Source organism: Schistocerca piceifrons, chromosome 6 (genome assembly GCF_021461385.2).
Source record: "Schistocerca piceifrons isolate TAMUIC-IGC-003096 chromosome 6, iqSchPice1.1, whole genome shotgun sequence".
Taxonomy (NCBI): Eukaryota; Metazoa; Arthropoda; class Insecta; order Orthoptera; family Acrididae; genus Schistocerca; species Schistocerca piceifrons.
In genome coordinates, this window is record NC_060143.1 from 335,672,829 (window position 1) to 335,817,007 (window position 144,179).

At 42.2% G+C, this 144,179-nt stretch overlaps 1 protein-coding gene across 1 annotated transcript; it reads right to left on the bottom strand.

The window, feature by feature from the left end:
* Positions 1–27,961: 27,961 nt before the first annotated feature.
* Positions 27,962–119,581, bottom strand: LOC124803302 (odorant receptor Or2-like). Its single transcript, XM_047264485.1, has 7 exons — positions 119,537–119,581; positions 88,426–88,785; positions 77,659–78,107; positions 71,602–71,701; positions 52,129–52,233; positions 40,956–41,117; positions 27,962–28,095 (listed from the first exon to the last, which is right to left on the bottom strand). Exons 2-7 carry the CDS (start codon positions 88,759–88,761, stop codon positions 28,033–28,035), a joined length of 1,215 nt encoding a protein of 404 aa, XP_047120441.1. The 5' UTR covers positions 88,762–88,785; positions 119,537–119,581; the 3' UTR covers positions 27,962–28,032.
* Positions 119,582–144,179: the final 24,598 nt, after the last annotated feature.

A 144,179-nucleotide genomic window follows, 5' to 3' on the forward strand; every position in this document is an offset into this window, starting at 1 on the left:
ATATCATCTATCCCTTCTTTCTTTTTTTTACCTTTAGATTTATGAAGCTTTTTTAAATTCTGATTCTCATACTGAGTCCCCTCTCTCTTGTATATCGGCTCCTGTTTCTTCTTGTGACGTCATCAGTCCAGTCTTCCTCCTCACAGAGGCCTTCAATGTATTCTTTCCACCTATGTCAGTCCCCCCGACAATCATTTCTTTTCCGATTTCTTCACATTTTTCATGCAGCCATTTTGCCTTCCCTTACCTGCACTTCCGATTTATTTCATTCCTAAGTGACTTATATTTCTGTATTCCTTAACTTCCCTGAGCATCTTTGTACTTCCTTATTTCATTGATTGACATGTATTTCTTCTGCTACGCATGGTTTCTTCGCAGTTACCTTCTTTCTACCTATGTTTTTCTTTACAACTTCTGTGATTGCACTTTTAGAGATGCCCATTTCTCTTCAACTGAGCTGCCTACGAGCTATTCCTTATCGCAGTATCTACAGCCTTAGATAAGTACAACAGTAGAACGCTATTCTGTCTTTGGTTGTTCAGTCTTTTTCTCATGGTCACCTCCCCCTTGACAGTCTCCCTCTGATGATTTGAATGAGGGCCTAGTCTGGAACCTTTTGCCAGTGACACTCCTTTAGCTGCCGGCCACTTGCCCTGAGGATAAACAAGTTTCAAGTGATGTATTATTAAAGAATTCAGAAAATAAAGAGGAGTTGGAAGTTAGTTCAGAGAAGGGTGTATCAGAAAATGGGGAAAAGATTAAGAGAGTTGCAAGTTGGTTGTTAGGGATCACCAAAATTCAAATAGCATTGCAATTGAGAGGGAGACTTTGGCTGAACATAATGCTAACGCAGTGTAAGTTAAACCAAAATTACGAGCTTAATCTGATTTAGGATTATTCGCAGTAAATATACAATATGCTGATGTGAGTGTGGGGAAACACGATGCACCAGACTCACGGTGAGTGTTAAGTTTGATCTGTATATTAATATGAGAGTTGGGCAAGATGTTTCACAATTTGGACCTATCAGGGAAGTTTTTGAAATCATTTCAGTAAGTAAGCAGACAATGAACTAAACTGAGTTGTTGACGACTGTACGTCTTCTTGTTGAGAATGAATGTGGCTTTGTGAATGCTGTGACATTAAGGGGTAAACCTTCAAAGTATTTAATGTTTTTGCTGAAAATTGGCGGTTGCTATTGCCAGATGAATGTCAGACAGTATTTGATTTGTATTGTTGTTGTGATACCTTCTTTTCAGTGTGGGAATTGGTTGATTTGTTATGGGAGGCTTTCAACAGGTCTGCATCATGTTTGGGGCTTTAACCAGCTTTCTGTACCAGTATTGTCAGCTTCAGTGCTTTTCAGGAGCTCAGAATACTCTGACAATTTGCTGGGAATGGTTACAAAATTAACTACTCGCCTGTGGTGGGAGGGGGGGGGCTTTTTTAAATCTTTAGCTAATACTTCAGTCACCTATAGACAGTTATCTGAACTGGATTGGGAGTGGTCTAAGCTAAAAAAAAAATCTTGTGTGCGCCCTGTGCAGAGATAGCTATTTAAATAGCAGCCTCTGATATGTAGTGTATACCTGGTCTATTCAGGTGACTTCAATAAATCAGCGCATGTGTCGGTAGCCGTAGCCTATCTCGTCACAAAACTTTAGAAGCCTCTGGTTCAAGCCTTCCCTTCGACTCAGAAGGGATATGTAGTGTATACCTGGTCTATTTAGGTGACTTCAATAAATCAGCGCATGTGTCGGTAGCCGTAGCCTATCTCGTCACAACTTTAGAAGCCTCTGGTTCAAGCCTTCCCTTCGTCTCAGAACCACAATCTGCTAAGGGGCCAATATTGGACATTGCGAACTTTGACTCTCGGTGAGCAAGGATGGGATTCTCAACCTCTGCCAGAAACTAATTGTATTCATGAGTAGTGTCTCCACTGGTTGAATCGACTCGCAGATGTGTCAAGAGTTGGTCTCAAATATCGCATCTTCTAAAGACCTAATTAAGATAATATAGAATCTTCTTGTCCAATGTATGTTGTCTACTTTGTTGTTGTTCTTTCAGTTTTTGGCATACCGATATTTGTGTGCATCTCAAGCCCTCTCGCAAACTGTTTCAGATGAGTGTTTCAATCGTCTATATCATGAGTGCTCGTATAATTTTCCGTCCACTAGATGCATTTAGAAACGATGATGTAATGTTTGGGATCATGTTGTAGGTTTCCAAACCAGTCAGTGAAACACTTAAACTCTCTCTTTAAATCAATCGATGGAAAGTATTAGCACATAAAACTGATTATCGCGCTTTTAGATTCAGTGTATATGACATTACACGTAAAGCTTGGTTGGTGCATGGCCATGAGGGACAGATGTCTGTGTACCTTTCTATTAAAATTTTGACAACATGGAAAATTGTAGAATACGTTGTTTTTGACAAGTAGAGACGCATTTCTACGTATGTGCCATCCAGTCTGTTCTTAAGCTTGCCGTTAGGATCTAAATTTAATATTCCACATTCTTTTGATGTCCATATAGTCTTAGGCAGTATATTTCTGGTGCACATGCCGTAAAATCTCGGGATCTATAACTTTCCAGAACATTTCAGCAGATTGGCATTTATAATTGGTCTGTTGGTTAATATAGCTTGTAATGTAATAAAATAATTTTTATTATTTTGTGACTTTTAGTGTAATGTAATGAAATAAAATGAGCCATACTTATATTAAAAAAATGCAATGGCTCAGCATAAAAGAGAAATAACTAATGTAGGAATAGTAACAGCGTAATATGTTGTTTAACTTAGCCCGACGTGTATAAGAACTCAGTAACTAGCTCAGTTCTCAGGGTACTTACCTAATCGTCGATAATTGTCATTTTCTTATTTCCCAACACTACGGATGTGCTTATTGCACCAGAGAATATTTGCCACGTCTGTTTGATGAACACTACTGTAATACGTAACTTATCGTGGTTTCGTCTCTATTCCCCAATATAAGATAATAAGAGTGGCATCTACAAATGAAATCTTATAATGGAACTGGAATCCTGTGACCAGACCTTTTCTGCCGTGAATGTTATCTTGTTATGTAAAGAAAATCTGTAAGTAAAATTGTTAAATTATTAGTAGCTGCCTCCGGTCTCGTGGGATTTGAAATAAGGTTAATTGTCCTAACTGACGGCGCGTCTCGTAGATGAGCTAAAAGAAAAATGTTAAAGATTTTTCTAAGATGGCGCCTAACAATGAAAATTCTTTGTTAAGGCCCATATCTACTTAAGGCAGTCTAGGTATCAGATTCACAACAGATTGACCACATACAGTAATTCATTTGACAAAATAACTATTGTATTTTTCGGGTTTTAAGTACAACTTACATTATCAGCTGGTACAGCAAGATTAGCTTTACACAAGAACATCCTCTTAGGTCCGAATCCAAGCAGATAACGTAAGCGAATGACAAAGGAAAGATAGTTCATGCATAGAGGCGCAAGAGTCCATGGAATAACATGTCCATTGTAGTTCTATCTCTTCTTCTTTGGCGTACTTGTCGATTATTTATAAAATTTATCGTAATATTTAGTTTACATTTCTTTTAAACCCAAGTCCACCCAGGAGAAACAGTAAAAGCCAGACGCTTTGATTTTTGTTCAATAATAAACAGAAACATTCCACATCTGTGTGGATTTAAATATAATCGTTTCCCATTAACCGTATGCTCCAACATCCAGTTGTGTCTTTTTACTTAGTTGAGTTATTATGGCACGTTATTGACAATTTTGACTGTTTGGGCTATGGTTGCTGGTCCTTCCAACGACCCTAAACCTGAAACGTCTACCAGCGCAGAAATTATAAATTAAAAAATCCTCCTGATGTTTCAATATTGCAAATCCCATGGAATTCTAATGTGTTTTCCTCTTATTCTTTTCTGCTTCAGAACACGTTCAGTTGCCATCATTGATGACTGAATGCAGTAATATAATGTTAACAAACTTTAAATTTCTCAGATGCAGATAAATTATCTTCTAGTAAGTAACAAAGAACAACTTAACGTGACATTACCGATATATACGCATGCAAGTGACCAAGTACGAGTAGAACTCGCACTCTGACGCTACCGCAAAAATTTATCTGCGGCATACAGATAATTTCTGGGAATCGAGAATCGACGATTTTATGTCTGTTGTCGATATTGATGCTGGTAGGTTTTTTTGTGCCGGTACTTGCAAGACTTCCCTGTGATATAATTACACATTAAGTTTTACGATTTTTTCTTTTACTTATGCTGCAAAACCTTGCCTCTTGTCAAATTTCATGATTCTAGGTCAACGGGAGATATCCTATAGATTTTGATGAGTGAGTTTGTGAGCATCATAATAGCCGTATATTTTAATTGCATTGACTTACGAGCTTAAATCTTTTACAGCACAAAGAGACCGTAGACCTTAGTACGTGACATAAATTCCAATATACATCTATCCGTTCAGAATATCACCTACTGAGGTACGGAAACATAAAGACTCGTTGCTCACATAATCTGATTCACTAAATTCGCAATTGTTAGGAAAATATCCCCTCATCGTCTTTAGTTTCTACAATTCAACTGCAATACATATTTTTCGACGGAATGTATCAAAAAATAGAACGAATCTACAAATGAGAGGTCTATACTGCATCTTCTCTCTCACTGGATTACTGCAATACTGCTCCTAAATGGTTTATACTTCTCTGTATTTGATGGCAGCGAAGAAAGTGGCCTGTATTGTGACTGACTACTTCAGCATCGTTTGTTCACATATGTTTGTAATCAAGCAATGACCATCTAATTGCTCAAGTTGTGAAATACGACTGAGATTTTAGAGTGAAGCCTGTAGTTCCGGTTACAGTTGGCATTTGCTGCACCCCCATATACACCAGTGAAGTGACCGTGATCTCCGTGTGTAACATCTCCTGTCTTAAACTGTTCTTAGCTCCCATATGACAGAGCTCTATTGATTGAAACACTGTTCATCCTTGGGAATTACGTCTATCTTTTTATTTTGCAATAAAACCCATTCACTGTCTCAGTGATTACTTACAGATGTTCAGTAAACCATTTCATGCAACCACGACCTCTGCTGAATCTAAACTCTAAATGTCCATGATAGCTACAGTGTAAGAATGGAAGATTAACGTTTGACGTTCCATCGACATCGAGGTCGTTAGAGATGGAGGTATAGAGTGTGTAACTGGATGCACTGAACTGTGTATGTAAATGTACTTGATCACAATAAGAACTAGTTACTACTACCACTGTAAGTAGCAACTGGTTCTAACATACATTCTGTATCAGCATAAATTATAAAGGATAGCTTTAGCTTATTAGTAAACTTGATAAGTTTTATATACTCATTGTTACAACCAGATATATTGACTGGCTTAAGCTGTGTGAAGTCAACCAAGTTTGCATTTAACTTTAGTTTTGAATGAAAACAGAACAAAAACTGCTCACACATTTGAAGGTGATTGGTAGTAATGCTGCTACGTGCTACCTTGAAAGGTTTTTATGTAATATAAATGGTATCATATCAGCAGTATGCAACAGCAATAGATTTGTGTGTTTGCTGCGTTGGTACTTTGTGGCATATAGTGGTACAACTTGACATTGTTCCCTCTCCTTCTGCCCTCTCTCTCCTGTTCATCTTTATCCTCCTCATCTTCTTCTATGGCTGGCACTCACAATCAAAGTACTTGATACCATACATATTAAGAGAGGCACTTCTGTTCTGCTTTTACAGTATTACAAATGCCTCAGCTTGGTAGGAAATGATGTATTAGCGAACTGCAACTTGTTACACTTGGCAAATATGCAGACACACCATGTGCATTCCATATTATGGGATACAAACATGAGATACTAACCAGCTAGCAGTGACCAGTGACCACTTCAAACATGCATAATCGTTTGTGTAAACATTTATTACTGTTTGTAAACATGCTATCAATTTTGATAGTTTTCTGTATAGTCCTGTATAAAACCTTTTGTCTTTATTAGCAGTATTATGTAGTTGTAATGTTTCTTTAAAGACCCAGCCCGAATTCCTCTCCTGAGCAGATTCTTCAATAGCCTGGCACTAATATTACTTGACTACCATTCATCACTAATTTCAGATGGCATTAAACTTCCATTTTTATATTTAGATACATTCCTCATTCTTTTTATGTTGGTACGTTTCTTTTACTTTGCCTGACATAGGCAAGAGAAAGTTGCAGACTAATAAAAAGTTAATTTTAAGGGTTGGTTAATTTTATGTACTCCCGTTCTCAAATATGTAAAAAAGTCATTCAGGATGCATGTAATTTTCTCAAACCCTACCTGATTTGCTAGCGCACTCGTACTTATTGTATTCTTAAACGAAAATTCAGCAGAAGCTCACTCTTTGATTTTTATTTAATGAGCTTTGTAGGCAATTCGAAAATCTGCTACTGAAATGTAGAATACTCACCAAATTTATTATGAAGCTTGTTCTGTGTTATAAATACGCTGAGGTTTGTCTATAAATGACATAAAATTGTTATACGAGTCTGCAACAGTTATCACTAGTCACTGTAATGTTATGCATTGATGGTTATTATATTTTTAATTTTTAATTTTTTAATGAAAATACACCTTAACTCTTTTTGGGATCAGCCATTGTCAAAATCTGTCAGATAAATATATGAATGAGAAGCAATATTTCTACAATAACTACAGTAGCAGACTTCATAAAAATTGAATAAAGACATACCGCATTTAAAAAAAAATTATTCACTGTATGTCATCGGTTACACGCGCACTTGTAGTGCTGTCCAGAGGGGCAGCCTACCTTAAAGTACAAGGGTCAAGTGGCGCAGTGATTAGCACACTGGACTTTCTTTCGGGAGAACAATGGTTCAAATCCGCGTCCGACCATACTGATTTAGATTTTCCGTGATTTCCATAAATCACTTCGGCAAATGCCACGATGGTTCCTCTGAAAGGGAAAGATCGAATTCCTTCCCCATCCTTCCCTAATCCGATGGACTGATGACCTCACTGCCTGATTCTCTCCCCCCAAATGAACCGACCAGACAACCTTAAATTACAGTGTGTCCGTTAAGTGACGTTAAAAGCAATAGAACCTGTCAGTATTAATTACAAATAAAACATACAATTATTTCATAAAAGTAAGAATTGTAATCGTCATGCTGAAATTCAAAAGAACCCCTACAAATTGAAGATAGTCACTGGATGAAAAATAATCTGTAAAAGTAATGAGTACGACTTGTCATGGTAAAAATTCAAATTTACGGCACATATTAAGCATAAACTCATTTCATAAAAATTAATCTGTAAAAATTGAAATGGACAACGATGCTGATCAAACATTTTCATTGTATTGCTATAACATTATCAGTTTTTAACGTAACTATACCACTGCTGTAAGATATGTAACAATGCGTTTCAATCAATTTTAATTTTTGTAATTTGAGGATATAACATGTAATTACTTTAAATTAAAAATATAAGTACATAGTAAGGGACTAACATGTGAATGTAGAAAGAACTGTACGTTTTGGTACTATCTTCATCTCACAGCTGTTCTGTTTGCTTTCGCCTTTGCCAGCGTGGTCATATCTACAGTGGCCCACTGACGGTGCACACGCGGTGGAAGGCGGGCAAGCAACCTCCTCATCCCAGCCCCTCCCCAACTCGTTACACTACTACACGAGCAATTCTTGGGAAATTTCAAAGTATCAGTTCAGTCTGAAATCATTTCGTTCATTATGCAGGCACTGTGGCTCCTTTTTGTGGTGAACAAAGATCTCCACTTCCTCTAGTATGTCTGGGTTGTAGCTTTTATGTGCGTTGTGTAAATTTCTAAATTATCTTGCATATGGCCTATTTAATGTGCATCAGTATACAGATTATTACAGAAAGCACTCTTCTTTTCATCATGTGTGTGGTCTCTAAACCTAACTGCAAAATACTTGCCAGTTTGGTCAACGTAAAATTTGTTACAATCTCGGAAGTTTGTTTCATAAACATAAGAAACCATAAATTTATTGTGGTTCTCGCTGATTCTGTTGGGTAGCCTTGTGTCCCTCCCCTCCCCTGACCCCGGGATTCCTTTGGTGCGAAAACCTATGTTCACCGTAGCTTTTTTTAAATAATGAGCGATTAGTTCGGAGCGTGCACCACGTGTGTTGTTGCTACGTACTTTTAATGGTGAACATCCTTTTTAGTCATCAGTTTCCTTTTTTTTCCTCGACCTGCTCATTTTTCTCACGTAATACTCTTTGTATCCGTTGATCCTCTCCACTTGCATGGTTCTTTCTGGATTTCGTCATTTTCAAGTGGTCACTTAAAGATCGTACTTATTGCTGATCTAAAATAAGTACTTTTGTATCTATCTTGATCGACAGAGTTTACTGATGTAATCTTATAGGTGTTCTTTGGTTTTCTGAATACTCCATGCAAATGCATGCCATCTTAAAGTGACCCTCTCTTTCAACCTCCATCGAAAATTTAATTTTTCGACTATTTGCACTCATCTTTTCGGCTATATTGCAGACCGTTCTGATCACCTTGATATAACAGTATGTTGGCGACAACATATCTTCAACAGACAACTTAAAAATGTACAGATTTTAATAAAATGAGCTGTTATCTAGTTCGTTGATAAAAATGTCAGCCAAAGCCCCTGCTAAATTACATTGACGTAACAAAAATCGTATCGCCAAGTATTTGTCCTCTGAAATATGTTTATTCACACTTCGCGTCAGTCGCATAATAGTGGCGCTACTAGCGCACTATGAGGATGCAAATCAGGTTTGCTTTAAATACACGTAGTAACGGTCGTGAGCGTTACTTACCTCTGGGACTGGCCGTGGTGAGTTGTTAGTCAAGAATGTTTTTAGCGCGACAAAGACGCCATTGTCAAAACCTCACTGAGTTTGAACGAGGTCGCGAAATAGGGCTACGCTGGATGTTCCTTCTGCCATATTGCACAAAGACTTGGCACGAATGTAGCTACTATACGTGGTTGCTGGCACCGATGATCATGGGATGTATAGTCGCAAGAAGACGGACGGCCACATGGCATTACCTAGGGGGAGGCTCATGCTGTTCGGCGTATGGGTCTGGCTCATCGTACTGCCTCTGCAGCAGAAATTTGAGCAGCAATTGCATCACAGTGAGACAACGAACTGTTAAAAATTGGTTACTTCAAGGACAGCTCCGAGCCAGACACACTGTATCGTGCATTTCAGTGGCCCAAAACTACCTCCATTTGCGACTTCAATGGTGTCAATCGATAGCTCATTGGAGGGGAGGAGTGGGGGTCGTCTTGTGTTTTCTGACGTGTTGGTTAGAAGCAGGCCAGTTGAGAGCCTGCAACCAACCTGTCTTTGTACTACGTAGACAGGAGTTATGGTCTGCGGTGCGATTTCGTACGACGGCAGGAGCACTCTTGTGGTTATCACACGCGCCCAGACTGCAAATTGTACGTCAATCTGGTGATTCGATCTGGTGCGCAGCCATTCATGAAAAGCAGTCTAGGAAGTGTTTCCCTGCAGGATACCACTCGCCCATATACCGCTGTTGTAGCCGAATATGCTCTACAGAGTGTCGACATGTTGCCTTGGCCTGCTCAATCACCAGATCTGTTTCCAATCGAGCACATATGGGACATCATCGGACGATAATTCCAGCTGCATCCACAAACAGCAGTAACGGTCCATGTGTTGACCAACCAAGTGCGACAGGCGTGGAGCTTCATCCCACGAACTGACATCCAGCACCTGTAAAACACAATGCATCCAGGTTTCTTTGCTTGCCAGCAACATTGTGGCGGCTACACCAGTTATTAATGTACCAGCATTTTAATTTGCAATGCTTTATCTCGCAGTTACATTAACCTTGCAAATGTGTTACCTAGACAAATGTATACCCTAAATTTCGTTGTTATATATTAATGATTTTTTGGTTTTGCTATATTTTCCGTCAGCGTATTTCCTATGGCTAATCCACCTTCTGATAACATATTTGTTATTAAATTTAAAATAGTTAAAAGACAAAGATAATTCTAAAATTTCCATTAGCTTAACCCACTCACCATAACTAATTTTATGTGTATGCCTCGCAATTTTACTTTGTAATGTCCAGAGTTTCACTCACGGGTATGTTTATATACTATATACAAGTTTTATATATCGAAACAGCAAGTGTTGCAACTTTCTGAATCTCTGTATCTTTGATCAGGTTCGTGAACTTTTATGAAATGACTGAATACTTTCTTTGTAAATAAAAACTCCTTCTGGTTGTAACACCACCAAACGCCCACAGTGTAATTTAAGGCAGGATGCCTCCCGGAACAAAACTAGCGATGATACAAGTGTATGTGTTACTAACGAAGTACAGTGTATCAAGTTTTTAAAATGTGATATGTCTTCACTCTGTTTTCGTACAATGTCGTATTGTAATTATTGTGGAAATGTTACTTTTGAATTGTTCTTTCTGTCTGCCGGAGTCTGATGATGGCTTTGACCGAAAGGCGTTTGAATTTATTTTTTAAATAAAAATATAGTAGCGATAAAGACAGATAATTACACTCATATACACTCGGATTTATCATGCACTAAAAATGTTCTCCAGCTCTTTCGCCGTTTTTGTGACCCTTTTGTGATGAACAAGAAGACAGATTTAGTCCTACAGGAAAATGTTCCTGTTGTAATCTATAATATACTAACATCTACATAATTTGCTAGGTTAGTATTTATGAAAGCGTCTCGAATTCAAGTCCATGTTTCTCAGCCTATTGGTTTATATCACGAGGAACTGTCCAGAGGCCACAAAGGTCGTCTTTGATGGGAGCAGAAAATCATGCTCAGAGATAAAGTTTACAATCCTTTACACAGAGAATGACCACTGGCCCAAATTTCATTGTTGTGTATATTTTTCGGCCTTTCCTGTGGATGACAGCTGCTGTGTACGTTTAGTGCCTCTCTGTTTGCCAGCTGTTTCAGATTTTGCAACTCTGAATAAGGAGCAAGCAACCATTAGATGAAAGCTGTAATAAGGATTGGTAGTAGTGATAGCTAATATACGACAGATTTACGTTTGGAAGAGTTGCCTGTATGTTCATGTGCGTCTGAGGAAAACATTGAACGATGACCATGTTGGCAATGCAGCAAGAACATCAACTTGCTACTCCTAGTGGATATATTGCTTTTATTACCTCCCCTTCTGCTTGTTCAGTAAGTTGAGACTTGCGGCAAGCAGTGCGATTAATCACTGAATCGAAACATGCATTCTCAGCAAGATGAGACATATCGATATCGGTATATGCCAGCTGGTCAAGGGTTGTTTCAACAGGCATTGCGATTTGTCAGAATATCGTAGCATGTCTTCTCAGCAAGCTGAGATTAATCAACGACTTCATATGTGCATTCAACGAATCATCATGTGTGTCATATAGGACTGAGCTTATTCCAATGCTTTGACGAAAAGCATTTGCCTCGTCAACTGTGTGCTACATAACAAATACGTTGTAAGAAATTTCCGATTGTTTCGACACTTTGCAAAATGGTTCAAAGCAGCATTATTGAAACGTGAAGTAATTTTTTAGCTTACATCCTTAACATAAGAAGTGTGACTTTGCAGAGTTGTTGATTATGACAGACTAAAAACAAAGTAATGTGTCGTTAGTAAAATATCCACCCACGACAACTGTTATAACTGTCTGAAATGCGAGAGTTTTTACAGCGCGGAATACATACAAGAATGTTCCACTTGAAAATTATGTAAAGTATCAAGTCGATGTGATTGCGGAGAAGATGAAAGTTTAGTAGCGCAGTATTACTGAATGTCCACAATGAGCAGTTTCTGTGACTGGAAAACTGAGTTAGATTGATTGTAGCTTTACTGTCGACCGGAAAGCAACTCAAAAACTAGTGCTCTGATTACAATATGACAATAGACTTCCTTATGTCCGTAGCTTTGTTAATAACTCCAAAACTATTGCCCACAAGATCATAAAACTTTCTGAACACAAATCTGTAACCAAATGATAGGCAATTATACAACACAATTTCAACAGTAGGCTGAGTAACTGCTCACATGGTTGTCAGCAGACAGAGACTACAGAGTCAGCAGTGTCCTGCATGACTTATCTTACCAAGCATGTCACCTCAGCTATGCCTCATCGGAATATGTCAGACCAATTTGATGCACTCGGTTACAGTTCATTGGACTCTGGGGGCATGCGTTTTGTATAATGCTTCACGTACAATGCGACTACTGTTGACGTCTTTAGATGTGTAGATAGTGTCGGAAGTTCCACGCGGCTTTTCGCGGATGATGCTGTAGTATACAGAGAAGTTGTAGCATTAGAAAATTGCAGTGAAATGCAGGAAGATCTGCAGCGGATAGGCACTTGGTGCAGGGAGTGGAAACTGACCCTTAACATAGACAAATGAAATGTATTGCGAATACAAAGAAAGGATCCTTTATTGTATGATTATATGACAGCGGAACAAACAATGGTAGCAGTTACTTCTGGGAGTATGTGTACGGAACGATTTGAAGTGAAATAATCATATAGATCATATAAAATTAATTGTTGGTAAGGCAGGTGCGAGGTTGAGATTAATTGGGAGTGTCCTTAGAAAATCTAGTCCATCAACAAAGGAGGTGGCTTACAAAACACTCGTTCGACCTATACTTGAGTATTGCTCATCAGTGTGGGATCCGTACCAGGTAGGGTTGACAGAGGAGACAGAGATCAAAAGAAGAACGGCGCGTTTCATCACAGGGTTATCTGGTAAGCGTGATAGCGTTACGGAGATGTTTAGCAAACTCAAGTGGCAGACTCTGCAAGAGAGGCGCTCTGCATCGTGGTGTAGCTTGCTGTCCTGGTTTCGAGAGGGTGCGTTTCTGGATGAGGTATCGAATATATTACTTCCCCCTACTTATACCTCCCGAGGAGATCACGAATATAAAGTTAGAGAGATTCGAGCGCGCGCGGAGGCTTTCTGGCAGTCGTTCTTCCCGCGAACCATACGCGACGGAACGGGAAAGGGAGGTAATGACAGTGGCACGTAAAGTGCACACCGTTGGGTGGCTAGCGGAGTATAAATTTTTTGGAGGCTATCTTGTAAAATTGACTGACATTAAGCTGTGGTCGGCTCGCATTGGTGCCATTTGTTCTTTGGCATTTTATCACAGTCGAGTGGCGTCTTATTTCTCCCTGAGTTACTATCATAACGATCTGCTGACTTGCCTCCATCAGTGGGAGCAGCAGTGCTTATCGATACTAGTACTGCTGTACCATCTTTGGTGTGACCGCTGTATTTCTGCGTGGGGCTGTGTGTGGCAGTCGGTCGGTTGGGACAGCAGCGAGGAAGACTCCGCGGCGTGAGTTCAGGCCAAGACTGCTGGCAGCGTACACGCGCGTTCGAATTGTGAGGCGCTAACTACGAATGCTACAAATTTTTTTGCCAACCGAACCTGGACACTGAAGTTGAGTGATCAGTTAACCTTTTATGAAACCTCAACGGCTGAGAGATCTCTTTGTTCATTGCCGGTTGTTGCTTCCTGGGCCATTCCGGCTAGCAGCAACATATGGTGTGTTGGAGTCAGCGAAATTTTGCAGCCGTCTTCCTGTATGGTCATGAACTATTAAACTGGTTGTTACTTATCACTGAAGTGCACCAGCTTTATTTTCTGCCTTGTGGCCGTTAACGCCCCAGTTACCTGCCCTTCTCGTTAGCATAGTTTTCCGGCAGTGTGGTTTTCCTCGCCGTGCTGATGCTGTCCTGCACGGCATGTAGTTTGACAGCCTGTTTGTTGTTTGTTCATATTTTTTTTTTTAGAGTCGCTATTGTGCCTTCGCTGTTTTCGGACGCCAATTTTGACGACGTAGTGCTGCTGGTATCTTCGTCCTTGGCTGATACTTTCCGTTGGCGTGCCATTGGTTGGGCGGAAGGGAATTGATTAGGTTGTTGGTTGGTCCTTCAGCTTTCCCTGGGTCGGATTGCCATCCAATTGTTTAACCCTACTCTTGGCTGCCTGTCTCAACCCACCTTATGTTAGAGCTACCTCCTCAGGCCGACCCTTGGAACACTTCTGAGCACCAATGTTCTGTTGGTTTTAGATTGTGATTTTCATTTTGTCTGAAGTACTGCACGAGGCCTTCAGCAGTCTATTAATTTACTTTGATTTAATTTCAAAATAAGACCTTCAGCCATCTTAAATTAAAATTTGAAAACTGATTTGTTTAAAACTAATTTGTTTAAAACTAATTTAAAAAAATTACATGAAATTCTTGTTATCCACACCCTAAGTCCTGAGTTGTTCAATGTCTTGTGTTTGGCCTTCACCCAAGTATTTATTTTCTCTTTTAAAGGCCTTCAGCTGTGTGTATTCTTTAAAGCAATTTTTAATAACTTGTATTAAGGCCTTCAGCCATTCTTGTTTTTGGTGTGGTTTTGGGCCTTCAGCCCAGAAAGTATCACAAGTTTTACTAACTAGGCCTTCAGCCGTATTGTTTTAATTTGATCCTTTTAATGGAATGTGTAATTAAGTCCTTCTTAGGAAAATAGAAGTTAGAGTGTTTATGGAACAAACAGTAACTCATTACAGCCCCTTTTCAGAAGCATAAACTGATCCGCTCTATCCTGCAAAACCAGATTTTAGACATCATTATTCAGTCCTGACCTGAATACCTTTGTTGATACTCATTCATATTAAATAGTGTACATTGATAATAGTACAGATATAGTGATACTGTTTCACCAGTATTGTCAGTGTCTTCACATAATTAGACAGACTTTAAAGATGTAGGGCTACTGTAAGCTATACCAGTTCTGCCAGTATGTTTACGTATTTCGATGGACATTTTCATTTTAGTGTCAACAGACAATGCATAACTTCACATGAAACGATATAATAATGTATTTTCACGCTTTCCTTAACATCAGTAGTAACATATGTGATCTGTTCTGAGACACTTGATTTCACGAGTTACATGCACTACCTTACGGCTTTGAAAGTAATGAAATTCTAAAACATAAAAAATATATTTATAATCAGTCTGCCAGTGTGCGGATCTTAAAGCGTACTGAAAAGTCACGCATCCGAATGTCTTATGTGAAAACTGTTAATTCATGTGAGAAGTATTTTTAAATAAAATAAATGTTATTAAGATTCAACATTTTTATTCTTCATGTCTACATGTTTGTAGTCTCTACTGCTAAAGGTTCTCAATTGTAGGGTGTAACGTGGCAGTGCGTAATGTAACTGTGTTGTTGCGTGAGAATCAGGGTGCTGTAATCGAGTTTCGAATTCATAGAGTTTATCGCGTGGAGCAGCCTCTCCTTCAGCGTGGAAATGACAGACCGCACACAAGCCATGCGACATCTGCAGCAATCTGATGTCTCGCGTTCACTTCATCGATCATCCTCCATACAGTCTCAGCTTGGCTCCATCAGGTTTTCATCTGTTTGTGAAACTTAAAGAACAACTTTGAAGACCTCGCGTCGATAGTGATGAAGCGGTGCAAGTATAGGCGAGGTTGTGGCTCTATCAATAAAGTAAAAATGTTGAATCTTTGGTCATCGCAACAGTAATTCGTAGGCTAGGAAGCAGTAGACAGGCCAGGCAGCTATTTCTTTTTCTTTATTGTTATTTTAGCGCAACGACCTTGCCGCAGTGGATACACTGGTTCCCGTGAGATCACCGAAGTTAAGCGCTGTCGGGCGTGGTCGGCACTTGGATGGGTGACCATCTAGGCCGCCATGCGCTGTTGGCATTTTTCGGGGTGCACTCAACTTCGTGATGCCAATTGAGGAGCTACTCGACCGAATAGTAGCGGCTTCGGTCAAGAATACCACCATAACGACCAGGAGAGCGGTGTGGTGACCCCACGCCCCTCCTATCTGCATCCTCCACTGAGGATGACACGTCGGTCGGATGGTCCCGGTAGGCCACTCGTGACCGGAAGACGGAGTGCTTTTTTTAAATTGTTATTTTAATACCCTGTACAAAAGGTATGCCGGCAGAGAATAGATAATATGTAGACAGATACACAGAAAATATGAACATGAAACAACAGGTGACTCACATAATTATAATAACGAATACGTTCGAACTTGCATAAGCAAGTGCAACCGTACACGAAGGCACAATGAGTACACTGTCAAACGGTGGAGGACACTGAAGAGACACAATTGCACTGGAACGGAGAAACACTGCACAGAAAGCACTGAATATGATCTTCGACGCACTGCACACACTATTGCAAGAAAAAAAGGGGGGGCTGCCATAGGGAATAGGGGAGGGTAGGAGGGAGGTGTGGAGGACACCAGTGGGAAAGAAGTGAGGGGGAGGGGAGAGGGTAGGGTTGGATATGGAAGCCTGAGGGGGGGGGAGGAGAGGGAGAGAGGAGGGGGAAGGAAGTTAGGAGGGAGAGAAGGGGAAGAGGGAGCCCTGGAGGAAAAGATCAGGAGAAGGGGAGGATCAAATCTGGTAGGACGGGTAGATGGAGGGGACGATGGCATCATCTGAGAGGGGAAGTTGGCGGAAGTCACGTTGGACAAGGGTATGGAGTGTGGAAAGATGGAGTGCAGGTGGGATGCAGGAGTACAGGCGCGGCAGTGGGTTGGGGTGGGAAAGGACGGGAGAGACAAGTCGGTGAGGTCAGCGCAGTTAGGCACACTACAAAATGTCAACAGACAGAGCTATAAATGAATAATCAAGTACATTTACTTACCTTTTTAGAATCTGTCATGCAGAAATTAGTAAGAATTTCCTGTTTGTGAGTAAAGCCATTTATCAACTCAGCAGTTAACTATCTTTCAAGCTGCGCTGGTTCTCGCAGACCTAACTAGCTATGACGGCGGCAGCCACTGTTCCGTGGAGCTGAGTTGTTGAACTGAGGAGACGACCTGCGCTGACGTACTGGTCCCCGAGCGCTGTCGTCGGCGTCCTTTATGCCAATGCTGGAGAGGACGCTGGTGTCTTGTGGTCTTCCCGCAGAGGGGAGGTGCTGCGCCTGATTTGCGTGTACTGTCACGCTCGCGCCACCTCTTGGGATCCGCCGATAGTGACGTTCGCGCTGGAAGGCTTTCGACAGCCAGTGCATGCGTGGTGTCTTACGGTGGCACCTAACAAATATGCTATAGTGACGATATCAACAAACTGGTCTCTCGCTGGGAGAAATGTATTTGTTGTCGGGGTGACAATGTGAGAAACAAATATGTAGACGAGAAGAATAAAGATATAGAATATTAATAACTTTTATTTTATTTGAAAAGTCTTAAGAGTTTTCTCATTCAAATTCAGAGGCATTACTTTTCAGCATGGTCTGGTGTATATAATATATATCCAACTGCAAGTGACCAGCTGTAATTTCGTAATTTAGAGTAACCATTGCACATGAAATTTTCGGATGAGGTTAAAAAAATGGTTCAAATGGCTCTGAGCACTATGGGACTTAACTGCTGATCGGATGAGGTAATACAGCGTTTGGCAACAACATTTTCTAGTGAAGTTTAAAACAATCATTTATAAAAGTGTGTGTGACATGGAAATTCAGTAAGTAACACCAGTAGTGTCAAAATATTAAAGTTGTTGTTGTGGTCTTCAGTCCTGAGACTGGTTTGATGCAGCTCTCCATGCTACTCTATCCTGTGCAAGCTTTTTCATCTCCCAGTACCTACTGCAACCTAAATCCTTCTGAATCTGCTTAGTGTATTCATCTCTTGGTCTCCCCCTACGATTTTTACCCTCCACGCTGCCCTCCAATACTAAATTGGTGATCCCTTGATGCCTCAGAACATGTCCTACCAACCGATCCCTTCTTCTGGTCAGGTTGTGCCACAAACTTCTCTTCTCCCCAATCCTATTCAATACTTCCTCATTAGTTATGTGATCTACCCATCTAATCTTCAGCATTCTTCTGTAGCACCAAATTTCGAAAGCTTCTATTCTCTTCTTGTCCAAACTATTTATCGTCCATGTTTCACTTCCATACATGGCTACACTCCATACGAATACTTTCAGAAATGACTTCTTGACACTTAAATCAATACTGGATGTTAACAAATTTCTCTTCTTCAGAAACGCTTTCCTTGCCATTGCCAGCCTACATTTTATATCCTCTCTACTTCGACCATCATCAGTTATTTTGCTCCCCAAATAGCTAAACTCCTTTACTACTTTAAGTGCCTCATTTCCTAATCTAATTCCCTCAGCATCACCCGACTTAATTAGACTACATTCCATTATCCTTGTTTTGCTTTTGTTGATGTTCATCTTATATCCTCCTTTCAAGACACTGTCCATTCCATTCAACTGCTCTTCCAAGTCCTTTGCTGTCTCTGACAGAATTACAATGTCATCGGCGAACCTCAAAGTTTTTATTTCTTCTCCATGAATTTTAATACCTACTCTGAATTTTTCTTTTGTTTCCTTTACTGCTTGCTCAATATACAGATTGAACAACATCGGGGAGAGGCTACAACCCTGTCTTACTCCCTTCCCAACCACTGCTTCCCTTTCATGTCCCTCGACTCTTATAACTGCCATCTGGTTTCTGTACAAATTGTAAATAGCCTTTCGCTCCCTGTATTTTACCCCTGCCACCTTTAGAATTTGAAAGAGAGTATTCCAGTCAACATTGTCAAAAGCTTTCTCTAAGTCCACAAATGCTAGAAACGTAGGTTTGCCTTTCCTTAATCTTTCTTCTAAGATACGTCGTAAGGTCAGTATTGCCTCACGTGTTCCAGTGTTTCTACGGAATCCAAACTGATCTTCCCCGAGGTTGGCTTCTACTAGTTTTTCCATTCGTCTGTAAAGAATTCGTGTTAGTATTTTGCAGCTGTGACTTATTAAGCTGATAGTTCGGTAATTTTCACATCTGTCAACACCTGCTTTCTTTGGGATTGGAATTATTATATTCTTCTTGAAGTCTGAGGGTATTTCGCCTGTTTCATACATCTTGCTCACCAGATGGTAGAGTTTTGTCAGCACTGGCTCTCCCACGGCCGTCAGTAGTTCCAATGGAATATTGTCTACTCCGGGGGCCTTGTTTCGACTCAGGTCTTTCAGTGCTCTGTCAAACTCTTCACGCAGTATCATGTCTCCCATTTCATCTTCATCTACATCCTCTTCCATTTCCATAATATTGTCCTCAAGTACATCGCCCTTGTATAGACCCTCTATATACTCCTTCCACCTTTCTGCTTTCCCTTCTTTGCTTAGAACTGGGTTTCCATCTGAGCTCTTGATATTCATACAAGTGGTTCTCTTATCTCCAAAGGTCTCTTTAATTTTCCTGTAGGCGGTATCTATCTTACCCCTAGTGAGATAGGCCTCTACATCCTTACATTTGTCCTCTAGCCATCCCTGCTTAGCCATTTTGCACTTCCTGTCGATCTCATTTTTGAGACGTTTGTATTCCTTTTTTCCTGTTTCACTTACTGCATTTTTATATTTTCTCCTTTGATCAATTAAATTCAATATTTCTTCTGTTACCCAAGGATTTCTACTAGCCCTCGTCTTTCTACCTACTTGATCCTCTGCTGCCTTCACTACTTCATCCCTCAAAGCTACCCATTCTTCTTCTACTGTATTTATTTCCCCCATTCCTGTCAATTGCTCCCTTATGCTCTCCCTGAATCTCTGTACAACCTCTGGTTCTTTTAGTTTATCCAGGTCCCATCTCCTTAAATTCCCACGTTTTTGCAGTTTCTTCAGTTTTAATCTACAGGTCATAACCAATAGATTGTGGTCAGAGTCCACATCTGCCCCTGGAAATGTCTTACAATTTAAAACCTGGTTCCTAAATCTCTGTCTTACCATTATATAATCTATCTGATACCTTTTAGTATCTCCAGGGTTCTTCCATGCGTACAACCTTCTTTCATGATTCTTAAACCAAGTGTTAGTTATGATTATGTTGTGCTCTGTGCAAAATTCGACCAGGCGGCTTCCTCTTTCATTTCTGTCCCCCAATCCATATTCACCTACTATGTTTCCGTCTCTCCCTTTTCCTACACTCGAATTCCAGTCACCCATGACTATTAAATTTTCGTCTCCCTTCACAATCTGAATAATTTCTTTTATTTCATCATACATTTCTTCAATTTCTTCGTCATCTGCAGAGCTAGTTGGCATATAAACTTGTACTACTGTAGTAGGCGTGGGCTTCGTATCTATCTTGGCCACAATAATGCGTTCACTATGCTGTTTGTAGTAGCTTACCCGCATTCCTATTTTCCTATTCATTATTAAACCTACTCCTGCATTACCCCTATTTGATTTTGTGTTTATAACCCTGTAGTCACCTGACCAGAAGTCTTGTTCCTCCTGCCACCGAACTTCACTAATTCCCACTATATCTAACTTCAACCTATCCATTTCCCTTTTTAAATTTTCTAACCTACCTGCCCGATTAAGGGATCTGACATTCCACGCTCCGATCCGTAGAACGCCAGTTTTCTTTCTCCTGATAACGACATCCTCTTGAGTAGTCCCCGCCCGGAGATCCGAATGGGGGACTATTTTACCTCCGGAATATTTTACCCAAGAGGACGCCATCATCATGTAATCATACAGTAAAGCTGCATGCCCTCGGGAAAAATTACGGCTGTAGTTTCCCCTTGCTTTCAGCCGTTCACAGTACCAGCACAGCAAGGCTGTTTTGGTTATTGTTACAAGGCCAGATCAGTCAATCATCCAGACTGTTGCCCTTGCAACTACTGAAAAGGCTGCTGCCCCTCTTCAGGAACCACACGTTTGTCTGGCCTCTCAACAGATACCCCTCCGTTGTGGTTGCACCTACGGAACGGCTATCTGTATCGCTGAGGCACGCAAGCCTCCCCACCAACGGCAAGGTCCATGGTTCATGGGGGGGGGAATATTAAAGTATTTTTCAGAAATAACTCAAATCCTGTTGACAATTTGGAACATGACGCAAATTTACGCAAATCAAATATGACCAAGTTGGCAGCTACATATTGCTCGGCTGCTTTGTATTAATGGCTGGTAAAATACCAACCCACGATAGGAGGAAAGCTAATTGGCCAACTGGAATCCTTAAGATGGGGTAGAAAAAATGGAAACTGGTCTCTAAAATACTAGTTTGTGATTCGGAGACCTAAATATGTGTGTTTTGGCGTAGAAACTCTGACTTATGAAGTGATCTAGCTTAAGAATAAACTAAAAATGTGATTGATCTTTAAAATGTTGGGATTTCGTGAGCTTCTGGGCGTTCAGCTAAGATGTTGTTTCCATTTTCTGAGCGGAAAATGGAACCGTAAACTAACCAGAACACCCAGGACCTAACTATTGATCAATCACTCTAAGCAAACCTGAGAGATCACATTACAGGGATGTGACTGGGATATCTCTGATTCGTCTATTTCAAAGAAAAAGATATCATTAGGAGAGGGGAGGCACATGTGATGTCATACAACTGGGGCTTGGCTTATGGCGTCATGTATACGAGATATACAGTAGTACGATACATACATTCGCACTGAAAAGTGTGCCAAGATCGGCATAGCTAAACTACTGGTAGTAACTGGCAGCAAATACCGTTATTATAAATTATTAAAGAAGATGAAACATAAAAAGTTTGTGAACATACAGATCTGTTCTTAAATGAAATTACATCATAATTCTCTGATTATGCTATAGTTACCACAAGCTAAAAATTAAGCACTAAACAAATACAGCGCCTGTTGTCTAGGGGGAGCGTCTTGGACTGGAAATCAAAACGTCATGAGACCCGGGTTCGAACTTTGCTACTACTTAAATTTCGAATAAAAATTATCAGTAACGGTGGCCGAAGAACGACGGCATAAGAAGTCACACTTGTTCTGCCAATGCCCTTGTCAAAGAGGGTGGGGGTGAGGACAGGTTCAGGACACTCGCTTGCCCATGGAGTGAGAAACTGACCCTAAAAGGCGGAAGAATAAGCAATGATCAACGTCTTGAGGATGCAGAAGGCATTGGAAACCACTGCATTAAAGACACATTTTGTGTACCCCAAGGACATGGGGACTGTAATTGGAAATATTGCAAGTTTCAGGCGATAATACTGGTGGAGCAATAATCGCGAAGAGCCTGAAACGGGAAGCTAAACTTGGGAATATCAGTGTTTCGGGAAAAACTTTACTTTCTGTAAACTGAATATTAAACAACCAGCTCCACTTAAACTTCGTAGTGACTTATTTAAAACACCTTCAGATTTAGAGACAACTCTTTTTTTGGATCTGGTATTGGATCAGTATGTAGTCTCTAACATAGTGTATATCCTACATTCGCCACAACGCAAGCAGTGCAGTGTTACAGACTAAACCACAGTGAAGCTATACTCTACACGACTTATACTTCCTTGCCTGTTGTCGAACTACCTGTTTTATACTGTAGCAGCGTCAAAAGTTATCGAAACATTTCGGTATTTCCAGATTTGTAGTACTGGAATTTGTGTTCAGCATTGTGCAAAATTATTTTTTCTGATCTGGTCCATTCACACTAAATTGTGACTTAAGTTTAGGATACAGTTCTGCTGAATTTCCTGCTCATTTCGTAAATACGAGTAAAATGTCGACTGCAATTATTTGAACCACACTTCATTAATTACGTGAGATGGAAAGCACTTTGCTTATCATGTTCTAAACATTCACTTCAAATGTTGGTTCTGATGTATTCTAATGGACACCTTCGGGTACAAGATAAAATTGCTCCAAATTATTCGTATCTTGTGACACTATTCTTCTAACTGATACTGATTTCGTGTGATTCATGTATTCACCTTAGGTTTCTCCTTTACATATCGTCTCCAGAAGTCATAACGCTTATTGAAAGTCAGATACATCTGTATTATTCGCAGGTTTTGTGGGAGATATGTTCCAAGAATTAATCCCACATTGTCCAAAATGAAAATATTGCTCAAATTACTTTTCGATGCTTTGTTTGAAAAGCATTCTTAGACAACTGAAGCATCACAGTTTATCTACAAAGTGAAAATACTCAGATTAAGATAATTTTTTTGAACCAAAAGACTATGGTTTAATTGAAATACTCAGATTAAGATAATTTTTTTGAACCAAAAGACTATGGTTTAATTGATATTAACTAGTTAATTTAAATAAATAGATTTTTTGACCATTTCAGAAATATTTTACCTTGGCATGAACGAGATCCCTGGCCTTCATTTGGACATTTTTTGGGCGATTTTCGTTTTTGGATGCTTTCAGTCCTTCCATCATGCTGTTTCAATGAATATATTACAAACTACCTGAATTAGAGCGGATCAGTAGCCGTGGGGATCACGTTGTTGTATTTTTATGCAATGAAGCATTCTGAAAATATGCTTTCAGTGTTAGTTTGAATTGTAGGCATAATAATTTAATTTATTAAAAACATTTACTTCTGTTTTAGCAATTGGCTGATGCCATAATAATGACCTCGAAAGCCACCATTAGAAAGAGGAACCTGCATCAGCTGAATAAGGGCAGTTGTGGGGAGGCATTGCAGTGTACCCTTTAGTGAATTACAACAGTTGGGAGTGACAGTTTCAGATCACATAGGGCATTTTAGATTCTGACAAAAAGTGTCAGCTCTGACGAATGTCATTTGTAACTTGAAAAATATGTTGGTATAGTTTGTTCAATGAGAGTAAACAAATATTACACAATTTTTTGTTTGTTTCTCAGTTCCTCAATATCTTCTCAAATATCAGAGGAAGCTGTGAACCTGCAACCATAATCAAATCAACAACCACAATTCAGTATGCTATATCCAAGGGAGTTGTGGACTTGAGAGACTCCAGAAACAATTAAAATAATTATTTCACCTGTAGCCTTATTATTGACTTTTCAGCCAATTTCTGTTCGGTGTTTTGATTTATTTCTTTCATATTAATGTGTAAAATTACTCCTCAAGTATACACAATTTGTGACGGGTCTCCAACATATAAATAAACGTGCAGTACATGTACCACTGACAATCACACTATTATTTCAAAGACAGTTTCCTTCAACCTGTAGCTTAAAACATTTTTTCTTTTTTTTACATACAATTTTGCTGACATATTGATTTATGGGTGTGATATTGTTATCATTAGTACTCATATGCTCTCATATTTCACAAAAATACGGTGACACTGAGATTTCCTTGTATTAATTGTATTTAAGTCTGTAACGTTTGTGGGTTTTGAATTAGATTACCCATTAAAGTAAACCCAGATATGCCCTGAATTCAAAGAGATGTTCATGCGTACACTATGTTTAGATCTAGTAATGTGATTATAAATTTATAGAATATTACATAGACTGACAATGTATACCCTGTGAAATTGTTTATAATAGACGTAGTAAAAGTAATCTGAATTTACATGAACCTGAGTAATCGTAACTATCTTCTCAGTTTGCATGAAAATGTGTAAGGAATGTGGCTTACAGCTGTGTGATGTGCTGTGGGCATGTGGACCAGTTCTGTTATGGAGGTTCATCAGCAAGTAACCACACTTTCTATAGGAGAAAAGAGTGTGACACTTCCAGCTCTGTCAGATCAGATACCTACCTTTTATGCTGAAAAATCATGCATAGAAATGACAAATACAATGGTCCCAGTGATTGACTCACGTTTTGACATTAACTGCAGTAAAAAATCTAGAATAATTTTACCTTTGACATCGTGATGCGAATTAAGAAGATAATTACACAGGAACTAAACGATATCTGTAGAAGAATAACAAACACGTACTACAGAAGTGCTCATCCTGCACACCATCAAACTATATCTCACCAACCTGTCGAGCCTCTAATGTAGAATCGCTCCATCACACTGCAAAAGACCTTCCGCAAACATTGACAGCAAACAAACATGTGTCTTCAACCATTATATCCAGTGTTCACCGCTATGCGGGCTGTGACTAGATTGCTCTGCTAAGCTGGAATCAATGAGTTCTTCCTAAACGCTATACAGACTAATACAAAGATAACCAATGTTGGTCGCAGTTGATAACTGGGTACAGAACTGTATCCTTGCAGGAAACTTGCAATGAGGCTACCGAAATTATTAAATATTGAATGTTGCAAACGGAAGTCCGCTGTCGACTTAAATTCGTACTTTAGAGAAATACTAGTTTGTATTCTTGTGTAAACATGAATTTCTTGCCACTGATTAATAAGTTTCAATAGCTTTTGCAGTGACTACAGTTGTTAGGTGACGTAACTAATGTGATAACACATGACCACTAACTTTATATGATGGAATAAACTACATTAATTTCATTTAGTGGTTCTCAGTATTCGTCACGAAATACTTTCCGTAGCATAAGCAGACGTAGCAAATAATTAATTACACATAATGGAGGATATAAGAGTGCAGCCACCACTCATGTCACATCATTACAGTTTCATCTTAGCCCGAAATAAATTGCAGGTATTGACAATCTATGTAACTTTATGAGAATCACTTCCAGTATTACCTAAAACAACTAAAAGTATCAAACTACTGATGTTGGTTTTGAGATAATATTGAGTTTTTATGTAGCCCTCATTTCACGTTCTGAGCTATCACTGACAGGAAATGAACTTGATGTGGCGCTCTGTCTGCTGCTTATATACAGTCCTGGAAATGGAAAAAAGAACACATTGACACCGGTGTGTCAGACCCACCATACTTGCTCCGGACACTGCGAGAGGGCTGTACAAGCAATGATCACACGCACGGCACAGCGGACACACCAGGAACCGCGGTGTTGGCCGTCGAATGGCGCTAGCTGCGCAGCATTTGTGCACCGCCGCCGTCAGTGTCAGCCAGTTTGCCGTGGCATACGGAGCTCCATCGCAGTCTTTAACACTGGTAGCATGCCGCGACAGCGTGGACGTGAACCGTATGTGCAGTTGACGGACTTTGAGCGAGGGCGTATAGTGGGCATGCGGGAGGCCGGGTGGACGTACCGCCGAATTGCTCAACACGTGGGGCGTGAGGTCTCCACAGTACATCGATGTTGTCGCCAGTGGTCGGCGGAAGGTGCACGTGCCCGTCGACCTGGGACCGGACCGCAGCGACGCACGGATGCACGCCAAGACCGTAGGATCCTACGCAGTGCCGTAGGGGACCGTACCGCCACTTCCCAGCAAATTAGGGACACTGTTGCTCCTGGGGTATCGGCGAGGACCATTCGCAACCGTCTCCATGAAGCTGGGCTACGGTCCCGCACACCGTTAGGCCGTCTTCCGCTCACGCCCCAACATCGTGCAGCCCGCCTCCAGTGGTGTCGCGACAGGCGTGAATGGAGGGACGAATGGAGACGTGTCGTCTTCAGCGATGAGAGTCGCTTCTGCCTTGGTGCCAATGATGGTCGTATGCGTGTTTGGCGCCGTGCAGGTGAGCGCCACAATCAGGACTGCATACGACCGAGGCACACAGGGCCAACACCCGGCATCATGGTGTGGGGAGCGATCTCCTACACTGGCCGTACACCACTGGTGATCGTCGAGGGGACACTGAATAGTGCACGGTACAGCCAAACCGTCATCGAACCCATCGTTCTACCATTCCTAGACCGGCAAGGGAACTTGCTGTTCCAACAGGACAATGCACGTCCGCATGTATCCCGTGCCACCCAACGTGCTCTAGAAGGTGTAAGTCAACTACCCTGGCCAGCAAGATCTCCGGATCTGTCCCCCATTGAGCATGTTTGGGACTGGATGAAGCGTCGTCTCACGCGGTCTGCACGTCCAGCACGAACGCTGGTCCAACTTAGGCGCCAGGTGGAAATGGCATGGCAAGCCGTTCCACAGGACTACATCCAGCATCTCTACGATCGTCTCCATGGGAGAATAGCAGCCTGCATTGCTGCGAAAGGTGGATATACACTGTACTAGTGTCGACATTGTGCATGCTCTGTTGCCTGTGTCTATGTGCCTGTGGTTCTGTCAGTGTGATCATGTGATGTATCTGACCCCAGGAATGTGTCAATAAAGTTTCCCCTTCCTGGGACAATGAATTCACGGTGTTCTTATTTCAATTTCCAGGAGTGTATATATAACATAGTTCACGCTGAAAGTTCTTTTTATCAGTTTACTGACTGACAGGTAAAAAGTATCATAACAATGTAATAGCCAGTTACAGTAATTCTTCCTACTTGTCGAGAAGCATGGTATCTAGATGTTACTGGCGTCACAAGGAAACTTTATTTTAGCTTGAATAATAATTCCAAGCAATTTATTTAATTGAACCCTCATAAAATTATGTTGCAAAACAGAAGACAATATTAACTATATGCCTATGAAGAAGAAAGACTTAATCGTTCGACTTCCCTGTGTACTCTTCATACATTTTTATAGGTAATTCTTATTTGAAGTATTACATGACTTTCGGTTTTGCTATTTTATTTTGAAGAGAAGCTGGAAAAACTGAACTACTTCTACTTCAGCACACCTCGTGTCAAAGGCCTTTCACAAAGGAAAAGAAAAAAATAGTGGTCCTAGAAGCATATTTTACTCCAGGTATGAGAAAGTGGTCATGACAGACAACGGACTTGCAATGATCGTTGGTTGAAACAACGCTGGATGGGAAAAGATGGAGGTTGACATCAAAGCTCTGCAAATTTGGCAGCACGAAAGCTAAAATGAGGGATAAATTCAGTCATTACAATACTTCTAATGGTAACACAAATGCCTCATAAGAATATTTATGAAAGGTTGTAACCGTAAGCATTTGCAGTGAAGTTTTTATGTACGTTATTGCCAACAGTACATTGTATGTATTGATGATGAGTTGGAAATGTCACACATACCATGGAACATGTTTTATCAGCTGTGGCTGGAATAGGTTCCCATCTCCTTTGTGGCATTAATTTCAGTGTGTCACTGAGCTATTCACTTGACACGGTGATTCGGACATTACTTATTATTTCAAAAGAAAGGATACAAGTCTTCACTACATAATATTAATTGGTGTTATTCATGTCATAGTTTTGTAACACAACAAAGCATTAAGACAAATTTTCGCTACTCTTGGTCATCCTTGAAATTTCGAAGAATGGCGAAGAATGAATAAGACACATTGACAACCTGAAAAGAAATAAAGGAACAGTTAGAAGCTATTCCTAGAATTATTACACTGTTACTTAAGAATTCTTAAGTCATTACTTTTTAGTATCTATTACCTGCATTAACATAGCCAATATAATTTCTGTGCTGCCATAAAGATTGTAAGAAATAACGGTTTTATTGGTTAACAAGATAAAATTATCAGTGCAACAGTTGTGTCAAAGTCAAAGAACGTGCTCTTTATTCTTTTGTCCCACTTCATTTTCTAATGATAGAACATTGCAACACTTTCACAGGCTCATATATTAAATGATTTTTGGTAAAATGCGCTAAATAATAATAGGAAGTATGACAGTGAATAAGGTTATCTTGAATTAATAACAGTTGGTGGACAATGAATATGTGTGATTGTTAGCATTAAAGATTATTAAATTATTCTATACAACCGCGGGACTCCTAATGTTACATACACATGCTGTACACGTTGTTTCCGTCAGAACTTAGGAGACGACAGATAAACACAAGCAGTATTTATATTTATCAGATTGGTGCAGCACCGCACACTGCAACAGCATATGTGAGAATGTTGAGGAACTTTTACCCTGGACGCCTCATTTCTTTTTTAAGTGACATGCCGTGATGAACAAGGCCATCAAAGTTATTGGCCTGGCCATTTTCTTCTTGGGATATTTGCAAGAGCCTATCTATATTAACAAAACTCAAGGATTAATGAACTCTGCTGTTAAAGAGGTGGATTTGACCGGAAAACGCCTGTGACTTCTAGCAGAGAGCTCAAAAGTGTATTCAAGAGACTTAACACCGCTTGGTTGACATAATGTTTCGTAAATAACTATGAAAGCCAAACATAAGAAGTTAACTTTGACTTTTTGTGTGTGAAACATTTTACTTTAAAATCGCCATAATATGGTTCAACTGAAAACCGTTTGTTTGGTGTAAGTCAGCTTTTAAATGCCATCTGAAAGGTCAGGTGGTATAACATCAAGCAATGTGGTTCAGGTAACATAACGCATAAAACTCTGAAGACAAATATTTGTGATAGTCCAGTGTAAATATCCTGTAAAGCCAATATGAAATATAGAAGTTACATTGTTGTGATCTGTGTTCAAATTATTAGGCTGAACACATGTACACAGCCATTAAGGTAGAATTATTTAGGGAGATACGCCATAGACAGAATCTTCTCTGTAAACAACTGTTTATGATTTACTAAATTTGTTTTCTTAATTCTACATCTTTAAGAACTTCTATAACCTTCATGGATCTAATAAGCGATTATGAGTGAGGTTCTGGACTACCTGTCAAACAACTAAAAAGTCGTAACCTCAATACCCAAGAGGTGCCACATTTATCGACATAAATCACGGAAATCTGACATTAAACAGAGGCCCGTGTGTGGATCACCCCTGAGTTGGCTTACTAGACATACAATTAATTTAATTACTTCAAACCCACAGCAAAATAAATGACATCATAGGGAATGAGAATGGGTGTGGTGGAAAAATTAATGACAAAGACCTATGGTATCACAAAGAGAATTGTTAGCTAATATCAAGTTGAAGAGAGAATAAACATACAAATAGAAACTTCAACTGTGTAACTAACTGGAATTTACGTGTAAATGAGACTGGCTACTGTGAGTGGAAGGATGTCAGTCTAGGTAAGCGCACTCTGCCGTATTGTTCCACTGATTGGTCTCTCACGTCAAGATACAATTAAATATACAATGGACACTGGGAGTAACAACTGCGAGTACAGCTGCTATGAAAAATGAGGGTCATCAAAACGATTGATAGGCTTTTGAATTTTCCGAAGCTGTGCAACATTACTGATACAGCCGGTGAAAGACGAGACACTGTTGTCAGTGTGCGGGCTCTGCTGAAGTGTCGTACTGCGGGAGATGACCACCACATCCGCTGGTGATTATCGCACAAGCGCGAAAATATGAAGTTTCGCCCGCGTGTCCGGATGTCTTTACAACTAACTACTCTCCCTCCGTAGAATCGAAAGAACTCTAGCGACTGTCCTCCACGATGGTCGAGAAGCAATTCCTCGTCTCTCCCTTTTAGCTGAAAACCTTATGAAAAACAGCCATTCCTCCCGATGTTCTCGAATTAAGTTATCATGGCCCATGGTTACTCTGCCAATCATCTTTTCTAGCAAGAAGACCTGATCTTCCTCAATCAATCAATGCAGTGCAGTACACATTCTGTTCTCTGAAGAAACAGCACACAATGCCTGGAGGTCCTGCAGCCAAACTCCCGGCTCATTTCACAAGATGAGGGAAGCTTCCTAGTGAAAACAAGCTTCGTCTAGTGCATAAAATGATTTAGTGGGCGCTGTTTCGGTGGGGCGTGGTGGCACCTAAGAAATCCAACATCCACAGAAATTGGCTGTTCCGTCTCACCGCTGTTTTAGCTGGGCGCCAGCCCGACGTTGCTTTGCCTGGACCAGCACATGGGATAGGGAGACCAGGCTCCCACACAATGCCCACTCGCTAATGAAGCGGGCAGACCTGCGCCAGGATGCCCGGCGTCGCCATTTTCTAAAGAAGTGTCATTTCGGGTTCAGCCAGGGCGTTCCCACCCTCTTGCTTGGCCGCTAGCGGAGCAAGCTCGGCCCAGGGCCCATTTTGGTGACTCTAAAGGAATCCGCGAACTGGCTTGCTGCTTGGAGAACGTTCTAAAGCTACTCCTGCTGCAGTGGTCACCTCCAGTATCCAAAAATCTGTTTAATTCTATTACTGCTACTGAAGTCATGCAAGTACTGTGAGATCAGTCAGTGGTTTACACTATCCCTAATAGTCCACCAGATTAATATCAATCAGGGAAAATTTCGATACTCCAAAGGCGGATGAAACTGTATGATAATAAAAAATAATAGAAGAGGTCCCTGACGGGTATTACCACAGCAGTGGCCTGTCCAGAAGGCACCGCCGTCTTTCAGCTATGTGACACAGAAGGAGGTAAATCGACTTAGAAAGACTGTGTACACTTCGCTTGCTACTGTATGCATACTATCATTTGCTACCATATCAGTGTCAATAGGTAAACCATACTCTTCAATGCTATAGAACAATCAAGTTACAACAATATTGATACTCATGTGTTTATATATAGGTAGGACATAGTTTATAATCTTTTCTCGGTGTTGGTTGTCTGGAAGATTAACTTGTGCACCAGTCGATTTTCGGATTGCCAAAGTGCACAAATTGCAGAATGCTGTTAAATACAGCGCAGCAGCTGTTTTATAAGCTGCGGTCAGACATGCATAATCCCTTCCATAGTTAAACATGTAGCTTAAACAATTTTCTTGAGCTGAGGAAGATCTCAAAGTTTGTATTAATCATGTATCATGTTACATTGTAAGATGGGCCGGTGAAATTTGTTCACTACTGGGTTTGTGATTTGAAGTATAAGTAAATTACATATATTTACAGTTTGTGCTCGCCTTTGTGAAACATCCTTATGGTTATTTACGATAACATTGTTAGTCCCCTGGTAGTCTTATTCCTTCACACAGAAGTACAGGTTCGATCTTAATTAGTCACACATATCCATTATGTCAAAAATTCCTGCTAAAATTCTGTTTTATATAAAGATCCATAAACTAATAGCCATCTACACGAAAGAGTTACAGTATTTCAGATAACTGGTCAATTTTAACGTATACAAACTTCCAGTTAGTGGATTTCTAATATTTGCTAGAAGTAGTTACCAGTTACAATTATTCCAAATATTCCTCTCAACGCCACAGTATCTGTCCTTCATAGCAGAGTTCTCAGCTTCTTCATGACACCATGACTAGTCCCCCCACTGCTAAAGTACTAATACATAATGGCATCCCTCTCCTAGACCTAGTGCTTCAACAAAAAACACCTTCAAATTTCAATTATTTCTTCTGAAAAATGCTTTTTTAAGCGTATGTTTAAAATCGGTATAGTGTTACTGAAGTAATATGAAACATATAGTTATAGTTAACGAATTATAGTTGACATATAATTGTTGGTTTCTGCGGTTACATCTGACTTCAGATTTTTCCCAAACAATACAGTCAGATATAGCATCAAGTAGTTACCAACTTAGTAGAATGTACATGTTACCCCTGGAGTGCTATTCCCACATCGCAAACCACTTGTTACCGGTGGTACAGCAGGTCTTAACAACGGTACTTTGTAGGTAATAAATTGTTGTTATTTGAAACATATGGAAGCCTGTTGACGTAGTAGACAAAATTGAGGTTTTAATGTCAATTTTACTTTTTGACACTAAAATCACGATTCTTTAATACTGGTCAATGTTTTCGAGGGAAGTGTTAAGGTCATGGTCTAATGTGCAGTTGGGGTGATATGGGACACCTGATACGTCTAGGTAAGACTCTCATGGGTGACACGTACGTAAGCATCCTGTCTGATCACCTTCAACAGTTCATGTCCATTGTGCATTCCGATGGACTTGGTCAATTCCAGCAGGACAATGAGACACTCCACACGTCCAGATTTGCTACAGAGTAGCTCGAGGAACACTATTCTGAGTTTAAATACTTCCGCTGGCCACAAAGCTCCCCAGACATAAACATTATTGAGCATATCTGGTATGCCTTACAACATGCTGTGTAGAAGAGATCTCCACCCCTAGTACTTTACGGATTTATGGACTCCCCTGAAGGACTCATGGTATCAGTTCCCTCCAGCACTACTTCAGACATTAGTCGAGTTCATGCCATGCTGGGGCTGCACATTAGACTGAACAGTCCCCTGCATACATGCAGGGTCTATTGGATTCATGAGGATCTCTCCATACCCGTACACTTCCATCCGCTCAATAAAATTTGAAACGAAACTCGTCCGACGGGGCAACATATTTCCAGCTATCAACAGTCCATTGTCGTTGTTGACAAGCCCAGACAAGACGCAATGCTTTGTGTCGTGCGGTCATCAAGGGTACACGTCTGGGCCTTCGGCTCCGAAAGTCCAAATCGATGATGTTGAATGGTTGGCACGCTGACACTGGTTGATGATCCAGCATTGAAATTTGCAGCAATCTGCAGAACGGTTGCACTTCTGTCACGTTCAACGATTCTCTTCAGTCGTCGTTGGTCCCATTCTTGCAGGATCTTTTTCCAGACGAAGCGATGTCGGAGAGTTAATGTTTTATCGGATTCTTGATATTCACGGTACAATCGTGAAATGATCGTAAGGGAAAATCGCCACTTCATAGCTACCTAGGAGATGCTGTATCCCATCGCTCTCGCACCGGCCATAACACCACGTTCAAACTCACTTAAATCTTGATAACCTGCCGTTGTAGCAGCAGTAACGAATGTAACAACTGCGCCAGACGCTTGTTGTCTTAAGTAGGCGTTGCCGACCAATGCGCCGTATTGTGCCAGTTTACATATCTCTGTATTTAAATACGCATGCCTATGCCAGTTTCTTTGGCGCTTCAGTGTATGTCCATGTGTAAGAAAATAATGTGCTGTAATCAAGCATCGAATTTGAAGTGTCCATCCACACATGGAGCACTGTCTTCTTCAGCATGATAACGCCAGACCACACACAGTGCTATGACATCTGCGTTTCACTGTCATAAATCATCCTCCACACAGTCCAGACTTGGCTGCATAAGATTTTCAACTATTTCCAGAACTTAAAGAAACCTTCGAGGACTTTACTTCGATGACGATAAAGCAGTTCAAGCACAAAGAAGGTTGTGGCTCTGTCAACTATGTCAAACATTCTACAGTGACAGTATCGAGAAACCGGTCTTTCATTGATGGGAAAGTGTTTGTCGACAGTGTGGCTGTGTTGAGAAACAAATATGTAGACATGAAGAATAGAGATGAAGAACGTTAAAAAAGTTATTTTGTTAAAAAGCTTAAAGTTGCCACACAAAAATTTCGCAGGCATTGCTTTTCAGTACGTGCTTATAGACTGTGCTAGATTTCGCGTCGTCTGTTTCTGGATAGCCATCGTTTCTCAGTTACAGTATGTAGGAGGTTTTTATCACAAATGTCAGTTCGTTTCATTTTTATCGTTCAGTGGATAGTTTGGATATACAGCGCAATTATTTGCGAGAGAACATCCATCCACTTATATGATACACGAAGTTTAAAACACATCCACATACGGAATATTACCATTTTGTTCAAATTTTCAATGATACTTGCATTCATCTGGGACAATTCTGAGTGGTGCTGTGTACCAAACTGCTAAATTAACGTCATGACATACCAATTCTGAATCCGACCACCATGATCGGTTTGGTGTTTAACTTGCCAGAGAAACTCTATCTGCAGCAACTGTTTTGTGCAACTTCCTTCCGAGTCTGTGTCGGCCAAACGAAAACGGAAAAAATTGTCGATAATGCAACACATAATGATGCATATATCTCTTTCTTCTCTATAAATGTTAGTGCATTAATAAATCTAGGTTTCTTTTTATAATTCAAGCGTTTCCTTAGCTTCAGCGACCTTTACCAGTTAACCTCAGAATGATGATAGTATGGCTTCCTTCTTCAACTTTTATATTCTGGAAACTTTTTCTGGTAACTTTTCACAAATTTTAGCGTATCTTTTAGTATTTTCTTCAATTACGACAGCGCTCGCAGATAACATATTGTCTGTCTGCCACATGTTCTCGAAATTTGTAGTAATCTGCTGATAATTCCCTTGGATTTTAGCGGTAACCAGTGGGTGATTCTTCTCAATTTCCCTAGTTTGACGCTTAAAACATTCGTTGTTGTTTAACTTTTTGCATCAACATATGGGCAGATGTTCTATCTATGCAGCCCTTTTCTCTCAGCCTGAATGCTTCAAATGTGTACATACTTTTTCATATATAATATATGATGATGTAATTACCTCTTCGTTTACTTCATATGTATGCCATCTACATTAATTTCTCGTCACATACATACATCTATCATCTTTTAATAACGATCTCTTGGAAGTTTCATATTTATCATCCATCATTCAATTTTTTGGTTTTATCAATAACGAAAAAGCTGTACTGCGTGTTATTCCAGAGATCTCTGCAAATAACTATAAATTCAGTGAATGTCAAGTCGGCTCCTATTTGTGCTTGATAGGTATGTTTTAAATCCATATTACCTTGTTATAAAGTGACAATACGGTTGTATTATTCCTTACCAAGCGTTTTGGAATCCGAGAATATGTCTGGCTCAAATAAAAAATACTTGCTTCCATATGAAGACTGAAACAGCAACATTTTCGCTTTTGATCCTGATAGTCCACAGTAAAATCATTAAATATAAACACAGCATTCATCTTGATTCTTTCTAGCGGTGGTATATCACTGCTTTCACAGAATATCATGTATGTTATACCGTCAGTATCATCCAATAACTCCTCTACACTCTGGTATTTGCGCTGAAATAAAGTTTCTGAAAATTAATACACATCTTCGAAGTGAACTCCATCCACATGCGTTAACAATGATACTGTAACATTTATTGCTGTTATCCAAAAGACTCATATTTTTTGTCGTATATTGTAGGTCAGAAGTGCTCCATTCTTCTTCTGTTTTTCAATAGGGTTGAGGTCCAGTCATCTACTATAATGTCCTTGTGTGGAGAGTATGTTTCTCCCACCAAACCATAATAATGAATACTTCTTTGCTGTATCATATAAGAAATTTCGTAAACAGAGAAGAAACGTTCATATGTCTCGTACTTTTTCATTTAATATACTCCTACATGTAGCAGGATACACGAACATGTTCAAATAAGAAGTTACTTTTATGTGCACTTATGGTATAACGCAGTCATATACAGGGTGCTCCTTTGATAGTGACCGGGCCAAATATCTCACGAAATAAGCATCAAATGAGAAAAAATTACAAAGAACGAAACTCGTCTAACTTGAAGGGGGAAACCAGATGGCCCTATGGTTGGCCCGCTAGATGGCGCTCCCATACGCCAAACGGATAATAATTGCGTTTCTTTTAAAATTGGAACCCTCATTTTTTATTACATATTCGTGTAGTACGTAAAGATATATGAATGTTTTAGTTGGACCACTTTTTTCGATTTGTGATAGATGGCGCTGTAATAGTCACAAACGTATAAGTACGTGGTATCACGTAACATTCCACCAGTGAGGACGGTATTTGCTTCCTGATACATTACCCGTGTTAAAATGGACCGTTTACCAATTGCGGGAAGGTCGATATCGTGTTGATGTATGGCTATTGCGATCAAAATGCTCAACGGGCTTGTGCTATGTATGCTGCTCGGTATCCTGAACGACATCATCCAACTGACCGCAAAGTTCGGCGGATAGTTACGTTATTTAAGGAAATAGGAAGTGTTGAGCCACATGTGAAGCGTACCGCGACCTGCAACAAATGATGATGCCCAAGTAGGTGTTTTAGCTGCTGTCGCGGCTAATCCGCACATCAGTAGCAGACAAATTGCGCGAGAATCGGGAATCTTAAAAACGTCGGTGTTGAGATTGCTACATCAACATCGATTGCACCCGTAACATATTTCTATGCACCAGGAATTGCATGGCGATGACTCTGAACGTGGTGTACAGTTCTGCCACTGGCCACAAGAGAAATTACGGGATGATGACAGATTTTTTGCACGCGTTCTATTTAGCGACGAAGCGTCATTCACCAACAGCGGTAACGTACACCGGCATAATATGCACTATTGGGCAACGGAAAATCCACAATGGCTGCGACAAGTGGAACATCAGCGACCTTGGCAGGTTAATGTATAGTGCGGCATTATGGGAGGAAGGATAATCGGCCCCATTTTATCGATGGAAATCTATATGGTGCAATGTATGCTGATTTTCTACGTAATGTTCTACCGATGTTACTACAAGATGTTTCACTGCATGACAGAATGGCGACGTACTTCCAACATGGTGGATGTCCGGCACGTAGCTCGCGTGCGGTTGAAGCGGTATTGAATAGCATATTTCATGACAGGTGGATTGGCCCGCACGTTCACCGGATCTGACGTCCCCGGATTTCTTTCTGTGGGGAAAGTTGAAGGATATTTGCTATCGTGATCTACCAACAACGCCTGACAACATGCGTCAGCGCATTGTCAATGCATGTGCGAACATTACGGAAGGCGAACTACTTGCTGTTGAGAGGAATGTCGTTACACGTATTGCCAAATGCATTGAGGTTGACGGACATCATTTTGAGCATTTATTGCATTAATGTGGTATTTACAGGTAATCACGCTGGAACAGTATGCGTTCTCAGAAATGATAAGTTCACAAAGCTACATGTATCACATTGGAACAACCGAAATAAAATGTTCAAACGTACCTACGTTCTGTGTTTTAATTTAAAAAACCTACCTGTTACTAACTGTTTGTCTAAAATTGTGATCCATATGTTTGTGACTATTACAGTGTAATGTATCACAAAGCGAAAAAAGTTGTCCAACTAAAACATTCATATTTCTTTGCGTACTACGTGAATATGTAATAAAATGGGTGTTCCTATTTAAAAAAACGCAGTTGATATCCGTTTGACCTATGGCAGCGCCATCTAGCAGGCCACCCATAGCGCCATCTGGTTTCCCCCTACAAGCTAGACAAGTTTCGTTCTTTGTAGTTTTTTCGTTTGACGCTTATTTGGTGAGATATTTGGCCCGCTCACGATCAATGGACCACTCTGCATATATTGCTATACATGGATGCACAGCATGCACTGATACACGGTATGATGATTTTGTGTGTAAGATGTAGATGCTGATACTCTTTATTAAGTCGGTGCATCGTTTTTACGGAAAACTGTACTCATATGGCTGCCGGTTCTCGCGTCCATCGATAGCATGTTAGGAGACACAATTTGCATACATTTAATACTCAAAATTAGAAACCTTTACAGGTCATGGGAAGACCCTATCACATACTGCATGGTTGCCTGATAGCACTGATGGAGCCTTTTTAGGTGATGTATAACGTGATCAGCGACGGGCGACGCGTAGCAATGTTGCCACAGCCAACTTAAGTTCGTGTAATTGTTCAAACACTAAATAAAGCATCCCTAAGTGTTTAAATAAATAAAATACCTGTTCTTGTCCTGTTAACGTTACATGAAGACGTCTGACACGGAGAGGAGGTAGCTGACATGTGTCTGACCTCTCTGCTCTGGTTGACATTTGAAAAGCTACGGCCCGATATTGTTTAAGCAGTAAACCGTTTAAAGAAAATGTTCACGCTTCAGCAATAAATAAAAAAAATGTTTCTCCTACATGTTTAAAACACTACACACATGCCTGACGGCTATGGTTTGTAATAATAAAACATAGAAGACCAATTGCGTCACATACACAAGGTGCCACCCTGGATTTTTGAAAAACGTTTCCCGCCATCTTAGGACTAACGTACTGTCTTCAGTAGTATATACGTCCACTGTAACTCAACACAGGTGATCCGTATTGGATTTTAATGTCAGTAGGGTGGAGAGGAGAGAGGAGAGGGGGGAAATATTTTGCCTGTCCTAGAGCTATCAGGAGGAGGGGCAATGACGTTGACCTTGATATTAATAAGTGTTTGAGAGGGAAGGAACGTGGTCTTTGCGTGTGTTGTGTCTTGTAGACAGCAAAAACTGGCTGCAAATGCTCGAGATACAATTATCATTCATTCACCAACACATGAATGATGTCATGACCGAAAAGTAAATGAATGCAGTTGATAATTTTTATCTCATGCTGGTTAAAAGTCAGACATGAGCACACCAGATTTCGACTTATTCTTGAAGGTGAAAATCCTATGCAGAGACATCGTCTTTTTTTCTTTGGCTCAGAAATTCCATGCTGAACTGCTGAACGTAAACGTTGTATGGAACAGTTAAGTTTTCCAGGCACTGAAACTCTAAAATGAAAGTGATTCAGAATCACTGAGAGTATGGAATGCTGAAGAGATGCCTTGAAACAAATTAACCCACAGATAAACAATACGTTTTATGTAAGCCTGCGGGCTTTCATAGTCATTGTCACTGAAGGTAAAATCATCTGGATTGTTAGGCGATGTCACGTTCCTCTTCAGTTTCTTCAGCTTCTTGCACAAACGAAGTTTCAATCTCTCTGTTGGGGATCTTCTAGTGTTCCCAGTTAGCTGACCTGCAACACCACAAGATCCTGATGAAGATCCCAACAGACGGGTTGAAATGTTTGTGTTAGAAGAAATCGAAAAGGAACATGACACGACCAAACAAGCCAGAAGATTTTACCTACAGACAAAACAGCGTTTTCCTAAAATGAACGCCGCATTTTTTTACTCAGACAGTTATTCATTTAAACTTTTATTTCATTTCACAATCGATTTTGACTTTTTAAGCTTTTAACCAGCGATTAGTAGCATAGAAAAGCATGCTGTACTACCACTATTAAATAGCAACAAAGTGGCATGAAAGCAAATTAACAAAAGGTTTGTAACCTAGGAAAGGTGTCACATATATACAAATGGCTGGACATTCACAATTTCTATTTAAATTCGTTTTTTTGTAAATTTAATTGTTAATGATGATTAGCCAGTAGCTGGTGCACATAAGTAGGGAAATGTAGAAAGACAGAATGCTGACCAAAGCAAAAAAGCGAGGGCAGTCTAATAATTTCAGAGTCCTCAGTACACAGATTTCTGTGTGTATGAAAAGAAAAAGGAAGCTAATAAAAATGAAATAAAAGTTAAGTTTTAAAATATAGAAGTTCAAACATTTAAAATTACACTTAGTTGATAGACAATTTTAACAGTCCTAAATGTTAGTGTATAAACTATCAATAGTTAATACTATTTGTTAGTGTGGAAACTACAAATGTAATTGTTACTTTAGATTCAATTAGCTGTGAGAAAAATAGGAATAGTGTGGTTATGTTTGTCTGATGATTAGTATATCTGTTTGATTTGTAAGTGAATTAAAATTTACTTCTCCAAGAATATTTATTTTCTTCCCTTTCATTCTATTATGAATTTGATGTTTCTGGTAAATGTTTTGGAAAGTGTGTTTTTTGTGTATGAGATGTATCGTTAGAGTGTGGTGGTTCTGTTTGTCCGATGATTAGTATATCTGTTTGATTTGTAAGTGAATTAAAATTTGCTTCTCCAAGAATATTTATTTTCTTCCCTTTCATTCTATTATGAATTTGATGTTTCTGGTAAATGTTTTGGAAAGTGTGTATTTTGTGTATGAGATGTATTAGAGTACGTGGACAATTTTCTTCACATATTGTGTGTTCTTTAAATGGAATACTGAAAGTTCTTCCGGTTGGCCCAATTATACCATTTCACAATCGTCAAACCCAGTTTTATATATTTCTAACTTATTTAATGTTCCATTCTATGAAAAGTGTGTCTTATAATCCTTTTAACATGGTTGTCGGTGTGAAATCCAATTTTATTTTCGGTATGTTTAAAAATGTTTGGTTCTTTGTTTGATATGTTACCGTAAAACGGGGAAACTGAGAAATTTGTCTTTTTTAACTGTTTTTTTTTTCTCTGGAATAATGTCATTCCTGGCTGATTTTCGTTTGTGCTTTTCTTTAATCACTTATGCTTCAAAATCGTTCTCTTTGGCTAAATTTTCAAGGATTGTTATTTCTTTGTTAATCTCATCCTCATAGCTACATGAAAGAATGCTTTTTTTTTATAATTGCACCTTTTTCTTTCTCTTCTGTTCGTCCTGTGTCGTCTTTGCGAGTTCTTTTTGTTCGATTATGAACAATGAGACTGTTTCTTTTATATGCTCCTCTATAACTTCCTTGCAATCTGTACGTACTCGTTCATTTTATTTATGAAATTTCCCTCATATTACATGGTCGCTGCAATTAAGGCACGGTATGAGACAGACATTGTTCCAGAATTAGCCTCCTCACCGCCACGAATGACTCCCTGGAGAAGGGGAAGAACCCTCCAGCGGTGATTCGCAGAGGTCTTTGCGCGCGGTGCATCAGCAGAAGCAGCGACTTCTTGATGGAGAGGGGGCATCCCTGCAGTGACGTCACTGCGTCGTACGCCGCCACGGCCAGGTTCTCGCTCTGCAACAGTCCACCAGCACCCACTTCATTAATGTCCACGGTTATGTACACAACAGTTCCGTGCATGTAAACATCTTCTGTTACTTTATCTCTGGAAGAAACTACGCAAGCTTTAACTCGTTTCGAATTATAAATAAATGGATCAGGAGCTTTGATAGCCTACGATTCACGGTCAGAATCACACTCGAAAAATTACATTTTGAACATTATCACACTTCTCATAATTCGACTGTTACTCACGCTCAAACTATAGAGTTCACGACACATCTACTTCAAGATAAATTACAATTGGCACCCCACAAAGGCCAGTCATCAGTCGTTTACTGCTCCAGCCTTGCCTAAAGACACACCCCGTTAATTTTAAGCAGGGGGAAGGGCGAGATTGCCTCCAGTTAATGAAAGTATTTCAAAGTGGAACATTTGCGCCGCAGTGAGACTACGCTGATATGCCGCATTCTTCCAGCGAATTTTAGCGCTTCACAGATAGCAATCTGATCGTGCATCTCAGGTCTGCAGTCTACAGATCTGAAAAAGGAGGAAGGGAGTAGTGAGAGGCTGAAGCTTTGGTTTGCGCTCAGAATAAGTCCCCTGAAAATTGCCAATGAACGAAAAAGAATTGGAAAAAATAAGTTAACATATTTTCATATTTCCATGCACTGATACATAGCAGTAATATCTTTGGAAAACCTTCCGTTCTAAGGAAAGAGTATTATGTGAATGAAATGTAGTAACTAGAATTACACAAGATTAACTTGAATTCCACCGAGAAAATTTCGGAGGTTTTATAAAGATGTTTTCTCAGTGACTCGATACTAGGAACCAAAAGTCTTTTGTCAGTGATTAAAGCGTAATTTTTTTCGTTTGATTTCTTAATCCTATTTGTCTTCGTGTCTGTACCGTATTGAGATGCTAAAAGTAGTATATGAGTTTTGCTATTTGAGCAGCAAAATAACTGATAATTGCAGAAGTAGAGAGGATAGAAAATGCAGACTAGCAATAGCAAGAAAAAATTTCTGGGCAATGAGAATGGGTTGGCGTCTAATCAATTTAATGTTAGGAAGATAAGTTTCTTTATCCTAACACACAACTACTTCTCCAATGAGGGCAAGGTATACAAACAAAACTACGGCACAGCCAAGGGCACCCACATGGCACCCTCTTACGCCAACCTGTTTATGGAGCACCTAGAGAAATACATCCTTTTCTTTATGAGTTATCAGTGTTCTGATTAGTTTGATGCGGCCAGGCACGAATTCCTCTCCTGTGCCAACCTCTTCACCTAAGATTAGCACTTGCAGCCTGCGACCTCAATTATTTGCTGCATACACTCCAATCTCTCTCTTTCTATAAGCTTTTATCCTCTACAGCTCCCTCTAGTACCATGGGAGTTACTCTGTGACGCCTTAACAGATGTCGTACCATCCTGTCCCTTATTGTCCTTTCATCGCCGATTCTCCTGAGAACCTCCTCATTCCTTATCTTGACAGTCCACCTAATTTTCAACATTCTTCTGTAACACAGCATCTCAAATGCTTCGATTCTCTTCTCTTTCGGTTTTCTCACAGTCCATGTTTCACTGGCATACAATGCTGTACACCAAATGTACATTTTTCAAAAATTTCTTCCTCAAATTAAGGCCTATATTTGATAGTAATAGATTTCTCTTGGCCAGGAATGCCTTTTTCCAGGTGCTAATCTGCTTCTTATGTCGTCCTTGCTCCGTCCGTCATGGGTTATTTTGCCGTCTAGCTAGCAGAGTTCCTTGACATAGCCCACTTTGTAATGACTAATTATTATGTTAAGTTTCACGCTTTTCTTATTTATGCTACTTCTCATTAATTTTGTCTTTATTCGAATTACTCCCAATCCATATACTGTACACATCACACTGTTCATTCCATTCAACAGGTCCTCTAATTCTTCTTCACTTTCACTCAGGATAGCAATGCCATCAGCGAATAGTATCATTGATGCATGAATTGAACAGTAGGGACGAAAGCCATCAACCCGGTGTTACACCCTTTTTCTCTTCTTGTTCTCTCTTGGCTCTTGTACGTATTGTATATTACCTATCTTTCCTTATAACTTACCCTTATTTTTCTCAGAACTTCGAATATCCTGCATCATTTGACAGTGTCGAACACTTTTTCCAGGTCGACAGATCTTACGAATGTATCTTGATTTTTCTTTAGTCTTGCTTCCATTATCAACTGCAACGCCAGAGTTGCCTCTCTAGAGCCTTTACCTTTCCTAAAGCCAAACTGGTCGTCGTCTAACATATCCCCGATGTTCTTTTCCGTCCTGCTGCATATTATTCTCATCAACAAAGTCGATATATCAACAGTTAAGTTGATTGTGTGATAATTCCCACAATTGTCAGCTCTTGTAGTCTTCGGAACTGTGTGGATTGTGTTTTTCGAAAGTCAGATGGTATACCACCAGACCAATATATTCTCCACACCAACGTGATTAGTCATTCTGTTGCCACAGCACACAATGATTTTAAAAATTCCGATGGAATTTTATCTATCCCTTCTGCCTTATCTGATCTTAAGTCTTCCAAAGCTCTTTTAAATTCTGATTCTAATCTGGATTCCATATCTCTTCTATATAGACTCCTGTTTCTTCTTCTATCTCGTCTTTCCCCCATAATGGCCTTCACTGTACTCTTTCCAATTGCACTCTTAATATTACCACCCTTGCTTTTAATTTCACAGAAGGGTGTTTTGACTTTTCTGTATGCTGAGCCAGTCCTTCTGACAATCATTTTTTTTTCTATTTGTTCACATATTTCATGCAGCCATTTTGTCTTAATTTCAGTGCACTTTCTATTTATTTCTATTCCAATTGATTTGTATTTCTGTATTCCTGAATTTCCCCGAACCTTTTTGTACTTCTTTCTTACATCGATCGCTCGATTGACTTTGATACCCAGCGTTTCTCCACAGTTGACTTCTTTGTACCTATGCTTTTCTTTACAACTTTTGTGGTTGTACCTTTTAGAGATGTCCATTCCTCTTTAACTGGATTGCTTACTGTTCTAGGCATTATCACAGTATTTATAGCCTCCGAGAACTTGAAGCGTATCTCTTCATTCCTTAGTATTTCCATATCCATCTTCTTTGCGCATTGATTCTTCCTGATTAGTCTCTTAAACTTGAGCCTAATATTCATCAGTACTAAATTGTGATCTGACTCTATATCTGCTCCTTGGAATGCTTTACAATCCTGTATCTGATTTCCTAGTCACCCCAAACCCCAAACCTCTGGTCTCGTTTAGGTTCGTTGATGATACATTCATGATCTGGACTGGGCCAAGAAAAATATCCTTATTACTTCACAAGCTCAGCACAATCTCTCCGATCCAATCCGCCATGTCTTCTTCATCTCAGCGTTCAACCTATGTGATGATTGACCTTCACCTCTCTGATTGCTGCTTTCACACTTCTGTCCACGTTAAATCTACCAACAATTAACAGTATCTGCAGTTTGACATCTAGCATCCCTTCCACACCAAAAAGTCCCTCCCATACAGCCTGGTCACCTGGGGATGGGGTATTTGCAGTGATGAGAACTCCTTTACACAGTATGCTGACTGTCACAAAAAGGCCTTCACATACGAGCACTATCCTCCAGGCTTAGTCGACAAACAGATCGCTTGTCCCATATCTCCACATACCCCGAAACCTCTCACCAGCCCCAAGAATCAGCTACAAAGGAGTGTCCCATTTGTCACAAAATGCCACCCTGGACTGCAACAACTTGAGCACAATCTTGTTAAGGTTTTGATTATTGTCATCACGCCCTGAAATATGGGACAGTGTGAGTGTGTGGGTTTTATTTTGTCAAGTTGCACAATGGATTGATCCAACAAGTACCCTTTGGCTCGTGCAAGAAACAATTTCCACCTCACACTACTACAGAAATGAAACAGACGCTCCTAATGTACCAACAAGAACTTCTTGAAAAACATTCAGCAACAAATATCTTCTGGAGTCGTCCACTGTGAGGGAAAGACACAAAAATAGTCTATATTCTTATGTAACTAGCGGAATACTTGGGTACTGGAGTATTGCTAGTTACTGTAAGAAAAACATTAAGCGAACGAAAAATGTTATTTATTGCAAAACATTCTGAGAAATCAAGTGAAACTTTTTCATATAAATTAATAAATTTCCGGGTTCTTTTTAGGACAGTAGATTGCCTCTTATGGATAGGAATACTATTATTTTACAAAGTATGGAAAGGTTCTTTTCTCCTTTTTCTTTAAGACTGTTATTTACTTGGCAGAATGGCTGAGTGCCGTGCCTACACAAATTGAATAACTTTTGTAGGTATGGTCAAGGCTGTCACACGAGAAATGTAATGGAGTGTACTGTTAGGGAGGAAAGATGGGGCTTACATATGCTGTAGTGCAGAATACAGTGAGCTGCGATGACTACTGTCTGCGTTGCTAGCTGCTGACAAATAACACAACTATCTCTTTCTATCTGGATTGACCTTCGCCAATCAAACTCTCCCTATGCGTTGAAGAATTCAAGGACTCCTATCCACCCCTAGTCTATTGGCATGGTACACCAGTCACATAAACAGTCCACTGTGATGCCACTCAGTATTCGCTCACAGGTGTTTAACTAGTACTCTGTCCGTGTTCACACCACATAATAAGTGTGGCAGCCAACACAGTGAACAATGCTTATTCGCGAGCGACTCATTATAGAGTGTCACTCCAATTTGCTAACGACAGAGGTGCTCTCCCAGTGAAGTACTGAGGAGAGACTTTGTTCCTCGCTCTTTGCGTACACGCACGAGCGCACTCATTCTCATTACGTGTTCCCGCTCAAAGAGCCACAATGGAACGGCTCCTTTTTCTGGAAAAATTGTAAGGGTATGTTATTCGCTGTCTTCCCTCACGCCTCTGGCTCTTTGTGTCAGAAATATTCCGCCAATCAGCATTGCCGTTTAAAACGACCAATGCAGAAATATATAGCATCTCCATTAGGCGTATACTGTCCTCCTGTGAGAACTCGCTAACTATGCAGTCAGCCCATCAAAAAAATGCGTCTTCTGGGCGCTCCCACACAATGTAGCAGAATTTGCTTTTAAGCCGAACACGGGGGTCGTTATCCCTTTGCTCTGGCAAAAGCTGTCTTGTCTCTCTGGGCGGTCGCTCCGGCTGAAGTAGGTGTGTTGATTCACCCCTCTGAAGGGCTGGGCCTCCCAGCAGGCTGGTTGCCTCTTTAGAACGAATATTCCTGTGGCCGTCATGCTGTGTACACCAGCCTCGACGTTTTCAACCTCAGTGCGCACTTGCGATTTAATTATTAGATTTGCATATTGCTTACATGAATTAATACAAAATTCACTCTACCTTATTTAGTTTGGGTTCGAATGAAGCGTCTTGATGTGCAGAATACGATTGTGAGGACGGAATATGTAAGAAATGAAGGTCAGGAGACCACGCCACCTTACAACATCTTAACCAAGATCCTTCCCACTCTTCCTAAACTGATGTTATATCGACCATCCAACCTCCAGAACATTCTAGTTCATCCTTGTATCACTCCAAATGTCAGCTCCTTGCCACAGGGATGATATCACTATTGAAGATCCAGGTGTAAGATGTGCACAATCGACAAACCCTGCCTTTACCATATTAGTCCTGTCAAAGGCGTATCATATCACATCAGAGGCAGGGCCACCTGTGAAAGCAAACATGTCATATACCAGATCTGCTGCAATCATTGCACAGCTTTTTATACTGGTATGACTACCAACCAACTGTCCCCCAGAATAATGGCTATCGTCAAACTGTGGCCAAGAGTGTAGTGGACTACCCTGTAACACATAATTCAGCTGAATATAACGTGCTTGATTTCAATGACTGCTTCACCAAAGGGGCCATGTGAATCCTTACCTCCACCATGAGATTTTCAGAACCGTGCTGATGGGAGTTATTCTTACAATAAATTCTCCAATCCCGAAATTATCCTTGCCTCCACCTACAGTCTCAACACCCTCCAGCCTACAGTTTCTAGTTTCCAACCCCTCTGTCCTACGCATCTTTCCTATTCATGAACTCTCACCTTCACTGAACACCCCAATCATTTCCCCTCGCAGCTAATCTCCTTTTCGGCTACCCGTTTCTCCTTCCGCCTCCCTGTCTTCCCACAGTCTCACAATGCTCCACCAAGCAGCCTTGTCCTGTTGCTGTCGGAGATGAAAAGGTCCCAGCAAAACTATAGTGTTCTTAGAGATATGACTTGACTCATTTTGACCAATTCCTGGACTAAACTAACATATTTCAACAATATTAAGCATAGAAATGTTATAAATGTTTGGTCACTCATAGATCATTCACAATAATTACAAATAAAGGATTGTTCATAAACAAATAAGCTCGTGTTTTTGCGCAAGTTCTCTCACATTAAATGACAACGAATTGTCGTTAGATCATTTATGCCTCTTGACAGATGTGTCTCTTGGATAAATTTTCAGTTGTGGTGTCTGCTAACACATGTAATTGACCACTTTTAAATTAGCTAAGTTTTGTGCAGCATTTGCATCAACATTGAAACAAAGTTACTGGCAAAACAGTAAACTGTTAATTAAATAATTACAAAAGTATGTCAACATGTAAGGTATTCATCATATGTTCATTAGCTGTGTAAATGTGGAGAATACGATGTTCTGACAAGCATTTGCATAAGTCAATGTATTGTAAAACAGATAGAGATGAGTGCTTTCAGGGATGACAGATATCATGCAAGGATATCAGCTGAGATGTCACACATTGAAATCGTATGAAGCGGTTAAAAGTTGTTAATGAAGAGGTTCATTGCGAAAATGTTTATTCGCTACCAAGTATTGGCTTCTGTAATATTTCAAAGGTACTGAAATACTGTTGTGTCACTGGATGTGCTTCATTTTATTCCGTAGTAGAAATTAAGCCATTACGTATCTGACTGTAAATAAATAAAAAATGAAAATCAATTTAGTAGCAGATTGCAGTTGTAACACTAATGATTTATGCAACAACATGTCGTTTTTCTATTAATTTGAGCTAAGAAACTATTTGACATACGCTTAGCTGCCAGTCTAGTGAAGGCTAGCGAAAAACATTTTCCTGTGTGACATTAACAACTGTGAGTGCAACTGCATTATTGAATGCCTGTTCTGTCCTCATATTGTTGTTAAACTGTAAAACATTCAGTTAATGGGCAACTAACCCTTCTAAATATCAGTTTTTCACAGTCAGTTTACGTACATTGGTAGTTTAAAGTTTGCACCTGTGTTTTTGTGGTGGTTTTTCTGACTAGTAATCAAAACGTCTTCGGTTCTGGATTAGAACCTAGTCACTGGTTAAATCTGGACAAAAAACATCACCAATGGCGGCCGAAGACCCGGCATAAGACGTCATCCTCTTCCTAACAGCAGTCAAAAGAAGGCGCAGGAGCGGGCAGGAGTTCAGGGCACTCTCTGGCCCTTGCGGTGGAAAACTGCCCCTAAAAGGCGGATGAGCCAGAAATGGTCACTGGCATGAGGATGCAGAAGGCAATGGAAACCACTGCTTTAAAAATACATGATGTGTATCCACAGGACATGTGGCCTGTAACTGAAGTACAGTGTAGAGTCAAAGAAACTGATACACCTGCCTAGGTCCCCCACGAGCACGCAGAAGTGCTGCAACACGACATGGCGTGGATTCGACTAATGTCTGAAGTAGTGCTGGAGGGAACTGACACCATGAATCTTGCAGGGCTGTCCATAAATCCACAAGAGAACGAGGGGGTGGAGATCTCTTCTGAACAGCACGTTGCAAGCCACCCCAGATATGCTCTATAATGCTTATGTCTGGGGAGTTTGGTGGCCACCCTGTAGCAATTCTGGACGTATGGGGTGTCGCATTGTCCTGCTGGAATTGCCCAAGTCCGTTGGAAGGCACAATGTACGTGAATGGAGGCAGGTGATCAGACAGGATGCTTACGTACGTGTCACTTCCGAGAGTCTTATCTAGATGTATCAGCGGTCCCATATTACTCCAACTGCACGTCCCCCACACCACTGCAGAGCCTCCACCAGCTTGAACAGTCCCCTTCTCTTCAGTCGTTGTCGGCCCCGTTCTTGCAGTATTTTTTTCGTACGGGAAAACCCTTTCTTCATTGCTACCTCGGAGATGTTGTATCCCATCTCTCGAGCGCCGACTATAGCACCACGTTCAAACTCACTTAAAAGTTGATAACATGCCATTGTAGCAGCATTAACGGATCTAACATCTGAGCCAGACACTTGTTGTCTTGTCTAGGCGTTGCTGACTGCAGCGCCGTATTATTCCTGTTTACATGTCTCTGTAGTTGAGTACACATGCCTATACCAGTTTCTTTGGCGCTTCAGTGTAGTACCATGATGATCTGTCCTTTGGCCGAAGATTTCGTATTGCTTCCCCATTCATATCTCCTGAAGGGGACTGCCAAGGGCGAGGTGACAATGAGAAAAGTATGGAATAACTAACGAGGGGATAACATTCAATGAGTCAGAGCATGGGATGTTAGAAATTTGAACTCAGTAGAAAAGTTAGAAAATATAAAAAGCAAAATGCAAAGCTCAACTTAAACGTAGACGGGATCAGTGAAGTGAAATGGAGAGAAGATATGGATATCTGGTCAGCATAAAATGCTCTAACGGGGGCAGGATTTCTTATAAATAGGAAGATAGGGCAGACAGTGACTTACTGTGAACGATTCAGTAATACGTTGTTCATTCGACAGGAAACTAACGCCACAACAATATGCCGATTTCGCAACCAGAAGAAGATGAAGACGTAGAGAAAGTACTATGAGGATATTCAATCCGTAATTCGGTATGCAAGGAGAGACGAAAATCTAATAAGGATGGGGAATTAGAAGGCGGTTATAGGGGAAGGACCTATGCTATGGTTCTCAGAAAGGTTAAGGGAAAGACAGGGATACAGCCATATACATGTCGTAGGAACGAAATAAATATTGACTAACTGGGTACAGCAATTAATTTCAGATGGTAACAGCGGATAATCTGTTCCAGAATCACAAGAACAGATGGTATATTTGTAAAAGACCTAGAGATACGGGAAAATTCCATCTGGATTACATCAGGGTAAGACAGAGGTTATGAAAACAGATTTTGGATTGTAAGGAATACACAGGAGCAGATATAGGTTCAGACCACAGTTTAGTAATGATGGAGAATAGAGTTAAGTTGAAGAGAATCATCCAGGAAGAATCAATGTGCAAAGAAGTGGGCGACTGACGTACTGAGGAATGATGAGACGCAACTGAAGTTCGCTTAAGATGCAGATACTGCAACAATGAATTCCACTGTTAAAATCAGAGGAGAGGGCGGGTAGTGGAAACAGCACATTGAACGCCTCTAAGAAGTGGATGACTTGTCTGACGACATAATAGAAGAAAAAATTTTAATCGTTGTGGAATACGTAGGGAATCGAATATTAGTCAAAATTTAAAAGAACTCTGGAGGACTTCAGATGAAATAAAGCCGTTCCCACCCCCCCCCCCCCCACCCCCTCCTCCCTGCTTCCACCTAACCCTTCCCCTCTCCGCACTCCTCCCATGACATGCCAAATTCTCGGAATGGGCCAATCAAGGAGCTCGAAGCCCAACACTCACACACAGACACACACACCCACATGACATGCACACACACACACAAAACAAACGATCAATCAGTCAGTCCCCGCTACTTTGTGGCAACGAAAAACAAACAGCCAACGTGAGGGTTTCCTATCGGTAACAATGGTCGGAGGGCATGACATAAATCTTGTCGGGTGATAATGGCAACAGCATAATGATCGGTCTTGTTGGCTGGAAATGGTATATATGTCGATTGTCTGTCTGCCATGCTAATTATGTAACTCATAACATGTAACATCAGTTTCCGTACTATTTTCACAATAAATGGTGAACCAGTGTGTTACAATTACATTTTCATTGCCGTAATATTTCTATGACACTTAGGCTACAATTACAGCTTGCATTTTTTCTATATCTACAGCCTACAAACTACAATTTCTGTAGTGTATATTATAATCATATACAGGTTAAAGGTGCAGTCCGTTACCTCTACAACACATTGGTTACTATTTCATTTTCATCTTCTACCAGCATTTTACGTCTTAAATGAATTTTAAATCGTTTCCTGCTGTACACAAAGCTGTTGATAAACCCTGCTTCTCGAAAATGACCCCATGCTGTGGTTCTCACTTCATCATTATGTACGAAGGGTTTATTATCTTTTCCAAATAATACCAATTGTTTACATTGCTTGTTAATGGAAAGAGTATAGACCTCAATATATATTGAGCAGCTGACTCATTTGGGGGAGCGGCGGCGGGCGGGGGGTGATGGAGAGAAGGAGGGGACCAGGGGCCAGGGGACTAGAAGGGTCTAGCTTAGTAGACGGGAGAAATGTTCGGATGTTGTGTGTTTGCCCCTACCCCTGCATGTAGGCAAACCGAAAGAAGATTATATTGTCTAAAGTAGCCACGGCATTCCTTCTGGAGCCACTTAAGGACCAGATTACTGGAAGCTGTACCTGGAAGTATCAACGGGACAATAAAAGATTTAGATCTCCAAAAAGTCTTAATACAATATTTTGAGTGCTGGCTATTACAGAAATAATAAATAATTCACGAAAGGCATCAAAAGAATAAATGAAATCCTGTAATAGTGGCTGTTGTGGTGTTTCAGAATTAGTCCCCTTTACAGGTATGGTCAAATAGCTGGTATTTAATTGTATAATAGGTATTTGTAATGCCGAAATTTTACTCCTGAAAAATTAAATAAATTTTAATCTTCCACGTCCAACTGTGATGCTAATACTTTATCGTGAACAGTTTCATGTGTTCCATCTGAATATCACAGTACAAAACCAAAATGTTCACTGCAAGAAAGCTCAGAGCAAAGAATAACTACGTATTTAATACCACGTGTCAGTCACTGAGCGAAGAGCCACTTACTTCTGTAATAAGGTCATCCCCGAACCAGCAGTAAATGAAAAGTTCCGCAAGCATGCCAGTCAAGTACAAGCCGAATTTTCCAATCTGCTGCAGTCCGTCCGCACTCTATAAAGGAACTGATGTTAGAAACCAGATAAAGAAATGCTACAGATAAAAAATGGAAATCAGTGACTACTATAAAAATACTTTAACATCGAACAGTTTCAGTGCATTTCAGTCACTTCGTTCACGAATCCTATTCTACTCCCATCATAAATGATAGCCTTTAAGAATGTGCAACATATCAACCTATACATAAACGTAACTCACTGCAGCTCATATTTATAAAGAAATCTAACAATCAGTTGCAACATAAGATAATCCGCTCTGATCTAGACTACTAGATAATTTAGTCTTCTTTTTATTTTTTTTTTAAGAGAACCTCTTCCCTCAACACCTCTCATTCGCTAATATGGGATATTGCCCCTTGAAACTGAAACAGTAGGAAGGACAGTAAATAATGTGCGCATAGAGGATAGTAGGAAGAAAGTGCGATTAAACTTGTTCGTGATTTTGATTTGTGTAGCATTGAACCAAGCTGCGGATGGCAGCCGCTGCTTCAGCTCTACGTCAGAGTTGATCAATCACAATGGCTGGTAAGGGCAGCCCAGAGCAAGATGTTTTCAATGGGCGAGAGATCTGGAGTGTGTGTTGGCCACAGTAACTGTCCCAGCAGCACAGTCAACATGTAATCTTGCGTTATTTTTCTGAAAGATAATGTCGTTGACACCATATATACGGGGTGAACATTAATAAAACCGTCAAACTGCAGCGACGGAATCCTGACTGGAAATCGAAAAAAAATAAAAGTTCTGTCAACGTGTGTCCGGAAATCGACGGTGTGCGTGCAACGACGACAAATGGTCCCAGTATACAGTCCAGAGCTGTATCGGATCCACTTAACAACAAATGTTGTCTCCATGGGATGCATGCACGCGTTCACACGACGCATCATGGATTGTCATGCAGGAAACACATAATCGTACTTTGGCTTATACCATGTTGGCGAGCCACTTGCCTGGAGCTTGTACTAGGGTTTGTCTCAATATCCTGTAGGACCCGAGTCCCTAAATCTGGTGTACGCTCAGTCCACCACCTCCCCCCTGCATGTTTGTCTGTCTGAAAGGGCCAATGATTACACAAACTCCCAAAAGGTGCTGGGAATATTTGTGATGTCTGTGAGGGTACCTGTTTTGGTGTAGCCGTGCTGCCTCTCGACCGTTTCCATTTGCTCAGCCGTACATGATCTCTGCTTGTTCCCGTCACGAATACCGGACCATTCTGCTGCTTACAATACGCTGCGTCAATGGCACAACCGGCAACGTGCAAGGAACAAACGGCATGTGGTCAGAGGAACTGTCATTCGTCAGCGTCATCTACGTTGACCAAGAAGCATTTCCGGACGCATGTTCACAGGACATTTCCTCCTCCATTTTGAGTAAGGAATACGTCCCTGCAGTTTGCGGTTTCCCTAATGTTTGCCTTGTATAGGGCACATACATCGGCAGAGCCACTGGTGCCTACTATCCAAAAACGACTATGCGGATAACAGATGATCCTGTTTTGTCGATAATGGCATCTGGGACTCTTCTGAAAATACGATGTACTGTCAGAGCTTTGTCGTCGGCTCTCACACTATCAACGCGCCACTCTCCTCTGGCGCATCAATGGAAGGTGCAAAAATCGTCACTCGAGCGATAGTCTGCAGAAGCTGTTGCACCTTCCGTGTGGGTACTTGTCCCACCGAAAAAGTATCCACTTCCTGATCGTCCGTGGCGCAGCTGCACGATTGATTCCAAATTTTCAAGAGAATCGTGGCATCCCATCTAACGTGAGTTGTGATATCGTGACTCGATAACAGAGAGACTCGATAGGACACGATCGTGCTGCTGAAACATTTAGACACTTGGTGATAAACGTTTCGTCTTCTTACAAAACGCTTATAACCTTTTTTATCACAAAGAACCTTACTTACTCTCATGATATTTGAGAACGATAAAGAAGCTGCGTGGTTTTCCTCTTATACAGAATGATGTGAGGGTGGACATGGTCCTCAACGATATATGAATACTTGTGTTGACCCACTCTGCCTTTCAGAATGTCGAAATCACTAAGGGAAACTAAGATAAGTTTCCCCAGACCATAATGCTCCCTTCTTCGGCTTTGACCCTTCCGACGATTGTTGCAGGGTGTTTGCTTTCAGATGTTTCATGTCATACACGCCAACGGCCATATGGACGATGGGGCTTAAAACACGATTGGTCTGAAAAGGCAGCCTGTCGTCACTCAGTGAATTTTCAGCTGCGTTTATGTGACCGGCTCCACACACCACACAATGAGCGATCGCGAGCCTGTTGTGTTGTGGATTCTGGAGGCGGTGCGGCCTGAACTTACGGCAGTCACTATAGCGTGTATGAGGTTCTGTATAGTGACAGACTTCGCATTAGTGTATGTTGTTAATAGAGAGTTGCCTGATTACCTTTTACTGTTTATATCCGCCGGAGTGCTCACGCCATTTTAATGTTATTCTTCAAATATAGGCTGTGTGTAAGTGTAAATATGCACCAACTGTTAGCTGCTAAATTGGCAACACCGTGAAACAACACCCAATATACGTAAAATTAGCGTTAAATATCTACGCGCCCCGATATGGAAATGATTAACACGTGAGCGGAACCGCGCAAAGTAGGTAACAGGATGTACCGCGTTCGTCACTGAACGAACATGGGAGCGTGAACCAGGAACCTGCTGCGGAGACCCATACGCAGCAATATTCGCTGAACGGTCTTTGAGGAGGCAATCTTGTTAGTCCTGTGGTTAACCTGGGCGGTCATTTGTTCAACAGTAGGACGCCTGTTCGCCCGTATGTTCTACGCAAGCGTCGTTCACCCGTATCATTCATAGCCCAGCTGAATCACAGTTACCTTGGCGCCGTTTTGGATAGCGCCATTTTGTCTTGCTCCACATACTGTAACCACAACGCATGCCAAAAGTTTACAAAATTAACCGTATAGGAAGTACTTTCACCATTCGCCTGAAAGCCAATGATCATGTCCTTTGGAACGTCAGATGAATTTCTCAGTTTCTGTGTTACGACAAAGACTGCAGTGTTTAACGCGTCGCCCCGTTACGCTTTCTGTACCCTCCTCTGCTAGTACTGCCACCCGCCGTCTGTGAGTGGCTGTTGCACGTTGACATCGGACTTAGCGCTGGTCACAGTAATTTGACTGGTTCATCACACAGGCTACCCTGAAATATATCAGTGTTAGTAACAGGAAACCATGGTGGCTTCTTGGCGCGGCCGGACAGTACAACGGTATCATCTACAAGTTCAACAATCCGATTGTACATCAACAACGCACACTTACACAGAACCTTTCGTCGAAGAACAACATTAAAATGTAGTGAGCAGTCCGGTGCATACAAATAGTAAAAGGTGATCAGACAATTTTCCATTAACAACATGCACTAATGACAAGTCTGTCACTATACTGAACCACATAAACACGCTGTAGTCACTGCCGTAAGTTCAGACTGCACCGCCTCTAGAATCTACAATACAGCAGGCTCGTGATCGTTCAATGTGTGGAGCTGGCCACAGAAACGAACCACATTCACAGCTTGCGGCAAGACTTCTCCCATGGGTGCATTGATTGAATGACGGCTTCCATGTCCCGACTGCCGCCAACTTCCGCAACCACAGAGAACAGAGTATCAGGCATCAGGAAGTATAGGTAACGTTTGACCTGATAGAGCCGATATAGGGAATAGTGCCGTACACGCCACACAGTGCAATCGGTATGCGCGCAACAGCATGCATATCTAATATGTTCCAAAAAGCCACGCATAAAAATGGAATTTTTCGGTGTTCATACCTCTGGTTCTATTGGTGGTAAAAAGGTAGAGTCAAGTGTTTCGGATAGCCCTTGGACCATAGAGGATTTGTATATCCAACAAACGATCGTCTTAGCTTTACTGTACCACAGTACAGGGTGAAAGTATGAATATTACACACTTTCTGCTGCTTAGGAAAAGGAAGCAGATCGGTTGAATCTTTTTGCATTTGATGTAGATTACGATGGGCTTGATGGGACTTATGGAGCCACCATTAGTTCATGGACAGTTCCTCGGAAAACGCCATGGAAAGGTTCTTTTTTCTGCTATATTTTCGCACGTCACCAGAAGACCAGAACCCAGCGGAGGATTCGAAGAGGGCGAGACACAGAAAATAGCTGAAATTTTTGCGATATGTTCCTAAGCTCTCACTCTAGTATAGCATTGAAAATCCGCTAGATATCTTCATTTCTTTCCAAGATACACGTGTTCAATTACGCTACTTCTGCACGTAAAATCCGGTATGAGGTGAAATATAAATAATAAATAACGGCACAAATTGCTCAGATTTTAGCGATATATTCTCTAGCATTTATCTAGCCCCGAACCATCTCCGCGTTTTCGAAAGTCTTTACCTGTTATAGAGAAACACCCCAAAATTCTTGATTTTTGTGTACCAAAACCCAATCGCGGAACCCGACATGGCTATGTACAAGAAATGGCTGTAGTTTTTGCGATATATTCGTAAGTCTCTTATCTCGAACAGCCTCGAAAATTGTCTTCATATCTTTATCCGTTTCCGAAACACAAACGTTCAGAGTGACCCTAGTTGTACACGTAAAGAACGCACGTAAAATCCGGTGTGAGGCGGAAATGTAATCTATAAAGTGACGTAGCACGGGGAAAAACGCTGCTAAGTGTCTCCATTATCACCTCGGAACCCCATGTTGTGGTACTGAAGCAGATGCAAAATTTTTTTACACGGAAAATCCGGTCTGAGACGTAAAATTTATTTTGCGTTATTTCCGGATCACATAAGTAAACTAATGAAGTTTTATTGAGCAATAGATTCCTTTTCATATGATTTAGGGAACCAGCGGAAAAATTCTCCTGTCGGAGCACAAAAAATGTAAATATGTTCCTGTTTACTCAAAAGGTTCAAATGGTTCAAATGGCTTTGAGCACTATGGGACTTAACATTATGGTCATCAGTCCCCTAGAACTTAGAACTACTTACACCTAACTAACCTAAGGACATCACACACATCCATGCCCGAGGCAGGATTCGAACCTGCGACCGTAGCGGTCGCGCGGTTCCAGACTGAAGCGCCTAGAACGGCTCGGCCGCACCGGCCGGCGAAGATAGTAGACAGTGGCTGGGCTGAAGAAATAGTGAAGGAGATAATGGCAGTGTGAGAGAAGTAGAGGGACACAGTGGCAGTGATAGTGAGAGAACAGTGCAAGGAAAAGAGGAAAGGAGACAGTGTCAGGGAGGGGGGAGGAGGAGGGGAGGAATAAAGAGAAGGAAAAAGTGGTGGAAGAAGATGACAGCCAGTAAAAATGAGAGACTGAGTATAAGACAATGACAGTGAGGATGAGAGAGAGTGACTGCGAGAAGAGACAGCAGCAGTAGGAATGAAGGAAAGAATGAGATATCAGCAGTAAGAGAGAGCAAGAGAGAGACAATGACGGTGACAGGAGACAGTAGTAGTGGGACTGCGGCTGTAACATGGGAGATGACACTAAGGGATAATGACAACTGGAAGTGAGTGGTTATGAATGATTTCCAGCAGTATACTATTGGGTGTGCGTGTATTACAGATAGGGGAGCTTGTGGGAATTTGAGGTGAGCTGCATGTTAAAAAAAGCTGAAATATGCATGCCAAAATTTTTGGGAAAGGCTTTAAAGGTGCTGTACATGTTATGTGACACTAATTGTCAAGGCTAGCGATATCTCTGTGTGTTTTCTGCATGTCTTCGAATTGATAGACATGGAAAGGAAGCAACACCTCAGGAATTGCGTTCTGTTTAGACGTGACAGCTGGGTGACATACTCGTACTGTACAGTCTCTTTCTCTCTATGTTAATTCAGAGGTTTGACTTAAGCTGTGGTGTTGAGATGTATTTTGATGCAGGTCGTACTCTATTCCAGTATTCCATCGGGAAAACAGATGTTTTTTACCCACATGGAGTACCATCTGCGAAGGGTAGCCAAGCTGGCAGTTTTTGGTGGGCGATAATGCATGTCCTTTGCATTTAGTGGGGGTGTCACGTGACAGGGATAATCATGTTTCAGATACTTGGAACTCAGAACAGAATTTGGCATAAAATCATCATCTGGAGAGCGATCATGATATAGATAATTTTTATTTAATAGTCTTGATCGCACAGCTTTTGCAACAGAATTACCAGTTTCGGCTATGGAATAGCCATCTTCATCCTCTACAATAGAAGTAAAAGAATGTGTTTTACCAGCTACGAAGGTAAGAGATAAAAAACAAATGACAGAAGTTGTAACAAAAACACAATACGCTTGTCACTCTGCTGCAGTGCAACAAGTCATCACATGTAAACATAACACGAGTCAGTCATGCATGCTTCGAACAGTTACACTATTCAGACACATTAACGTGACCGATAGTCAAAAGCCTGGATAAGCACCTTTAGCGACGCAGACGGCTGCGAGACATGGAGGAAGAGTCGTTTGATTCTGGAAGGCATCAATAGAGATGTGGAGCAATGTCAATTCCAGTGCCGTGGTTTGCTGCACTAGGGCTCTCCAAGACACGAACAGGACCATTGAGGCGGTCCAACAGATTCTCGGTTGCAGGGAGTTTGGTGGCAAGGAGAGTAGAGTAAACGCATCCTGGTGCTCTTCGCATGTGAACTGTGTGACACGTCGCATTGTCGTACTGAAAAAAGCTATTATGCCGAGGAAAACCAAATTGCATGTAAGGTTGGACGTCGTCCCCAAGAATAGATGCTTACCTATGTTGATCCACTGTGCCATCCAGAATATCAAAATCATGAAGGGAATGCCACAAAAACATTAGGCAATAAAGCTCCCTCCTCTGCCGTTGACCCTTCCAAGGACAGTTGCAGGGTATTTGCTTTCAGACGTTTCAGGTTGTAGATGCCCATAGCCATTCGTCCAATGGAGCATAAAATGTGATTCATCTGAAAAGGCTACCTGCTGTCGTCCAGTGGACGTCCAGTTGTGTCCGCAGCTCGTGGTCGTGCGGTAGCGTTCTCGCTTCCCGCGCCCAGGTTCGATTCCCGGCGGGATCAGGGATTTTCTCTGTCTCGTGATGAGTGGGTGTTGTGTTATGTCCTTAGGTTAGTTAGGTTTAAGTAGTTCTAAGTTCTAGGGGACTGATGACCATAGATGTTAAGTCCCATAGTGCTCAGAGCCATTTGAACATCCAGTCTTCAACGCTAATGAGCAGCAGTCACCATGAACGGCTATAGAAGAAACATTGTTGGTAAGCATTTGGTGCACCTATGCGGTGAGTTTCTCAACAGTTTGACATCTGGTCTCCCACACACATCTCCACAGTTGTTGTTCACCCCTTTCATCTATGTTATATGGTGCACCACAGCTGCGTTGGCAGTGATTTTTTTATGCACAGTATACGACAACCATGGCGGCACGCGAACAATTTTCAAACTTAGCCGTTTTGAAAATGCTTCGACCCTTGGCCCGAAAGCCACTGATCGTGCCCTTTCGGACGTCAGATAAATCACTCCATTTCCTCATTACGATGACGGCTTCTCTGGTTCACGCGTCCCCCGACAGTTTCTATGCACCCTACACTGCTAGTGCTACCCCCTACGACTGTGAGTGGTTATTGCACATTGACGACGAACATAAGCGGTGGTCAAATTAATGTGATTGGACAGCGTATGAAGGATGGTGAGAAACAGTCTGAAAAGTTTGTAATGGTGTTGCAGGGTAGGTGGTACCGAGAAATATTTGTTAGGAAAAAAATTAGCTAGGTTGGGTGCCGTTTCGCGGTTAATTAGCATTGAAGTTAGCCAATGAGTTCATTGCGTGCACAGATCCAAGCGGTCTCGCCAAACGTGTTCTTCGTTTGGTTTTCTAAAACCGAACAAGAGAGAGAGAGAGAGAGGAAAAACCTGGCCGTAGGATGTAGTAAGAATCGAGTCCGAGGCAAAGTCTGATCAGACTGGAGCGCTACCATCTACGTTATGCGAGCAACTGACACTAATTGTATTCGGCGGGCCGCTTTAATTTCCGCATTCAGCGGCCTGATTGGCTAACTTCAATGCTATTTAACTGGGAAACGGCATAAAGTATCGAATTTTTTTCATAACAATTATTTCTCAGCACAACCTACCCCGTAACACTCTTACAAGCTTTTAACAGTTTCTAACCTTCATGTATGTATGATGCTCATTGATGCATGCATAACTTAGAAATAAATATACAAAGTAATTAAAAGGAAATTGATTTGCAAACACAGTTCTTAAAGTATTTTCAGTTACAAAGAAAAAAGGATGACTTTTTAAAATAAATGTTTAACTACATAAAAATATATTTGTTTTCTGACAGTTTAAACTACTCAAAACTAAAAATTGATTACAGAAATCATTCTAAACTTGAGTCCACTGCGACTGCACTAAAATTATTCCCATAGCGGAAGAAGAAGGAATATACTTCGAGAACATGCATATTGTCCTGTTTCTCACATTCCGGTTTATGTTTTGATTAGAACAGCAAGTCTTAAGAATGAAAGTGGAACAGGAACGTACGTCAAGTAACGAAAAGAAGTAATTACGATAGTATTCCGATAAAGTAAATGAACAAGAACATGATTAGTAGTGGGAAGGTAGTAAAGTGCCGCTGGAGGGCGCCGTTTACTCGTAGTTGCACGTTACTCTCTGTTGGGCACACTTCTCGTGCCGTGCTGCCCCATGTACCGTGCGTCTACAAAGCTCTACAGATGATGGCGACACTGTTGATCTTAGCAAGCCTTCGACGGTGCCCGATAACACTTCTCATTAGGAAATGAAATGTGAGGAAAGAAGTTCTTCAAAGATTTCGAAATAAAAGTTTTCCTCAAGACACTTTGCTTATTAAGAATATGGTCAGGATGCTATTTCTTACTATCAAAAAATTCTAGTACCTCCAAAAAGGCGTGGCATCTACATTCGGGAGCGGTGTCCCAAATCTTGGAATTATTTTCTGTGTGCGTTACACTGTCTTCTTGATTTTTTAAGTGATCACTGAAAGCTTTTTAATTGCAGTTATGTGTGTGTACTTCAAATCTTGTTTCATAGGTACGTCCCATCTGTCTAACATAAAAGCAGCTGCAAACATCAGATGTGATTTTGCAAACTCGTGATTGTGAAAATTTACTGTGATTTTGCCCAAGTTTATGGCGAAGACGCATTTGCGGACTGTAATTAATTTGGAAAAAAATATTACATAGCCGAAATCAGTAAGTCTATTCAAAAAGCTGTGCGCTCAAGGCAGTTAAATAAAAAAATACGATGCCTTTTTCTGGTTTACGTATTATTTTATTGTGCTAGGATGTAAAAGACGGACATGCCTTAACATACTACTGCCAACAGTATTAATCCTTGCAGTTACACAGAGTTTTTGTTGCTTGAGTCATACGGCCTGTTCTTCCACATATATCTACTACATTTTAGTACATTGCGCTTCCAAAAACAGTAATGCTCGACAAACAGGTTTCACATAAAAATGGAAAATGTACATTAGAACACACAGAAGTAAAGCTGTGAGGACGGGGGCGTGAGTCATGTTTGGGGAGTTCAGATGGAAGAGCACTTGCCCGCGAAAGGCAAAGGTCCCGATTTCGAGTCTCGGTCCAGCACACAGTTTTAATCTGGCAGGAAGTTTCAGTTTCATTGGAACACACATTTGACGAGAGAAAAAAGGCTCGCACGATGTATGAATCCAAATGCCCCAAAACTTTGGAGACAACCAAGGATTCACAAAGTGAGGACTATCACAAATTACAGAAAAGCACCCACGTACACCCTCCTCAGAATATTCAAACGTACTCATACAACAGTATAAAACAAAAATGACAGAATAGTGAAAAACACAGAAGAACTAACAAACCAAACAAAACGGATATATAGTCCAGATGCAGCTATATTTGTGTCATTTGATGTAGAAAACATGCACTCCACAACCCTAGTTAAAGAAACAATAAAGATAACAGAACAAGACCTAGATAGTTATAGTTAGTTACCACAAGAACATGTAACATTCTTATAATTCAGTGTCCACCAAAAATACTTTTAATTCAATTAAGAATTCTACCTACAAGAAGGAGGCTTGTTGATGAGATCACTAATTTCGGGAAAGTTGACAAATATCTTTATGAACAAAATAGAAAAAAGAACTATCCAGAAAACAGCACCAAGAAAATACATTATACTGTACTGATGGAGACACTTAGATGACGTTCTCTGCTTGGTAAATGAACAAGGAAATAAAATGAAGTAACTACATGCAGAACAAGCAGGCCAAGTAAACTTTCCAGATACATCCATCACAAAGAAACATATCAACACCCATTAAGCAATTACGGAAAAAACACCACAATGCATCCATCATCCAACCACCCATAGGCCCAAAAATAATATGCCGTCAGATACATGCCTCACAAACCAAACACAGTATCACTTGGCAAACATAGCTTTAATGAGCAGTTGGACATAATGATTCAGTTAGCAAAAAATTAAGACAGAAAATCCAGAAAAACACGAAAATAAAAGACAAAACATCACACAAATCCAGAGATCCACCACACCCATCACAAAGACACAGACAAACATCACCACCACTACACAGGAAGAGCACAATACAGAAACTCAACAGACAAGCTGGAACACACCCCCATACAGAAACAAACTGGTACACATAATTAGGAACATCTTCAAGAAACAAGGAATAAAAATATCATAACAAAGCAATAACTCTACAGACAAATGTCTCAGTACCAAAAATGTGGAATTCACCAACTCCACTGTAGCAGTTGTGATCCTGTGTATTTGGGGCTGACCAGCAGAACTATTGAAATAGCGTTGTTTTATTTATTTATTTATTTATTTATTTGGATCATCAGCTCTTCTGACTGATTTGGTGCGGACCGCCACGAATTTCCCTCTTATGCCAACCTCTTCATCTTAGAGTAGCACATGCAACCTACCTCCTCAATTATTTGCTGGATGTGTTCCAATCTCCGTCTTCCTCTACAGTTTTTGCCCTCTACTGCGCCCTCTAGTACCATGGAAGTCATTGCCTCATGTCTTAACAGATGACCTATGATCCTGTCCCTTCTCCTTTTAAGTGTTTTCCACGTATTCCTTTCCTCTCCGAATCTGTGCAGAACCTCCTCATTCCTTACCTTCTCAGTCCACTTAATTTTCGCCACTGCTAATCTGCTTTTGATGTCCTCCTTGCTCCATCTGTCTAGCCTATGTAGCAGAATTCCTTAACTTCATCCACTTCATGACCATAAATTATGATGTTAACTGTCTCGCTGTTCTCATTTCTACCACTTCTCATTACTTTCGTTTTTCTTCGATTTTCTCTCAGTTCATATTCTGCACTCAATAAGATTGTTCGTTCTATTCAGCAGATCGTGTAATTCTTCTTCACTTTCACTCAGGATAGAAATGTCAGCGGTGAATCATATCATTGATATCCTTTCACCTAGAATTTTAATTCGACTCCTGAATCTTTCTTTTATTTTCATCGTTTCCTCTTCCATGTACGTATTGAACAGTAGGGCCGAAAGACTACAGTCCCGTCTTATACCCTTTTTAATCCGAGCACTTATTTCTCGGCCGTCCATTCTTTTTATTCCCTCTTGGTCCTTGTACATATTGTATATTACCCATCTCTCCATATGGCTTACTCCTATTTTTTCTCAGAATTTCAAACATCTTGCTCCATTTTATATTGTAGATCGCTTTTTGCAGATCGCCAAATCCTATGAACGTGTCATGATTTTTCTTTAGTCTTGCTTCCATGATCAACCGCAATGTCAGAATTACCTGACTCGTGCCTTTACTTTTCTAAAGCCAAACTGATCGTCATCTAGCGCATTCTCAATTTTCTTTCCCATTCTTCTGCATATTGCTTTTGTCAGCAACTTTTATGCAAGAGCTGTTAAGCTGATTGTGCTATAATTGTCTCACTTGACAGCTCTTACAGTCTTCGGAATTGTGTGGATGGTATTTTTCCGAAAGACAGATCATATGTCTCCAGACTCATGCATTCTACACACGACTGTGAATAATCGTTTTGTTACCATTTCCCCAAATTATTTTAGAAATTCTGATTGAATGTTATGTATTCCTTCTGCTTTATTTGACCTTAAATCCTCTAATGCTCTTTTAGATTCTGATTCTAATATTGGATCCCTATCTATTCTAAATCGGCTCCCGTTTCTTCTTCTATCACATCAGACAAATTTTCCCCCTCATAGAGGCTTTCAATGTACTCTTTCCACCTATACGCTCTCTCCTTTACATTTAACAGTGGAATTCCCGTTGTACTCTTAATGTTACCACCCTTGATTTTAATGTCACAGAAGGTTGTTATGACTCTCCCGTAGGCTGAGTCTGTCCTTCCGACAATCATGTCTTTTTCGACTTCTTCACATTTTCCTGCAGCCATTTCGTCTTAGCTTCCCTGCACTTCCTATTTATTTCATACCTCAGCGACTTTTATTTCTGTATTCATGAGTTTCCCGGAAAATTTTGTACTACCTCCTTTCATCGATCAACTAAAGTATTTCTTCTGTTATTTTCTTTGTACCTATGTTTTTCTTTTCAACACTTGTGATGGCCCTTTTCAGAGATTTCCGTTCCTCTTCAGCTTTACTGCCTACTGAGATATTCCTTATTGCTGTATCTAGGGCCTTAGAGAACTTTAAGCGCATCTCTTCATTCCTTACTACTTCCGTATCCCACTTCTTTACGTATTGATGCTTCCTGACTAATCTCTTAAACTTCAGCCTACTCTTCATCACTGCTGTATTGTGATCTGAGTCTATATCTGCCCCTGGGTACGCCTTACAATCCAGTATCTGATTTCGGAATCTCTGTCTGACCTCCTCCTCTTGTGATTCTTGATCAGAGTATTCGCTATTACTAGCTGAAATTTGTTACAGAAATCTATGAGTCTTTCTCCTCTCTCATTACTTGTCCCAAGACCATATTCTCTTGCAACCTCTTCTTCTACGCCTTCCCCTACAACTGCATTCCAGTCTCCCATGACTATTAGATTTTCATATCCCTTTACATGCTGTATTACCCTTTCACTATCCTCATACATTTTCTCTATATGTTCGTCTTCAGCTTGCGACGTCGGCATGTATACCTGAACTATCGTTGTCGATGTTGGTTTGCTGTTGATTCTGATAAGAACAACCCTATCACTGAGATGTTAACAGTAACATGCTTTCAGCCCTACCTTCCTATTCATAACGAATCCTACTCTCGTTATACCATTTTCTGCTGCTGTTGATATTACCCTATACTCATATGACCAGAAATCCTTGTCTTCTTTTCATTTCACTTCACTGACCCATGCTATACCTAGATTGAGCCTTTGCATTTCCATTTTCAGATTTTCTTGTTTCCCAACCACGTTCAGGCTTCTGACATTTCACGCTCCGGCTCGTAGAACGTTATCCTTTCGCTGATTATTCGGTCTTTTTCTCATGGTCACCTGCTTCTTGCCAGACCTCTCCCAGTGATCCGAATCGATGACTGTTCCTGAATCTTTTGCCAATGTGTAGATCATCACGACACTTTTTCAGTCACAGGCCACATGTCCTGTTTATACACGTTACGTGTCTTTAACGCAATGGTCTCCATCGCCTTCTGCATCCTCATGCTGTTGGCCATTGATTCTTCCGCTTTCAGGGGCAGTTTTCTATCCCTCTTTGACAAGGCCGTTGGCAAGAAGAGGATGATTTCTTGCGCCGCAACTATCCGACCACCAATGCTTATTATTAATCGAAATTTAAGCGGTTGCGGGATTCGAACTCGGTACGAAGGACGCTACACCTAGACCACGGGTTAGCCATAGTACAAGGAACACAAAAGAGCATGGAAATATGGCACCAGCCATTTGCATAACATTTCCGGAAAGAAATCACCAACATACCACGACAGAAAAGGTTACAAGAGACGTCTTCTAACTGTACAAGAGAACTTCCAAATTCTAAGAACAGTGCTAAGGAAGAAACACACTACAAATGACGACACAAACATTAGCAACCAGACGTTATTTAAACTAATTAAACGTACTATAGAGAAAGAACAACTCACTCCCACTCCTAACAAAGCAAACAAAACACGAACGCATCGGGCAATAGCAAAACAAAGTACACATAATGGCGAGATTACAGTGGTTCTTCAAAACAGAAAACCATGAATATGATTGGTGGTAGTGAAAGTACTTTATACTAAAATATACCACATATTTGTGGAAGAACAGAAAGAATGATGTAGGGAACAAAGAATCGTGAGTAATGATAAGAATTAATGGTGTTTATAGTAGTAAGTTAAAGCATACGACCTGTTCGTTATCCTAGCAAACAAAACTGTAACGAATAAACCATATCGTTACAGTGACCACTGAGGATGCTTCTGATAAAGCGAAACGCACTTGGTCTTAATGAGTCTTTCATTAGAGACGCGAAAGACGATATTTAACTTATACAACGTGTATATCTGTGACTGTGGAAAATAGTCGAAGAACAAAGAAGACAACATGTCTAATGAGAACTGTTTATTGGTCAGGTACAATAGGAGAAAGATCACTCCCTACAGCATAACTTTATGGAGAGGGCTATCCGAATGTGGTAGGAAGGAAAGCGCAATGTTTCAGTAACTATGTTGATTAATGGAAACCAACACAGCTGTGTTATTATACATTGTTTTTTTATGGGCGGTTCCGTTCGCATAACCATCAGTAACACAATAAATGTACAATAATGCAGCTATGGTGGTTTTCATTAATCATTAACAATAATGTCTGCTGGGGTGCTCAACATGATCAAGATTGTTATACCAGTCGTGGCTGGAAAGATCAGATGGCGAACTGATACTTCAGGAAGGTTTTAGCATTACCCTTCTTTGAAGAAAGACCAACTCAGAATAGCGTCGGTGACACAGCAGAAGGATAAGCCATAGACAAGGGGCGAGGAAAATATATCTAAGCATCTTTCCTTGGGAATCGGCCAGCGATGTAATTCACAATGCAGACGTGCAAACTGGACGATTGTGGCCTTGTTACATCAGCAGCGCAACAATCTGTGCCGCTGAAGAAGTATCAAAGTGGTACCGGTCTCTCGTGCGTGCGATTCAGTCCCTCAAAATACGTAACAGGCTAGCATGTAACACTGTATACAAAAAGTTTGAACTGATCCTACAGCTTCTCACTGTAGGACTTCGATAATCATCTGTAGATCTTATCTGCAACTGGCATCACTGTGGTACTACGCCGGCCGCGGTGGTCTAGCGGTTCTAGGCGCTCAGTCCGGAACCGCGCGATTGCTACGGTCGCAGGTTCGAATCCTGCCTCGAGCATGGATATGTGTGATGTCCGTAGGTTAGTTAGGTTTAAGTAGTTCTAAGTTCTAGGGGACTGATGACCACAGATGTTGTCCCATAGTGCTCCGAGCCATTTGAACCATTTTGTGGTACTACAAAGTACGCATGTCAGGGGTGCTGGAACGCTAGAATTGTTGGCAGTATGGGTTTCTTTACATTTTGAAAACAACATTTATATGAGAGGTATGCCTCCTCTCATCGACTGTAGTGTCAAAAAGTATCGGAGTTGAAAATGTTTACTCACGATGCAAAATAACAAACCATGCCGACTCAAGTGTCTTTAGAATAGATGTTCTTAGGCACATAAGGACAAATCTGTCTATTATGTGTACTACTTTCTTCTATTGCATGGAATGCTTTGCGGAAGCACGTTACTTGACTGACTCACGATTTTCTGCATTGCATTCAAACAAAAATTGCTTGCGGCCTACATCTACAGATCTCCGTCGATATCTAAATAATTACTCTGCCATTCACAATTAAGTGCCTGGTAGAGAGTTCCCCGAACGACCTTTAACGGGGGTAGGACGTCAAAAGGGCCGACTTGGAGCAGGAGAGGCACGACAGGACATTTTAATTTCCACTGTCTATACTTTTACAAATAAATTCATAAAACTTTAACAGCACGACCAGGAAGGATTCAGGATTCATACTCATAGCAGTGGAAGCTCAAAACGTAACAAAACACATTTTTTACATGTGAAATTTCATCATTTTTTCACTTACTACTGGCTGCATTTGTTGCTATAGGTACACTTTTCTACCTAAGTAAGAGAGATTCTTCGATGACTTTTGCACAGCATACAAACCATAGTTACAGGTGTACGAAACTCTAGAAGTTATTTAATTTATGAAAAAATGAATGAACTGTTACATTTTAAACTTCATGTTTAGAAAAAATTAAGTTTTATAGTTAATTATCTCAATTTTTTCCACAGTTTTTTAATAGATTTGGAAAATTCTAGAGATTCATACACCTGTAACTACTGTTTGTATGCTATGAGAAATTCATCGAAGAATCTCTCTTACTTAGGGAGAAAAGTGTACATATAGCAACAAATGCAGCCAGTAATAAGTTAAAAAATGATGAAATTTCACACGTAAAAAAAGGTATTTTGCTACGTCTTTGAACTTTCACTGCGATAAGTGTGAGTCCTCAATCCTTCCTGGTCATGGTGGCAAAGTTCTATGAATTTATTTGTAAAAGTATAGACAGTAGAAATTAAAATGTCCTGTGGTGACTCTCCTGCTCCAAGTTGGCTCGTTTGACGTCCTACCCCCGTTAAGCAATTTCACTATCGTTCCACTCTTGATCGGCAAGCAGAAAACGAACACCTAAATCTTCCCTTGCGAGCTCTGATTTCTCTTATTTTACGTGAGTTGTCCAGAAAAAAAAGTTCCGATCGGTCGCGAAATGGAAACCACTGGTAAAATCCGATAAAGCTTAGCACGGATGTGTTGGTCAGTGTCTCTAGTATGCCCATCGATCGTGTCGCGTCGCACTTTTCAGGTTTGAGTGAACAGTGAGCACTTAAAGATGCGTAGGGAATGGCGTCTCCCGCCAAGTATGATGGCCTGGTTAGAGATTTCGCCTGTATCATGCAGTCCACATAACACAACTGTCGAGCAGTTCCTTCTTCATGCCAGTTCTCGGCCGCACATGCAGGAGCAATGAAGACACTCCTGCAGCGTTTCCGATGAGAAGCGTTTGATCACCCACAATACAGTCCGTAATTGGCTCCCCTGAGTCTCATCTCTGCTCACAAGAACCGCTGGCTATGAAGACAAAATTTTTCCACAGACAACGAGCTGCAGATCAGTGCAGATAACTGGCGAAGAGCACAGGCGGCTGCTTTCTATGACGATGATATTGGAAATTTGACACAACACTACGGCAAAACTGGAAGTTGGAGCGGTGACTATGTAGAGAAGTAGGTGGAAAGTGTATCTAACTGTTGCAAATAAAACGTTTCTGGTTTTCACCATGGTTTCCTTTTCGCGACCGATAGGAACTTACTCTCTGGACAACCCTCGTATTACGAGTATCATTTCTCCCTACGTAGGTGGACGCCAACCAAACATTTTCACACTCCGAGGAGGAAGTTGTTGATTCGAATTTCATGAGGAGATAATGGCGTCACGAAAAACTCGTTCGTTTTAATGATTGCCACCCGAATTCGATTGTCACATCCGTGGCATTCTCTCCCCTACTTTTCTGTAATACAAAACGAGCTGCCCTTGTTTGGACTTTTTCGATTTCCTCCGTCATTCTATCTGATGCGGATTCCACACTGACAAGCGTATCGTTAGCTGTCTCTTTAGCGGTCCTGTTGCATTTTCTAAATCTTCTACCAATAAAACACAGTCCTTCTTTTGTGTTCCCCACAACATTATCTGTTTGATTGTCTCCTAAATCGATTACGTAGATGAGGAACAGCAGAGGGCCTGTAACGGTTCCTGGAGGAGCGCCCGATATTACTTCTGTTCTTTTTGATAACTTTCCGTCAGTTACTACGAACTGTGCTATTCCAGACCGGAAACCACTGAGACAAGACTGCATAGGCACGCAATTTAATTAGAAGTCGCTTGAGAGGAACAGTGTCAAAAGCCTTATAAAAAATCTAAAAATATTGCATCAATCTGACATTCCCTGCCGATAGTACTGTTTACTTTGTGACAGTAAAGAGCTAGTTCCGTTCTCACCAGAACGATATTTTCTGAATCCATGTTGGCTGTTTGTGTTTTCTACAAGGTAATTCATAATGTTCGAACAGAGTAACCGTCCAAAATCCTATTGCAAATCGACGTTAGCGATATAGGTCTGTAATTCAGCAGATTACTATTATTTCATTTCTTGGGTATTGGTGTGACTTGTTCAACTTTCCATTCTTCAGGTACGATCTTTCAATGAATGAAGACGCTCCTGCAGTGTTTCCGATGTGAAGCGTTTGATCACCCACAATACAGTCCGTATGGTTGATAACTATGGAACTATTGTATCAGCATACTCTGAAAGGGACCTTACTGATATACAGTCTAGACCAGAATCATTGCTTTTATCAAGTGATTTAAGCTGCTTCACTACACCGAGGATATCTACTTATAAGTTTCTTATGTTGGCAGCTGTTCTTGGTTCGAATTCTGGAATATATATTTCGTTTCCTTTGCTGGGGAAATTTCGGAAAAATGTGTTTAGTACCTCTGCCTGAATGGCACTGTCGTCAGTATCATCACCATTGTTACCGCACAATGAATGTATTGATTGAGTCTTGTCATTGGTGTACTTTACATGTAACCACAATATCTTTGGGTTTTCTGCCAGATTTCGAGATTTTCGTTGTGGAAACTATTAAACGCACCTCGCACTGTAATTCGTGTTCAAATTCAAACTACGATTAAACTTCACCAGTTTTAAGGGTTTTATGTTTCTTTTAAATTCGGCATGCTTTTTTCATTACTTCTGCGACAGTGTTCTGAGCTGTTTTATGTAGCGTTGGGACCCGTACAATATCTTATTAATTTGCTTGGTATACAGGGTGAATCACCTAAAACTTGTACCACAAATATTGCGGAAATGAAAAGTGCTATTGATGTGTGGTTTTTACAGAATGGATTGGTGGTTAGGGCTTCGTATTGCTAGATAATGAACAAATTGAAATAATACTTAATAAAATTGTAATAATACTTAGTAAGTGTATTTTTGTGCAAACATAAACAGTTTTGAATGAAACAGTGCTTATTGACATTAACAAACTAAAAGTTGCAGGAGTCCAGAGCGAGTCGTTTCCACATCGACATTATGTTTCGTAGTTGCTAGGTACGATGTCGTTATGTTTGCTTTTTCTGCATTAGTAATTCTCATCTTCCACTCACGACCTACTTCTAGAACCGTCTCATAATAATTGACTAGCAAATCACAATGCACTCAAGATATACTAAACATAGAGATGGCTGAATGCAGTCACTCACCATGGCGACCTCGAACATCTGGAAGCAAGCAGCGGCGCCGATGGAGAGGCTCTGTGCCAGTAACATGCCTTTTAGGGACCTCTCCAGCAAGTCTGAGTTCCTGTCAAAACAATCATACATCAGGACACACTCTGTAAGACGTCAGCCGAGTAGCCTTGTAAAGCAGAAAAGTGAGAGACCTGATGGAAAATTATCTTTCAAATTACATACAGTTAGCAGACACGATCACAGATGGTCACTAACTCATTTAACAGCTGCTGTGTTTTCGATTGTTTAATGGTTGTAAGAGATGCTCACTGTGATGGAGGCTATCACAATACAAATTACTCAACACACGAACTATGTTCAGTTTTTTTCTACAGAGACGTAAGAATTTTTACTGGAAAAATCCTCAAATTCATTTCGAGGCCTGTAATCGATATTTGACTTCCACTTCGCAGAAGGACTGCACGACGTCTTCCGCAATACCACGTTTCATTTAGAAAAATGGTCTATGAATCTTAGTGCAAACATGTTTCGTACATGCTCAACGTGATATGTTGATAATGGGACCGACGAAAGGAAATAGCCTCTTTTCACAATGGAAGAGCCAAAAGCTATCGACAGATATTACCATAGTGTTCAAAAAATTAGTTTACCTTCCAGAAGTGACCCTAAGCTACAAAAATCAGGAATGCGTGTGAATTAGGGGGGACAGTTCTCTTTATTTGGGAAATGGCGGAAAAGCTTTAACAGTACCTTTCTTGCTGTACACTATACTCCGAAGAAGCTTACAAAAGGACGTTTACCGAATTACGTATTAATATCACATTTCCATCTGAAACAAGGGAACATATGAACTAGGGAAGATCATCATGAATTTAAAATGTTCATATAGGGAGGATAATATCTCCAATAAGACACTGTAAATTGGAGGGTCTATTATGTGTAATGCATGTCACTTTCTTAATGGACCATTAACTCAGGATGTTTTCCCCGAAAGTTTAAAAAATGGCATTGTTAGTACCCTACGGAAAGGGCGACTCCACAGTTGTTAATACCTATCATCACTTCATATGTCACGTTCAAAATCTTTTGAGAATGTAATGTACTCCGGGTTTGTCACATCACTGTGTTATAATGGGTTACTTATATAATCACAGTTTGGATTGGAAAAGGCCATTCTACTGAGCACATAATAAAATCTTTAAAAGATAGAATATCACCAGTTAGTATCTTATGTTACAATGTCAGTCCCACTCTCCCGCCAGAGGTTCGAGTCCTCCCTCGGGCATGGCTGTGTGTGCGTGGTTGTTAACATAAGTTAGATTAAGTAGTGTGTAAGTCTAGGGACCGATGACCTCAGCAGTTTGGTGCCTTAGAAATTCACACATATTTGTCAGTCCCACAGGGTTCGATCATTGGCCCACTGCTGTTCTTGCTTTACGTTAATGATTTGCATTTTATTTGAATCAAGATACAGAATTAGTCCTCTCTGCAGATGATACAAATTTGATGTGAAGCCAAACAAAGATGCATTAATAGAAAAATAGTAAATGATGTTTCTGTGAAAGTTACTGCACGGTTTTGCTCAAATGGGCTAGCTCTGTACTTTAAAAAAACGCAGTTCACACAATTATGTACTGCCAAAAATATTCTCCCCCCAACTAACCTAGCATACCAACAACAAATAATAAACACGGTATAATATCGTAACCCTCACGTGTGAATATTGCTGAAAACGTAAACTAGAAAAAAATAGTACTTGCTAAAACGTCTAGGTTCAGCTACTTCTCTCATGAGAATAACTGCCAAATCTAGGGATGTAGAAAACAGTAAGTAAACATGTTTTGCTAACTTTCATTAATTGATGTCTTATGAGATAACATTCTGGGGAACCTGCTCTCTTAGACAAAATATATTCATTGCACAAAAGAAAGCAATTAGAGTTCTTTGTGGAGCTCTCAAAAATACATCTTGCACACATCTCTTTAAGCGGTTGAGAATATTAACTACAGCCTCACGATGCATTATTCACCTTCGGAATTTGTTATCAAAAATCCACGTAAGTTTAAGAGTAACAGAGTTACTTACATGTACAACATTAGAAGGAAAAGTAATCAGCGTCACACATCTCTTGAATCTAACTTTGGACAAAAAGGGGTAAACAACCATTGTTAGTCTATCCATGGAAATAGGATATCTGATAGATAGTAGAAGGCTTTTCAGATGCAGATTAAAGAGGGTTTCCTTTAAGACCGCTTTTATGGCATAAAAGGATTCTTCAATACAGGTAATTAGTCATATATTTAAAAAAGTTGCCTGTAAATTGCCAGCGAGCAGGTATATAAATATAATTTTTTATTTTGTTGTGTATGAGTGATCTATATTCGTTCTGTTGACACGTTCCATATCATAACGTTTATCGTGAATTAGATCTGTGGAACAAGCAACTAACCAACTATTCCGTTTCTCTTTAAAGATCGATTTTAGTTAGTTATATCTGCTAATTCGAGTCATCTTTGTCAAATTTTAAGACAGCTGAACTTCATAATATCGATCATTTTGTGCCTGCAAAACTGAATAATGTAAAGGTTAATGAAAGGCACCACTGTTGTATTTCAGAATTGTATATTACGTCACAATCGGTTACCAACAGTGTACGGTATAGTTTTATGTTCCCTACCAACCTGTGCCTGTGATGGGTAGTCGGCGAAGTGATTCGGTGTATCAACTTATTCCAGAACGTACAATTTAGTTTTATGTCTGGTGATTAGACATTTTTTTGAATCAACCCAATTTTTCTGTCGAGCGGCAGGCGTTGGACACGTTATCTTCGACATTCTGTAGCGCCGTTGGGTGATGCCCCACATGGAGATGCATGGTTGCCTCTTTGAACATCTTACAGTGGGGTAACACAAGTCATAGGGTAGCGATATGCACGTATACAGATGGTGGTAGTATTGTGCACACTATGTACAAAAGGGCAACGCATTGACAGAGCTGTCATTTGTACTCAGATGATGCACGTGAAAAGATTTCCGACGTGATTATGACCGTCCGACGGTAATTAACAGACTTTGAACGCGGTATGGGAGTTGGAACTAGACGCATAGGTATTTCCTTTCGGAAATCGTTAGGAATTTCAAAATTCCGAGATCCGCAGTGTCAAGAATACCAAACACTGCCGAGAATACCAAATTTCAGACATTACCTCTCACCACGCACAAAGCAGCGGGCGACGACCCTCACTTAACGACCGAAAGTAGCGGCGTTCGCATAAAGTTGTCAGTGTTAACAGACAAGAAACACTGCGTGAAATAATCGCAGAAATCAATGTGGGACGTGCGACGAACGTATCAGTTAGGTCAGTGCGGTGAAGTTCGGCTATAATGGGCTGTTGCAGCAGGCGAATGACGTGAGTGCCTTTGCTAAGAGCACGACATCGCCTGCAGCACCTCTCCTGCGCTAATGATTATATCTGTTGGACCCTAGACGACTGGACAACCGTGGGCTGGTCGGATGAGACCCCATTTCAATCGCGAAGAGCTGATGGGGGGATTCAAGTGTGGCGCAGACTCCACAAAGCCACGGACCCAAATTGTCAACAAGACACTGTGCAAGCTGGTGGTGGCTCCTTAATAGTGTGGGCAGTGTTTACATCATGGTCCCAAACAAAGACGAAATTTCTGTCCATGAAAATGCAACATGTCAGAACATTCTGGACGATTAGAGCGAATTATTTGGCCGAACAGATCGCCCGACATGAATCCTGTCGAACATTTATGGGCACAAAATCGTGCAACGGCACCACTTTCGCACTTATGGACGGCTGTAGAGGCAGCATGGGTCAATATTTATGCTGTGGACTTCAAACCAGGTGTTGAGTCCATGCCACGTCGAGATGTTCTACTATGCTGGGAAAAAGGAGGTCCAACACGATATTGGGAGGTATCTCAAAACTTTTGTCACCTCATTATAATTTGTAAACAGTATTGTCATTGTGGTATACAGCGTAATGTTGTGTAACAAATCAGCCACCATTCATTCCCCACACTGTTCTAAAAACAAACTATCTTCTGTTACACCAGGTTACATTGAAACAATTGATAGTCGGTTAGGAAGCGATTATATTGAGATGGGGAACCAGTGGTAGGAAGGGCATATTTATTTTGTTATGGACATACACAGAGTACACCACACAACAGCAACATGCCTCATAGTGATTGTTCAAAATGACGACCGCCTTTCTCAATGCATGCATGGGAACAGTCCGTGAAATTCTGCCACACACTCTCTCGAATATCCCTGGTGTCTCTTGTGCCATAAGACAGTCAGCTCGGATCCTAGCAAGCAGGTCTCCATCCGTTTCGACGAGGGTTTCATACAGCAACATCTTGATGTAACCCCAGAAGAAAAAGTCCTGAGGTGTGAGATACGACGATCACGGTGGACGTGGAACAGGACTTCCATTTCCATTGCAATTGTGAGGGTATGTGTTGTTGAGGTGGTTATGAAGATTAACATCGAACTGGGCTGGTGCACCATTATGTTGAAACGACATCATTTCACAGACAAGAAGCAATATAATGTCCAAGAACTGGGGAAGCACATCTTGCAGGAATGTCTTGAATGTTAAGTGTTCAAATATAGAGGCAGCAAATAAGGTCTTGTTAGGTAAAATTGGACATTCCTCATCCATATGCTGATAGATACTCATTGTTGGTGGCCACTGATTTAGGTGGCCTGGTCATTATCCTCACTCCAGACATAGCTGTTGTGGGTGATGAAAACACCATCAGCAGTAAATGAAGCCTCATCCATGAAAAATACTGACTGTATGAAGTTGGGGAATTCATCATTGCACTGCATTATCCATTGAAAGAAATGAACATGGTGCTTAAAATCTGATGGTCTCAATACTTGGCATGTTCATTTTGATGGAGGTGTAATGCCTGTCCCACGAGTACTCTCCACGTAGTATACTTCGAAATGTGTGTTTCATGGTCAAGTTGATGGTGGGTGGTCGGCTACATGATACAACACCATCTTCTCAAAGTCCACTGTTTGGATGTGTCTTTGGCAGGATCCTTGGCGAGCTCTCTGTGGTGTGAACGACACCATCACTTGCAGGCTGATATCCATGGAGATAAACGTCTTCCAATTAGGATGACACCTGTTGGAAAAGCGTTCTCTACACATCTGTGCTACTTATGTGCAGCACATCCTGGCATAGCGTACATTAAATGCCTGTCTGCCAATTCTTGGGAAAAGTAACGTTCCATCTTTGACTACGTCCCATGCACTGTACACAGCAACACATCTCAACATGATCACATCACTAGGTGTCTGATGCAGTGGAAACTGACACCAGGGATAGTTGTGTGCGAGAGACATACGTTATGAGCTGATGCAGGACATGTAGTTGTCACATGACACATGTACTACGAGCTAAGTAGCGTAAAGTGACCAGGGATGTAGGCTTTTTATCACTTGCCGCCTGTTCCAACGAAAAACAAACACCCAGAACCTTTCCGGGAGTGCAGCAGGACTGCATGCGCCATTGCAATATATGTATTGAGACTGGCGGTCGTCACTTGGAACGACTACTATGAGCTATGTATTTGTTATGCAGTGTACACTGTGTAAGTCTGTAACATAGTAAAGATGAGTTTCCGACCATTCCTTCCCTATGTCAATATAATCGACTGTGGACCCACTATCACCTGTTCCAAAAGATTTGAGAAACCCTGTACAAAACTTCCTCATGCTCATACCTATAGTTCCCAGTCACAATGCATAATGTCAGGTATAATTTTTATCTTGAGTAAAGTGAAAATATTTTTTCTTTCCCTAATTCTGTCATTTCTTTGTAATGAGTTCCCCACAGAAAGCAATACATGACGTAATACAATGACGAAAAGCACTCACTTCGCTGAAATTTAACACTGATTATATGTGTTACTGAACTTGTAGACAAATGCTCAATACATCTTGTCTTCCCCCAATACGCATGCGAATAAACGCCCAAAACTTGCAAGTGCTCGTACTATTGTGGAGTAATGCTTAAACGCTTACCTAATAATGGCTTGATGATGTAGGACGCACTTCTCCAGTCGATAGTGAAGGTCCCAGTAGCCAGTAGTCTGTAATGAGTCCAAGGGTATAGAGGAGTTCTCTCTGGGGATACTGACAATTTTGTTGTTGAGCAATGCTAGTTGCATCCGTAGCTGATTGATGAGGCTGACGTTGAAGGAGTCTAATACCATGGTCATCACCACGACGTGCACCGTTCCCACCGTGCAGTAGACCCAAGAGACGGCAAAGCCCAAGGGCGTCGACGCGTCGTAGGGCAGTGCCAGGAAGAAGGGCAGGCCCTCCGGGCTGACGGGGGTGAACAGCCAGTAAGTGGTTACGAGCACGCCGAGCGAGATGTAGGTCAGCGTGAAGCGGCGGACATTGCGGCCCTGAGTGAGCAGCACCGGCACGTCCTCTGGACTCAGGAATTCTGCGAAGTCCTGGCCCACCTGTAAGACACAACGCACAACGTAAGCCACTGACTGAGAAACCTTCTGGAGACTGTAAATTTAATGGCTTCTCAAATAAGACTGATAACGGTTTCCTACAACACTACTCAATTGGTGCTGATGACCACAACACAACACACATGCCTCAGTCCAGTGCGGTTCTACTAGACTTGGCAACGCTGTGTCCATGCAACCTTCTTCTCTCTTCAATGAAGCTGTACACGGCAGTTAGTAGTTGTCAGACAGCCACTCGCATAGTAACTTACATGTTGTTTTTCACGATTGTATAAAAATGTAATTATTGCTGGTGTCCTAACAGTTGTGTGTAGTCTAAGAAGCGCAATTATGAAGAAGAGAATAGAGAAGGACGGACTGGGGAGAGGAATCCGTTTCATGACAGGCGTTCAATAAGTAAAGTAACATATGTCTTTTTTCTCGGCCAATTTCTGCTGAAAAATTTGGAATTTGTTGTGGGACATCGTAGAATGTTCGCTCTTCAGCTGACCCGTGTTCCAGCTCGCGTTTGTGCCGTTGACAGGTTGGCGTCGTGTATTCGGATTGTGACCTCTCGTTTGCTTAGTGCATTCACTGGTGCGACTACATTTGCTCGCTTTGTTTGTCCGTGAGTGGCAGCAGCGGCGTTTATCGATAGCGAGTACTGTGGTACTATCTTTGGAGCGACCTCAAGTATTCCCGGGTCGGCGTGTGTCGGAGTGCAGTTGGGACGGAGCAGCAGTGAGGTCCGACCGCGCCAGTACTCGCCGAGGGAGCTAGCGATATATGCACTGCCCGATGGAAGGATGTGGTGTGCGTACTGTAAGACCTTCGGTACACACACCATCAGATTATCTGACTTGTCGCTCTAGCGAAGTAGGCGAGTGTCAGCAATATGTTTCGTGGCCTTATCGTGGCGTGTTTATCTTCTGCCGTTAGGTCAGACGATAGAAATGCCACTTGCACGCTTAGAGTAGCAGATTGACGGTGATCAACTTTAAACAGAACTTGATTAATTTTTCACACACATTTATTAAAATAATAAAAATCATCGATATTACGTAACTTGATTCTAGATGCTGTTTACAATTAACAGTCTGAAGTTCCTTTTGTCTTGGTACGTTAATCTTATTCTCACATATCTCTGATACTTGACAAAGTGTCTATTCATTTATCTTCATGGCTATGTACAGGAATATGATAATCTTATTAGGCGCAGACTGAAACTTGACTATAGACTAATGCAGACTAATGCAGACTGACTGATCGGAGGTCTGTACACTCGTTATAATACCTCGCGCGTTCAGGTATCACTGCGCGAGTGTGATCCGCGAGGAGAAAAGGTTCTACGTTAGCAGCAATCTCATTGGCTGCGTTACATATTAATACGCGGATTGGCGGGAGCAGAATTTGGTCTGTCTCTAAGACAGCGCCATCTCGTAGTGCGGAGACGGACGAGCGCTGCGCCTGCGCTGTTGTGCATAGCGGGCGTGCTCTATTGGGAAAGTTGAGTACGCGCTGACTACGCGGAACTATGTACACAACAAAGGATGTGGTCGCGAGAGTGCACGACCACGTCGAGGTCCGGATTCAGTGAGTTTAAGTAGAATGGATCGTTATATTCGAGTAGTGCAACTTTCACTTGTGTGTGTGTCCTTCCGTTGAATTGACCTCATGCCATCAAGCTGTCAGTTGGCGGTTTTATAGTCCGACGTTTCCCTTGCCAGACTTTATTGGCAAAGACCGATGGTTGGTCGTTCGGTCAGTCGCCTCAGTAGACGACGTGTATCTGGTCGTCCGACCGTTTCTGTGTTCTTAGCGTTCATGTCTACGGGCAATTCGTCTTGTTGCTGTATAGTGACTGTTTTAGCATTGCCTGAGTTGTTTGTGGAATTGTCTTTTGTGGTTCCATATCCATTTAATCAGATTTTGAATAGACAGTTTGATCTTAACTCTGTCTGCGTACTAGGATTTGGTGCAGTCAACTTGTGTAATTAAATGCTTGTCATTTGACGATGATCTATCGCGGTATTGGTTATTGCATCTTAGGCAGATTTTGCGAGTGTGCTGGTCGACGTTTAAGCTGTCCCTAGTTTGAGTTTCCATCCTGTTAAGTGAGCGTAACTCTTGGCTGCCTGTCTCACCGCTTACGCAGCTGTAGGGGCTTTTCTCAGATCGATCCTCGGAGCACTGTCTGTGGCTCACTCCCTTCTTTATTTGGTCTGATTGTGTCAATTGTTTCAAAATATGAAACTTCCTGGCAGATTAAAACCGTGTGCCCGACCGAGACTCGAACTCGGGACCTTTGCCTTTCGCGGATTGTGTCAATTGTTTCAAAATATGAAACTTCCTGGCAGATTAAAACCGTGTGCCCGACCGAGACTCGAACTCGGGACCTTTGCCTTTCGCGGGCAAGTGACTTACCACTTGCCCGCGAAAGGCAAAGGTCCCGAGTTCGAGTCTCGGTCGGGCACACGGTTTTAATCTGCCAGGAAGTTTCATATCAGCGCACACTCCGCTGCAGACTGAAAATCTCATTCTGTTTCATAATAATATTTTGTTTAAATTATTTCTATTGCTTGTGTCCTTCAGTCGACAAATAATTAAAAATTTTCTTATTACGGCCTTCAGCCGTCAGTGTACCTCGTGTTACAGTCAATTTTTTTATTTGGTTGTTTTAAAAATTATTTTGGTATTTTTTAGCGTGTAATTCTCTTCCTCATTTGTAATTCAGGCCTTCAGCTGTTAACTGTTCTGAAGTATTGCTTGTGGCCTTCAGCCGACAAATAATTTCAATTCTTTCTTAATGAGGCCTTCATCCGTCAGTGTAGCTTGTGTTAGTAAATTTTTTAAAATGATTGTTCTAAAAAATTATTTCCTTAAATAAGGTGTACGTGTTTACTGAGCAACCAACGGTAACTGAGTAAGGCCCCGTCCACACCTTTTCCTGCCTTCCCTAAGTACCACGTTTCATCAGCTCCTGCAGTTTCATGAAGTTCCTATGGGTGACGTGCTATATGTAACCTTCAAAATGGCCTTTGTGACGGAGGGTTGTTCCAAAAAGAGAGCTGTCATTAAATTTCTTTTAGTGAGAAACGAGAGCATCGCAGGCATTCATACGCACCTATAGAATGTCTACGGAGACCTGACAGTGAACAAAACGATGGTAATTAGCTGGATGCGGCACCTGGCATCGTCGCAACAAGACCGCCCAAACTTGTCTGGTCTCCCGTTGCCGGCCGGCAGCACACAACTGTGACTCCTGCAGTGTTAGAACGTGCAGACACTCTCATTCGAGGTGATCGACAACACCTCGCTGCACAACTGGATGTCTGTGTTGGCATCGGAGACACATTCGTTCATCAGTGTGGTTACTGACAAATCTGCACTGGGCACTTGTTCCTCATACACCCTACAACCAGGATCTTGCACTTTCCAACTTCCATCTGTTTGGCCTTATGAAGGACGCACTCCGTGTGAAGCTTTACGTGGGTGATGTGCTTGTTACTGATGCAGCAAGACGTTGGCTCCGACGTCAATCATTAGAGTGGTACCACGCTTGGTAGAGCTCCCCCCCCCCCCCCCCCCCCCCCATAAGGTGGCTTAAGGCCGTCGCATGGAACGGAGGTTATGTTGAAAAATAGGATTTTGTAGGTATAAGGGTGCCGAATAATTTGGTGTATTGGAATCGTAAATAAAACGAACCTGCTCTCAGAGAAAAAAAAGTTGCATTACTTACTGAATGCCCGTCGTAGTAGAGAGAAACGGTATACGGATGTCACAGTTCAAGGCCAGAGTGTGGAATTACCATGACATTAATCAGAGTGCTTCCATCAAGATATTCCTATTGGTTCCCATTTACAGAAAACTCATTTGACATCACTGAAGTAAAAATTTTAATTTCAGATTAATATCAACTTTTACAAGGTAAACAGATTTTTCACAAAAGACTTTTAGCACTACGAAAAAAAGCAGAAACGTTACACAGTTGTTTTTCTGTAGGAGTACTGATTTCAGGTAGTTCTCCACACCAGTAAATCCTCTGCGGGTCTCTTCACCTCTACATAAGCGCACTGTACCCTACATAACGGCTTACTGTGTTTAAGTCTCGATATTCCTCTACAGTTTTTCTCCCAACACTTTCTTCTGCTATCAAATGGATGATTTCTCTATGCCCGGAAATGAGTCCTACCAAACGATCCGTCATTTATATGACGTTGTGCCACAAATATAGTTTCCCTTTAATTATATTCAGTACGTTACAGAAAGTGACAGTTCATAAAGAGGAATACTGCACAAGTTGTTTCTGTTTAGACTCTCATCCTTGTTAATAAGAAACTGCAAAAAATTTCTGCCAAATGCCTCTGACAGACGTATAATGGAGAGTCGAGTTTCATTTGGTTCAAATGGCTCTGAGCACTATGGGACTTAACATCTGTGGTCATCAGTCCCCTAGAACGTAGAACTACTTAAACCTAACTAACCTAAGGACATCACACAACACCCAGTCATCACGAGGCAGAGAAAAGAGTTTCGTTTATCAAAAGGGATACTGTAAGTTATAAAAAATAAAAAAAATAGAATTTAGAGTTCAAAACTGAGTCCCTGACTTCCACGACTCAACAGGTATCAAATACCAACCGCAGCTTGCTCTATCTGTAAGATATTTATTAAATGACGTGGCATGAAAGCTCTCGGATCTGATTGTATTCAATAAGCCGTGGAAGGTGTTTCAATAACAAAATTCACTGCCTGTCGGGAATGCTACCCATTGTAACTCGTCTATGTCAGGTAAAAAAAAATTTAAAAAAAAAGGTTTGTGGGGCTTTTAAATGCCAACACACAAATCATCATTTCTTACCGGGCGATAGTATTTTTCACAAAGCATATTTAGCGTTGAAATATTTTGAGCATTGTTATACTCAAGAAGTCCCTCTAATTGTCAAATACCTGCACTTAAATATCAAAACACGTCGTCAGTTCTAATCTGTTATTTTAATTAGTGGAAAATGGGTTTCCTGTTGATACTGGCGGATGGCTGCCCCGTTCCAGTTATAAATGATTCGGCAGCTGTAGATTTGAAATAGTGGACCTTCGACAGGACGAAAGACTAAAAGGACCGAAATGGAATGGTTCAGCTACTGAAGTATGAAAGAAGGCCCCAGAAAAAACATGCACAGTATCAAAAGGGTATGCCATGAGACTGATCGCGATGAGTATGAATCAGAGTACTCAACGCTCAAGGTAATGATCTGAACTAACTGCTGAACATTTAAATGAACATGCGTGAACTACACTTTGCAGTTACCAGCTGGATTTCAAACAGGACACAGCGAAACTGGAAAAGCTGAAAAGCACTTCACAAAAGTAACTCCTTGTTTATTGTTGTGTAACGGAATGGTGTTCATGAGTGATGGTTATAAAATGAAAAATAAATGTTTCATTATTAATGAAATAAAATATTTCATCATTAATGTAAACTGTTAGCTTCTCTTCGAATCATTTCCATCCGTTTAAAAAACGAAACTCCGCCCGAACAGGCAATGAAGGCCCAAAGCGACCGACCGGTCACCGTGTCATCCTCAGCCCACAGACGTCACTGGATGCAGATATGGAGGGGCATGTGGTCAGGACACCACCCTCCTCAGTTTGCCTCACAAGGGCTGAATGTAGCCTGCTTGCCAACAGCGCTCGGCAGACCGGATGCTCACCCATACATGTGTTAACCCAGCCCAACAGCATTTAACTTCGCTGATCTGACGAGAACCGATGTTATTTCAGCGGCAAGGCCGTTGGCCTCAAGTCCTTCCGCTTGCAGCTAATTAATGTAAGATTAGAGCCCACTCCTGACATAAACTTTACATGGACTATCTACATCTGCGTACATACTTCACAAGCCACCGTGGAGGAGCTTACTTAGTACCAATATTATCTATAGTTCCATTGCCGTTTGACCGAGGAAAAAAGACTGCAGTATGCGTCTGTCTTTTTTATTTTATTTTTTTAGTCATCAGTCTTCTGAAGGGTTTGATGCGGCCTACCAAGAATTCCTCTCCTGTGCCAACTTTCTAATCTCAGAGTAGCGTTTGTAACTTAATCCTCAATTATTTGCTGGATATTCAAATGTCTCTTTCCCTCCACAACTGCCTCTTGTACCATGTTCGTCATTCTCTGATGTCTTAGCGGTTGTTCTATAATCTTGTCCCTTCTTCTTGTCCCTGTTTTCAAAATATTGTGGAGAATCTTCTTACTCCTCATCTTATCAGCCCACTTAATTTTCAACATTCATCTGTAGCACCATATATCAAATACTTCGATTCTCTTTTGTTCCTGTTTTCCCAAAGTCCACGTCTCACTACCATAGAATGCTGTGCCCCAAATGTACATTCTCAAAAAAAGTCTTCCTCAAATTAAGACTTTTGTTTGATACTAGTATACTTCTCTTGACTGTACAAGCCCTTATCTCTCTACAGTATTCTCATGATTCCTACGCGGGGTATATAATGGTCGCATAATGGTCGCTAATTTCTTCAGTTTACCCAACGGGGGTTCATGACATTAGGCTACTTTTTCTTCTAAGGTGTCCCATTTAAGGCCAACGAGCATTTCTGTTCCACTTTCGCATGCGCTATACCGATCCGCTGCTATCGGAGTTCGATGTCTGTTGTCTACCTACGTGATAAGGACTCCGAGCACGGAAACGAGACCCTAGAATTATTCACGCTAGCGTCTTGTGTGCTATTTCGTTTACAGATGAACTGTACTTTCCGAGAATCCATCCAACAAAACTAAGACATCTATTAGCTTTGCCTAATACTGATTTTACATAATAGTCCCATTTCATATCACAGCTCAGTATAGCCCCAAATCGTCATATGATGTGCCTTGCTCGAAACGTTAACCCATAATGTTGAAAACTGTCAGGTATTTTCTCTTTGTTACTTGCACTACCAGACATTTCTCCACATCTAAAGAGAAATGTCACTCATTACACCAAGTGAAACTGTTGTCGAAGCTTTCTGCAATTCCTTACTCTATTTCAATGACGATACTTTCCTGCACACAACAGCATCGTCAGTGAACCATCGTATAGTGCTCCTGATTCTGATATAAATGAGATATGTACACTACTGGCCATTAAAATTGCTACACCACGAAGATGACGTGCTACAGGCGCGAAATTTAACCGACAGGAGGAAGATGCTGTGATATGCAAATGATTAGCTTTTCAGAGCATTTACACAAGGTTGGCGCCGTTGGCGACACCTACAATGAGCTGAAACGAGGAAAGTTTCCAACCGGTTTCTCATACACAAACGGCAGTTGACCGGCGTTGCCTGGTGAAACGTTGTTGTGATGCCTCGTGTAAGGAGCAGAAATGCGTACCGTCAAGTTTCCGACTTTGATAAAGGTCGGATTGTAGCCTATCGCAATTGCGGTTTATGGTATCGCGACATTGCTGCTTGCGTTGGTCGAGATCCAATGACTGTTAGCAGAATATGGAATCGGTTGGTTCAGGAGGGTAATACGGAACGCCGTGCTGGATCCCAACGCCCTCGTGTCACTAGCAGTCGAGATGAGAGGCATCTTATCCGCATGGCTGTAACGGATCGTGCAGCCACGTCTCGATCCATGAGTCAACAGATGGGGACGTTTGCAAGTCAACAATCATCTGCACGAACAGTTCGACGACGTTTGCAGCAGCGTGGACTATCAGCTCGGAGACCATGGCTGTGGTTACCCTCGACGCTGCATCACAAACAGGAGTGCCTGCTATGGTGTACTCAACGACGAACCTGGGTGCACGAATGGCAAAACGTCATTTTTTCGGATGAATCCTGGTTCTGTTTACAGAATCATTATGGTCGCATCCGTGTCTGGAGACATCGCGGTTAACGCACATTGGAAGCGTGTATTTGTCATCGCCATGATGGACGCATCCGTGTTTGGAGGCATCGCGGTGAAGGCACATCGTCATACTGGCGTATCACCCGACGTGATGGTATGTGGTGCCATTGGTTACACGCCTGGCTCACCTCTTGTTCGCATTGACGGCACTTTGAACAGTGGACGTTACATTTCAGAATTTCAGATGTATTACGAGCCGTGGCTCTACCCTTCATTCGATCCCTGCGAAACGCTACATTTCAGCAGGATAATGCACGACCGCATGTTGCAGGTCCTGTACGGCCCTTTCTGGATACAGAAAATGTTCGACTGCTGGCCTAGCCAGTACATCCTCCAGATCTCTCACCAATTGAAAACGTCTGGTCAATGGTGGCCGAGCAACTGGCTCGTCGCAATACGGTCAGTACTCTTGATGAACTGTGGTATCGTGTTGAAGCTGCATGGGCAGCTGTACCTGTACACGCCATCCAAGCTCTGTTTGACTCAATGGCCAGGCGTATCAAGGCCGTTATTACGGCCAGAGGTGGTTGTTCTGGGTACTGATTTCTCAGGATCTATGCACCCAAATTGCATGAAAATGTAATCACATGTCAGTTCTAGTATAATATATTTGTCCAATGAATACCCGTTTACGATTTGCATTTCTTCTTGGTGTAGCAATTTTAATGGCCAATAGTGTATGTTGCGAACATTATTACGTCCTAATGCTCTTCCTTAGCCGCGCCTATTGTCCGTGCGGTTAGAGGCGCCGTGTCACGAATCGCACGGCCCCTCCCGCCGAAGGTTCGAGTCCTCCCTCGGGCGTGGGTGTGTGTGTCGTCCTTACCGTAAGTTAGTTTAAGTAGGGTGTAAGTCTAGGAACCGACGATCTCAGCAATTTGGTCCCTTAGGAATTCATATACATTTGTTGCTCTTGCTTAGAGCACATCCCGATATAACGTGGTTCCGTAGAATTCTAGCCATTCAATATACGGTTCTCGGTTGCATTTGTGAAACATATGTATTAACTATTGCTAGATATTCGTTGCAAGTTTATGTAGGCCTTTATTATTTTACAATAAATAGTATTGCAAAAAACTGTCTGTTTACCAAATGTGCAAGACGTTTGAAATAAGTATGAAACAGCACACTTCAATGCACAATAAGAAAACAGATTTTGTTAACATGTAAGCACTCTGCTGGTATCATTGATATGCATTTGGGAGAGCTACATAAATCTAAAGGACACATTCTGGCAATGTTGGAAGAAGTTGAGGTTTTTAGCGTGCAACTGGGAGAGCAAAACATACGGTGATTTTTTTATATACATATTTCCTAATGAAAGCAGGAAACATGCACAAGACATATTCGCATGTCAAGGTAACTTCCTACAGATACACACCATCCGCTGGTATATAAATGATGAGAGGTGCAATTCTCCATGACAAATAAAACCAGAGGGTATTAGCGGTGCTTGTGTTTAGTGTTGTTACCAGGCCTCGTGGAGTATATACCTGGTAGAGTATAAAAGAGGTATGAACACATGAGTGATCACTGTAAACTGCACTCATATGAGACAGCGTTATCAGCGTCTGACAAGTCTGAAGTGTCCTGATTGTGAGTCTCCATTATGCCAGCTGACGGAATCATGCAATATTGACATTTGTGGGCATTCAGATTTAACAGTGGCCCAACTAGTTTACGTCTCTGTTGATCCATCATGGACAGGGGACACCGGCTGTTCAAGTAATTATCAACGAAATTCACCAACAGCCATGTAATTGAGATGTCATTTTATTTTGACTATGGATTATACGGTACTGTATAATAATGTCGTTTATTTTTGAGAGCTGCATATGGGGCCTGAAATTGGCATAGTGGAACGCCGAAACTGGTAATCAAAATAAAATAACATCTCAATTATACGCCTGCTGGCGAATTTCATTGATAATCCTACTTTAGCACTCATGGGACAGAACAGTGGTGGCATTTTTCAACAGAGTAATGCTCATCTACACACTGCAGGTGCCTCGCTGAAGTGCCTGATTGATGTTGAGTTAATCCCATGGGCATCAAGATCCCCAGATCTGGCCTAAGTGAAAATATGTGGGACCTTCTAGGAAGTAAATTCCATCCCACTACCAGTATCCTGATTATGAAGGACCACTTAAACTGTTGTTGGCTAGCTTCTTTCAGGAGAGGATAGCACAGGTTTAAGATACTTTTCTCAACTGAACAGTGCTTTCATCCATGCTGGAGGGGGTGCAATGTAATACTGATGAGTGGGCTCAATGTGGCAAGTTCACTTTTTTAGGGCAGTGTAGTTATATACGGAGACGAAGAGAAACGTAAATATGGTTTGCTGGATGATAATATCTCCCAAACAGGTGTCCGTTATCCAGTGTACTTGAGAATGACTGGATTTGGCCATACTGACCTGAAGAGCGAGCCTGTGGAAGTCGCGCTCACACATAGCGATGTGTAGCAGGCGGACGAGCCAGATGGCGGTGGTGTCAGCCACACTGAGCGTCAGCGTGAAGACATCCAGGTCCGTGGTGCCCTCACGGCACATCACGGTGAGCTGAGAGCATAAGAATGTGAAGCAGACGGTCGCAAAGAAGAGGGTACGCAGCCGGAAGAGTAGAGCAGAGCCGGCAGCGCTGCGCGGGTGTCGCATGATGGCCGCCCAGTGGAGAGGCCGCGTTAGGTAGCCCAGGTCGCTGGCCGCCTCTACCGCCGCCACCGATGCCTTCGCTGGACGAGCTGCTGCCATGGTATCCGGAATACACTACACGTACTGGAAAAGCAAGTTTCATAGTGGATAGAATGTCTGTCGATTCTATTTAGAGAATTATAACTGGAGTGGGTTGTGATTTTAATATGTTGCTATCTGACAAGCCCTGCTACGATTGAATGCTCTCAGATGTCAGACAAAAATTATGTAATTGACCTAACTCATTAATGTTCTTAAATAGCCTATTCAGGCTCAGTGGGGTAAAGACTAATCCTAGTTAAATTAGAGTAGTAGAATCCCATGAAGACATTTATTACAAAAAATCAAGAAAATTGAAAAATAGAATCTGCACAGTTACAACACTCAATTAATTCTACTTGTCAGACTAAACTTAAGATTGTCACAAGACCCATCTTCTACGCAAAATTCACTCCTCACTCTCATTTTCAGAGCAGGAACACTTAAATGGTTGGTACTGTGTAGTCTCCTTGTTAGTAAAAATCTCCACTGTCTCTGGCGCTGACAACAGAGAGCTCAGTGAACTATCTAGTGGAACTGAACACATTTATCATTACAGTTCCCTATTTTTCAAGGTGTGGCGCATATCTCACGATAAATAGTTGAGTGGAAAGCGTATCTACCACGCCGATCTGCAGAAGGCAGTGGTTATTGTGGAGGTGAAGTATGATGTACAGATGTGATTTCAACAGCACAAAGGGCGTGTGGTTCTATTCAAAAATTTCTACGTTCATAGTTACTCAGCTACAGAAGCCAAGACAATCTGCTTGTGCTCTTGCCAGGAGCAGACACTTCACTCAAGTGAACAATTTGGAAAACTTATAGCTCCATGGAAAAGCTCCGATTTTTCTCTCTGATCACAGAGAAACAAAACGATTCTGCACAATCAGCACCTTCCCAGACTAAGTTTGAGAGTGATCGATGCACACTTTGCCAGCAATGTCTTAAATTATACATTCTCCAGAGATGCATGTCAGCTGGACACCCACCAGAGAGTCCCCGACACTTTCCACTTTGATATTTGCAAGCTTCGATTCACTTATGTGGACTCTCAACTTAGCCACTCTTTCTAGACACGAGACAGCTGGCCAATCTCCGAGCAGTTCACACAAAATGTTCTAGAAGCTTCTAGAACAATTGAAATCGAAGTCCTCTTGAAGAACTTGGCCAATCACAATACCTTCTGTGTACGGTGATGGGAAAGCGCTATACATTTTGTATGGGAATAATTTTTTATTATCGACTGTGAGTGCCTGTATGGCGACAGGAGACACATTCCAATAGGGCTCAAAAAATTGCAGATGATTCTTGTTAGGCAGCTACCTTTATTATCCCATTTTAACTTTCGCATGTCCTCCAGATGGAAGGCAAACCTCGTTGGGCTGCTCCACAGGACGACTTTGCAGCGGGCTGAAAAATTATGCCATTCGGCCCTCAGAAAAAGCTCCCAGCTTGCCCCCAACCCTGAAGTCCGTCACTTTCTCAGCTCCTCTCGCTGTCCTAGCCAGCGCAAAAATTACTTTTGTAAAGCATGCAATACTTCAGTTGTTGGTATGAAACAGTATCAATCTCTAACATTAATACTCTGATAGCCCCCCTCCCCCCAACATTCGATCCCAAATGATATAATTAATCTATCTAATAAATAAATTACGTTAACTGATTATGTAAGGAGGCAAAAGCTTGCCGCCTTACAATTCAAAAGTGAGGAAAGTTACTGCCAGACAGGTTCAGCTTGATCTGAGTGAAGCGTAGAAAGCAGATTGCTGAAGAATCGCAGTAACCTTCAGTGCTACTGAACACAAGGAGAACAGTTTCTGAAAAGGATTGTTGCACTTGACGAGAAGTAGATACGAGATTTTGAGCCAAAACTGAAGGCTCAGTCGTCACAATCTGAAAGTTCCGTCTCTCCATGCCCGAAACGTTCTGCCGCCAACAATCAAAGGTGAAACTGATGGTGATCTTTGTTTATGACATGAATGGGGTCATAGCTGCAGACAGAGGCCCCAGAGGACGTCTTTAGCAGGCGTGTAGTGCAAGATGTTTTGCGCAATATTTTGCACCGGAAAATTCGTCAAAGAAAGCCTGACGTGCTTGCAGCTGGAGTCCGCATTTTGCGCGATAATACAAGACTGCGTATTGCCCTACCTCTGAGAGAAATGCTCAACAAATATGGATGGGGAATACTTCCCCATTCACCACATAGTCCTGATATGATCCCACCAGATTTGTTTCCCAAATTGAAGAAACAATTCCGTGGCAAACATTTTGGTCCACTTTATGAAGCTTCCAGTGAGCAGACCCGAGAAATCATCAGCTCAACAATGAGTGTGCCCTATACGGAGCACAAAACTTGCCAAAACGTTGAGAACCAAGAGTGGAGATTATGCTGAAAGCCTATAAAGGTATTCTGTAAAATAAATTGTTTTCTTCCATTCGATCTAACGGTGTGTAGAAGTTTTGAAACGACCCTCGTATGATTTATGAAATTCCCTATTAGATTGTCTGGTCGTACCATCGACAGAAAAAAGTTTTAATATTTATGATAATTCTTCTTATTGATTAGATGTAGCCCACCATGACACTCTCATGGTCTGGAACCGCGCGACCGCTACGGTCGCAGGTTCGAATCCTGCCTCGGGCATGGATGTGTGTGCTGTCCTTAGGTTAGTTAGGTTTAAGTAGTTATAAGTTCTAAGGGACTGATGACCTCAGAAGTTGACTCACATAGTGCTCAGAGCCATTTGAACAATTTTGAACACTCTCTTGTGCCAACCTCTTCCTCTCAGAGTAACTCTTACAGGCAACATTCTCAATTATTTGTTGATCATATCCCAGTCTCTGTGTTCCCCTGCAGGTTTTATCCTCTGCAGTTCTCTTTAGTGCCATGGTAGTTACTCTCTGATGCGTTAACGCATGTCCTATCATCCTGTCCCCTCTTCTTGTCAATTCCACATGTTCTCTTCTCACAGCTTCTGCTGAAAATCTACTCATTTCTTACCGCAGCATCTTTATATAGCACCACACCTCAAACGCTTCAGTGGTTTTGTTTTCCGTTTTTCCCACAGTCCATGCATACAATGCACACAATGCCGTGCTCCGCACATACATTCTCAAAAATTTCTTGCACAAATTACTGCCGATGTTTGATACTAGTAGACTTCTTTTTGCTTGGAATGGTCTCTATGCCGGCGCTATTCTGCATTTTATGTGCTTCTTGCTTCGTTTGTCATACGTTATTTTGCTTCCAAGGAAGCAAAACTCCATTTCATCTACTTCGCTCTCCCAAGTTTTTATTTCACGTTTCTCTCTGATCTCATTTCTTCTACTCCACATTACTTTTGTCGTTCTTCGGTTTGCCCCCACTCTATCTTATCTGCTCAGTAGGCAGTCATTACATTCAGTATGCTCTGTAATTCTTACTCTCTTTTTTTGAGGATAGCAACCTCATCAGCGAATCTCATCATTGGTGTTTTCTCCCTTTGAATTCTGATCCCACTCCTGAAGCTTTGTTTTATTTCCATCACTGCTTCTTCGACTTACAAGCTCATCAGTAGGGGAGAAAAAAATCGAACTGCGACCGTGAGACTTGGTGTTAAATTTTGTCTGTATACTCGTCCTACAAAGCAACATGTTTTTTTCTCAACGGTTGATGATTTGGCAGCAATTTTTTTTTATAAAGCACTCCGTCTTCAGGCCACGAGTGGCCTACCGGGACCATCCGACCGTCGTGTCATCCTCAGCTGAAGATGCGGATAGGAGGGGCGTGGGGTCAGCACACCGCTCTCCCGGTCGTTATGATGGTATTCTTGACCGAAGCCGGTACTGTTCGGTCGAGTAGCTCCGCAATTGGCATCACGAGGCTTAGTGCACCCCGAAAAATGGCAACAGCACATGGCGGCCTGGATGGTCACCCATCCAAGTGCCGACCACGCCCGACAGCGCTTAACATTGGTGATCTCACGAGAACCGGTGTATCCAGTGCGGCAAGGCCGTTGCCTAATTTTGTTTATAGAAGTGCACTTTAGTCGTTGAAGAGTCATTACACCTCGAAAATCACCGAGTAATCGGTCTGTAGATGATGGCCACACAATGGCCGAGGAATGATGGAGACTGTACACAAAGAAAAAGCCAAGCCTTGTGAGAAAATAGCAACTGAGAGTGAAGGACGTCTTGGAAGTTTTGCCGCATTGTCACGAGGAAGCTAGGTGTAGGATCGCTAAGTAGCCATGAAGCCAATGAAATAGCCGACACCCAGGCGCCAGTCCATCAAGAAATTAGCCTATAAAGAAGGGCATTATCATTACACACAGAGTGTGAGAAGAGAGAATGTCTTTTGTAGGGACACCTATACGTCATGAGGAGCCAATGAGAGGCTTATGATGCAATGCGTAACTATACAGGGTGTATCATAATTAATGGCGTAAACGCATACAGTTGAAAGTAGACGATACTAGAAGCAAAGAAGTCTCTGTAAACATAAGGTCCAAAATGCATATCTTAAGAGCTACGAGCAAGTTTTCATCTTCCATACTGTGAAGCAAGTCTCTCCTATTGCAAGCTCTTTGCTTTCCGTATTCTGGGAAGTGATAATATAGGCAAAAACAAGAAAAAAAGTCCAGTAAACATGTGCTCTAAAAGGCATACCTTAAAAGTTTGAGCACTTGCTCATTAGAAGAGTTGTGTTTCAAAGTACCATAGCTCTTAAGGTATGCGTTTTAGATCAAATGTTTACTGGAATTTTTTTTTCTTGTTTTGGTCCATATTATCACTTCCCAAAATATGGAAAGGAAAGAGCTTACAGTAGAAAAGATTTGCTTCACAGAGGATGAAAAATTACTCGTAGCTCTTAAGGTATGCATTTTGCATTTTTTGCTTCTAGTGTCGTGTACTTTCAACTGTATGCGTTTACGCCATTAATTATAATACACCCGGTATGAGGAGAGGCATCTCTCTTGTTCCATCCACCTCTGAAGAATGCAATTAGAGCCAAAGCAATGGAAGCATGTCTTCAGGATCAGATGATGTCGGGGATAGGCGGTATAACGTGTGGAAATTATGAACTGAGAGAATAAAACTCTGGGAACAGGACGTTCCAGGCATAGTAACAGAGCAGATCAGAAGGAAGAGGAGGTGAGTAGAACGCTAAGAATGAGATGTATAGAGTAGCAAGAGCCAGGCAGGACTAAAATAGGAGTATGAGTAGCCATACAGTGATAGGGAGATGCAGCATCATTACACTACTGGGGTGGCAATAGTTGAGGGATACCTCCTAATATAGTGTCGGACCTCCTTTTGCCCGGCGTAGTGCCGTAACTCGATGTGGCATGGACTCAACAAGTCGTTGGAAGGCCCCTGCACAAATATTAAGCCACGCTGCCTCTACAGCCGTCCATAACAGTGATGTGTTGGTGGTGCAGGATGTGCACGAACTTGCCTCTCTATTATGTCCCATAAATATTCGTTGAGACTCATGCCGGGCGATCTGGGTACCCAAATCATTCGCTCGGATTGTCCAAAATGTTCTTCAAACCAATCGCAAACAACTGTGGCCCGGTGGCGTGGCGCACTGTCATCCATAAAAATACTATCATTGTTTGGGAAAATTATAAATGGCTGCAAATGGTCTCCACGTAGCCGAACATAACCATTTCCATTCAATGATCGGTTCAGTTAGGCCAGAGGACCCAGTATGTTCCATTTAAGCACAGCCCACACCATTATGGAGCCACCACCAGCTTGCACAATTCCTCGCTGATAATTTAATATTTTATTTTTTATTTTCTACATTATTTTAATCTGTTGCACATGAACTGGCATGAATATAGCACATAATATTTTAACACAATTTCAAATATGTCAGTAATAACTAAGCTCTCTGAGCACTATGGAACTTAACAACTGAGATCATCAGTCCCCTAGAACTTAGAACTACTTAAACCTATCTAACCTAAGGACATCACACACATGCATGCCCGAGGCAGGATTCGAACCTGCGACCGTAGCGGTCGCTCGGATCCAGACTGTAGCGCCTAGAACCGCACGGACACTCCGGCCGGCCTTTTGCAATGACTTTCACAATTTTCTTACCAGGACATTCTAATTGCACCTGCATGTTTGTGCAGTAATCTCGTCAACTGTTATAGAGAGACCTGGGACAGTCCATCTGAGTCTTTTTAAAAGGGTAGGCCGCCACAAACTATAGAACGCCACAGCTATATCAGTCATTATGCCTGTAAAATACTTGTCGAGTGAGGTGTTCACAATATTCACTGCATGATTTATCGCATCCTCGGTAGATTTCCATTTCCCGAAATCGGTTGCAGTGGGCCCAAGCCCACTACCCACTGACTGTCTGTGGCCACTGAGGCGGCGGCACCGAACCCTCTCCTTTACTTTGGCTGCAGAATTTACCAAACAAATCACCATGGAAGATTTCGGTTCTCTTGAGTCTTTGTCTTACCTCTCTCTCTCCTCTTTTTTTTTTTTTTTTTTTTTTTTTTTTTTTTTTTTTTTAGCGTACTGCTATTCGAGATTTTTCAAATTCTCTGCACCCGACCGACGTTCGCTTAATAACACTGTTATATATGGCTTAATTTGGTCCACTAGCAGTTGCTATTCTGCCAGGATTTTATCAGGTTCTGCTACTTTCTTCTTCTTTAACTTCAATATTGCCAGTCTCCTGGACAAATGGGAACACAACACTGTTCTTCAAATTCTGCTCTAGTAATTCAGTAGTGGATACCCTGCAGTGGTTGTATTTTAAATTCTACCTTTAAAAATTCCCAATTCGCCTTGCGTAGGTTGCGTAGTCACTCAGGCTGGATGCAATTTCCTAAGTCATTATCTGTGTTTGAAATTGTAGTCAGACGACCTCGAGGACATAATACGGTATACTGATGAGGAATTCCGCGTAACCAAAATGGTTACACTTATTAGGCAGTATAGCACGCAAAATTGACTGGATGTATAAACCAACCAGAAAAAAATTCCAGGCCTAGGGAAGAAAACAAATACAAGACGATCCGTTCGGCCACTATTATGGAAGCCATTGCTCCACTTATTCAGACGGTTGCCACTAAATCAGAGATTGAGGTAACACAGGCCACGCAAGGAAGCACACTATTCATTAAATCCAATGACAAGAAAGGTGCAAAGGGAATACACACGCATCTGACAGAGCTAATTGATCCGAAGAAAGAAAATAATCTAGAAAATGAAGACAGCGCACAATGTAGTTATAAATGAAAACAGAAATAGAAGAGGACATCAGGAATGTAAAACAAATTTCGTAGCTGAATAAAGAAATGGTATGCGAGCCATTAGGAAGCGTAGGCCGAAACTGATAGTGTTTGACGTCCTCAGAAAGAGAATTGAGTCATTATACGAACAGAACTTGGACGGAACGACATATAGCATTTCTTAGAAGAAACAACAGTCAGTTTCAAAACAGGACCACGAGAGAACTTACAGTAAATTATCTGCTGGAGGGAAATCCAAAAATCAGAGCACATTCGGTTACACCGAAAAGAATATACACTGGATTTCGATCAACCACTGTGAACAACTACGTTGCAGTCACCAAACGCTGTAACTGCCACGAATATGTGCAAATTGCAAAGTACTATAAGGGAAACAAACCTACATGCTCCCACTGTGGATAGCGCGACCATCTAAAAAATAATTGTAAAAATATCAAGGAGCTCCAGTGTACATTACATCAGCGACAAGGAAGAAATCATGCAACCAACGAAATAAAGACTGATCGACGTACCAAATGCTACTATAGCGGCAAATTCAAAGAATGTTCCTGTAGCGGCAAATTCAAAGAACCGAATATGAATTCTAAACCACTGTGTAATCTGCTGGCAGGCATCACAGGAAACGTCAGAGTAAATACAAACGCAGCAAATGTCAGGTCGACTGTAGAAGAAGATGAAACATTATACAGAAATAAAACTGTTAAACCAGAGCCCACTGATCAAATGGATTATAAAATTATCCGTCATCTTCGTAAGAAACGGAAACCTCCGTCGAAAAGAAAGCGAGACGCATAGAGAGCCAAAAATTTCTGGTCTAATGTGAAGGGTAAAACGAAAAGACACAAATCTAAAACGTGCCTGACAACATACACAAAGGCGATAATGAGATGGACAATAAAAAGGTCAACAATAAGAATAACGGAGAGGAGTGGAGTTTCTGGCAGTGGCTAATAGGAAAATAAAGAGCGGACAGCGTGCCTACCTCTAGACAAGGAAGATTCAAAGAATGATTTATTCACAAATTTAAAAAAAAAAAAAATTGGAAGTGCAATGAATGCAAGGTGTGACGCCACGCAGCACATAGCGGAGTGTGACAGCACGCAATAGCTAACAGGAAAATTATGAAAATGCACAGGTCGTAAAACCTATAAATGGCAATGAGAATTACGAAAAGAATACCAGTGAGGACATGAAATGTAAAATGGAATAAGTTTGTGGCCGGACCCGTGGCCTGTTTACGAAATGTGTGAAAACGCAGTGAGATTAGTTAAGGTGGAGGATATGAATGTGTTAACCATAGCAATAAATAAGACACCTGGTTAGGCTCACTCATCAAAAGGCTGTACCATAAATTTTCGTGTCATGGAGGAAGTTCATCATATTCAGCCCGGTGTCAACAACCTGCCTACAAACAGAAAGGAACTGCAGACTTTAATTCACGTCATCTTTAAGAGGAGGACGAAGAAACTTGATACTGAGCATCTGTACAGGCAAATAGTGATGACATAAGGCCGAATTATATGTGATACAGGTTGGACTCGTCTCATAGCTATGTTCTTACTAAGTCCCTGTAGTTTTCATGTACAGTCAAAGAGCAGCCCAGTGGTAATGCAACAGAGACAAATGATTTAAACTGGCCAGATAAATGCGATTCGCAGTGCCATGGTGATGCAAGAACTTGAGAAAGTGTTAGAGGAGCTGCACTTACAAATAAAATGTAAACGGAAGCCATATTACAGAAATGGGGCATTATCCATATGCCAGTTACAGCCGAGATCGCAACATCTGGTCACCATCTGATGGCCACGATTTTGGTGCCAGATAAAGACATGACAGAGACAAAGATACGACAGCTCTGCGACGAACACGCGGTGACAATAGAAATAATGACTACCTTTGGAAAATTTTACATAACTGTCCACCAGCTTAGCTGGGTGGTAACCTGCTCGCCTCCCATGCAAGGGATCCCGGATTCGATTCCCGACTGGGATGGAGGATTTCTCAGCTGGGGGACTGGGTGTTGTGTTGTCCTCATCATCATTTCATCCTCGTCACCGAAGAGCAAGTCACCCAATGTGGCGTCGAATGAAATAAGACTTGCACTTGGCGACCAACCTTTCCCGAGAGGGGTCTCCCGGCCAATGATGCCATACGCTCATTTCATTTCCAGCTTTTTACATAACTTATCTATATTTTCAATACATTAACACATTAAAAATTTACACACATACAAAAAATTTAAAAAAAAACAGCAACAATACTGAGTCGAATGGACGTAATGGACGCAAACACAAAATGAACATTGTTGCATAGCAGAGAAACAGTCTTCATGTCATGAATAAACCACTCAACCCACCTACTTTCCAAAATTGCGCAAGTGCGACGGTAAATATAGATATCACCCTCGGAAATTCGAAAGTCAGTGACCACATTGCCAATTGGAAAGTCTGTGAGGACTTACAACACGTGACCGTAATCTTGTTGCCAACTTGGGACCATGGCTTCTTGGGCCGGCGCCACAGTCGAACCCTACCATCATCTCTTACTAACAAAAATCGGGACTCGTCTGACAAGCCACGATTTTTCTGTCATCTAGGGTTCAACCGATATGATCACGAACCCAGGAGAGGTGCTGTAGGCAATGTCTTGCTGTTAACGAAGGCACTCGCGTCGGTCGTCTGCTGCCATAGCCCATTAACGCCAAATGTCGCCGCACTATCCTAATCATACGCGTCACACGTCCCACGTTGATTCCTATGGTTATTTCACTTAGTGTCACTTGTCCGTTAGCACTGACAACTATAAGCAAACGCCGCTACTTGTGCGTGGTGAGAGGTAATGCCTGAAATTTGGTATTTTTGGCACAGTCTTGACACTGTGGATCTCGGAATACTGAATTCCCTAACGATTCCCGAAATGGAATGTCCCGTGAGTCTAGCTCCAACCACCATTCCGTGTTCAAATTCGTGCTGCCGTAATCACGTGGGAAACATTTTCACATGAATCACTTGAGTACAAATGATTACTCCGCCAATGCTCTGCCTTTTTATACATTTGTGCGCGATAGTGCCACCATCTGAATACGTGCATATCTCTGTCTCATTACCTCCCACCTCAGTGTACTATCAACATAGTTGGTGTGATCATAAGGGAGAAGGCGAGGCGTTCTGCGTGCTGTGACGTGGGTGCAGTATCATTTCATATTAGACGGGACGGTACAAGCCAGACATCGTCTCTGTACTAAGATCTGGTATTTTCTTGGGAACAACTCCTTGAATGCGAATAGAGCAAGAGTTAAAATTGTTTCTGAAATAAATTTGGAAGTTGCAAACCACATCTGCTTGACGTTATCTCAATTTATCTTCCAATGCTTACCTCATGTAATCAGGTATTTAACAGTATAGCCAGGTCTAGGCTCTCTCGGCCACAGGTAAGCTGGTTAGATCACTTGTCAAAAATCCTGTCACCAAATCTCAAACAATACCCAAGTTTGGGACACAACAAGACGTCACTCGGTGCCATGTCCTGAAAATGCGGATTATAGCGGGTGAGGTAAAATTTGATGGCTCAAAGAAGCAACATAGTTGTGTGCAGAATCAGCTAAGACATTGTCATGGAGCACGAGACTTCAGTAGTATGCCCCTGTGATGGTTCGTCTCTTACAAGCATAATACTCTATGTAAGCATCGCACCATGTTCCAACAATCGGCATTGGTCAATCGCAGTCACGCCGAAGTATCAATGCCCCTGAAGCCGGGAAGCGCAAACATATCAATGCCGTTACTCGGTCAGGAAGGCAGCAACCTCGACCTACATGTGTGCGACTGCAAGCGAGCTCAGAAGAGCACAGACGAAACTGCCTTTGTTACCCTCGTAACATTATGTAAGAGTCCCTAGGTAGGACGCAACATTGGCTCACAGGAGTTTGATTAAGCAGTTAAGTTATTGTAGTAACTTCGTTAAGCAAATGTAGCGAAACTGATGCCTGCTGACAATTTGAGAAGAGTAGAAACGATTCGGTCATTATTAACGACATAGTAGGGCGGAGCCTCTCCTAAGCAACATACATACTCCACCCTCACTAGCTTGAATCATTCGACCAGTAGGATCGATGTCGTTTATGTCATTAGCGCTGGATTCTCTGGTTATAGTATCGTGACATCAAGTGTGTGAGACTGTACCAGCGTTGGTCTTAAACTTACTGCTTCACAAGAAGTTCAGTGATTCTAAGTCGCGAATAACGAAGTCTAGCATCCAGTACTGAAGTCAGAACAGTAGTCAGCAATGATGGGTAGTCCAGGGTTGTTTACCAACAGGCTCCGGTCCAGGACAGGAGCTGTCCTTAACTCCAGCGTCGCATGTATGGCAGCCACCCGTGCCGGCTGCCAGGTCCCGCATCAGCACATCACGGCGGTCCTCCTAAGAGGACAACTTGGCCAGTGATACAGAAGAGACTGAGTACTCCCCAATACCAAACACACACGCTGCAGTCCTCGCCATACTGAAGCAGAACTACTGAGGAAGTAAATCGCCGCACTAGGGTATCATCGACTTCCGCTCCCCGCTGATGCAGAGTCCTCATCAGCTGTGATTCTGCTGTTGGATTCAGCGGTTTACATAGACAGCAGCATTCGCAGAAGACACGTCAACGACTTGTGTTCTAAGTAATAAACGGAATGATCTTGAATACTGTATTATTGCGTCTAACGGCGCCACAAAGGTGCTCAGACTAATCCCTGACTAAACAGTTGGAGTCTCCAACCCGGTAATGGGTGACCCCTACAGAATGATTAAGAATATATTTTAAGCCGCCACAGGCTTTATAATACACTCCTGGAAATTGAAATAAGAACACCGTGAATTCATTGTCCCAGGAAGGGGAAACTTTATTGACACATTCCTGGGGTCAGATACATCACATGATCACACTGACAGAACCACAGGCACATAGACACAGGCAACAGAGCATGCACAATGTCGGCACTAGTACAGTGTATATCCACCTTTCGCAGCAATGCAGGCTGCTATTCTCCCATGGAGACGATCGTAGAGATGCTGGATGTAGTCCTGTGGAACGGCTTGCCATGCCATTTCCACCTGGCGCCTCAGTTGGACCAGCGTTCGTGCTGGACGTGCAGACCGCGTGAGACGACGCTTCATCCAGTCCCAAACATGCTCAATGGTGGACAGATCCGGAGATCTTGCTGGCCAGGGTAGTTGACTTACACCTTCTAGAGCACGTTGGGTGGCACGGGATACATGCGGACGTGCATTGTCCTGTTGGAACAGCAAGTTCCCTTGCCGGTCTAGGAATGGTAGAACGATGGGTTCGATGACGGTTTGGATGTACCGTGCACTATTCAGTGTCCCCTCGACGATCACCAGTGGTGTACGGCCAGTGTAGGAGATCGCTCCCCACACCATGATGCCGGGTGTTGGCCCTGTGTGCCTCGGTCGTATGCAGTCCTGATTGTGGCGCTCACCTGCACGGCGCCAAACACGCATACGACCATCACTGGCACCAAGGCAGAAGCGACTCTCATCGCTGAAGACGACACGTCTCCATTCGTCCCTCCATTCACGCCTGTCGCGACACTACTGGAGGCGGGCTGCACGATGTTGGGGCGTGAGCGGAAGACGGCCTAACGGTGTGCGGGACCGTAGCCCAGCTTCATGGAGACGGTTGCGAATGGTCCTCGCCGATACCCCAGGAGCAACATTATCTTGCTGGGAAGTGGCGGTGCGGTCCCCTACGGCACTGCGTAGGATCCTACGGTCTTGGCGTGCATCCGTGCGTCGCTGCGGTCCGGTCCCAGGTCGACGGGCACGTGCACCTTCCGCCGACCACTGGCGACAACATCGATGTACTGTGGAGACCTCACGCCCCACGTGTTGAGCAATTCGGCGGTACGTCCACCCGGCCTCCCGGATGCCCACTATACGCCCTCGCTCAAAGTCCGTCAACTGCACATACGGTTCACGTCCGCACTGTCGCGGCATGCTACCAGTGTTAAAGACTGCGATGGAGCTCCGTATGCCACGGCAAACTGGCTGACACTGACGGTGGCGGTGCACAAATGCTGCGCAGCTAGCGTCATTCGACGGCCAACACCGCGGTTCCTGGTGTGTCCGCTGTGCCGTGCGTGTGATCATTGCTTGTACAGCCCTCTCGCAGTGTCCGGAGCAAGTATGGTGGGTCTGACACACCGGTGTTAATGTGTTCTTTTTTCCATTTCCAGGAGTGTAGATAAACAAATCCTGGGAGCCATCGCTGACTTCAGCTCTAAAAATAGTATGTTATCCACTCTTACCCTTAGGGAAGCTAATAACATATACTATCGTCAATGCACATGCCCCCATGAATGAAACTAACAGAACAGATCCTGTGAGAATAGAAGAATTTTGGAAAGACCTGGAGGAGGTACTACCCAAGATTCCAACGAAGAATGTCATCCTGCTTCTTGGATACTTCAACGCTCAACTCAGGAAATAAATAAATTTGCGAACATACCAAAGAGCTATCCAGCCCACAAGAGGACTAATCCTAATGGCGCACGACTATTGGAAATTCGTAAGAGTTTTTATCTGATAAAAAAGCGACAGCACTTAAACGTGTTCCAAGGAAAGACAAACCGTGTGTATCTTCGAACACTCTACCAAGAGTTCCAAATCGATCATGTAGCAATATCAGGATGTGCAAAAGGGAAATTCAAAATTTCGATGTCTTCAGCGGTGCAAACTTATTATTCAGATCACTTTCTTTACAAAATTAAGATCAAAATTCTACCAAGAGCCCATCAAACTGAAAACACTATCAGTATCTTGAAGTATAATACAGAAAGAAGAACTTGCAAAGATTTTAAAAAAATGGTTCAAATGGCTCTGAGCACTATGGGACTTAACTGCTGAGGTCATCAGTCCCCTAGAACTTAGAACTACTTAAACCTAACTAACCTAAGGGCATCACACACATCCATGCCCGAGGCAGGATTCGAACCTACGACCGTAGCGGTCGCGCGGCTCCAGACTGTACCGCCTAGAACCGCTCGGCCACTGCGGCCGGCGAAAGATTTTAATATTAGCTCGAAGCAGAAGGATTATCAAGGGTGTGAACAGTTAAAAGGTGCAAAGGAAACATTTCACTTGGAGAAGAGAATGAACGGTGCCCGGAAAAAGTAGATAAAGCAACTGAAAAGCGTCGGAAACATGTGTTCATTGGTGTTATCAGAAAATAGCTGAAAGTCTAAAGAACTTCCAGGAAGTAAGGATAAATATTTCAAAACTATCCGAAATCTCAAGAGAAATTATGAGAAGGAACGTTTAATTCAAATAGAAGATGACTTCTGAAAGAACAGTATAGGAGACTGTGTTAGAACGTTCAAGAATAACTTAAGTAGATACGTCAGTTTTAGGAAAGGTGGTATATGGAGAAAACAGTCGGATGTTGGCCAGATACTTTGAAGAGCTCCTGAACCATTAAGTCCAATCTGAAACATTCATCTAAAACGAAAAAGAACCGAATCCCTATTCAGAGCGAATTAGTGTCGAAGAGGTTAGGGACTTCGAAAATACTTTGAAGAACAATAAAGGTACTGTGCACGATCGGTTAATTGCAGAACTCTTGAAGTATGCGAGGGAGAATACGATCATCGGACTGACAAATATTATAAGTGCACTCTGGGAAGAAGAGCAGCTTTCAGAAGGATGCACGTCGTCACTGATACATACTATACACAAAAAAGGAGCTATGTCAGAGGTTGGGAAGTACAGAGCAATGCCATTAATACGATTGGCTCAAAGGTATTCTCAAAAGCATTACTGAACAACCTAGGAGGCTTCAGAAAGGGGAGATGATGTGCAAAATAAATTTTGAATCCGCAACTGCCACTCGAATATCAAAAACAGAGAAGCAAAAATTTCTCGCTCACATTTGTAGTTCAGGAAAGCTTGTGATTCTGTAGATAAATGAACACTGTTTCAAATTTTACAGGAGATGAGTTTGGACAGAAAATCCAGTGAACTGATTACACAGAGATTAAGCAATACAGCGTCCAAGATCAAGTTCAGAGGAAATCTTTTAGTAATCCTCACGATTAAATACGAAGTGAGACAGGGAGACGCCTCTCTCCTTTGATTTTTAGCTGTATGTTTGATAAAGTGATCAGAGAGTGCGGACAAGAAATGAAAGGTGTCCGTGGAATACGACTGGGGTGCAAGAAAAAGAAAAAAGAAATGCGCAAGCCTTGACTTCTACTACTTTGGACAGTGTGTTGAACCAACGTATAGTGTAGTGCTGAATTGTCAGTACTCAATTTCCTGTATATGCGTGTTTCTCAGACGAAGATTGTTTCACCAGAAACGAAATGAGGCTTCCTCTCCATTTAACGGCACCAAGATTCAAAATGGCTCTGAGCACTATGGGACTTAACATCTCAGGTCATCAGTCCGCTAGAACTTAGAACCACGTAAACCTAACTAACGTAAGGACTTCACACAGATCCATGCCCGAGGCAGGATTCGAACCTGCGACCGTAGCGGTCGCGCGGTTCCAGACTGAAGCGCCTAGAACAGTTCGACCACACCGGCCGGCCGCCAAGATTCGCTGATTTGTGACGGAGGTACTGCATGATTTTCTGGATGATATTCCACACGATCTTCACGGAAGGATGTTGTCCTAGTATGTTGAAATTCTGTCTGACGTGGAGCATCTGACTCGTAGACACCTGTGCCAGACGTTTCCTCAGAAGAATGTGGAAAGAGAAGGTTATGTTCGTGGCCAGCTCGTTTAGCTGATGTGACTGCTTTTTTAGGGGTGAGTTGTACGGAAAGTCTGTCAGGTTCGCAGTGGACGTCCTAGCAAACTTTACCGCTGCCGAAGAAATTGTTCCGCAGCTCTGGAGATGTTTCAACGGGTACAAGAGAAGTTTATACTACAGGCATTTGGATAAACTTTAGTGCAAAAAATATTTTGTGGAGGTTGCGAAGACAAATAAAAGTATTAAAGATATATATGTCTGCTTGACTGTTTGGCCTCGTCAGTAGAAAATGCTCCGAAAATTTTAAATTTTATCGTTACGGGCATAATTTTTGAGAATCATTTCTGTATCAAGATTCACCATTTTGAAACGATTCTTTTGCTCTTTTCCGCTGACCCTGAAAGTTATCTTATCGCTGCAGTAATGTGCCCCGTGTAGAGAAACCAACCAAGGGCACGAGAACTAATGAAAGCTGATTCTGCGTGATGCCAGATTCTCTGTGCTGTCATGGATCCATCGTCAACTGACGCTGAGAGCACTCGAGGTATTCCTCTCTTCCACTTTCCGTTAATTTCCATCGTATTCTGTCATGGTAAATTCAATAATTAACATACAAATAATGTTCTCTTTTTATTTAACACATGAAGAGGTGTGCAGAACGGTCAAAACTATTAATAAAATAGAAATGGGTAAGTACGGATCCACCATCTATAATCCATCGTGTCACTTGAAGTCTCGTTGAATTTCATAACGAATCGTGCTTTACAGTGTTTCGCACTCAAATTCGCCAAGAAAGGTGGTGCTGCTGTAAGACGCAACAGTCGCATAATTTTAGGACATCAAACTGTCATTTAGATATGTATTCTTCCACATTCCGAATTCATGCTCTCGCTCTCTCTGTCTCTCTGTCTGTCTCTCTCTCTCCCTCTCTTTCTAATCACCACATAGTTGTTAAAGCCTACTCTAGCCTCCTTGCTTCCTGAGATTCTGAGACAGAAGCTAAAATATGGAGGATGGAATGTAATCATGATTTCCACAGTGTAGGAAAGCCTTTTATTTTTCGTTGCATAATTGGTAGTATTGCCGCTGTACTCGTTGCCTACAGCTAGGACAGGATATGTACGGTTGGTGCAACACAATACCTATCTGCCATATCAATCAGTCGGCCAGGATAAGATAGTAGTTGATGTCTCCAGCACAAAGGTAACTCTTAGGTTAGTTGTGATAACGACCCAGACAGTGTCTGTTATTCCATACATTGGATGTGACACCAGTTCCCTATGGAGATTATCTCTTGAATTATGAAAGGTGCCTTGTGGACTGCATAAGAATATGCATATTTACTACTACAGTTTACTGCTGAGTATGAAAACTTGCCTGCTTACATATCTGCTCATTTCACCCATTTCCCGTTCTATGTTGGAACCAACACTATAATTACCATCGCCACCGCCAACGCTACCAAGAGCACCAACACACTCACTCACACACGCACAATTCCCCCCTCCCACCCCCCTCCACACACACACATACACACGCTACAACCGTCGCCTCCATCATACCCCTTGCAATTTTCCATCACCATCATATTTTCACGAATTAGAATTCATAGTCACGCATTGGAGACTGGAACACATCCAGCAAATAACTGAGGGCATAACTGAGGGCGTAGTTTCCAATTGCTACTCTGAAATAAAAAGATCAGCACAAGAGTGGAAATCGTGGCTGGTTGAATCATGCCCAGAAAAAAACAAAAAAAAAGTAATGGAAAATAGCAGAGATGAGAACAATGAGGAACTTAAAAACAGAATTGTGGATAACAAAGTAAATGAGGTTCAAAAATTCTGCTACCTAGGCGGCAAAATAACCCATGATGGACGGAGCAAGGAGGACGTAAAAAGCAAAGAGAGCATTCCTGGCCAAGAGAAGCCTGCTAGCATAAATTTCAGCAAGAAAATTCTAAGAATGTACGTTTGGAGCATAGAATTATATGTTAGTGAAATATAGACTGAGGGAAAACGGAACAGAAGAGAATCGAAGCCTCTGACGTGGGGTGCTATACAAGAATGGTGAAAAGTAGGTGGACTGAGAAGGTAAGGAATGAGAAGGTTTTCCGCAGGATCGCCGAGGAAAGGAGTATGTAGTAAACACCCGACTATTCGCTGGGCTGGGTCAGAAAACACTTGTTGTAGCCCGAAGGCTCGGACTAGTGACAAGCTGAGGCCAGCTTCATAGCGTGTATCGTCACCGGATCACCGAGGAAGGGTTCTAACAACATTCGTTATCAGAATTTTGGTGTTCCACTGATAGTGACTGGTGTCCTGTGAGGCTAACCATGGCTAAATTAGTGTTGCCAAGCTTCATAGGCTATGCAATGTTACGACAGCGCGGTATGGCTGTATTTGTGTTTCTAATGTTATCAGTAAAACTGCAAACAATTGCCACTAGATTTGTTTTGTTATGTTAGCGATCTTGGTCACTATGATCTGTTGTATGTTTTACGAAGGTTAATAGCTTTTATTTAATTTGATGAGCACACAAATTCAGAGCATTGATCTTTTGGGGGTTAAAATAAGGTTGTCTAATTTCATAACCTGGTTTATTCCCATATTTTAATGAGACAGTCTTCTGAATACTGTAGTACAGACAATTTACTGCGGGATGTTCTCAGATTCGTCAAGTAGAGTACGCGTCAGTCTTGCAGACAGAAGTCAGCTGCAAATTGTTTAGTCCAGTTATATTAACTTTCTGGTATCATTTTGACGTTTGATTCATCACTCTCCTGATATTGGTTATACGACATTCACAGTATACACTGTGTCGATTATGAAGGGTGTAACATAAAGGCACTCCCCAACTTTCCTGGACACTACTCTCACACAGAGAATAATTAAAAAAGATTGTGTCGTCCCTTGTTTTAGTGCAGATTACGGATGAGACGTCTTTTCAACTTGATCAGACTGTACACTTTCAAAATTAACACGTCAGTCCTCAAGCTACTGTCAAAGCTTGTCATCAACGATGATTTTCTGTCAGTTTGTGGCCTGGAATTGTTGATGTCTGAAGCAGCACCTCGTATTCTTCAGTCAAGGCTTAACAGACCAATGATTTTTTAGAGAATACCCTATCTGATCACCTAGAAGATGTGACTTTACCAATACAACGAAACGTCTTTCCCCTATCATTTCTATGTTAAAGACCGACAACTTTTTTATTACAGGTACTGTGGCAGATGGATGGGAAGAGGTGAATCATTTCCTTGGCATCCACGTTCTACAGGTCTAAGATCTTTGGATTTTTATTTGTATGGCAATGGAAGACTCCTGTGTGTCGAACCCCGATATAATATGTAGATAGTTTTGCTGCCAGTATTGTGGAGGGCTGTGAAATAATACACGATACCCCTGTAATACGTCAGCGCATAAAGGATTCAGTTTGACGGTGGAATGGTGCATGTATCAACACTAACGAAGTGCATTTTGAATATTTAGTGTAAGGAGATGAATTTTGTTGTGTCCAGATAGTTCTGTTCTCAGAGTAGAGAGTAAGAAGAGCACGTTCCGTAGACACTTCTTCCTCATGACTTTGCTGCTACAGACATGATAATTAGATCCACATTCCACATCAAAGGTATAGTGGATACCTTAACTATGATCTTGCGCTTCGTTGTGCGAACAGGGAACGCGAAGAACGGAAAAGCCCATAATCCGACAACATTTCTTAAGGAATCCTGAATCATGCAGTTCCTCAGGTACTGTCTTCTTTAACATCGATTACTAGTAATCACACATACTAGAGTGTATTCCGGCGATCTGGAAAACATCAAGAGCAGTAATTATTAAAAAGGGTGACGACCAATACGTTTCAGACTATAAGAGTTACCGACCAATATACCGCCCATCAACACACTGGCCGAAGTCCAACAGAGGCCCCTGTGTGACCTTCACATGACAAACAGCTTCATTTGGTGCACCAGACTTACTTTGGCTTAAAAAAAGTACAAGCCGATAAACGAGACAATAAATAGGGCTACAACTTCGGTGGAGAGCACTTCTAGTAAATACCCAGTAGCTGTAATGGGGTATATCGCAGGCTCTATTTTCACAAGACAGCATTATTTACATCTTTATCAAATGACTGCACAAAAATAGATGTCATAGTATCAATTTCTAATGGTAATTGAAAATTACTTTCATTTCCTTCTAACTCGCCAGGTTTATTGACAAAATAGGATCTAGTATTTTATGGATTTTTGTAATTGGAGCACAAGTATTAAAATAAAATTTAAGTCGTAATACTACTACTTATCACCCTATTTTTTCGGCATGCACTACAAACAGTTAACTTAGAAAAATTATAGGTGCTCTGTTAAACTTAACGTACAGACACTCTTTTTTTGTTTTCCTCATTGATTCACCTTCACTGCCCCCCCCCCCCTCACCCCCTCCTCAGACTCCCTTTGGGCCATTAATATTCCGTTCCATCTTCCCTGGCACCTCTTGTCCATGCCCTTCAAGTCCTGTTGGAAGTGCTCTTCTCTATAATTCCCAGATTTCAAGGGAAGTAGTTAACATGTGCATGCAGAAAGTGAACTATTACACTCACGCTAAAATGCTACTTCCTCAAATTGTCCAACATGGTTTTTGCAATGTTCTTATACTTTCGATGGTTTTTATTCCTTAGAAAGAATTCAGTAATAGATCTGGAATCAATAGATGAAACTTTTAATCTTAAAATTTTTATATTCTCAATTTCCATCATCAATAATTTTTCTTCTAAACTAAAGATAAGTTAGTTGAAAGTTACTTAAGGCAGAATCCATCTTTTGGAAGAACCGTTACAAACTGCTTCAGCAGGCCCAGTTTGACGTGTAGTGATGCCAAAAGTATTTTCTGTTGTCTACTAGAGATTCCTGCAAGATAATTTTAGCCACAGAAACAAAATTCTTTGATTGGGCCATTTCTTAACGCCCCAATATTTTGCTTTGTCCAGTTGCCGCACTCACGAAAAAAAAAGGAAATTTTCGTGTACCCTTGCAGTCTTAACATAATCTCTATTTCTAAATACAGAATAAACTACACTGAAGCGCCAAAGAAACTGGTACTGGCACGTGTATTTAAACACAGATATATAAACAGGCAGAATACAGCGCTTCAGTCGGCAGCTCCTATATAAGACAATAAGTGTCAGGCGCAGTTATTATCTCGGTTACTGCTGCTGCAATGGCAGGTTATCAGGATGTAAGTAAGTTTTTTACGTGGTGTTATAGTCGGCGACGAGCGACTGGACACAGCATCTCCAAGACAGCGATAAAGTGGGATTTTCCTCTACGACCATTACACGGGTGTATCGTGAATATCAGGAATCCGGTAAAACATCAGATCTCCGACATAACTGCGCCCGGAAAAAGATCCTACAAGAACGGGACCAACGACACCTGAAGAGAACCGATACACGTGACAGAAGAGCAACCCTTCCGCACACTGCTGCACATTTCATTGTTGAGGCATCAACAGGTGTCAGCGTGGGAACCATTCAACGGAACATCATCGATATGGGCTTTCGGAGCCGAAGGCCCACTCGTGTACCCTTGATGACTTCACGACACGAAGCTTTACGCCTCGCCTGAGCCCATCAACACCAATGTCGGACTCTTAATGACTGGAAAAATGTTGCCTGGTCGACGAATATCGTTTGAAATTGTATCGAGCGGATGGACATGTACGGATATGGAGACAACCTCTTGAATCCATCGACCCAGTATGTCATTAGGGACTGTTTAAGCAGGTAGAGGCTCTAGAATGGCCTGGGGCGTGTGCAGTTGGAGTGATGTGGAACCCCAGATACAACGACACTGACAGGTGAACCGTACGTAAGAATCCTGTTTGATCACCTGCATCCATTCTTGTCCGTTGTTAATTCCGACGGACTGGAGCAATTCCAGCGGGACAATGCGACTCCCCAAACGTCCAGAATTGCTACATAGTGGATACAGTAACACTCTTCTGAGTTTAAACACTTCCGTTGGCCACCAAACATGTACATTGTTGAGCATATCTGGGATACCTTGCAATGTGCCGTTCAGAAGTGATCTCCAATCCCTCGTACTCTTTACGAATTTATGGGCAGCTATAAAGGATTTGTGGTATCAGTTTCCTCCATCATTATTTCAGACATTGGTAGAGTCCATGCCATGTCATGCTGCGGTACTTCTGTGAGATTGCGGGGCCCTACAGGATATTAGGCAAGTGTTCCAGTTTCTTGGGCTCTTCAGTGTATATTCCATTATTAAAAACCGAATGTGATAGAAGAAAACTAAGAACATTTTTCAAATCAGCATAAAAAGTTAGTAAGAAAACACTTTTACATTCAGTCATCTGATATCATACAGCCTGGTGAAATCTCTGGTAGTCTGCGATGTCTTCCTGGGTAACAGAGCTCCAAACCTCTAAATGCCTGTGCTCTTTAGGACGGACTGTTGAGTAGCGGGCTGGATGAGTAGGGTGATGCACACAAATAAAAAAATCGTTTTCCATTACCCAGGTTCCCAGAACTGCTGAAGATAGATGTCGACTGTGAATATTGCGTCACAGGCTCAGTCCCCTTGACTTTTCAGAGATGTCACTAAACCCGCCCAAAGATGTAAATAACCATGCATGAGCAGCGCCTATTAGACGGATGAGGTCCAACAGCCGATTAGGTCCATGCATTCCACCAGGGAAGAGGTACACAGCTTCTGTTGTCTGTAGTTCAACCAAGCGTAGACGGTCAATACAGCGGTTCGATCGCGTCCGCATTGTTGCTTTGTGCCAGGAAGGGCTCTCAACAAGGGAAGTGGCCAGGCGTCCCGGAGTGGACCAAAGCGATATTGTTGGGACATGGAGGAGATACAGAGAGACAGGAACTGTCGATGACTTACCTCGTTCAGGCCGCCCAAGGGCTTCTACTGCAGTGGATGGCCGCTACCTACGGATTATGGCTCGGAGGTGTCCTGACAGCAACGCCACCATGTTGAATAATGCTTTTCGTGCCACAGGACGTCGTGTTACGACTCAAATTGTGTGCAATAGGCTGCATGGTGCACATCACTCCCGACGTCCATGGCGATGTCCATCTTTGCAACCACAATACCGTGCAGCGCGATAGAGATGGGTCCAACAACGTGCCGAATGAACCGCTTAGGATTGACATCACGTTCTCTTCACTAATTAGTGTCGCATGTGCTTTCAACCAGACAATCGTCGGAGACATGTTTGGAGGCAATCTGGTCAGGCTGAACGCCTTAGACACACTGTCCAGCGAGTGCAGCAAGGTGGAAGTTCTCTGCTGTTTTGGGGTGGCATTATGTGGGGCCCGATAGCTGAATGGTCAGCGTGAGGGACTGCCGTCCTCAGGGGTCCGGATTCGATTCCCGAATGGATCGGGGATTTTCTCCGCTCAGGGACAGGATGTTGTGTTGTGTTCATCATCATTTCATCCCCATCGAGCGTGCAGGTCGCCCAATGTGGCGTCGAATGTAATATGACCTGCACCAAGACGGCCGGACCTGGCCCGTAAGGGGCCTCCCGGTCAATGACGCCAAACTGTCATCATATGTGGGGCCGACGTACGCCGCTGGTGTTCATGGAAGGCGCCGTAACGGCTGTACGAAACGAGAATGCCATCCTTCGACCAATAGTGCAACTTTCTCGGCAGCATATTGGCGAGGCATTGGTCTTAATGGACGACAATTCTCGCCCCCATTGTGCACATCTTGTGAATGACTTCCTTCACGATAACGACATCGCTCGACTAGAGCGGCCATCATGTTCTTCAGACTTGAACCCTATCGAACGTGCCTGGGAAGAAGTGTTGTTTCTGGAAGACGTGACCCACCAACCACTCTGATGGATCTACGCCGAATCGCCGTTGAGGAGTGGGACAATCTGGACCAACAGTGCCTTGATAAACTTGTGGATAGTATGCCACGACGAATAGAGGCATGCATCAATGCAAGAGAACGTGCTACTGGGTATCAGAGGTACCGGTGTGTACAGCAATCTGGGTCATCACTTCTGAAGGTCTCGCTGTATTGTGGTACAACTTGCAATGTGTGGTTTTCATAAGCAATAAAAAAGGGCGGAAATAAGGTTTATGTTGATCTCTATTCCAATTTTCTGTACAGGTTCCGGAACTCTCGGCACCGAGGTGATGCAAAACATTTTTTGATGTTTGTATATGACATCGTCACGTACGCGGGTATGCGGACGCGGTTCTGTTACCTGTCACAGGAGACGCGAGGTCATAGTTGGCTCAAAAACAAGTGTTATGTCACTGATGGGGGATTAAGAATAAACTCACAATAGCTGATCAAAAGACTATCTCCATCTGGAGAGCCACTCTCAAATTATAATGGAGCTCCATTCACTGAAGTAAAGAGAGTAGATGTTTAGGGTTGTAAACGACGAAAAAAGAAATTTCTCATCTCATGTCAGTCAAGTCACAGAAAAAGCTTTCAAAACTTTGTACATGCTCCTTCGAATTGGATATGTGAGTTAAATAGCATTTGGCAGCTGCGATATGCACGATATTGCTATCTATTTTGCCGTTGTTGGATTCGCAGCAAGCGTGTAGGCTGCGTTATTAAGGCGCGAAGGAAACTAAGCCGTATGCAGCGAAAAGTGCATCTGATATTTAAGGGATTGTTTGATATACCACTGGAAAGCTGTTAAATTTCTTGGACTATATCCTACCGACATTATAGTTAGCTATCGAGCAGCGTGCTATTGGATGTTGAGAAGGTTGAGGGAGACCACTAGGGAAAATATCACGAATGAATTGCAGCTTACATCCTGAAGAAACAATCCGTAGCAATAAGGACCCTGGCAGTTGCTTTTATCAAATGGTCCCCGACGTTCTTGGAAGTAAGAAACTGCATAATTAGTGTTGCAGTATTGTGTGACACAACGGCCACCAAAGTACGTTAGTACTGTTCGTGTTTAATGTTGTTACCAGGCCTGGCGGGGTATATGAGGGGCATGAGCAGCTTCGGGTATTGAGTAATCATTATGGGGGACACAGAGATGCCACCTTCCCGTGTGATACAGAGTTATCAGCATTCCAAAGAGTTCCAAAGAGGTCTTGATGTAGGTCTCCATTTGGCGTGCTTGTCTAGACGTGTAATATGTGGATTTGTGGGGAATTCGGTTGTGACAATGGCCCGGTGTTGGACTGCATGGGAAATAAGGGCAGGAATAGTCACCGTAAAGGTCGGCCAGGACAGACCATCGTAGTAGTGGATGGGCATTTTGTGCACCATGCACATCGTAACTCCTTCACATCTGTGTACCGTCCTAAAATAAGCGAAGCGATGGTCTCCCTTAAACATTTCATGGCATCGCGCTCCACTGACCGGAGACTAGCCGCAGCTGGACTAGGGAATTACCGTCGTATGTATGGGCTGCCGTTAACATCAAAACACAAACGGCTGCGTTTGGAATGGTGCCTTGATCGGGAAGTATCGACCGGGAAGCATGGACCTCGGGAAGCATGAATATCGTCGCATTGTGTTCAGGAAAGAATCGCGGTTTTATTCTATCTCGGATGATCGTCGTCGGCAAGCGTGGTGGCGATCTTGGCAGAGGTTCTGCCAGTGGATTAGAGACGAAGAGTGTTGTTACTCTTGACGTCATGGTATGGGGAGTCATCGGATATCACTTCTAGTCACGGCTAACAGTGTTTGAGGGAACAGTAAAGATACAACGGTATCGTGCGTACTTATGTACCGGGTGATCAAAAAGTCAGTATAAATATGAAAACTTAATAAACCACGGAATAATGTAGATACAGAGGTAAAAATTGACACACATGCTTAGAATGGCATGGGGTTTTATTAGAACAAAAAAAAAAACACCCCATATTGCTAGACGCGTGAAATATCTGTTGCGCGCGTCGTTTGGTGACGATCGTGTGCTCAGCCGCCACTTTCGTCATGCTTTGCCTCCCAGGTCACCAGACCTCAGTCCGTGCGATTATTGGCTTTGGGGTTACCTGAAGTCGCAAGTGTATCGTGATCGACCGACATCTCTAGGGATGCTGAAAGACAACATCCGACGCCAATGGCTCACCATAACTCCGGGCATGCTTTACAGTGCTGTTCACAACTTTATTCCTCGACTACAGCTATTGTTGAGGAATGATGGTGGATATATTCAGCATTTCCTGTAAAGAACATCATCTTCGCTTTGTCTTACTTGTTATGCTAATCGTTGCTATTCTGATCAGATGAAGCGCCATCTCTAGGACATTTTTTGAACTTTTGTATTTTTTTGGTTCTAATAAAACTCCATGTCATTCCAAGAATGTGTGTCAATTTGTACCTCTCTATCTACCAGCTCGGACATCAGTTCTGTCCTAGTGCCATTGGTTCAAAATCGTTCAAATGGCTGAACCTGCGACCGTAGCTGCGGCGTGGTTCCGGACTGAAGCGCCTAGAAGAGCTCGACCACAGCGCCATTATTCAGTATTTCAAGGACGACTTACAATCGTCTTGTCTCAGGTGTGGATGTAACAGTTTTGTGACACCTTTCCCGACCGAATCAGTGCTGATAAGTGGTCGCATACTGCCAAGTGCTTTATAAATCAGATTCGATTATGTAATCACTAAAATTACATCACGCTCCCTTACTAATTTAAGAACTTTTATTTTGTTTCCTCCTCCGCTTCTGGGTACTTAATTTTTTTGTCAGGCATTGTACATTGAACACACATGTTGAATAATTTCTTTTCTTTTGCATCTCGTATTTCTTTTTAAATTGGGAAAGATAATTATTGTTGCTGTAAATAGATTTATGTTGATACATATAACTAAATACCCGGCAACCCATATCAGACGCGAGGACTGGACCTCCAACGAGTTCCGCAAAGCAATTAGAATTGCTAATGCATAGAGTGGGTGCTGTGACTCGAGTTTTACTGAGACTGGCAGGCATCCAATGTGTAATACAGTTAGAATCATAATTAATTCTGAAAACTGGTGAAGATATATTCTAGAGGTTCTCCACACTCCGCCGGACACCACCAGAAGATAGCTGGACGGTTGCCAACCGAAATATTGAGGCAAGAAGTCAACATGATCGGACTGCAATCCCGAAACCTCATAGAATATTTCGTACGCTGGGAAAACTTCAAGAATCACATGGTGAAGGCATGTTTATATTATATTGGAGGTATAACTGTAAGATTTCATGTTTATTTCAATTACAAACTTTTTTCCCTTATTATAATTAGTGTGATACGAAGCTGAAAAACCGGCACTGGTGTTTCTAAGTCCTGTTGCAGGCAACCAAGGAACAGGAGTCTAAATTGACGGCCTCAGTAAAAGAACCAAAAATGTTCACAAATAAGCACTAACTCTATAGAGTGAATATATGGCAGAGGGAGTGGGAGAACAGTGATTAAGAGCGTCGTGTGTCTCCTTTCTCCGTGACGGATCGCCTGAAGACGTAAGATGTCGACCTTAGCCAAAACTCGGTTCTCTTTTTGACCAGCCACAGTCCTCTATGTGAACCTACACTCGTGAACTTAAGTCAAAGAGTTGAAAGTACCTGCGGGCATTTGGCTCCCATAGACATATTACAGCTTGCACTGTGAACGTTTTACACTTGAGATGAAAGAGCTACCACCGTCAGGGGACAGTGGAGAGTCAGTCAGGAGCCTTGACGAATAGGGCGCACTAAGCAGAACCGCTGCGTCATCTTAACAAACGCAACACTTACAGACAGACATGACCATGCGTCGCACAAAGGACACATTCGGAGGACATGGTGGCACGTGGAATCGGCGGAATACTGACACCGATACAAACGAGGGGATGTACACCGAGGCCCAAGAGAAAGACAGGCCGCGGCGCTTACGTCACGAAGGTAGTCCTGAACTCGCTCGCTCGCTGAGCTCAGCAGACAAAATGCGTTTCTAAACCTGTTAACTCGCGGCTGGGCGTGTATGTACTAACGAGAATTGCATCTTCCACTGGAATCTGCTATTTGAAGTCTTACTGATTAACACTACTACAGAAAAATTTAATTTAAGATCAATACTCGATATAAATGGTATAACGGCTTGTTTATAGCATTTAGTCTCTTCTGCTTAACAGTACTCATTATATGGTGGAAGTGGTGCCTTATACAACTGATAATCATATTAGTATGATTTTATTTTATTGTACGCCAGTACAGCCGTAACAAATTATAAGCTGGCCCATGGACTTCCCATCATTATAGGACTAATAACAGTAAGATTCCATAATAGCGGATTCCAGAAGAAGATTCAGTTTTCGTTTGTACGGACACGCCTAATTACGAGTTAACAGGTGTTGAGACGTAGTGAGTCTGCTGATATGAGCGAGCGAGCGAGCGCGCTGGACAACCTTCGTGACGTACGCGCCACCGCCTGTCTTTCTCGTAGGTCTCGATGTACACACACACACACACACACACACACACACACACACACACACACACACAGACAGGGATGCTGACAGTTAGTAGTAGCGGCAGACGCTGATACAATAGGGCATAGAGCACAAGTATAAGGTAGGTACAATACAGGCTGTATGGACTTAGTGTAACAACAGCCAGACGCGATGGGTATGAGATCAGTACGACCACCGTAACTACTCTGAAAGCTGGTCTTAACCATGATACAACATTGAAAATAAAAAAGAGGTTATATGTATATCACATGTCCAGTCGACGTATTATATTCATATAATGCGTGTTAGGAATTAGTTTGACTGTAATGTTTCGTTCTATTGTATATGTAAGAACTTAAAACTATTTAGATGATCAGGACCTGAGTATGGAAACCTGTTTGAGGACAGAGAGCTATCAACCGCATTATCTGCTCAACCCAGTAAGCCCCTCCTAAGTTGCAGGACTGACCGGATCACAAGTAGGTAAGACAGAGAGACCATTTCCAATAGAACTACATTTACTAAAGTATGCCACAATAGAGCTTCCTATGTTCTTCCTTTGTTGAATCACCGGAGCTGGGTACACACACTCTCATGAGAAAAACTAGAGAAGTTGAACTATGAGAAATATTATAGACTTCCTAAGAATCAACTTTATTGACGTCGATTATTCGTACATGATCGAATTAGAAATATTTATGCTGTCGTAGGTTTTATCTGGGAAATATTTGTTCAATGATTTACGTCCATGCACAGGCAGCAGCTGATCACCGATATCCTACCAAGCCATTTTACAAAGTAAGTAACATCACGTAAAGTTACGCGAATTTTTTCCGACACATGAAACCCAAGCTGACTGTGGAGTAGTTCGATTGGTGGTCTCCACAATCAGTTTAGCTTTCGTATGCCTCGCAAAACGGGGAAAAGTTTTCGCATAACTATAAGTGATATTACCTACGTGATAAGATGGTAAAGCAGGATGCCGGTGATTAGCGGCTGTCCATGCACTGACGTATTTAAATTGAATCGTTGTATATGTTATTGGTTTCCCAGGTACGTATATCTGACAATGGTATCTATATTCCGAAATCGATTATATGCGGTGCATAAATAATCGATATAAATTATATGCAGCCTTATAAAGTCTGTAATATTTCACGTACCTAGTAAACTGCAGCTGCGTGCCCCAGAGAAGTCGTCGTCAGCAATGCTGGACACAGTAAGAGCCAAACAAAAATTCGTTTACAGCATTATAATTTCTGACTACTAGATGAAAAATGTCGAAAGACTGTGTCTCCCTTATTCGCGGGAAAATAATTTCTTACTCTTCCTGATATCCAATATGATTCTATGCTTATCCTTCTGACTGGAGGTTTGAGGGACTTCGGTTGTTCACTTAAGTAATACAATGGAACACCTACAACCGTCCTTACGATGTTATTTACTATACCAGTTTCGGTGCTTCAGTTCATAACTGATGTGAGGAGGTTAACTCCAATGGTATTCCCGATTCCATCAGTGGGCAGTTGGTAGTTGAAGGTTGGAGCCACAACATCGTTGTTACAGGTAGTATGCGAAAACCAGTTCATAGATGTTGGTTACTGATGGAATGGGGTGTAATATTGGAGTTAACCCTCTCACCGTCGGTTAAGACTTGAAGGTGGTGTACTGAAGCACCGAAACAGTAGCCACATAATAAATAATATCGTAAGGACGGTTGAAGGTGTTCCATTTTATTAAATACAATATTTTAGTGCTATCACGTACATTGATGTTATCAAACTAAGCAAAATTTGAATTAATTAAAATGCTGCTGTAGAACACCGATGGGAGACGTCAGTATTGTGGTGAAGGTGAAACAAAATAATTTTTTTTTTAAATTCAACGTTTTTTACTCTAATGAACATCACAAAGCTATTAACGTGCAGTAACATCAGCTTTGACTTCCGTACTCAAAAATAAAAGCGGTTGGAAGTGAAATTACGCTTTGAGGCTTTTAAATTTACAAGTACTCCATTTTCAACTCGTTAACAAAATATGAGGTAATAGTTTATTATGCAGCTCATCAGCAGGTTATGAAGAAAAGAAAAACATCTATGAAATATAGCAACATCAGCTAATAACTAAGTGTGCGAGTTGTAATAGTTCGAATGTTTTCATTATTCAAAAAATGTTTGAAGAGTGATAGTGACAAAATTTTTCAGACATAATTCATGCACGTGCACATCGGTTTCATGCACATTTTTTTTGTTTTACTACTCTATGCTTGTCATAGCATCTTACATACTGAAACTTGCATCTATTCTGAAAAGACAAGATAATCTTACCGCGCCTATTTCTCTGGAGCGCGCAGTGAGCGCCGAGGATGTAGCTGGAGCTGCAACTGCCTCACAGAGCCCTCTCCCGCCACAGAAAGCTATTTAACATCTCAGGTGCGTGCCGCTGTCCGCTTTCTTTCCGTGATTTAAGCATGTTTTAATCACCATGGGTCCACAAACTCTGTTACCCGACAATTATTTTCATGTTACGAGCGGCGAATTTTATGACGACTTCGGAAAAACTGATAGTCACTTCTTGTCGCCTCTGCATACCAAATGAAACCTCGTCGTAGTACCTGCCCCGTAATTAACATCTCTATAAATATGTTAATATTCTAACTGTCATTCTTTTGTCCTTTGGTCAGTGAAGATAAGCGGAGTAAATCATTTATTTGCATCCTTCAGCAGGGCTCAATTTCGGTCGGAACGCACCGCAATGGCGTTCCGGCACTAATTAGGAAATGTTTCATGATCTCACTGGAAAACGTCGGCAGCATAGTTTTAAAATAGTACACTCGTATTAAATCGTAACGGAAATATAGTTCGCCGCTGAGCTGGCACCAGTGAATGTGAGAGGAAAGCGATGGGTCTGGGCATGGGACGAGACACTGCGTGTGAGTGTGTGTGTGTGTGTGTGTGTGTGTGTTCGTATGCTTGTGTGTCTGTGTACGATATACCAAAGATAAGTTGAGCTTCGTTCCGAACTTGTGACTGGCATATATCGGTAAACCTCGTAATGGCTGTCTTTTGTTTACGACTGTCACAACCTCAGAGACGTACAGTATAAGCTACATAACTTGGGCTCGTTCCGTTGTTGTGTTCGGTACATATCGTCTTTTGTTTACGACTGCCAGCAGCCTTAGCGATCAAGTAGCCTGGCGACGTTTCGTGTTGCGTGCATCAGTCAGAAATAAATAACGTAAGGAGCATCTGTACAATGTGATTTCACGAAAACTTGTTTCCGCCGTGTCGTATTTTTCGCCATAGCTGCTGATACTGTGCCCACGGCGCAAGCGTGGTTAAAAGTTGGTAACCTTCTGAGCCGATACGTAAACAACCTTCCCCTCGCGTTCCTTTGCCCGTGACGCTAAATGTATTTTTATCTTTATCTGCCCTATAACTTGCGAGGCCCCTCCCGCCGGAGGGTCGAGTCCTCCCAAGGGCACGGGTGTGTGTGTGTGTTCTTCAAATGGCTCTGAGCACTATGGGACTCAACTGCTGAGGTCATTAGTCCCCTAGAACTTAGAACTAGTTAAACCTAACTAACTTAAGGACATCACAAACATCCATGCCCGAGGCAGGATTCGAACCTGCGACCGTAGCGGTCCTGCGGTTCCAGACTGCAGCGCCTTTAACCGCACGGCTGTGTGTGTTCTTCTTAGCAAAAGTTAATTTAAGTAGTGTGTGAGTCCAGGGACCGATGACCTCAGCTATTTGTTCCTTTATGAATTCACACATTTTTTTGTCCCATAACCGGGCTATAGCGTAGTTCGACGCTCAACGTATCTTGGGATACTTTTACAGTATATGGGAGCTCCCATCGGGGGCTATTTTTAACTCCCGTTGCAAAATGGGGGTGTTACACGAGAGGCGTTCAGTAACTAGTGCAATACATTTTTTCTAAGGTAATTTTGGTTACAATCAAGAAATCAGCTAAATTTCGATTACGCGATAAGTCACACAAATCTGAAAACTGTAAATTCAACTAAATACTTAGGGATTACAATTACAAATAACCTAAATTGGAACGATCACATAGATAATATTGTGGACAGAGCAGACCAAAGACTGCGATTCATTGGCAGAACGCTTAGTGGGTGCAACAGGTCCACTAAAGAGACTGCTTGCACCACGCTTGTCCGCCCTATTTTGGAGTATTGCTGTGCGGTGTGGGGTCCGCATCAGGTGGGACTGACGGATGACATCGAAAAAGTACAAAGAAGGGCAGCTCGTTTTGTATTATCGAGAAATAGGGGACATAGTGTCACAGACATGATACGTGAATTTGAGTGGTAATCATTGGAACAAAGGAGTTTTCCGTTGCGACGGGATCTTCTCATGAAATTTCAATCACCAGTTTTCTCCTCCGATTGCGAAAACATTCTTCTGGCACCCACCTACATAGGTAGAAATGATCATCACGATAAAATAAGAGAAATCAGGGCTCGCACAGAAAAAATTAAGTGGTCGTTTTTCCCGCGTGCCGTTCGTGAGTGGAACGGTAGAAAGACAGCTTGGAGGTGGTACATTGAACCCTCTGCCAGGCACTTTGTTGTGAACAGTAGAGTAATCATGTAGATGTAGATGAAGATGGTGAGAAAAAAGGCATAATTTGTTGTGGCACATCGTGGAGTATCCCCGCTTCAACCCGTACATTTTCATAAATTTCCAATAGTGATGGCGCTGTCTGTAGCCTTCAAAATGGCGTCTGTCATTGAGGTTTTTTTCCAGAAAACCAGAGCATTGCAGATATCCGTAGGCGCTTGCAGAATGTTTACGGAGAACTGACAGTGAACAAAAGCACGGTGAGTAGTTGGGCGAGGCGTCTGCCATCAATGCAACAAGATCTTACAAGCCTTTCTGACCTCCACGTGCCGGCCGACCGCACACAGCTGTGATCTCTGCAGTGCTGAAATGTGCGGACAGTGTCACTAGAGATGATTGGTGGATCACAATGAAACACCTCACTGCACAACTGGACGTCTGTTGGTAGTGCTGACACACTCGTCCACCAGTTGGCTAGGGGCCTAGTCGTCTAACAGAAGGCCATAAAGAGCCACGAAGGACAAACTGTGCCGAATTGCTTGCTATTACGAGGCTGATCGAGACAATTTTTTGCCAGACATCGTCACAAGCGATGAAACATGGGTTCATCTCTTCGAACCGGAAACAAAACGGCAATCCACGAAAAGGCGCCACACCACTTCTTCTACGAAGAAAAAATTCTAAGATGTACCTTCGGCCGGTGAAATGTTGACGGCCGCCGGCCGTTGTGGCCGAGCGGTTCTAGGCGCTCCAGTCTGGAACCGCGCTGCTGCTACGGTCGCAGGTTCGAATCCTGCCTCGGGCATGGACGTGTGTCATGTCCTCAGGTTAGTTAGGTTTAAGTAGTTCTAAGTCTAGGGGACTGATGACCTCCGATGTTAAGTCCCATAGTGCTCAGAGCCATTTGAACCATTTTGTTGACGGTCTTCTGGGTCTGAAGTGTATTGTGCTACCCTCAGGAGATTGAAGAAACGAGTTCAGCGTGTTCGTCACCACAAAAATGTAAACAAATTCCTTCTTCTCTGTAACAACACAAGGCCTCTCACAAGTCTGCGCACCCAAGAGCTCATAAAGCTTCATTGGACTGTCCTTTTTCATCCTCTCTACAGCTCCGACCTCACACCTGTCGACCTCCATGTGTTCGACCCAATGAAGGATAAAATGAAATTTTGTTGCTAGAAGAGGGAGGAATAATATGCTCTATTAGAATCCTGAGTAAAGCCAACTTTCTTTAAAAAAAATGTTGCATTACTTATTGAACGCCCATAGGGCTGCCTGTGTGTTTGTCTGCGCAAACATGGCTCCCAATAGAAGGTCAGACTGTAATGCAATTCTTTTTTATTTGGAAGTTAGTTTAATCGGGATAGTTCTTATGTATATTCCATGAAAACCTGTTCATCCGTTTAAATTTCATCAGGTATATGAAATGAAAATGTTTCCCGCGATCGTTCTCGTTTGACATCCATTAAGTAATCCATAAGAGCTACATCAGTTTCTTAGTACCAGACTGTGGATCTCAAAAAGATCTAATTAAAAGTCCACAAGACAATTATATTTATCTTTTACGTTTGACCAACAATTACGATTTTTTCTTTTGATGATGCCTGTTTCAGCACCTACAAAACAGAAAGCAGAAAAGAAGTGATTGTGTCTAACTTGTAAAAGATTAGCACACTCCTCGCAGAATTTGTGTAGTTATTTTTGAGGTCTACAATTCAGTAATAAATCAAATGAGTTTGCTCTGCTGGTTTAGGCAGCATATTGCAAGGGAGCGCACTGGCAGTCCATTTCTTCCGACTAGAACAGCAATTACTGCCACTACTTAATCCTTACGTTACCTAAAGTAATCACAGTCAATAAATACATATGTGAGTAAAAAAAGAAACATGTGTATCGCATAAATGGTTCTCAACTTATAAATGCCTACCTGTATATCAGGTTTTGAATTCAGTCTTCATAGAGCACGATTCGCATGGTATCGGGGACATTCTAAATTGTAATAAGTTTCTCTTGTTAGCTATCGTTAACTCCACAGAAAAACCAACAAAACATCCATCTGGTGCTTGCGAAATACACATTCAATAATTAATCAAACAGGTAACGTACCTCAGTCACTTGCAGTTCAGTAGTTGCATCGACTGTTTCGCTCTGATCTGACTGCGTTCTTTCGTTTTGTTCGAATTGTTTATTTACACTTTGGGAATATGAGGCTATTTGACAGTGAAATAGTTACGTATACCTCTACTAAAATTAGTGACTTCTTTAAAGCCAAAAGTCAAAAAGTTTGTGGGACCAATGAAAATCACAATTTAGATTTGGAATCTACGACTTCAGCCGGCGATGGAAAGCACAGGCAAACAACAAAGAAGACTATCTTTCTCCTACGCTGTCGTCGCTAAATGAAAATGTCTCCAGGTTGGTGGTTATGGATATGGATAATCGGCTTTAGAATGTAGTAGTAATTGTAATGACGATGAAAAGTCAGATTTTTGGCCTAGCAAATAATACGTAGAGCAAAAAACTAAAACACCGTGGTTAATTATTTAAAAACGCAAAGTTGTCAGATTTGTAGAAGTGCATATACACTAGGTGCTGAAAGAAACAAAAAGGTTAAAACTGAGTGAGCAACGAAGTTTAGGAACTGTAAGCTCACATGGAACAAATAAAAAAGAACAACAAACTTATCTTAGGAAAAAACTATTTGATCACTGCACATTTCTAGCTCACGGCTTAGCTAACAAAATCCTGAAAAATGCAGAAAAACACCGAATCCAGAACTCAATTACTTCCATGGCAAAGGAACCACAAACTTACAGAGCATGTTTTTCGCACAGCTTGTAACCAAGTGAAGTTAAATGAGCCGTTTCGTGAATGTGAGACAGAAACTAACCTCCGAATTAAAAATGGTTTGTATATGGGCCGAATACTGAATGCAAATGTTATATTTATTTATTTTATTCATTGAGATTTTCCTCCAACATAACAAATATCCGAAAATTTTTACATCTTTTACATAAGATCTTGATTTATCTCATGAGGATGTCTCACCAGGTGTTTCGATCTTGTATAAACAACATTTTTGTCTACCGTTATGCATGTTGCAGTTGTTTACATTCTGTATTATTTATATTGTTTCTACTTTACTATCAACTGTTTGTACTGCTTCGTGGCCAAATAAATGCAACCTTGCAAAATTTCCGTTTGTTGCTTTAATATTGCACACTATGTGAGTCATTTCTAATAGCAAGGGAAACACAAATTCAAGACAGTAAATTATCCAACCCGGTGAACACATCACATCAGTGACTGCAACTGTCTGAAGTTTGTCTTCTGGGAATAGGTTATTGCCTCTGAGGGAACATTATAAAGCATACAAGCAGTCTACTCCTTTCCGTAAGGCATGAAAAAGTGAGACAGAAAACTTAAGTTACAAATAATTTATCATCACCACACAACAGAGAATCACGTAAGAGAGTTTAATACCGTGACGTGTTTGCTGGAACTGCGTGTGTCAGTCCTTGTCAATTTCACTCATAGTTAGAAAATGTAATTAAGATATTCATCTGTACTACATGATGACAAATAAACTTACTTTGTGAGTTAACACAAACATAATTTTTGAAGACTCTTAAGAAGATGGAGGTCTGTAAGTATAATTAAATGAAAAGTGAAAGAATTTACGTTTAACGTCTCGATTAGTTTTTATCGTCAAACAGACGTACAGCTGTTACATTAAGAGCCGGCCGGAGTGGCCGAGCGGTTCTAAGCGCTACAGTCCGGAACCGCGCGACCGCTTCAGTCGCAGGTTCGAATCCTGCCTCGGGAATGGATGTGTGTGATGTCTTTAGGTTAGTTAGGTTTTAGTAGTTCTAAGTTCTAGGGGACTGATGAGCTCCGAAGTTAAGTCCCATAGTGTTCAGAGCCATTTGAACAATTTATTACATTAAGATAGTACTTGGAAAGTCTGTATGACCCTCCTGTAATTTATACATTGTCGTTTATGTTAGTTGAATCGGGACAGTGCAATAACAAAAATGTTGATTAGATCTGTACAGCTCATCGAGCAATACGAATAATTTATACACTCCTGGAAATGGAAAAAAGAACACATTGACACCGGTGTGTTAGACCCACCATACTTGCTCCGGACACTGCGAGAGGGCTGTACAAGCAATGATCACACGCACGGCACAGCGGACACACCAGGAACCGCGGTGTTGGCCGTCGAATGGCGCTAGCTGCGCAGCATTTGTACACCGCCGCCGTCAGTGTCAGCCAGTTTGCCGTGGCATACGGAGCTCCATCGCAGTCTTTAACACTGGTAGCATGCCGCGACAGCGTGGACGTGAACCGTATGTGCAGTTGACGGACTTTGAGCGAGGGCGTATAGTGGGCATGCGGGAGGCCGGGTGGACGTACCGCCGAATTGCTCAACACGTGGGGCGTGAGGTCTCCACAGTACATCGATGTTGTCGCCAGTGGTCGGCGGAAGGTGCACGTGCCCGTCGACCTGGGACCGGACCGCAGCGACGCACGGATGCACGCCAAGACCGTAGGATCCTACGCAGTGCCGTAGGGGACCGCACCGCCACTTCCCAGCAAGATAATGTTGCTCCTGGGGTATCGGCGAGGACCATTCGCAACCGTCTCCATGAAGCTGGGCTACGGTCCCGCACACCGTTAGGCCGTCTTCCGCTCACACCCCAACATCGTGCAGCCCGCCTCCAGTGGTGTCGCGACAGGCGTGAATGGAGGAACGAATGGAGACGTGTCGTCTTCAGCGATGAGAGTCGCTTCTGCCTTGGTGCCAATGATGGTCGTTTGCGTGTTTGGCGCCGTGCAGGTGAGCGCCACAATCAGGACTGCATACGACCGAGGCACACAGGGCCAACACCCGGCATCACGGTGTGGGGAGCGATCTCCTACACTGGCCGTACACCACTGGTGATCGTCGAGGGGACACTGAATAGTGCACGGTACATCCAAACCGTCATCGAACCCATCGTTCTACCATTCCTAGACCGGCAAGGGAACTTGCTGTTCCAACAGGACAATGCACGTCCGCATGTATCCCGTGCCACCCAACGTGCTCTAGAAGGTGTAAGTCAACTACCCTGGCCAGCAAGATCTCCGGATCTGTCCCCCATTGAGCATGTTTGAGACTGGATGAAGCGTCGCCTCACGCGGTCTGCACGTCCAGCACGAACGCTGGTCCAACTGAGGCGCCAGGTGGAAATGGCATGGCAAGCCGTTCCACAGGACTACATCCAGCATCTCTACGATCGTCTCCATGGGAGAATAGCAGCCTGCATTGCTGCGAAAGGTGGATATACACTGTACTAGTGCCGACATTGTGCATGCTCTGTTGCCTGTGTCTATGTGCCTGTGGTTCTGTCAGTGTGATCATGTGATGTATCTGACCCCAGGAATGTGTCAATAAAGTTTCCGCTTCCTGGGACAATGAATTCACGGTGTTCTTATTTCAATTTCCAGGAGTGTATTAGTTCATCAATACACTATAGAAGGCGAGCCTCAAATTATACTGACGTGTGGGTAAGCTGTCGATGGTGGCAGCGCAAAAGGTGTTCAGGGAAACATAACAAATCATGTTTAATACTAGTGTTATATGTAGGCCTATAAGTTAAAGGAGCAGATAGTCTAACGGTGGATGTCATTGCATCACAGTAAGACCCGTTGAATGAAAGTACATTGTCACATCGAATAACACGCTATGACTGAGAAATTAATGCATGAATATACACTATGAGATCAAAAGTACCCGGGTACCTGCAAAACATACGTTTTTCTTATCAGGTGCATTGTGCTGCCACCTACTGCCAGGTACTCCATATCAGCGACCTCAGTAGTCATTTGACATCCTGAGAGAGCAGAATGGGGCGCTCCGCGGAACTCACGGATTTCGAACGTAGTCAGGCGAATGGGTGTCACTTCTGTCATAAGTCTGTACGCGAGATTTCCACACTCCTAAACATCCCTAGGTGCACTGTTTCCGATGTGATAGTGAGGTGGAAACACGAAGGGACACATACAGCACAAAAGCATACAGGCAGACCTCGTCTGTTGACTGACAGAAACAGCTGACAGTCGAAGAGGGTGTGTACATCACACATGAATTCCAAACTGCATCAGGTCCACTTCAAGTTCTAAGATAGTTAGGCGGGAGATGAGAAAACTTGGATTTCATGGTCGAGCGGTTGCTCATCAACCAAACATTACGCCGGTAAATGCCAAACGACATGTCCCTTGGTGTAAAGAGCGTAAACACTGGAAGATGGAACTGTGGAGTGGAGTGACGAATCACAGTACACAATGCGGCGATCCGATGGCAGGATGTGGGTATGGCGAATGCCCAGTGAACGTCATCTGCCAGTGTGTGTAGTGCTAACAGTAAAATTCAGAGGCGGTTGTGTTATGGTATGATCGTGTTTTTCATGGAGGTGGCTTGCAAAAAAAAAAAAAAAAATGGTTCCAATGGCTCTGAGCACTATGGGGCTTAATCTCTATGGTCATCAGTCCCCTAGAACTTAGAACTACTTAAACCTAACTAACCTAAGGACATCACACAACACCCAGTCATCACGAGGCAGAGAAAAATCCGTGACCCCGCCGGGAATCGAACCCGGGAACCCGGGCGCGGGAAGCGAGAACGCTACCGCACGACCACGAGCTGCGGACCGGGGGCTTGCATCCTTTGTTGTTTTGCGCGCCACTTTCACAGCACAGGCCTATATTGATGTTTTAAGGACCTTCTTACTTCCCACTGTTGAAGAGCAATTTGGATGGCGATTGCATCTTTCAACACGATCGAGCACCTGTTCATAATGCACGGCCTATCGTGGAGTGGTTACACGACAATAACATCCCTGTAATGGACTAGCCTGAACAGAGTCCTGGACTGAATCCTATAGAACACCTTTGGGGTGTTTTGGAACGCCGATTTCGTGCCAGGCCTCACCTACCGACATCGATACCTCTCCTCAGTGCAGCACTCCGTGAAGAATGGTCTGCCATCCCCCAAGAAAGCCTGTGAGAGTGGTGGTTTGTAATCGAGGCTAATGGTGGGCCAACACCATATTGACATCCAGCATTATCGATGGAGGGCGCCACGAACATTTAAGCCGTTTTCTACCAGATGTCCGGATACTTTTGATCACATAGTGTAGCTGAGAAATGCTATTACAGTTGGCCATCGTATCAAACACAGAAGGGTGTTTCAAGCAGATAAGAACCAAGTGTTGTGCATCACAAAGACAGTGCAACAGCAGGACAGTACCTTAATTTCTTCTAAAAAAAATGCAATGTAGCAATCAGTGACGCCGGTATGTAGTGAGAAAGTAAGACAGATGTAATAATTCGTATGACTGCGAGACTTGGATTCCACAAGCGGCATAACAGAATGTATCTGACAGTCTTTACTAACAATTAGAAGACTATTATTTTGTCACACAACATATTTTTGGGCTAACGACGAGACGACTGGGAAGAGGCGAATATGGTAACACTGAAATTCGCACTTTATACCAGGGACACGTAGGGATATCAACACTTTTAACACGATTGCGGATGGTGACAATTGCACTGTGGCAACAGTGTAATAATGCGTCAAAATCGATTCCTATATGGCGTAGACCATTTGCACTAGATTTAAGTGTCAGGAAGTCGTTTCTGAAAGTATTTATATGGAGTGTAGCCATGTATGGAAGTGAAACATGGACAGTAAATAGTTTGGACAGGAAGAGAATAGAAGCTTTCGAAATGTGGTGCTACAGAAGAATGCTGAAGATTAGATGGGTAGATCACATAACTAATGAGGAGGTATTGAATAGAATTGGGGAGAAGAGGAGTTTGTGGCACAACTTGACGAGAAGAAGGGACCGGTTGGTAGGACATGTTCTGAGGCATCAAGGGATCACAAATTTAGCATTGGAGGGCAGCATGGAGGGTAAAAATCATAGAGGGAGACCAAGAGATGAATACACTAAGCAGATTCAGAAGGATGTAGGCTGCAGTAGGTACTGGGAGATGAAAAAACTTGCACAGGATAGGGTAGCATGGAGAGCTGCATCAAACCAGTCTCAGGACTGAAGACCACAACAACAACATTTGCACTGGTTCTCATACATTCAGGGTTGGTTAATATTTGTGACAATGAGAGAGGACAAGTTACTCTCTCACATATTTTTTACAAATATTTTGTTACAATGTTATGCAAGTTGAGTGAGAATCTAGAAAGTTAACGGCCTGAGTAGGCATTGATGGAGCCTGGTAGGGCGCTAAAAGCATGAGGTATTTTTATGGTTTCTTAGTTCATAGAAACGGCATGTTGGGAGTTGAAAGCAAGTGGCGGCGAGTTCATCCCTCAGTAAATCTTGCCGGACAGGCCACAGCTGCCCAGGGCAGACAGAGCAGCCCCTAGTCGAGACAGGTCTCCAGCATGACAATGCGACTATACCTACACTGGCGCCAGCCAAAAGTTGGGCTGGGGGCTATGGACTGAAGGGACGTTTCTACACAGTGGAGTCATAAACCGGGCATTGCGTGCATCGTTATGCCTAATAAAAAACTCACAAATTTTCGTGTTCGCTGATACTGCAAACAGGCTTGTGACCAACTTCCCACTTCCATCGGCCACCTTGGTCGTATTAGAAACTTTGGCATCTGAGAAGCGTTCAGGGAGAGAATCTTTATTACGTCTCATGGCTAGGACTAACATTCTCCAAGGCATAGGCGATTTAGATAAATATCTTTATGATTGTATCTGTTCCCTTGTTGCCACGGGAAGCAATGCAAATTCAGACAAAACATCTCCTCCCACCGCGAAAACTCAAAAAACCAGTAATTCGCTGTTTCTTTTTTTCCAGAGGCGCAGGTTTCTTAGTTCTTGTGCTGTCGTGTAGGAGGGGAGATTTAGCGTCTCTAAAGCCCTGTGATTGGCTCGAGACGGGGTGTAGGCAGTGTCGTTCGTGCACTTTGCAGAAAAACGGAATTATTTTATCTGGGAGAGGTTCGAGGCATTCACGCTCTGGACTTTGGTCTGAAAGCAACTTCTGCTCTAACCTCTGGCATAAATGGTTGGAACTTGGGACTTGTCCTAAGTCTGACTTCACTTGCAAGTAATTAGACTGGGGAGCCTGTGGTGAAGTTCTTACTGTGTGACTTCAAATGTCTCGAAATACTCATTTGCCGAGGGCACACTTATTTGTTTTTGGTTTACCAGTCTTGACGTTTGGCATCCTTGTGCGTTCTGTCGTGTGAGTGAGCCAAATTGGTCCTTGCTACGACCAGGGAACAGATGTGTCACACACTGAAGTCTACTGTGATTTCAGGGCTCTGGTAGAGAGTAAATTGCGATCCATCTGCCTGTTCGCTAGGTCGTGAGATTTTACATTTCTTTTGTGGCTGCGATCGACACACAAGTGCCGGCTTAAGCCTCGCCCGCGCTACATACATCTCGCCAGCTGCAAGTTACATTGCTGCAAGAAGTAAGTAGGGTAACATACTGCTGTTCCGGCCTTTTCATGGTGTACAAATCCCAATTTCCACTTACTCTCAGCTGCACCAATATAAACTTCTGTAGATTTGAACAGTCAAAGTCTGCTCGGCGTCAGATTGATTCAGACTGCGTTATCCACAGTTTTAGGGCCAGTGTACTTGACTCACATCTGCCAGCCAGGATCCTAGTCCATTGTGGTCTTAAACCACCATCATGCGTTATCCACAGTTTTAGGGCCAGTGTACTTGACTCACATCTGCCAGCCAGGATCCTAGTCCATTGTGGTCTTAAACCACCTGTTAGATGTTTACGATATTCTATCAAATGGTTCAAATGGCTCGGAGCACTATGGGACTTAACGGCTGTGGTCATCAGTCCCCTAGAACTTAGAACTACTTAAACTTAACTAACCTAAGGATATCACACACATCCATGCCCGAGGCAGGATTCGAACCTGCGACCGTAGCAGTCGCGCGATTCCAGACTGTAGCACCTAGAACCGCTCGGCCACTCCGGCCGGCGATATTCTATCATAACGCGTTTAGCATAAATCACGTCTGTCTTTGTTTTTGGAAAATAAATGTTGTCAGTAAACTAGATTTTGCATACATTCTCAATCATTTTTATATATAGCCCCCAAACAGGTTAACTTTCATTGTGGCGTCCCATGCCAGAATAACTTTCAACAAAGTTTCCACTGGTAGTAAATTAGGACTTAATTTCTTCTGTTACCCTATCAGCTTGTCCAGTCGTTCAAACGTTAAGCCAAAAGATGATGGATGGTTTTTGAAATGATGAAGTACTCACAACACTGACAAATAAGGCAAACGGAAAACAGCACAACATCCTAATTAGTGTATGCTGATGGGTGAACATACAACGGTTTTAGCTGATTTCGTGACTGAAGCTATCACCAGACTAGGGCATGATGGTGGTATCCAGAAAAACAGTCTATGGTAGGGAATCTACCATAGCCTACTACCTAAAAATGTACCAATGCAGTGTACCACGATGGGGTAATTACATCCAATAGTTAGCTTATTTGAAAACTGGTAAAATTGTAAATGTTGCATAGATATCTGGTCGTAGATAAAATGCTGGTAGTTACTTGTGGGTTGTTGCGGTGAAGTAGTAAAAGATTATCGATGCTGTATTGATGAATTCATAAAATTGACTGGGTATTTAAATGATGATCAACAGAGAAGGATTCAGAAGGCAATCAAAACCACTGCATTACAGATATATAATGTGCAACAACAGGACTCTTGGCCTGTGTTTGAAAAAAATGCGTCATCTACATCCATACTTCGCAAGCCACCTGACGGTGTGTGGCGGAGAGTATCTTGAGAACCTCTATCGGTTCTCCCTTCTATTCCAGTCTCGTATTGTTCGTTGAAAGAAGGATTGTAGGTATGCCTCTGTGTGGGCTCTAATCTCTCTGATTTTGTCATCATGGTCTCTTCGCAAGATATACGTAGGAGGGAGCAATATACTGCTTGACTCCTCGGTGAAAGTATGTTCTCGAAACTTCAGCAAAAGCCCGTACCGAGCTACTGAGTGTCTCTCCTGCAGAGTCTTCCACTGAAGTTTGTTTATCATCTCCGTAACGCTTTCCGATTACTAAATTCTTCTGTAACGAAGCGCGCTGCTCTCCGTTGGATCTTCTCTATCTCTTCTATCAACCCTATCTGGTACGGATCCCACACTGCTGAGCACTATTCAAGCAGTGGGCGAACAAGCGTACTGTAACCTACTTCCTTTGTTTTCGGATTGCATTTCCTCAGTATTCTTCAAATGAATCTCAGTCTGGCATCTGCTTTACGGACGATCAACTTTATATGATCATTCCATTTTAAATCACTCCTAATGCCTACTCCCAGGTAATTTATGGAATTAACTGCTTCCAGTTGATGACCTGCTATATTGTAGCTAAATGATATGGGATCTTTCTTCCTATGTATTGGCAGCACATTACACTTGTCTACATTGAGATTCAATTGCCATTCCCTGCACCATGCGTCAATTCGCTGCAGATCCTCCTGCATTTCAGTACAATTTTCCGTTGTTACAGCTTCTTGATATACCACAGTATCATCCGCAAAAAGCCTCAGTGAACTTCCGATGTCATCCACAAGGTCATTTACGTGTATTGTCAATAGCAACGGTGCTACGACACTCCCCTGCGGCACACCTGAAATCACTCTTACTTCGGAAGACTTCTCTCAATTGAGAATGACATGCTGCGATCTATTATCTAGGAACTCTTCAATCCAATCACATAATTGGTCTGATAGTCCATATGCTCTTACTTTGTTCATTAAACGACTGTGGGGATCTGTATCGAACACCTTGCGGAAGTCAAGAAACACGCCATCTGCCTGTGAACCCGTGTCTATGGTTCTCTGAGTCTCGTGGACGAATAGCGCGAGCTGGATTTCACACGATCGTCTTTTTCGAAACCCATACTGATTCCTACAGAGTAGATTTCTAGTCTCCAAAAAAGTCATTATACTCAAACATAATACGTGTTCCAAAATTCTACAACTGATCGACGTTAGAGATATAGGTCTATAGTTCTGCACATCTGTTCTACGTCCCTTCTTGAAAACGGGGATGACCTGTGCCCTTTTCCAATCCTTTGGAACGCTACGCTCTTCTAGAGACCAAACGGTACACCGCTGCAAGAAGGGGGGCAAGTTCCTTCGCGTACTCTGTGTAAAATCGAACTGGTATCCCATCAGGTCCAGCGGCCTTTCCTCTTTTGAGCGATTTTAATTGTTTTTATATCCCTCTGTCGTCTATTTCGATATCTACCATTTTGTCATCTGTGCGACAATCTAGAGAAGGAATTACAGTGCAGTCTTCCTCTGTGAAACAGCTTTGGAAATACACATTTAGTATTTCGGCCTTTAGTCTGTCATCTTCTGTTTCAGTACCATTTTAGTCACAGAGTGTCTCGACATTTTGCTTTAATCCACCTACCGCTTTGACATAAGACCAACATTTCTTAGGATTTTCTGCCAAGTCAGTTCATAGAACTTTACTTTCGAATTCATTGAACGCCTCTCGCATTGACCTCATCACACTACATTTCGCTTCGCGTAATTTTTGTTTGTCCGCAAGGCTCTGGTTATGTTTTTGTTTGCTGTGAAGTTCCCTTTGCTTCCGCAGCAGTTTTCTAACTCGGTTGTTGTACCACGGTGGCTCTTTTCCATCTCTTACGATCTTGCTTGGCACATACTCATCTAACGCATACTGTACGATGGTTTTCAACTTTGTCCACTGATCCTCAACACTATCTGTATTTGAGACAAAACTTTTGTGTTGAGCCGTCAGGTACTCTGAAATCTGCTTTTTGTCACTTTTGCTAAACAGAAAAATCTTCCTACCTTTTTTAATATTTCTATTTACGGCTGAAATCATCGATGCAGTAACCGCTTTATGATCGCTGATTCCCTGTTCTGCGTTAACTGTTTCAAATAGTTTGGGTCTGTTTGTCACCAGAAGGTCTAATTTGTTATCGCCACTAGTCGGTTCTCTGCTTAACTGCTCAAGGTAGTTTTCAGATTAAGCAGTCAAAAAAATTTCACTTGATTCTTTGTCCCTGCCACCCGTTATGAACGTTTGAGTCTCCCAGTGCGGAAAATTAAAATGTCCACCCAGAACTATAACATGGTGGGGAAATCTACTCGAAATATTTTCCAAATTATCCTTCAGGTGCTCAACCACAACAGCTGCTGAGCCAGGGGGCCTATAGAGACATCCAACTGCCATGTTTGAGCCTGCTTTAACCGTCACCTTCAACCAAATTATTTCACATTTCGGATCTCCGTGAATTTCCTTCTACACTGTTGCGCTTCTTATCGCTATAGAGACGGCTCCCCCTTCACTCTCCAGCCTGTCTCTGCGGTATACATTCCAATCTGAGTTTAGAATTTAATTACTGTTTACATCTGGTTTCAGCCAACTTTCTGTCCCTAGTACTATGTGGGCATTGTGACCGTTTATTAATGAGAGCAGTTCTGGGACCTTTCTATAGACACACCTGCAGTTTACTATTAGCACATTAATATTGTTACTCCCTGTTGCATTTTGCCTACTCCTACCTTGCCGCGTCTCAGAAGGCGTCTTGTCGGGCCTAGGGAGGGAATTCTCTAACCTAACAAACCCACATGTGCACTCCACACGTACTCTGCTACCCGCTTCCTGCGTGTAGTGCACGCCTGACCTATTCAGGGGGACTCTACATTTCTCCACCCGATATCGGAGGTCGAGAAATTTGCGCCCCAGATCTCCGCAGAATCGTCTGAGCCTCTGGTTTAAGCCTTCCACTCGGCTCCAAACCAGAGGACCGCGATCGGTTCTGGGGACGATACTACAAATAGCTAGCTCAGATTCCACCGCGCGAGTGAGGCTTTCCGCATTCACCAACTCCGCCAGCCGCCTGTATGAACTGAGGATGACCTCTGAAATCAGACGGCAGGAGTCATTGGTGCCGACATGAGCAACAATTTGCAGTCGGGTACACCCAGTGCTCTCTATCGCCCCCGGCAGGGCCTCCTCCACATCTCAGATGAGGCCCCCCCGGCAAGCAGACAGAGTGAACACAGGCCTTCTTCCCAGACCTTTCCGCTATTTCGCTAAGGGGTTCCATCACCCACCTAACGTTGGAGCTCCCAATCACTAACAAACCCCCCGTGTGCCTGCTCGGACCTTGCTGAAGGAGCGGCCACATGTCCACTCACAGGCAGAGCGGGCGATGCCACACGGCCAGCCTCCCCACTGACCCTCCGCCTCGTGCGCCGCGAACGCCGCTGAACCCGCCACTCCCCTTGGAGAGAGGGTGGCCCAACCGCGCCCGGTACCCGCGAAGATGTCTCGACAGTAGGGACAGTGGGTGAAGCATGAAACCTGGGGTGTACCATGCAACGCACCAGACTCCCCACTGCCGCTACACTCGGAGACAGCAGCCTGAAGACGGCTGACCGCGGCCATCAACACGTTCAGCTGTTCGCGAACAGTGGCCAGCTGCTCCTGCGTCCGTACACAGCAGTGACACATCCTATTCATCCTAAGAAATCAATTTACTGTAGAGAGTTAATTAACTTTTAACTAGACTGCTAATTCACTAAAGGCGGCTGATAGTTGACTAAACTGTGGTTACTAGACACTTCTTGTAGAAAACCATGAAAATAGCACTTCCTGTCTCTGGACTGTATTCAAAACAAACCGTAGCACTACTGGCTCTATGGCTGACTAAAGGGACTCTCTCTGACTGTATTCAAAACAAACAAGAAATCTATGGAACGCTATTACTAGCACTCGACAATTAAAGCTTCCTAAAAGCAAAAACACATGGAAGAAGAAGTGACAAGTAAGAAAAATACAGTTAATACTTAAATTAACGTAGCTCGCTGCACAGCAGACGTGAAGCAGACGGCAGTTACGACGACATGATGATATCTCCATTGGCAAGAGACTCTGGGTTAGTTCCCCACTCAGATCTCTGGGAACAGACTGAATAGAGGGAGGTGAACATGACGAAAAGATGGAATAATAACCAGCTGGACAACATTCTACGAGTCGGAGCTTGAAATCTCAGAAGTTTGATCACAGTATAGGAAACCTAGAAAATCTGAGAATGAAAATTTAAAGGCTCAGTCTAGATGTAGTGGTATCCCGTGAATTGGAATCGAAAGAAGATAAGAATTTCTGATTAGTCGAGTATAGGGTAATATTAACAGCAGCAGAAAATGGTATAACAGTGGTAGGATTCCTAATAAGTGGGAACGTAGGGCAGAGAGTGGGTTACCGTAAACAGTTCAGTGATAGGACGGTAATCATCAGAATCGACAGCAAACCAACGCTGATAACGATAGTTCAGGTACACATACCAACTTCGCTAGTATCAGATGAGGAGACAAAGAAAGTATATGGGGATACTGAAGTGGTAATTCGATATGGAAAGGGAGATGAAAATCTAAAAGGCCAGATGGATTGAAACGTAGGGGAAGGAGTAGAAGAAAGGATTATTGGAGAGTGCGGAACTGGCAGTAGGAACGAGAGAGGAGAAAGACTAATTAACTTCTGCAATAAATTTCAAATGGTAATAACGAGTACACTGTTCAAGAATCACAAGAGGAGGAGGTATTTTTGGAAACGAGTGGGTGATACTAAAAGGTTTCAGCTGGATTATGTTATGGTCAGACAGATATTATGAAATCAGATATTGAATTGTAAGAGGTACAAATGTGCAGATATAGACTCGTATCACAATTTAGTAATGATGAAGAATACACTGAAGTTTAAGAGAAGCTTCCAAAAGAACTATTGCGGAAGGAAATGTGATACTGAAGTACTGAGGAATGACGAGATTCGTTCGAAATTCGCTAAGGATGTGGATACGGAGATAAGGAACAACGGAGTAACAGCTCGGGTGAAGAGGAGTGGACATATCTAAAAAAGGTAATCACTGATGTTGGACGGACATACTCTGAGCTGAGAAAATTCATGGAATACCTATTAGTATCCTGTCGGACTTACTCGACGTGGAATAGACTCAAAAAATCGCTACAAGCTTTTTTTATGTTGAGCTACGCTGATTCTATAGCCGTCCATGACTGCAAAAGTGTTGCCGGTGGCCCCATACATATTCGATATGATTCATGTCGGGTATTCCAGTTGGCCAAATCATTCGCTCGAACTGTTCAAACCAATCGAAAACAATTGTGGTCTGGTGATATGCCGCCTTGCCATCCATAATAAGTCCATCGTTGTTTGGGAACATGAAAGCCATGAGTGACTGCAGATGGTCTGCAAGTAGCCAAACAACCGTTTACAGTCAATGGTCGATTGAAAAAATGATTCAAATGGCTCTAAGCACTATGGGACTTAACATCTGATGTCATCAGTCCCCGAGACTCAGAACTACTTAAACCTAACCAACCTAAGGACATCACACACATCCATGCCCGAGGCAGTATTCGAACCTGCGACCGTAGCGGTCGCGTGGTTCCAGACTGTAGCGCCTAGAACCGCTCGGCCACAGCGGCCGGCATGCTCGGTTCAGTTGGAGCAGGGAATCCAGTCCACTCCATGTTAACACAGCAAAAGCATTTACGAAGCCATCACCAGCTTGCACAATGTCTTGTTGACAGCTTGAGTCCATGGCTCCGTGGGGTCTGAACCACACTCGAACCCTGGGATGAGCGCTCACCTACTGAAATCGAGACTCATCCGATCAGGCCAGTTTCACAGTCGTCTAGCGTTCAACCGATATAACATAATCACGAGCCCAGGAGAGGTGCTGCAGACGAGCTGCTAGCATAGGCACTCGTGTAGGTCGTACGTCTCACACTGATTTCTGCGATTATTTAACGCAGTGTTGTTTATCTGTTAGCACTGACAACTCTACTCAAAAGCTGCTGCTCTTAGTCGTTAAGTGAAGGCCATCGGTCATTGCATTGTCAATGGTGAGAGGTATTGCCTGAAATTTGGTGTTCTCGGCACACTCTTGACACTGCTGATCTCGGAATATTGAATTCCCTGACGATTTCCGAAATGGAACGCCCCATGTGTCCAGCTCCGACTACCATTCCCCGTTCAACGTCTATTAATTCACGTCGTGAGGCCATAATCACTCCTGAAACATTTTCACGTGAATCACCTGCGTACAATTAAAAGCTTTGCCAACGCGTTGCCCTTTTACACCTTGTGTACCTGATACTACTGCTATCTATATATATGCGTATATCTCTATCCCATTGCTTTAATCACCTCATTGTGCATAGGTACAAGGAAGGTAACTGCAGAGAAACCTTGGGAAATGGATGTAATACTTTTATTGACGAAAGAAAGAAACAGAAAAACAAAAAATGGTTCAAATGGCTCTGAGCACTATGGGACTTAACATCTGTGCTCATCAGTCCCCTAGAACTTAGAACTACTGAAACCTAACGAACCTAAGGACATCACACACATCCATGCCCGAGGCAGGATTCGAACCTGCGACCGTAACAGTCACGCTGTTCCAGACTGAAGCACCTAGAACCGCACGGCCACACCGGCCGGCACAGAAAAACATCCAGGAAAAGACAGGAATATAGCGATATAAATTCCTTACGAATGAAATGTATAGTAAATGAAGGGCTGTGAATGCCAAATGGATGCGGGAAAGACCTGAAGAAAACGAGAAAGAAATGATGGTTGGGAGGATTGATTCAGAATTTATAAGAAATGATGCTTGGGAGGATTGATTCAGAATTTATATATGTCAAAACAGCTTTGTATAATTTAAAAGCAATGGCGGTAACGGTAAGAGTGCTATGGGAAATCGACTGTAAAGGCCGAAGAGAGAGATGACTGGAAAGAGTACATTCAAGGCGTCTATGAGGGGGAAGACTTGTCTGAAGACGTGCTAGAAGAAGAAATTGGAATCGATAGGGATGACACAGAGGATCCACCAGTACAGTCAGAATTTAGAAAAAAAACTTCTGGAAAACTTGAGATTAAGTGAGGCAGAAGGGATAGATAACATTCCATCGGTATCTATGAAATCATCCGTGGAAGAGTCAACCAAGCGACTACTCAAGTTGGTGACTAGAATCAATGAGACTGGCGACGTAGCATCACACTTTCGGAAAAATGCCATCCCACAATTCCAAAAATAGCAAGGTTAGATAAATCCGAAAACTGTCGCACAACCAGCATAACAGCTCATGCGTCCAAGCTGCAGACAAGAATAATATACAGAAAAATGGAAATAAAACTGAGTAACAGTTAGATGACGATCAGGTGAAAAGGCCATGAGGGCCTTAGAAGCGTTTGAAATATGGTGCTACGAAAGCATTTCGAGAATCAGGTGGTGTGGTAAGACATGAAACGAGGGGGTTCTCCGCAGAATCGACGAAGAAAGAAACATATGAAAAACAGAGAAAACAAGAAGGAAAAGGATGATAGGACATATGTTATGACATCAAGGAATAAATTCCATGGTGTAGAAGCAGCTGTAGAGGATAAAAACTGTAGAGGAAGACGTACTTTGGAACACATTCAGCAAATAATTGAGGACGTAGTGTGCAAGTGCTGGTCTGAGATGAAGAGGTTGGCGTAGGAGAGGAATCCGAAGCATATTTGAACAGTCGCATATAAACAGTCAGAAGACTGCTGACTTATACTGTGTCCGCAAATGATCGGTTAGCAGAACTAGTAACAGATTAGCAGAAACCGGTAATTCAGAACCTAGGTAGCTGATTCGCACAAGTTCATATTATTGCTCATCTATGAAAAAGAGATGAGTTTGGGTGCTGACTGTACTGGTGAAATGTATGAAACGTACTCCCAAAGAAGTTAAATTTAGTGGAAAGAGGGTTTTAGTAGGGTTATGAGGCAAGCTAGGAAGCCAATCGTGATTAGCTTGAAAGGTAACCCTGGTGAGACTGTTTAAATGATTGATTGTTTAGGCAAAATTTAATTTAATAAAAACATTTATTTTCCCAAAACAGACATTAATTGTGCTAAACACGTTATTGATTGAATACTGTAAACAACTAACAGTTGATTTAAGACTATACTGGACAAGGATCCTAGGTGGCAGAGACAGTTTAACTTGTGGAGTGAGTCAAGTACTCTGGCTCTAAAAATGTGGAGAACACAATCTGAATTGATCTGACGATGAACAGACTTAGATCAAATCTACTGGAGTTTCTCTACATAGGTGCAGCTGAGAGGAAGTGGCGATTGAGATCTGTACGCCATGACAATGCCATATGACGATGTAACTTGCAGCTGGCGAGATGTGTGCGGCGGAGGTGAGACGTGGAGGCGGCACCTGTGAATCGATTGCGGCCACGAAAGAAACGCAAAAACCTCACGGTCCTGCTATTAGGCAGGCGGAATGCAATTTACTCTCTACCAGAGCCTTGAAATCACAGTAGATTTCAGTGTGTGCGACACCCGTTCCCAGGTCGTACCAAGGACCAAGTTGGCTCACTTACACGACAGAGCGCACAAGGATACCAAGACTGGTAAACCAAAAACAAATAAGTTTTCCCTCGGAGCCATACATACAGTATGTACAAGAGCGAAGAGAGAACAAAACATCCGGCCGATGTGACCGAGCGGTTCTAGGTGCTTCAGTCTGGAACCGCGCTGCTGCTACGGTCGCAGGTTCGAATCCTGCCTCGGGCATGGATGTGTGTTATGTCCTTAGGTTAGTTAGGTTTAGGTAGTTCTAAGTCTAGGGGACTGATGACCTCAGATGTTATGTCCCATAGTACTTAGAGCCATTTGAACCATTTTGTTTCCTCGGCAAACGAGTAGTCCAAGACGTTTAAAGTCACATTGTTGGTACAGTAGTAACTTCACCACAGGCTCCCCAGTCTAAACTACTCGCAAGTTAAGTCAGTCACAGGACAGGTCCCAAGTACCAACCACACATGCCAGAGCTTCGACCAGAAATGCTTACAAGACCAAAGTACCGCACCATTCCAGAAAAAAATTCCGTTTTCCCTCGAAGTACACAAACGACACCGCCTTCACATTGTCTTGAGCCAATCACAGGGCTTTATAGGCGCTAAATCTCCCCTCCCACACGACGGCAAAAACTCATGTCGAACCATGGTAAGAGTTAAGAAACCTGTGCCTCTGAAACAAAAAGAAACCGCCAATTACTGGATTATTCAAGTTTTCGCAGAAGGGGAAGGGATGATTTTTTCCGAAGTTGTGTCTCTTCCCACGGCAATAAGTCCTCTCTCGACGAGGGCCTTCCCTGTCTGCCCTGCACGGCTGTGGGCCTGTCCTACAAGATTTGCTAAGGGATGGGCTCGCCGCCAAGAGGGAATAATAAGAGTGGACGATCAAGAACAAAGTGCTCGTATTAAGAAGGGGGTAAGACAAGGCTGTAGCCTTTCGCCCCTACTCTTCAATCTGTACATCGAGGAAGCAGTGATGGAAATAAAAGAAAGGTTCAGGAGTGGAATTAAAATACAAGGTGAAAGAATATCAATGATACTATTCGCTGATGACATCGCTATCCTGAGTAAAAGTGAAGAAGAATTAAATGATCTGCTGAACGGAATGAACAGTCTAATGAGTACACAGTATGGTTTGAGAGTAAATCGGAGAAAGACGAAGGTAATGAGAAGTAGTAGAAATGAGAACAGCGAGAAACTTAACGTCAGGATTGATGATCACGAAGTCAATGAAGTTAACGAATTCTGCTACCTAGGCAGTAAAATAACCAATGACGGTCGGAGCAAGGAGGACATCGAAAGCAGACTCGCTATGGCAAAAAAGGCATTTCTGCCCAAGAGAAGTCTACTAATATCAAATACCGGCCTTAATTTGAGGAAGAAATTTCTGAGGATGTACGTCTGGAGTACAGCATTGTATGGTAGTGAAACATGGACTGTGGGAAAACCGGAACAGAAGAGAATCGAAGCATTTGAGATGTGGTGCTATAGACGAATGTTGAAAATTAGGTGGACTGATAAGGTAAGGAATGAGGAGGTTCTACGCAGAATCGGAGAGGAAAGGAATATGTGGAAAACACTGATAAGGAGAAGGGATAGGATGGTAGGACATCTGCTAAGACATGAGAGAATGACTTCCATGGTACTAGAGGGAGCTTTAGAGGGCAAAAACTGTAGAGGAAGACAGAGATTGGAATACGTCAAGCAAATAATTGAGGACGTAGGTTGCAAGTGCTACTCTGAGATGAAGAGGTTAGCACAGGAAAGGAATTCGTGGCGGTCCGCATCAAACCAGTCAGTAGACTGATCCAAAAAAAAAAAAAAAAAAAAAAAAGGCTCGCCGCCAATTGCTTTAAATTCCCAACAAGCCGTTTCTACAAGCTAAGAATCATAAAAATTCATCATGCTCTTAGCGCCCTACCAGGCTCCATCAACATCTGCTCAGGTCGTTAACTTTCTAGAGTCTCGCTCAAGGTGTGTCAGGTTGTAATGAAATCTTCAATATTTTTCCGTATGCGAAAATTAGGTGAGAGAGTAACTTGTCCTCTCTCAAGCTCTCCAACGTCGTAGCGACCTAAGCAAACCGATATGTTGCGCACCACATCAGGTAGGTCGCTATCCAAGGAACTGGAAACAGGCGTTCATAATACTGAAGTAGGACTTGTATGGTTATAGAGTGTTTGTCACATTTTTTGAAAAGAGGATCTTATTGGTCCAGGACGATACTAGTTAAATCAGATGGAAAGAACAACTGGCAGGGCACGGTTACATTAGTTTGAATGAAGGAGGTAATAGGAAAGGAGTAATTGGGGTTGGGTTGGGTTGTTTTGGGGAAGGAGACCAGACAGCGAGGTAATCGGTCTCATCGGATTAGGGAAGGAAGTCGGCCGTGCCCTTTGAAAGGAACCATCCCGGCATTTGCCTGGAGCGATTTAGGGAAATCACGGACAACCCAAATCAGGATGGCCGGACGCGGGATTGAACCGTCGTCCTCCCGAATGCGAGTCCAGTGTTTAACCACTGCGCCACCTCGCTTGGTTCGAAAGGAGTAATTCTGAAATATTAATGAGACACTGAATCACCAACAGAACATCGATGTGTTTCTCTTCCTCTCCTGAGAATGTTGAGGGGAATGTAGTATAGTATAGGTAAAGAACAGGAACAAGATTCGTAGATGTCAGAAATCTACCATGATAAAAATTGAAGTGAGTGTGCAATTGCTGTCCGTGTACATATTCATACACGTATGAGAAAACGAATGAGAAATCAAAAGACAGAAATGATAGAACCACGTGAGGCTGGGCAGAATTGCCCTCGTAGGAATGTACTAGATTGTAAGCATATGTGAGTGCACAGTTTCCCATTGTTGTGTAATGCTTTATCATGTATGGCAAAGAAACGA

Coding starts and splice junctions, on each gene's coding strand:
- LOC124803302 (XM_047264485.1), bottom strand. CDS start 88,761: ATGGCAGCAGCTCGTCCAGCGAAGGCATCGGTGGCGGCGGTAGAGGCG. Junction 78,108..88,425: donor TCCACAGGCTCGCTCTTCAG/GTCAGTATGGCC, acceptor TGTGTCTTACAG/GTGGGCCAGGACTTCGCAGA. Junction 28,096..40,955: donor CCAGGGAGTCATTCGTGGCG/GTGAGGAGGCTA, acceptor ATTTCTTTTCAG/GTTGTCAATGTGTCTTATTC.